Genomic DNA, 122,440 nt, shown 5'->3' with positions numbered 1-122,440 from the left:
CAAGATGGTGTGTGAGTACCTGTTTGTACACCTGTCTGAACACTTGTGTATACACCTGTGTGTGTGGGCCCGTTTATGTTCATAAGATTTCTCCATGTAAGTGTCTAATAGTGGGTATGGGGAGCCATAACGCTGCCCCCCAGGTCATCAGCGACTGGAGGAGATCCGGGCCCCAGACATGTATAGGATTTATGTACAGGATTTCTATCTTTACAAGGGGGCAATTTGAGTGCAGTGATGGAATGTAACTAAGTCAATTTATTTGTCTACTATTCATATAAATATAGTTTTGATTTACTTGTACTTGTGAAATTAAGTTTGCCAGGTTCCACTTATTTGGTCCTGAAGGAACCTACTGGAGTGGCAGTGTCGTCTTCAGAGGCCTCATCTTTATCACCATGGTCACCTGCATCTAAAGGATAATCACTGGGACCAGACTCAACAATAATACTCTACCAAAGCTCAGAAAAGACAGATGATATGAGGACCTCATGACAGCAAATTGCAAGAAATGTAAGTTAGTTTCAGGATCTGATGTTATAACTGAAAATTGCCAATTAGCTATCTTTTTTTTACCAATACTAATAATGAAATATTATTAGTGTTGGTAGTGCTGAATGTTTTTATAACAGCCTGGTAGATGCTCTATATTAATTTCTTGTTGTTGTTATTTCAGATTGCTTTGTATTCAAAGCCAGGTAGCCAGTCTTCAAAATATTTAGGAGGAAGTTGTCTGGTAAATTCCTTCCAAAGTGGCCAACATTCTTCAAGCCAAGCCAAATCTGCTTCAAGGCCCTTTCACATCGGACACGGCATGCGCTGCGCTCACCGCTTGCTAGAGTGAGGGACCCAAAATATGTGTTGAGTTGGCTGCTGAAGATGTGATTTTTAGAATTGTATTGAAGTAGAAGTTCACTTTTGATGTGAACAGATGTGGATTATCAAGGGCAAGGAGACCCAACATGCAGCAGATTTATCTATTCCAGATAAGCTTGGTATTGCAGCACAGACACAGGATTGTTTCTATTATAACTAAATGTGCACATCGGAACAATTGTGCACCAGGAGTTAAACATTTTAATATTGGCACTCAAAATCAGACTCCCAGTTTTGTTTAACGTAATTCACTTGGATTCTTTCTCAAGTGGTGGGTAGCATGAAGACTTTTCACAAGGAAAATGGCTGCTCAGCTCTTCCTCCTGTGTGTTGGAGAAAGAAAGAACAACATCCAGAATTTCTAAATTGTTAAGACAATGAAGAAATCAAAAGGTGATTCCCTGTATGATCCATAGAATATAATAGAATGCCTTTATTTTCACTATACAGATGTACAGTGAGACACAGAATAGAGATGTAGACTGGGGTTGCAGCCCTGATGAGCTTTTCAAGGCCCAATTTCCATTTGCTGTGAAATGTTCATGTGTTACATTTGCAAGATACAGCACACAAGCTGTTTAGTGTTATTTAGACATTTCCAACATGGTTTGTATCCAGGAAGGGTTTTGCATATGTATATATATAAATGTAAAGTGTAAATTTAAATGTTATTTTATACACAAAGAGGTGTTTAAATGGGTTAAAGAGCTAGTTATGTACCCATTCAGTGGTTACATGCTTTGCTATTTACATGTTTACGCATCTGAATTTTTACACATGCATGTTCAAAGCAGTAATAAGTATGTGCTGAATCTACCTAGTTGTTTTCCCTGCATTGATCTGAGTATAGGTTTTCCTGGCTTTGAGTGGCCAGTGCAGTATTCATGAAGGCTATACACAGGAAGTGTTTGGTTGTTGTTGCTGTGTGCTGAGAGTAAAGAGGCTGCTAAGAAAGTTATCAATTTCCATCTTGCTGTTTCTAATCGTTCAGAGAGATTCCAAACCACATAGTGAACCCTCACATTACATACATATATTCTCCTCTCAGCCCTGCGGATGGTCTATCCTTCAAGCTCGGGTCCTCTGCCAGAGGCCTGGGAGCTTGAGGGTCCTGCGCAGTATCTCTGCTGTTCCTAGGACTGCGCTCTTCTGGACAGAGATCTCGGATGGTGTTCCTGGGATCTGTTGGAGCCACTCACATAGCTTGGGAATCACTGCACCTAGTGCTCTGATTACAACTGGAACCACTGTTACCTTCACCCTCCACATCTTCTCGAGCTCTTCTCTGAGATCTTGGTACTTCTCCAGCTTCTCGTGTTCCTTCTTCCTGATGTTGCTGTCATTCGGAATCGGTACATCTATCACTACGGCCGTTTTCTTCTGTCCGTCTACCACCATTTTGTCCGTCTGTATCTGACAAATAACAACATTTTTTTTTTAAATGCCTTTACTTTTTGTTACTAGCAGCATGTCACAAATACACATAGCTTGTTTCCATTTCATTAACTGAATGTAGAGTATATGCAAATGATAACACAGTTTGACCAGCATAAAACAATATTTTTGCACCAACAAAGTGATTCACAAAGCTCTATTACCCAGTGATGTTTACAGTGTAGTTAGATATTTTGAGGAAACTGGACAAGTAAAAGATAAAGAAGTAGTAAACCTAAAAAAACCCAAACTAAACAAAACACCATCTACAGCAGCTGAACAGCAGCTTTTTAATGTCATTCAAGATGCCTACAACTACTCCTGAATCCTACTTAAAGAAGAGAGCTGCCAAAGAGAGTTAAGGCTGTGTTAAAGAATAATCAAAGTCGGTTGTGCTAAATCTTTACTTCAGGCTTGTCAGAATGGCACGAACTCTGCCTTTGCCTTATGTGCTGCTGCATTTCTATGTATGTTTGAATATGTGTCAATAAATTGCTGCATCTAGTTCCTAAAAAAAAGACGCACTCCTTTTTATTTTCCAGCAATAAAAAGAAGTAACTTTTGTAGTTCAATTTACTATCAAAATGCTTCCTTTTTTAAGCTCGTATTTTTTGAATTTGTTCATGAAAATGTTTCGTTGGGAATAATTGATGTAATTACATTTCACTGAATTTGATTTTGCTCGTAATTACACAGGTGTGTAAATTTCAGCCTTGTCATCCTTTGCTTTCTTCTTCCTGGAAAAAAGAAGAAGAAGAAGAAGAAGACAGGAAGTGTTCCTGTTGCTGTTGACGAGCACGGGCGTGAGATAACGGAGTGCGGAGATTTCAAGGGTTCGTGTTATAATTCCTTCTTTCTTTCTTATTATTATCATTAGTAGTATTTATTTTTCCTTCTGCTTTCGGTTAATAGGCTATGAAGCCAGAAAATCTCCGGTGAACATTACTGATGATGAACTAGCTTCTCAGGCCATATAACGACAGTTCAGTGCTCAGCATCGGTGTGTTTCAAGTGCGGTGCTGAGCCAGTGTTTAAAACGCTGCGATACGTCGCGTTTCTACAGAAATGTAGATAATGTGTGTTCAGTGTACTAACGTTTTGTATGTAAGAGGTTTTTGCTCTCACTAGCGCGGTGAGCCATCTGATTCAGCGAGGAACAGAATGAGTCAGGCCTGTCGTTGGGTGTAACAGCCATTTCTTCCACCTGCGCTATCTCACTTCCTTCGAAAATACGACATTAATATTAAGGTTATCAATTATATCACGCTTGAGATGTACGTGTGTTGGTGTGAAGCCAGTAGCACTGGTATAATAACAATGCTTGTCGTTGCTGCTGCTTTTCCAGGCTTCCTTCGTATGGCACGACTAGCTTCGCCATTGCGCTTGCAGGCGCTGCGGCTATTAGTCCTATTTTTATGGGTGCGGGTCCTCTGTGTCTAAATAGTTCAATTTCTCTTTAAAATTAAAGTCTGGACACATAAAATATCTTGGTTTATAATTGTTTCATGGAAAGAAAAAATCGCCAGCACGCTTTATTCACACAAATTCATGACTGATTTTCTGGGTTGTTTTTTTTTTTTTTACAGTATTGCTCCCGGTATTGGCTTTCCTCCCTTTAAGGCCCCTTTTCACTGAACTATAAGATTGCTGTTTCCTCTGCAAGTTAGCAGCATGTTTTTTTCTTTTCTGAGTGGTCATCTGTTATTCTTCAGTAATTATTGACCTTTTATACTGAACAGTTTACTGCATTTTTGCAAGCTTAGCTTAGGATGGAACATTGCATCATTTTTCTTCAAGCATTAAATAAATTCAAGCTACAACTAGGGCTGCTTTTTCAAGTGGAAGAAATATTAATATAGCTAGGCTGCTAGACCCCAAAAGGACTGGTAAATGCCATTACCTGATTAATCTGGTGAGTTTGTAAGATGAGTTGCAGCTCTTTACCATGAGATAGCTTATATGCTATATGCAATAGCTGATCTAGCAGTACAAGCTTGTCCCTAATTTCAAGTCACTAATAACTAATCCTTTATAATAATAATAATAATGATAATAATAATGATAATAATAATACTTTTAATGTACACTATTTTTGCCTTGTATCACGGTGGTCTTGCAGGTTAGCTTTAACCTGATTTAGTGTCTCTTTGTTCATGCTGCTTAATGGCTTACATAGAGCAATGTTTATGTTTCATGTATACATTAGTAGAGATTACGGCAAAGTCATGCCATGCATCTGATCAGATGGCTAACTTTCCCTTTAGTAGCTGACAGGATAATGTGTCCCTCAGAGCTGAGTACATTACACACACGCACACGCACACACACACCTGACACCTTACCAATTCTGGTATTCTATGGTAAATAACAGTCTGGCTTCACAGTGCCAGGCACTGAACTCAGGACGACCCTCATGGAGTCTGTGATTGTTTGGTCTGAGACATTCACACAGGATTGTTTCAGTAACTGATTAATCTATTGATTATTTCATTGATTCTTTGAGTAATCAGATAAAAAAAATGCTTTTGTCTTATTAATGAGCAAATATATGTAGTCAAAAGAGAAAAAATACAGGTCTTTCAAAATGAACTGCTCATTGGCTTCCATTTTAGAAACTGCAATGTTTTTTTTTTGTTTCATTCATCATCTGTTTCATTTGTCCAAAAAACAAAAACATTTGTCTGGATATTTTAATACAACTTCTGGAGGTTTTTTCAAAGTAAATGCTTTAATTGTAATTAAAACAAAGCTTTCTCCAAAGGATGGATGCTGTTTTGGATGTTAGAAACACATTTTCTTTCACTCTGCGCTCTTGGTAATGGCTCTGCCTTTTTGCTCTTGTGTATTGTAAATGGACTCCAGCTTCACGTTAAACTGTGCCTGTGTCATCATCACTGCTGCTGTTGCGTTATCAGTGTTTCTGTTTAAAACTGGGGGCTGTGTGGGCTTAATGTTGCCAAACCTTTTAGTCACACACTGCTCTTAGATACGTTTCTATTGCTCGTCTGTTTTTAGTCGCAAATGTGGCTAAAACGCTTGCTTTTGCCTTCCCATGGTTACAGAGCCGTGCCTTAAACGAAGCATCAACGCAAAGAATTTGTGTTTCACACCAATGGCCTGCTGGAGGTCATTTTGCAGGCCATTTTATTTTATACTTGTTATAGTATAACAAGTAAGATACTGCATGACTTTTAAGAAAAGCGTTATGTGTAACATATGTATTGATTACTTTTTGAATAATGACCCTGATCACAACAAAGAAGGGAAACACCGACAACATACCACATTGACCACATTGCATGCAATTAATTTGCACAAGTGTACTGTGTTTAACATGCTCCTTAACAATGGTGGTAACTGTCAAAGTGGGGCCATTGAGAACCTAATGAGAATGTATAAGAGAATCATAAATTGTAAAACTTTGTGAAAGGAGTCTAATACACGCCAATCAGTCGACAGGTATTAGAAGTGGCGATACTGCGTTTTTGATGCTGGTAGCTGGCATTGGATTATGACACTTAGCCAATTAAACTTTCGTGTGATGTCAGAATGTAAGGAAACTGTTTATCAGAGGGAAAGTGATTCTTTTTTCTGATTTTATTTTGTTTGTTTGTTGGAAAATTGTATGGCACCTGGCAACCATTTATATTCTTTGTTGAAAGGATGGCAGCTGTTGTTATTAGCATATAACCAGAATATTATTAGTGTATTTAAAATATATGACAAAATAACTATTTGTTTATTTTCTTCTCAACTCTTTTCTTCTCTTCTTTTTCCTCCAATTGTCGACATTTTGTTGCATTTTCATGAGAAACAGGGAGCATGGGAGCTAGCTGATTGTCAGCACCTGCTACAATCGCCAGTTGGTGTCTGCTTCAAGCATACCATGTTTGACTGATCTGGATAGGGCCGGTGCTATAGAGCAACTTCAAGCTGCCATGAATGGCAATTGTCAGCTCACCCGCTGTATTCAAGACAGCAAGTCAACTTGGCTGCTTGCACAAATCTTTGCCCACTTTTACATATTTCTAATAGATTAAATCTAAGTGAAGGCATCAATTTTTTGGAAAATGTAAATACTAATGAGGGTAGATATAGTACAATATTCTCAGTGGTGATGTGCCTGGAGCCTCCTTCTTGGTGCTGGGACCGGCCAACTTCCCACCACCAGCTATGTCCACCCTCTGTTTGATGTTATTGTACAGCACCTTGGTCAGCTCTGTTGTTTTATGCTTTATAAAAAATAAAGTGGTGTGTGTGTGTGTGTGTGTGTGTGTGTGTGTGTGTGTGTGTGTGTGTGTGTGTGTGTGTATTCTCATGGCTGATATTTTTTTTCTTTCTTTTTTTAACCTTTTGATCAGTCAGGATATCTGTAACGATGGAAATGGATATAAGTGGAGTATCCAGGACACGTGTCTCCATTCTTCCTACAACTGACATCAAAGCCACATTGAAACCAGAAGCAGAGAGACCTCGCTGTGCCAGCACCCCATGTTCACCAATCAGAGGTACTGTTGCAGGATACCAGATTCTCCACATGGACTCAAACTATTTGGTGGGCTTCACCACTGGTGAGGAGCTGCTCAAACTGGCCCACAAGTGGTCAGAAGGTAATCCTGAGAAGGCCCGTGTATCAGATGCAGTGTCCAGCTCCATCAAGAGCACTGTCCCTAAGTCTGTGGACCTGGGCATCCACCGGTCTTCACGTATTTTCAAAGCCAAAGGCCGGTACTACCAACCATACGACATTCCTGCTACTAATGGACGAAGACGAAGGCGTATGCCCAGTTCGAGCGACACCTTCCTCAGATCTCTGGCCCACGGCGAGTCTGGGAGGGCTCTGCATGCTCCACTACCACTCTGTTTGCTTAAAAGTAAAGGTGCCCAGTCCAAGTCTCTTGACTACCTTAATCTGGACAAAATAAGTATCAAAGAGTCATCAGACACTGAAGTGCTACAGTACCAACTGCAGCACCTCAACCTACGAGGGGAGCGTGTGTTTACCAGAAACAAGACATGAAAGCACAGTGAAACTTTTTTAGATGTGTTTCATCCTCTGGGGTATTTAGGTGCTATTTCTAGACTTGTTTCTTTCTACTATGATTATAAACAGTTCTTTAAGGAGACAGTCTGATGATAATCTTGTTCTATTATTAGTTGGGAGGTTTACCTTGTTCTGTATGCTTAGCATTATGAGGTTTTTGAGGTTAAAAAATTGAATTATATAAATTTAGCAATAACTGATGGACCTATTTATTGACAATTTTTATTGGCATTGTTGTGTGTTTGTAATGGTTGGATACACACTATTATACCAGCTTATAGCTGAGAAAGCACATATCACATACAGTATCAGCTTTAAAATGCACCGTTGACATCAGTACAATAGTTTTACTGTGACTGTTCTTGTTTGTTTGACATTAAGGAACTGCATTTGGAGTTGTCAAATTAACAATATAACGTTATTGTATGTTGCACATTTATTTACGTATTTATTTATTGATGTAGTACTGTTGGTTTAGATGTCAATATGATTTCCACGCTCTAATTTACAGTAATGTAAGTAAATCAATTAAAAACAAAAAAAACATGCCACTTGAAGTTTGTCGTAATATAAGATATGCCATGTGCTTTTAAGAGGTTTTTTTTTTTTTCCTCTGATTCACAAATATAATAATTATCAGTGCTTACACTACCATTTAAACGTTTTGACACACCTTCTGATTTAATGGTTTTTCTTTATTTTTACAACTTTCCACATTATAGGACGAGTTGTGTTGTGCAGAAGTCAGGTTGGTACACAGCTGAGAGCCCAACTGTTAGAATTCATATTATGGCAAGAACCAATCAGCTAAGTAAAGAGAAACAACAGCCCATCATTAATTTAAGAACTGAAAGTCAGTCAGATGGAAAATTGCTAAAACTTCCAATACGTGCCCAAGTGAAGCCGCAAAAATCACTAAGCACTACTATGAAACTGGCTCGCATGAGGACTGCCCCAGGAAGTGACCTTTGCTGCTGAGGATAAGTTGATGCAAGTTAACAGCACCTCAGATTAGAGCCCAGATAAATGCCACACAACAGTCCCAGTAGCAGAACATCTATGTTCAAATTAGGCTTTTATGGTCAAATAGCTAAGAAACCAATACTAAGGAAAAGTAACAAGCAGAAGACATTTGTTTGGGCCAAGAAACACAAGGAATGGACATTAGACCCGTTGAAATCTGTGCTTTGGTCTGATGAGTCCAAATTTGAGATCTTTGATTCCACTCGCCGTGTCTTTGTGTGGGGCTGCTTTCCTGGTGACGTTGAAGGCACACTGAACCAGCATGGCTACCACAGCATCCTGCAGCAACACGCCATCTCATCTGGTTTGTGTTTAGTTGAACAATCATTTATTTTTGAAAACATTACAAGGACCCCAAACACACCTCCAGGTTGCACAAGGGCTATTTGACCAAGAAGGAGAGTGATGGAGTGCAGATGGCCTGGCCTCCACAGTCACCTGACCTAAACCCAAGATCATTTGGGATGAGAGTGAAGGCAAAGGGCCAACAAGTGCTCAGCATCTCTGGGAACTTCTTCAAGACTGTTGGAAAACCATTTCAGGTGACGACCTCATGAAGCTCATCGAGAGAATGCCAAGTGTGTGCAAAGCAGTAATCAAAGCAAAAGGTGGCTATTTTGAAGATTCTAAAGTATAAAACATCTTTTGAGTCATTTCACACATTTTTGTTTACTACATAATTCTACATGTGTTCATTCACAGTTATGGTGCCCTCAGCAAGAATCTACAATGTAAATGTTCATGAAAATAAAGAAAAACCATTGAACGAGAAGGTGTGTCCAAACTTTTGACTGGTAGTGTATGTACTTTCACTTTTGATTGAATCCAATAACTGATGAAAGGTGGTAAATATAAATGACAGAGGAAAGACATGTAAAATATCTCCAGTCAGACTTTAACTAAGGATGCTTCAATTATTTGGTCATCTCCTTAGACCGCTGGTATCGCTTACTAATGTGACTATGAAAGGCATGAGAAAGAATTTTAGAGGGATGCAGAGTTTGCCATGCTTCTTTAAGAGACTCAATTTGCAGCCACACTGGACAGAATGGAGGATTATCGTGTAGTTTGATGAAATTCAACCAAATGACCATGTGTCTTCCACTACAGATAGAGTGTGAGAGAGTGTCACTTCACTTCTTGTAAATCTTTATTGCTTATTGTAGCAAATATGTATCAGTGCATCATTTGTTTTCTGCATTGTTCATGACGGCAGTATGTACAGATGTGAGATGTGTTTTTAATAAGTGTGTAGATTTCCCTTACAGCTCGTAATGGTTGAGTTTTCAGTCCCTCTGTTGCAGAACACTTTTTTTCTGGACGTATTGCACTGTTGGATATGTGCTACAGACTGTCTCTGGAATTCTCTGCTTCTGTCACCACCATGGCACTAACTATGTGTTCCTATAGAAAACACTACAACAACAGTATTGTATATATAAGTAAGCCATTAAACACTTACAGATCTGTACACCCCTTGAGTATGCACCGTTGGACATGCTTCTTTGAAAGAATTGAAATTGTGAATTCTTGTTTCAGAACTTGTGTTTTTTGTTACATTTATCAGTGTAAAATTTATTAATTTAAGCTGTAACAAGCCTTTGTGAAATCTAAATTTAATGTTATAATGGCATCTCCCAAGTTCTGTTGCGTAAAATGAAATAATCTGAGGTGCAATCTGTGAGACCGTTTATCTCAACATTCTCAGGTCAGAGCCATAGAGCATGTCAGTCGCATTGCTGTATGCCACTGTAACTTTCTAATACAATCTGAGAGCCAGAAATTATGAATTATGATGAGCAATAATTATTACCATTTAAAACATCATAAATACTGTAATATTAATTATGTAATGATCAAAACAAGCACATTTCTAAATGAATTTAGCTTTTAGAAAGTGTTGTTTTTGTCTAAAAAGCTGTGTAAAGAAAGAGAATTTTGAGTTAGTTCTTTCTGAATATTTATAATACGAATATTCTCAACTTGGCCCAGACTCAGATGAAGCAAATTCAAATTGGGTAGTCTGCAAAATGTCCTTTCAACAAGTGTATTTTCATTTCTTTTTTAAGTGCATTTCACTTTATCCACAAATACTTGGTGGAAACAAAATAATAATGCAGTGGTTATGATAATATAACAATATAATAAAAATAAAAAAAAGACTTTCACATTTTTAATGTTGTTGTGTGAGCTGACATTAGTGATCTCTTAACATGTTACACTACACCTTCCTCTATGAACTTTAATGTTTGTCTTGATGGGAACAAATATTAATTAGCAATATGAGTGACTTAAGTTAGGTAAAAAATTTTACCTAAAAGAAAAACCTTTGGCAGTAGAGGATGTGAAATTCAGTAGTTTATACAACAGTTTAAATAGCCAGACAGTCTGTGATATGCTGTGAAAGGTAATGTAGATCTCCTGTGTAGCCAAGTTCTTTTTTGTACTTTATTGTGATCACTTTTTAAAATGTTCCTATTTCTTTCAGCTGATAAAAAAAAGTTTTCTAAAGTGCGATGGAGATCACTGTAAATGTTGCAGTAAAAGATTATTTGACAATGTGGCTGTATTGAAAGCTGCTTTTGGAGACACCCCAATAATGATTGAATATGATGACTTCATAAAGAACTTGGGTCACTTTAAAAAAAAAAAAAAGTCATCCCACTATCTTACTTACTTAGTTGCGCATTAAGTCTCAATTCTGAACTGCATGCAGTCACTTTAATAGAAGGTTGTGTGCAAGGGGCATGAACAGCTCACTGTCAGCTAGACTACCATGTAGAAGACACACAGCTCAGAGTGACTATAGTAGAAGGAACAAAATGTTCAAAGGCCAGTAATACAACACATAATACAAGACAATAAAATACAAGCAGAAAACTTGCAAATTGGAGAGGAAATTGCATCTCACTACATTAGAGGATCGTCATTTAGACTGGAAAAAATTCTACTCTATTCTGTTGTTCTACAAAAAAGCCCTACGTAAAGCAGGAATATCTTACTATTTATTATTCAAGAAACTCTATTAGTAGCACATCTCCTAATCCGAGGTTTGGTGGTTCAATCCCTGCATGTCAAAGTGTCCTCGAGGAAGATACTGAATGCAGAAAGAGTTCATAAATTAATTTAATTTGAATCATAACATTTGTAAGAAATGGATGGTAATTAAATGTAAGAAGCAAAATCTCAGGACTTGATTGTAGAATTTATTACAGTGACAGTAATACATTTCTGTCTGTTCTACAGTGGGGGGAAGTATCAAAAGGAAAACTGGTATAAAAACACCATATTAATATAAAAGCATAGAAATGTCAACATGTGATATAAAAAATTTAAAAAAATGAAACCTGCCCAAAGAGTTTTTGGAATTCACAACACAGTATAAATGAAGTACAGAACAAAATGGCTAAAGATTAAAGGGCAATTAGCTAAACTGATGTAATCAATATCTTTTTGTTTTCACTGAGTCTGTTGTTAATTTTAATCTTGTGAATTGTTTTACGAAGCTATCTAAAAACATTTTTTAACCGAAGTACGTGCACACAGAAAACAATAAAATGACTCACATTTCCTTTAAGAAAATGAAAAATATCAGAAGTAATTTTATTAATATCCAGATATTATTTTGCCTATAAGCCTGATGTCACCGTCCTGCAAAATCCTCAGCATTCTTAAGTAGTTGGTGCTGTCTATAGAGACAGGCATACAGGACGTGTAAAGGATGCTTTCAAAGGAAAAGAACATGGTTGTTTAAAAACAATGAAAAGGTATAAGGTATTTTTAGGTATAAGATTAGTTAGGTAAAATAATACATCACAGGAAATGGAAACAAACATGTAATCCTTTTAATACAGTCTACACAGATGAAGGTGATCGATGTGATATTTGAACCGTTTAGCGATGTACTGACTTTTCCCATGTGACTGTTTTTTAATCATAATAAAATTTATTTATAGAGTATAAATTTTACGCCTCATTTGTTTGCGTATACAACCTTGATCTAAAAAATTAGAATCCATTGCAAAAATCCACAATGAATTATAAAAAATGAACGAGGCTGAAAGTAAGCAGTATAAAAAAAGAGAAGAAAGAAAAATCAAATAAATAATCTTGTCCCTCACATATGGAAAGTATAGCAGTCTGCAAACAGGAGGCTTAATCAGTGATCCACAAGATTCTGTCAGTATTTACAGACACATGTTCATTCACATTCTGGTCTCTTCTGGTGGTCCATTCATGTAGTGCTGAAGTGCCTGGTGTAAAGGCAGCCACTTCTTTATTGAAGCTTTGATAGCTATAATCCATCTGTAAAGAAAAACAGAAACGTCAACATGACAGCATCTTTCAACTGTTGTTTTTAAAAATATATATATTTAAAAAAGCTTATGTACGAGATAGTTTGATAAATCCTGCAATTGTCGTCTAATTTAAGCAGCACACTGGGATAGAGAGTGGAGAGTCGGAGGGCAGAAGCAGCAGCAGCAGCACACTGAGAAGCAGACACAACAAAAACACAATAGAAAGATGTCTTTGTGTACAAATAGAGTAACAGAATGTCACCACAGTCCCTGGCGTTGTTGGGTCAAATAGAAGACGCTGTTACAAGTCAGTCACTTTTGATACCTAAACCGCACTCATACAAAGCTCTCTTATACTGACACAGGTGTACTAAGTGCAAGATCACAGGGGTTGCTGTTCCTAGTACTAAGAAGACATGCTGGTCAGCCAACAAGCTCACGTACTAAGCCTGTGAATAAAACAAGAGTCAGTTCCTCACCGTTTATTTTCATTTGCGTTTTCAGCACACAGGTAGAAAGTTCTGAACTCATCAGATGGAGGTTTCAGCTCAATGATTGAATTCTTGGCTCCATAAGACTGCTCTCGCACCATGTAACCCTGAAGGTAGATGCCACCTGAAGAAATGATGATAAGATGAATATATGTTCCATTTTTTTCACAAATGTAGTCACAATGGAAGGTCACCAGACCAGATCATTCATTCGCAGCAGCAGGTCATGTATTTGCTTTCCTTTTTCAATCAAAAGAGCAAAACCACCTTTCAGCATTTATTATAAAAATAATTTCATTTAACTGGTAAGTGGTTATGCAGACACTTGAAGTGAGATTTTAAGGGACAAAACACTGTGAGACATAACCAATAGGTTTGAGTGATTGGCTTACTTGTCCTTACCTAAAAAATAAAAATGGGAATAAACATTAGTGACATTTTACATTGTATTTATGTCATTACATTCATGCTGGTAAGGCATAAAACTAATATGAAACAGAAAGTAAAAAAGCTCCACGGTGGCTGTTACAATAATTTATATAAGACCAAGGTGAAAAAGTATGTTTCTGTACTACAGTTTCTGGCCAATTAGAGAAGAGTGTATACAATAAATTGTTTCTCACCATTGCACACAGACCTGTTTTAGAACATCTGTATCATGTTGAACATGGGTCTAACAAACCCACAGAGATCCATTATTTAATATACAGAATTCCTTTGAGCCTTTATTCGATCCTTATTTTGATTCACCAGTTCATGAAATAGGCTGTCACCAACTTGCCGCTTGCTGTGGATGCACATATATATATATATGAGCTGAAAATCAGCCTTGTTGACTGTTGCCAGCTTATCAGAAACAGCCAATGCTGATGATAGCGCTGATGTTTTTTGTTGTGTCACATTAACGTTTCCCCGTCAAGTGTGTTGTTGAGATAAAGAGCATGAACAAAGTTTATGAGAACAGTATTTTTTAGAGTGAATATTTATTTGTTTCCCCAACATAAAAGAGGAATAAAATAGGACAAGAATAACATGACCAAAGAGTTAAAAATTTTCACAGACAGATTTTAAAACACTCCTGTGGCAGTTTATTTACTCCTATAGAAATGTATAGGTTATAAAGTCATGATAACTGACACAAATAAACCTATTAATGAAAATGAGCGTATAGTTTGCTTTTCTAATGAATATACCAAGTTTTGCTATGAGATTGGCTTTGAATTTAAAAACTGGGGCAGTAGAAGTGTCTCTAAAAAACTCGATTGAATTCCTAATACACAGAGGAGCAGATAAGTAATAATAACACCACTCTAAATGTACAGACGAGTACTAGGGCCACATTAAGAAAAAAGAATATTATTGATCATTTTAAGACTAAAGTTACACTTTTGACAAAAGTAATTCTATTTTGAGAAAAGAAGTTGAATTTCTATTTCTATTCCTATAACTATTACCTTTAGTGTACAGAGACGAAAATATTTGCTATTGCATAAAGCTCAGTAAGCTGTTAATTCACCTGTAGTACACTCCCGATCAAAAGTTTAAAATCATATTTTGCAGGGTCTCTCGCAGCGCACCATCACGGCTGAGGTGGGATGCAGTAAGACAGTCATTTGGAATTTCTTAAATGATCCTGAGGGTTATGGAACAAAAAAGTCAAGTGGAACACCGAAAAATATTTCACCAGCAATGAGCCGGAGGATGCAGTTGGCTGTCCGTCAAGACACTGGATGATCCTCGACCGAAATTAAGGCCGTTACTGGTGCCGACGGCAGCCTGATAACCATCAGACGGCATCTGATACTGAAGGGCTTCAAAAATAAAAAACATCTTCAAAGGCCTCGTCTCCTTGAACGCCACAGAACTGACTGTTTGGATTTTGCAAAAGAGCACCAAACATGGGATGTTTCCAACGTTAATGCCGTTGAGAATACCATCACATTTTTGGACCATCCTGCATGTTCCCTTGATCTTAATCCAACTGAGAACCTTTGGGGATGGATGGCAAGAGAAGTTTACAAAAATGGACAACAGTTTCAGACAGTAGATGCCAATGCTTTGTGCAGCCGTCTTCACCACTTGGAGAAATGTTCCCACTCACCTCATGGAAACGCTTGCTTCAAGCATTCCGCAACAAATTTTTGCAGTGATCAACAATAACGGAGCTACTCATTACTGAGTTCATGTCTGGATCTTTGATTTCTGTTTTTTTGGGGGGGGGTTATGGGTTTTTTGAAGGTGTGGTCCTGATCTTTTGATGTAAAACAGCCAGTTTCAGTTTAAGCATTGTTTTCAATAAATTGAATGCTCAGAAAAATGTTTTGTCTCACTCCCATTTCTTCTTGTTGCATGTTGAAGCTTTACTTGGAACCTTGTTAAGATCCAACCAAGGAAAATATGATGTTTTTTGCCATTTTTCAAGTGGTCTGAAACTTTTGATCAACACTGTATAAGTAAGACTAGCTTAAACTCTGGAATCTTGACTTTGAAAATGATATAGTTGATAGTACACCCTTAATTTTTACTGATTGTTAACATCTTATTGCAAACTTCAGTTTTGTTGTTGAGAGCCCAGCACTGGTACTTTCTGGCATTTTCTGCTTGTGACATTTATATGACATCAAATAGTTTTTATAATTACAGTCAATTTTTTTGCAGCCTTTTTTCATCAACATTAAACATTTTAACAGAACTGTCCAAGGCTGTGGGAAGCAGGGGTGCTGAGGGTGCTGCAGCCAACCCCTGTCACCAAAGACAGACATCACAGTACCACCTGCCAAATGCTAAAAAAAAATAAATAAATCAATAAAACACCAGTTCTGTCATTATTTTTCTCAGAAATATTTTTCCCTTCCTATAATTCTGGAACTGCCACTGCTATGTTCCATGTCAGTGTTTAAAACATGATGTAGAGCTGTACCTTGTGCGTGAGTTGCACGGATGCCACTGTACAAGTAGAGGCACCCATCCTTCAGAATGCAGTAGTGCTGTACCCAGGAATCCTTGCTTTTATCCATTTTATGAAGCAATCCAAGACAGTCTGGATTTTTTACAGCCAGCGGGGGCAGATTAGAGTTGTGTTTAGTGACATCCACCCAAACATGGTTCTAAAACATAAGAGTTATTTGAGATCAGTTTAAGCTTAAACTGGTAGTAAGCCACCACAATCAACAACATGACCTATTTACTCCAATCTGAGGTAAATGTTATATGCAATTAAATGAACATTTTCTGTAACAAGCCCTCTTTGATTTATGAAAATATAGAACTTACTTGTGTAATGGTATGGGTAGATTTCTCCATTGCTTCCAGCCATCTGGAATCCAACAAGACAAATAAGATTTTAAACATGGTTTTTATTTCAATTTCTCTCTTTCGCTTTTTGAAGAAATAAAGAATATAGACTGCAGTTTAAAGAACTGCAATTAGAATTCAGAATACAGAAAAAGAAAATGGTACATAAAAATATTTTAAATATGTTTGGTTTGGAAAGTTATATCTGTCATTCTACCTTTTCATTTCCTGGTTGGAAGTGGCGCAGAAGAAGTAAACTCGAAAACCAGACTGAGGATGACACTTAAACACAAATGGTTTTCCAAGTGAAGTGTCTGGTCCCACCTCAGCCCCTTCCATCTTTATTGCTGAAAGTGCCTGCCTTTTGCCTTCATCCTGTAATGACCATGAAGTAGCGCCAAAAGTACACAAAAATTTCTTTGTGGACTGTTTGATTTTGATGACCTGTATCATGCTTACCCGTTTGTGTCTGTAGTAGTAAAGGCAGCAGTCATGCGTCAGTACAAACCACCTCTTTCTCCATCCTTTAATCAGACCAGACTGAGTACGCTTATGAAGGTAACCACGACAGGCTGGTCTCGGTGCGTTAGGACCACGAGCAATGTCTGAACCAACAGTCAATGTCAGAACATCTGGACCTATAATATCAACAATATCACAGTTACCATCTAATTTACCCTTCTGGCCTCCATATTGGTTCTTTATGAATCCATTCCACAAATGTGCTTTATTGTTTATAGCACAACACACCTTGTCTGGCTAAATCAGCAGCTTCAGAATGAGGAATGCTGGTGACATCAATACCATTGACAGCTAGGACATAGTCTCCTACCATCAACCCAGCTTCCTCTGCAGCTCCATCTGAAACAGAAATAAATAAATGTTAAACTAACAAGGAAACAACACGATGTAAGTTATCAAAACAAATGACAAGCAGAAAAGCAAACACAGTCCTTACGGTACATAATTGCACAGAAATTTTTTCAAGTATTACACAACCTTTTTGTGGAGTTAGATTTTTGCTCATCTGCCTTCCCATTCTAAATACATAGGGCTGAGCCCATTTGGTTTGGAAAACCAAGATTTTTTTTTCAGCTATCTCCAAGTCAGGTCCTATTTCAACAGTAACATAAAAACTACAGAAGAACATAGTGGAGGCCTAGTCCCCCTTATACTAGAAGCTTATAAAGGGAAGATTAAAAATAAATTGATAGCTAAACTTTATCAGAACCTGCAATCACAGATCAATCAACCAATTATATTAAAATTAAATGGGAGATGGAGGCTAAAGTCAACATATCAGAGGAAAGTTGGTTAAATATATGTGGAACACAGATGAAAACTACTAGTTCGGGTTACTGAAGGGAAAAATGTTATTAGGTTTTTTATAACCCCCAAAATAAAATACAAACAAACTGGTCAACCGAGAGACGCTGCTGGAGAAACTGTGAGGAAAATATGGCAGATCACTTTCATATATTTTGGAAATGCCCAGTAATCCAACCATACTGCAGTGAAATGGTGAAATGGTCGAATCAATTTACTTGGTGACTGGTCTCAAATTAAATTTGGATTTCTGTACTGTGTATCTGGGCGATATCCCATCAGCAGTCTTCTTAAGGGACAAATATTTGATAAATATCCTGTTGGGAGCGGGTAAAAAAGCTCTTACCAGGAAGTGGCTGGAGAAAGAGCACCCAACAAAGAAAGATTGGATAGGAATAATGGAGGAAATATACAGAATGGAAAAACTTACATCTCTTTTGAATCTCAAAAGGGACCAATTTCATAAAAACTGGAGGAAGTGGGAGAGATTTGTTGAAGGTGGAAATGTGGGATGATGGGTGGTGGGTTATATAACCAGAGTTTAGCTAAATATTTTTTAATGCAACCACTGGAAGAAGAAAAGCCAGCTAAGGATGTGGCCACTGCTTTTAGAAGGCATAAAATAGACTGGAAATACCCTTCCGAACATCACCAGGGGTGGACTGTAAAGTGCTACGTAGACTTCAGCAGTAACACAAAACCTGAAGACACCTAAAAAGAGGTGGAGGGGAGCTCCCCCAGACCGGGCAGATATGAGGGTTTCACTGTGCCAAGATGTTGTTGTCAGTGTGTATTATGTTTTTTGTTTTTTTTATGTGGATGAATGTCAAAATTATAAAACTTTCAATAAAAATAAAGTATATAAAAAAACAAGAAGTAAAGTATAAATTTGCAGTTTTTTACTAACTCATGTTTTATACCTAATTCTTGATTCAATTTTATTTATTTAGTGCCAAATCACAACAAGAGTTGCCTTAGGGCACTCTATACTGTGAGGTAAGGACCCTAAAATAATACAGAGAAAACAGAGAAACCCCAACAATCTAATCGCCCTACATGAGCAAGTGCTTTGGTGACAGTGGGAAGATAAAACTCTCTTTTAATAAGGAGAAACCGCCAGCAGAACCAGCCTCAGCAAGGGGCAGCCATCTGCCACGACCATTTGGTGGTGAGGGGAGGAATACAGGACAAAGACAAGTAGTGCAAGAGAGTCAGAGAATAATAATAAATTATGATTAACTGCAGAGTGATGTTTTATATGTGCATTGAAGGACATATCGTGGTCAAAATTGACTCTAAGACTCCTCACAGTGCTACTGGAGGCCAAGGTAATGTCATCAAGAGTAAACATCCAGTTGGATTCAATATTTCTAAGATTTTTAGGGCTAAACTATACACTAGGGTGGCTGTAGCTCAGGTGGCAGAGCAGGTCAGCCACTAACCAGAAGGTCAGTGGTTCGATCCCAGGCTGCCTACTGGCTGCATGCCAAATATCCTTGGGCAAGATATTAACCCCGTGTTACTGGTGGTGGCCAGAGGGCCCGGTGGCGCCAGTGTCCGGCAGCCTTGCCTCTGTCAGTGCGCCCCAGGGCAGCTGTGGCTACAATGTAGCTTGCCGTCACCAGTGTGTGAATGTGTGTGTGAATGGGTGAATGACTGAATGTAGTGTAAAGCGCTTTGGGGTTCTTAGGGGCTGAGTAAAGCGCTATACAAATGCAGGCCATTTACTAACCTATAGCTGAATTAAACATAATCTTAGTGTGTGGTGAGGTCTCTCCATTTACCTGAATGTATTAGATAGATACAGTTCAAACCACTGCAGCGCAGTACCTGTAATTCTTACACCATGCTCTAATTGCAACAATATTGTTGTTGTTGTTATTATTTTTATTATTGTTGTTGTTGTTGTATTGTATGGTATGGCCTGTATTTGTATAGCACTTTTCTAGTCCCTAAGGACCCCAAAGCGCTTTACACAATCAGTCACCCACCCATTCACACACACATTCACACACTGGTGATGGCAAGCTACATTGTAGTCACAGCTGCCCTGGGGCGCACTGACAGAGGCGGTTGTGGTCAATCGTATCGACTACTGAACTGAGGACTAGCAGGATAAGCACAAAGATGAGTCCACTGTCAGAGGCCATAAGAAGATTATTTGTAACCTTCACTAAAGCTGTTTCTGAGCTGTGATGAGCTCTGAAACCTGACTGAAACTCTTCAAATAAGCCATTCCTCTGCAGATGATCAGTTAGCTGTTGGGTACTCTTTCAAGAATTCTTGGGACAAAAGGAAGGTTGGAGATTGCCCTATAATTAGCTAAGACCGCTCAGTCAAGTGACGGCTATTTAAGTAATAGTTTTAACTACTGCCAACTTGAAGGTCTGTGGTATGTAGCTAATTAATAGTGATAGGTTGATCACCAAAGTTGTTTTCTTTGGTTGCCTCCCCAATTGGACCAGTAATGACATGTTTAGCAAGTGGTGTCCAAAAATGATGTGGGCTTTATAAATGATTGGGAAATTTTCTACAGAAAACCCAGTCTTGTTAGGAGAGAAAACATCTATCCCACTTTGGATCGAGCAGCTCATGGATGGGTCTCATTTCTAGAGATCTGGCCAATTTTATAAACCCCTCCCCCAAAACGTGACTATCCAGAGTTGGGACCAGGAAGCAGAGTTGCAATCTTACACACCTCTCATCACTGGCTGTGTAGACTTAGAGACTGTGTCAGCTCCCAAACAGACAAACCAAAGATCAGGTAGCTGCTCTGCACTGTTGCCACATGGCATTGAAGAAGATAACAGTGGATTAATTATATCTTTAAACTTAAACCCTCTGGAACACAAACTTGGAGTAATCAGGACCCTACAACACCGGGCAGAAAATGTTCCCTCTAAGCCAGAAGGGGAAAGGGGGTAAAACACACATGTAAAGAAAGCTCTTAAAACATGTGGTTCTCCTAACTGGGCTTTCGACAAATCAGCAAAGATGCACAGAGCAGAAGGTCAGACACAACTAGGGAGAATCAGGACAAGCAGAACAATATTGTCATCTCTTATGTAGCAGGTTTATCAGAGAAACTCAGGAGAGTCTTCTCCAAGCATGACATCCCAGTGTACTTCAGACCCAGCCTCACACTCAGACAAAAACTGATTCATTCCAAGGACAAAACTCCCGTACACAACCTTAACAATGTAGTGTATGCTGTACAGTGCAGCAAGGAATACTCAGACCTCTACATTGAAGAAACCAAACAGCCACTCCATAAATGCATGGCACAACATAGAAGAGCCACCTTGATGGGACAAGACTCAGCTGTCCATCTGGATCTAAAGGACAAAGATCACTCTTTTGAGGATGCCAATGTTCACATTTTGGACAGAGAAGACAGATGGTTTGAATGAGGAGTGAAAGAAGCCATCTATGTCCACTGTAAACGACCTTCTTTGAACAGAGGCGGTGCCTTACAACACCAACTGTCTGCCATCTATAATCCAGTTTCGAGATCCCTTCCCAGACGCCTAAACGCCCACTCACATCCTGGGCCATCTGACCTCAGGAAATCACATGATAGGTTGGGGCTAGATCTCACAATGGATTCACCTGAAACCCTGATTGTGGCCCACACCTGTTTTCACACCTTGGCTCGTGTGATTAGGTAGAGGATAAACAGCAGGTCCACGAAATGTGTAATTACATTTGCATCCTGGTTACTTTTGCAATGCTTAAATTCCAGAAAATAAAAAAAACACGCAAAATAACAACTACAAAGCAGTTGAGTCAGCACTATGATATAGAAATTTACTTACTTGTGTCAACCTCTGTGACCACAATGGGTTTAGAAAACTGTATTCGAAAGCCCCAGGGATATTCTCCTGTCCCTTTGCTGATCTTAACAGTCCTCTCTCGAACTGGAAGATGTTTGAAGATGATGAAAGAGATGTTTAACAAGAGCAGCAAAATGTACACAGCAGGTAAAAAAGGTATTGAACTCATCACCAATTTTCTAGGTAAATATCCAATGTACACAATCAAACCAAATATGTACATGAATTAATTTATGTGTAATAATGAGAAAATGACACAAAATCGTCATTTTAATAGCACTCTACTTTTTACACAGTCATACTCACTATTTACAATTCACACCCCAACGCATACACACAACGGGCCACGTTTAACACTGACAAGCAGAGATAGGAGCAGGCAGGCCTTCATGCACCCGTGTTTCCTGCACCTTGTCTGGGGCAGAGGTTGGCTGGTGTTCCAGGGTCAAGCCAACTGCATCCCAGGGTTGCTGTTGGCTCTGGGGATCATCCATTCATCCGCACTTCGAAGGGCAGGGTGGATGTGGATGGTTATCTGTCTTTGTGCAGCTTCATGAGGGGTGGGGGGGTTCCTCTCCCTGCTGCTATCCACTGGTTGTTGTTGCCCCACCCACAGGATATGGGCATTTGCTGGCTCTGGGGTGCCTGGCTGGGCGATTTGGTGTGATTGCTGACCTGCTGCCTGGTTGGCTTGGACATTTTTGTTGCATTGGGGCTCCACCGATTGCGCCCAGGTCATTTCCTCGGATTGTGCTGGGATGGCCGGCCTCTGCCAGGGTCAGCTGCCTAGTGCCTCTGGTTCTTTAGCACTCCTGCCTTTTAGCTGTGGGCTTCCCTCTTCCTTAAACCGGCGGGGACACACTTTGGCCTCGGATTTTCAACACTCTTGGGGGACTGGGTGGGGTCTTCCCCTGTCTGTCTCTCGTCCCCAGGGGACGTTGTTGCAGTCTCTCACCCTCATTATCAAGTACGTTTCATGACAAACACCCATGCACAGGCACTCACATTCTTTCTTTCTCTCTCTGTTTCACACAGACACTCACACACACGCAAAATTGTATGTTCCTCTTGGCAAAGCAAATGTGTTTGGCACCACAAAGCATTTAGATCATGAATCTGGTTGCTAAAACTTCCAGACAGGACAGGTTACTAAAAAGAAAGAAATATATTTACTTAGAGGATTGTTAGTTTGTTCAATACTTATTTCACCCGCTGTATGTACACTACCGGTCAAACGTTTTAGAGCACCCCGATTTTTAGAAGATTATGCAGTTTAATGCCTCATTGCACTCTGAAATGAAAGCATATTACAAATAAGCAATGCAAAGCACAGAAATCGTGGAATCAATTTATAGAGCAAAATGTATTCTAAACGTTTGACTCATCAAAGTAGCCACAGATATAACAGCTGAACATGCCCGTGGCATTCTTTCTACAATAGCAATCAAATATTCTTCAAAACGTTTTTCCCATATCTGTTGCAGAAGTTCCCATAAATGTGTGGCACTTGTAGGTTGCTTTGTTTTCGCTCTTCTGTCCAGTTCATCCCAAACTAGCTTGATGGATAGTAAGTCTGGAGACTGTGCTGGTCACTCCATGTTTTCAAGCTTACCATCTTGTTCTTTTTTCCTGAGGTAATCGATTTTCTTGCTATAGGATGAGCTCTTGACCAACTAGGCACATATCAGACGGTACTGCATGGTGCTGCAGAATGCTGTGGTAGCCGTTTCTGTTCAGGGTGCCTCTCACTCTGTATAAGTCACCACCCCCTGATCCAGCAAAACAGCCCCAGGCTATCACACTTCCTCCTCCACGTTTGACAGTTGATGCCACACACTATGGAACCATCCTTTTGCTTACTTGACAGCATCCAAAGATTCCTTGTGATGAACCAAAGATTTCAAATTTTGATTCATCAGTCCATTTTCCAGTCTTCTGTAGTCCAGTGGCAGCGTTTCATGGCCCAGGCAAGCCTCTTTGTTTTATTCTGACGTCTTAGCGAGGGCTTTCTTTCTGCAGCTTGTCCTGTCAAACCTACAGCTTGAAGGTTTTCTTCACAGGTGAAACTGAGAATTGCTTACTACAGTTGCTATTAAGCTGTGCTTGAAGCTGTTGTCCTGTATGCCGCAAGCTGTTAACTCTCAGAAACTTGTTCTCTGATTCAGTTGTGGCTTTGCATCTGCCAGACCTCTTCCTGTCAGAGTTTGCCCCAGTTTATGAGTGCCACTGTACTCACTGACACCTTGACTTTCTTTGCAATTTATCTGTAGGAAGACGTACATTTTTAAGTGTTATGCTGGTGTGGCTCTCTTCCATTGTCCATTTTGTTTTTTGCACTGTTTTTTTTTTTTAGCAACACACTACTTTCTGCAGTACAGTGCTGTTCAACTGATGCTCACGAGGGTACGGTACCACAGTGTGTTCCTACACTGCTGTTATGCAGACAGAGGGGGTTGTAAGTAATCCAGAAAAGTTGGAACACCTGTAGGAATTAGTTGCACTAGCTTTCAAGGCTTGATCAACCTCCATTGCTGCCGAACAGCTGCACTTTTTTCAGTTTTGGGTAACCTTACCTTTTTTTTTTAACCTCTGGCAGTTCACCACGTACCTTTGTACCATTTCAAGCTATTCATTGGAGTAGAACTACTTGAACTGCAATAAATAACTGGAAAAATTGGGGTGTTCTAAAACGTTTGACTGGTAGTGCTAAGTTAAATTCACAGTAATATCTCTGCAGTACTCAAGAGTTTCTCAGTAATTCTCAGTAACAACTAGGATTCAGTACTAAATGACCTGTTACTGTCATTAAATTAAATAAAGTTAACTTTTTTGTAAAAACACAAAAGCTACAGCTTACTTGAGACGGCACGAGTTCTGGTGGTTAGGCTGGTATGAATTCCCCCAGAGCCTACATTATCTCCTTGAAAAATCCATGCTGATGAGTGGAATGTTTCTGTATAAAAGCCCCTGTCTTCATTTTCTTGAAATGCTATGTCCATAGAAGGCGTGTCCTCTGATACTAGCAAAACAAAGAAAGACACAAATCAAACAAACGAACACTAAACAGCACAATTCATTACATATAGATGCATTTCTATATCTGCAGTTGTCAAATCAGCAAAGAAGTGTAAGGAGCTTGGAAAGAAAGCGACTTAAGTTTTGAATACCTGTCCACCTGGTTGTATAAAACTGAAGAAACTTCGCAGATGAGATGTGAAACATCTTCACAAAACTTAAAGAAGTCCAGTCACTTTTTATGGATAATAAACAGATAATACAGCATTCTGCTTGGACCACTTACAGGACTGGCAGATCAAATTTAATCACTAAACTTACTCTTTATGACATTTTTTCCCTGACATTTGTTCAAGCTTTCCATCAAAGTCACCTGATTCCTCTGTGATGTCACTGGTGATTGAGCTTCCTCCAACAGAGCTCCACTGCTTGCTCTCTTTGAAGAGCTTTCGCCTTTTAGCCAAGTGTTCAGAGCCACTTGTTTCCGAATCTTTATGAACCACGGGCTTCAGATGCTCCTTGATCTCTAAAGAAGCTGGGAATGGTCATGAAGAATCACAAATAGGTGAGTTTTACATAACTAATTGGCTGAAACGAATTTAAATGAATATGAATGGAAATAACTTACATTTAGATACAAACTGTTTTTCAGTCCTGTTAGTTTTACTAAGCGTCTCTTTTGCAAGGACCTCTGTGTCTTTAAAATCTTTTGCTGGACCTGATGATATGCTTGCAGGTTGTCTTGAATTTTCTGTGTCGATTTCCAGATAATCTGTCCTCTCATTTATCAGTGGGAGAATAGGGTCGGTATCTTCCATGTTTTCACTAGTTGGTTTAGGTTTAATGTCCTCTGTAACCTCATTTAAGTTTAATGATTCTACATCTAAGTCCTGCAAGAGGGACATGCATGGGTCGTCCACAGCATTTCTAAAATCCCTCTTTAGACAACTATCCAGGGATAATTGTGAGTCCCTCTGCAAGAGACTTGGCTCAAATGCACCATCTGTTATTGTCTGAACTGAGAACTTGCTATATCCGGGTAAAAAAGAGACTGAATCCTTCTGGTTTGCATTTTTAACCTCATTGTTTGCAGGTAGTATTTCTGGGTGACTCTGTAGCATATGTTCCTCTGAGCCACTGCAGGATGGAGGGATGACTTGTATAGAAAAAGCTCTTCGAGTTAGCTCTTCTGTAAGGGGCTCTGGACTGTGATATTCTCCTTCTCCAAATTCTTGGTCAAATCCACTGTCTGCTACTTCACATTGATCAACAGTATATTCACAATCATCAGTGTCTAGACTTTCCATATCCTTATAAATGCTCAAGTTAGTATCATGTTGACTGTTGAAGTCATGTCTTTCACAGTGTTCAGTGTTCATGATGATTTCAGGATTAATCTCAGAACCAGTCACATAGAATGGACTGAGCAATGGCTGTGCTCTGGCATGGCTGTCTAGAATTTCCGGAACTTGTTTTAAACTCCCTTTGGTTTGTGAAAATGTATCATTTTCTAATCCAAATGCAGATAACCTGTCATCGCCCTTTTCAGTCCTTTCTAGCTTCTCTGTCTGGAGGGGAAGTGAGCACATGACCAAAGAGGAAAAAGATTCTCTGTAAGGTAGCTGGAGATCTTCCTGCATCAGTCCTAGACCCTGTGACATCCCAGGAAATGTTTGACGTCTTTTCTTGGGTAATGAACATACTTTGTGTTCGACGGTGGCAATACTATTATTTCTAATCCAGGATTTTCTTTTCTGACTATTGATGAAGTCTTTCATGAAGCTAGACCTGTTGGTAGACATCAAGGGTCTCATGAACACTGGGTCATAATTGTCAGATTGTGATAACTCATCAAAAGAAGGTGGCAGACCCCCTCTTTCTTCTTCTTGTGCACAAAATAGACATTGAAGTTCCTCAGTGGAGGTCAAGTCTCCTCGTTTATCAACAGCTGGACTAGAAGTGTTGATTCTACAAGAAGCTAAGTCTTGTGTCAGACCTTCTAAACTATTGTTTTTAATATCTGCAAACTCTTGGGGTGGGGGGATGTGCCAGAACCCATCACCAGAACTGAGACTTGTATGGAAACTTTGCCTCTTTCCTTGAGGTTTAATATTTAACAGCAGCGGTGGGCTTGATAGATGATCTGCCAGTTTAAAGTCTCCCGATCCTTGTTGTTTGTCATCACTACAGCATTGACTGCAGTCTGGATTGTCCCATATATTTGCAGATCTGGCACATTTTGAATCACAATAAGGCTCAGTTTGTTTACTTGTGGTTCCAGTGTGATCTTTGTCATTATTGTTGTGATTTTTTTCCTCATCAGTGACATTATCCAATGGTTGTTCAGAAGACTCATTGTCTGGCATCCATGTCTCCTCAAATTTGCTCTTAAAAACCTCAGTACTGGACCAGCTTTTATTCATGAAAACAAGTGTGGTCTTGTTGCCAGATGTATTAAGCTGAAGTTTTAAATGTGATCCAGTGCAGTTAATATTCAGGATGTTAGTAACTGGAATTGGTGAGTGGATTTGATTTTCAGATAAGGGTTCTTGTGACTGCTGAAACATAATATTTGGTGATGAATCTCCTGTTACAGAAACTGAGGTTACTATTTTCACTCCGTTCTTCTCGTCCTTTGTTGTTTTGGTATAAATACTCTTTTGGTGTGCAAATGAATTCAAGTGATAATCTTGCTTAAATCTTTTCTCCTTGGGTTCAGGATTGTTGTATTTTTCCTCATCTTCAGATCTTGACAGTACATTTTCCTTTCGAAAAGAGTCTGTTTCTCCCTTTTCAACAATGTCATCTTTGGTGCAGACAGTGCTTTTGTTCTGCTTTTTAAAGATGTATGGTGAGATACTCTCTGAAAGAAAAAGCAAAATAGTGAAATAATTATATTAGAGGATGTTTGACAGTACAAGTATTATAGTGCTTACTCATAGTTTGTTCTGGTTTCTTTCTAATATTGTAGGCCCTTTACTGTAACAATATAAAGCTCAAATGCTGTTGTGAGTTAGTGCTACATAAATAAAACGATATAACACAATTTTCCCAACACTACAAAATTACTTTGGAACTGGTGAATTTCATTCTGGGGTTGCTTGATTGTTGGATACCTCATGCATTGAGGTTTAAGTACTGATCAATACTTTTGCTTGTTTATTTTAGCTTTTTCTCCATAAAGTTAAAAGCCCATTAGGATTCAACATTATACTAGTTATGCCATAAAACCCACTATTATGAAGCTGCTATTAGTCCTCTACCAGTCTCAAGAAGTACTTGCACGTTGTATGCACGTGTGGAGAAAAATGTGAATCAGCTAAGCACAAGATTAACCTCACTGCGTCCTCCCAAGCTCCAACTCACGTTTGTTGCTGCTGGAGCTCTTCCTCCTCTTGCTATTTCTCCTTCTCCCCCTCTTGCTCATTCTGAAATCCACCACAGTCTCACATCCGCTGGGAAACAAAACACTGAACGAAGACAAACAAGTGTTGTATTTTTTATGGGTATATGTACACATTTTGGCTCAATACATTTTCAGATTCCAGACTAAGCAGATCATATGTCAGTTTGCTCTGACTGTTTTAATGAATGTTTTGCTTGGCATTTTTTACACTGACATGAAAGCAATTATTAAAGAAACAGAAAATGTAAATCATTAAGATGCTTAATTCTCAGTATTTATCACCATTTTTTTTTAAAATACAAACACTAGTAATTATTGAAATGTCTAATTACTGTTGAACAAACTGATACAAAAGGAAAAATTATAACCTGGCAATATCCAGTTATGTACAGAAAGTTTATGCACTGGTATATAATCCTGTGCAACTCAGTTAACATGTGCATCAAACAGTTTCCTGCTTAAGAAGCAAAAAACAAACAAACAAAAAAACCTCCTTTTGTCTGAATGAGCACCATCTATAAACAGATAAAACATCAAAGTGTGTTAACAAGTTAGAGCTGACACCTGGTTTTGTTTTGTTTTTTTGTTTTTTGTTTTGTTTTTCTGAGAAAGACAAGAGATGATTTTCAATAAACGACAATAATGTCAGTAAAGTCAGACATGTGACTTATTCAAATGTGAAAATTAGAGCTGTTAGTAGGGGTGCAACGATATTCGTATCGATATTGAACCGTTCGATACAGTGCTTTCGGTTTGGTACGCGTATGTATCGAACAATACAACATTTGTAATTTATTTTATCAACTTTCCTTCTGACGATGCTGTCTGTGTGGAGCACTCAGTGAATCTGCGTTCGACTACTCCGCCTAGGCTGCACTGTCGAGCGTAGATCCACTGAGCGCTCAACACAGTCAGCATAGTCAGAAGGAAGAGCGCAGGGCACCTCCCCCACCCTCATTCAGATCTGGCGTTTGGAACTATTTTGGTTTTCATGTGACGTATGACCCTGAAGGTAAGCGCGTCATGGACTAAAGTAAAACAGTATGTTGGATGTGCCATGCAATGCTCAATTACATGGGTGGGAACTAGTGTGTTAGCGCAGTTAGCTCGTTAACGTGTTGGCCGTCTAGCCCCATGCACGGGGCGATCGGCGGTAGCTCGTTAACGGAGATTTGCCATGTTGTGGTATTAAGGTCATTTCAACGAGATTAACCTGAAAGCACTAGTGGGAATATGACTGCACATTTACGCTGACATCATCCTAGTGCAAAGACAAAAACAACAAGCATGCTACTAACTTTAGCCGAGTCATTTAGACAGCTGTTAGCACATGATTCTCCTTATGCTGCTGAGAATATAACCCAGAAGAAGCGGATAGTATAGCTTTTATTTTGGAAAGAGACATTTCTCTGTAATAAACTCTCTTTTTCCAAAGATGCATGATTCCTCAATCAGATACAGGGCTTGCAATATCGCTAGCCTGACGTCCTGGGGCTAGCGATTTTTTCAGTCGGGCTACCAAAATCTATCTCTTCCCTGCCCGTCGGGCTATTGTAAGAAGGAAAAATATATCTCAATGCTTTTGCATTCTTTCAGAAATGTAGCTGGGTAATTATGTCATTGGCATCGGTGAGCCACTGTCAATATGTGACATATTGAAGTCGCGTTTGAATTTGCGCTTGTTTTTTTGCTTTCACTTTGCAATCGTGCGAACTGTGTATAGAGAGCGACAGCACTGATCTGTGAGTGATGATAATTTGTGCACCAATTCCTCTGACATCGTCTTATTAATCGTTAGCTTACTATGCAAACATGACAAGTGAAATCTCCCGCAGCTTAAACATGTGAGAGGTTGATCGCGCAGAGAATCGCTGAGCTTATGTGAGTCCGTGTGTAAAAGCAGCAGGATTTATATTTGACTACGATGACCTGGATGACTGAGAACCTTCACAGACAGATATATATTTTAGTTCTGCTGAGCCAAATAAGACAGGTCAGGGTGAAGAAGTGACAGCCAAAGAAAAGCTTACCACAAAACGGAGAAGTTATGACAAATCAGACTATAAGGCAAAAAGAAAGTGCAGCTTTATGGTTTCATGGACAAAATAATTTCTGTGGCTGCAATATGACGAGCTAAATAACCAGGGCTGCACATAAGTGGTCCGCAGGTGCGCATTCGCTGTCAAAATAAAAAACACGCACAAGGGTTAGGGTTAAATTTAAAAACTGTACTTTTGAGTTAAAATATATATTTATAATTTTAATAAATGACAAATTAAAAAGGCATGAACATTTTTTTTGTATCGAAAAAATATCGAACCGTGACACCAAAGTATCGAACCGAACCGAACCGTGAATTTTGTGTATCGTTGCACCCCTAGCTGTTAGGTTACTATGTTTAATGTTAGAAAGCTTTGCTCTATAGGGATCATGTTGACCAAGTAAACTTATTTTAAAAATAGAAAAACATCTGACTTACCTATTGATGTGATATCCTGATGACTGCTATCAAACCTTTATGTAGCAGACATGAAAAGATAGACAGACTGCCGGCGAACAGCTGCTTCTTTTCCACTGTCTACATTGCCTGTGTCTCTCAGACTGTTCCAGTTCTTATTGTTTCTATTCTTGATACTAAGCAGCTTATTACGCTTAACCTTGTCAGCCACTGATGATGCAGTACTAAGCCTGCTTATTCAGCTATACTTTTTCACTGGTCAATTGAAAGCAGAAAGCACATGATGCACATTTTTTCCTACATGTTTAAAAAGCATTCACCCCTATCTCTCTATGTCCTTTTTTCACAATACCAACTGTGAATAACTACCTCCCTTTTGCTCAACGATTCCTGCAATTATTTACTTTTTTTAAATGTTTATATTACACTTTGCAGAGCCAAAGCAAAGTGTTGAGTTTCACTAAAAAGACTATTGCCTTTTTGATGAAGGTGCTAAAGTATGGATGCCTCTAAAGAGAAATAGGATCATAACAGAACAGTTATATTAGCAGGACATTAGTTGTAATTAAAAGAATTTTAAATTCAATTCTGAATTTCAACAAAGGTCAACAAGAATGGTGACAATAGACCTTAGTTGCTGCATTCTAAACAAACTGAAGATAAGCTACAGATTTTAGATCAGTTGGAGAGAAATTCAATTCAATTCAATTCAATTTTATTTATATAGCGTCAAATCACAACAAAAGTCGCCTCAAGGCGCTTCATAGGTACAGAGAAAAACCCAACAATCATATGACCCCCTATGAGCAAGCACTTTGGCGACAGTGGGAAGGAAAAACTCCCTTTTAACAGGAAGAAACCAGGCTCAGGAAGGGGCGGGGCCATCTGCTGTGACCGGTTGGGGTGAGAGAAGGAAGACAGGATAAAAGACATGCTGAGGAAGAGAGACAGAGGTTAATAACAGATATGATTCAATGCAGGATGAGAAAGGAACCAGGTCAGAGCAGTTTCCACTTCGGGTAAGGAGACCAGACAATACAAGCATGCAACCTTTGCTTTTTACTTTATAAAACATTCCAAAAGGTAAATCTGGCTTCCTTACACAGACATGGAATTAATGGGGTTAGGTTAATTGGTTATTCTAAGTGTCCAAAGGTGTGAATGTGAGTGTGAATAATTGGCATACAAAAGGAGTCACTATGTTTGTTTCCTACTGTTACCAGTTTGCTCAAGTTGGCAAAAAACAAAGGAGAGTCCACACACACACTTTTTCCAGTTTATTTAATTGAACAGGCAATAAATTGTTAAAGTGTTAGGTATCAGTAGTGCATGGACGAGGGTAAGTACATGCAAGGTGTTGAATAAGGATGCAAGAACCAAAAGATAGCCTAACAAACCAGCACAATGGTGGAGCGGTAGATGGCGCCCAGAGAGAGCGAATAAACCAAAAGCAGGCTTTTTGCCCTTGGCCACTTCTGATGACCCACACAAGCTGTCAGGTTTATATTGTTGATTGTCATTATGCTTAGAAATATTTACTCATATATATATATATATATATATATATATATATATATATATATATATATATATATATATATATATATATATATATATATATTAGGGGTGCAACGATATTCGTATCGATATTGAACCGTTCGATACAGTGCTTTTGGTTCGGTACGCATATGTATCGAACAATACATCAGATCATCAGAAACTTTATTGTCATTGTCATGAGAACAACTAAATTAAGAATAGTCCCCGATCATTGCATCGGGGACCATTCTTACAAAATTTTTAATTTATTTTATCAACTTTCCTTCTGACGATGCTGTCTGTGTTGAGCGCTCAGTGAATCTGCGTTCGACTACTCCGCCTAGGCTCGACAGTGCAGCCTAGGCGGAGTAGTCAAACGCAGATTCACTGAGCGCTCAACACAGACAGCATCATCAGAAGGAAGAGCGCAGGGCAAGCTAGCGAGACAGAAGTTAAGCTCTCCTTACAACATGGACCTCCCGCACCCTCATTCAGATCTGGCGTTTGGAATTATTTTGGTTTTCATGTGACGTATGACCCTGAAGGTAAGCGAGTCATGCACTAAAGTAAAACAGTATGTTGGATGTGCCATGCAATGCTCAATTACATGGGTGGGAGCTAGTGTGTTAGCGCAGTTAGCTCGTTAACGTGTTGGCCGTCTAGCCCCATGCACGGGGCGATCGGCGGTAGCTCGTTAACGGAGATTTGCCGTGTTGTGGCGTTAAGGTAATTTCAACGAGATTAACCTGAAAGCACTAGTGGGAACACAACGAATATGACTGCACATTTACACCGACATCATCCTAGTGCAAAGACAAGTGGAAGCAGAAAAAAAACAAGCAAGCATGCTACTAACTTTAGCCGAGTCATTTAGACAGCTGTTAGCACATGATTCTCCTTATATGTTTAATATGCTGCTGAGAATATAGCCCTGAAGAAGCGGATAGTATAGCTTTTATTTTGGAAAGAGACATTTCTCTGTAATAAACTCTCTTTTTCCAAAGATGAGTGATTCCTCAATCAGATACAGGGCTCGCAATATCGCTAGCCCGACGTCCCGGGGCTAGCGATCTTTTCAGTCGGGCTACCAAAATCTATCTCTGCCCTGCCCGTCGGGCTATTGTAGGAAGGAAAAATATATCTCAATGCTTTTGCATTCTTTCAGAAATGTAGCTGGGTAATTATGTCATTGGCATCGGTGAGCCACTGTCAATATGTGACATATTGAAATCGCGTTTGAATTTGCGCTTGTTTTTTTGCTTTCACTTTGCAATGACAGCACTGATCTGTGAGTGATGATAATTTGTGCACCAATTCCTCTGACATAGTCTTATTAATTGTTAGCTTACTATGCAAACATGACAAGTGAAATCTCCCGCAGCAAGCTTAAACATGTGAGAGGTTGATCGCGCAGAGAATCGCTGAGCTTATGTGAGTGCGTGTGTAAAAGCAGCAGGATTTATATTTGACTACGATGACCTTCACAGACAGATATATATTTTAGTTCTGCTGAGCCAAATAAGACAGGTCAGGGTGAAGAAGTGACAGCCAAAGAAAAGCTTACCACAAAACTGAGAAGTTATGACAAATCAGACTATAAGGCAAAAAGAAAGTGCAGCTTTATGGTTTCATGGACAAAAGAATTTCTGTGGCTGCGATATGACGAGCTAAATAACCAGGGCTGCACATAAGTGGTCCGCAGGTGCGCATTCGCTGTCAAAATAAAAAACACGCACAAGGGTTAGGGTTAAATTTAAAAACTGTACTTTTGAGTTAAAATATATATTTATAATTTTAATAAATGACAAATTAAAAAGGCATGAACATTTTTTTTGTATCGAAAAAATATCGAACCGTGACACCAAAGTATCGAACCGAACCGTGAATTTTGTGTATCGTTGCACCCCTAATATATATATATATATATATATGGTGTCCAGGTTGAGGGGCTATTAAATAGCCCCTCGGCAGTCCGATTGAAGTTGACTGCCTCACTACAAATCTATCTGACTTTCCATGTTTCACAGCTTAAGCCAGTGGTCTCAAGTCCCGCCATTACCTCTGGCCTCTGCCATTTCACATATTCCTGAATATTTATTTCAGCATGATCTCCTTTTAACTCAGTCCATAGAAACTTTTTCTCGTCATGACTCTGTCCTTGTCAATCACAATATACTCAATATAACTTCTTTTTAAATCATGCATGTTAAAGTCAGTTAACACTGATGGTTAGCGTGATGGATGCCAGCAAGCCTCCCCTGATACTGTTCCTTGAACCCACTGCTCCACCCTTCCCTTGCAGCTACAAGCCACACTGCAGGATGACTAAGGATGACTTTGCTTAGTCATCCAGACCAAACACTGAAGGCTTTTCTCCCCCACACAAGATCTGGGCTGTGTGCCATGTGTGCATTCTCCTTTGGTACAAAAAAATCCCAGCAAAGAAGAACACACACACACACCCTAAATCACAGTAAAATGTCAGGAGATCAAAACTCCAGTATAACATTTTATTACAAAGGTAAAATGTCTTGATGCATGCTGAATCATCCAGGTAAGTGAATCCCAAAAGGTTGATACTGTTCATCTGGACGTAGCATTTTCAGTGGTAAAAACGTTTTGTCACTCATCCAAGTGACTTATTCTGTCTCAGCTGACTGCAGGTTTCCCCAATCTTATAAACAGTATATTTGCATAATGACTGAAACCAGCCCATGGAATGAACAATGGGCTGTGAGGTCAGTTCCAGGGACCCAGGGTCCATGAGCAGTGTGGACTCATATTATATTACATGTGTTTTTGCTGCACTGTGCTGCTGTTCATGTGTTCCCATGTTTGTAAGGCTGACAGGCTGGGTGACAGGCACCTTCAGGCCTGGTGGGTGTGGCCCTGCCAGGTGGCTGGCCAAACCTGAAGTTCATGCCACGCACCTGCAGCTGCTCAGCCTCGTTGGGGGAGAAACTCGTTGTGTGAAACTCCATGTGAGTTTTCCTAGTGAGCCAAGTTTAGTGAGTGTATGCCTGCTGTAGTTGAGTGTCCTGACAGCTGCCTATGTTATCCCCTCACCCCCCAGGAGGCAGCGAGCACGGGGTGTGCAACACAGAAGTGGAGAACATGAAGCATCCACTTCGGGAGCAGAACACACAACACGGGAGTGCATGGGGATTTATTGTGTAATATTTACAGCACTGTAAATAAACGCACTGCTTTCATCACAAGAGTTCTGCATTTGGGTCCTTCTTCCCCACACCCCCACGGCCTGCCACCGCAGACTATGACACAGCCAATGATCAATGACCACTGATCAATGGCCATGAGTACTGTTCACAGAAAATTGGGGAATGGCTGCAATCACAGCATTGTAAGATGGTGAAAGATGAACGCCTCCTCAATTCAGAGATGGTCTTTCCCTTTTCACATAAATGGCCTCCTTGACTCCGCGCTCAAACCAGCGTTCCTCCCTGTCCAGGATGTGTACATCCTCAACATTGAAAGAGTGTCCAATGGCCTGTAGGTGTAAATAGACTGTGGAGTCCTGGCCGGACAAGTTAGCTCTTCTGTGTTGTGCCATCCACTTCTTCAGAGGTTGTTTGGTGTCCCTGGTGCATATATCATGGCAATCATCCTGGCACTGGAGGTGTGGTCCTAAACTTTGATCAGCTGTAAAACAGCCTGTTTTCAATAAATTGCAAGCTCAATAAAATGTTTTGTCTCACTCCCATTTCTTCTTGTTGCATGCTGAAGCTCTACTTGGAACCTTGTTAAGACCCAACCATGAAACTTCAAGTTTTGCATCACTGCTAGGTCCATGGGATTCTTGAAAGAAAAGCTTAAAGCGAGGCAGGGTTGCTGGAGCTGCATTGGGCTTGATTTGGGCACCTGGAGGTGTAGCAAGTACAGCATGGTGCTCAGTTCTATCAAGTGAAACAAGATAAGCACTGCTTCCAGGAGGAGCTGAAGCTTCCTGAAAGGAGACATCAATCACAGTCACAGTAGGGTCAATAAAGACATCTAACTCGATTAGTCTTTCCAGCAACACCTGCTTACTATGTTTTTTGTTTGTTTTTTTACACCATATTTTGGTATTTAAAGTTTGTAGTGATCACAAATACTTGGTCCCAACCTATCAGAAGATTGTGTTGTCTATATAATGCCTTCTTTATTTTATCTATTGACAAAAAAAACAAAACAAAATCACACGCAAACACAGAAAGGCACGTGATTAAACATGTTAATCGTCAAAATTATTTATTAATCAAATTGATATGTGTATTTTTTCCACACAAACAAAAAGAAGTTCAAAGCAACACAGAAGTACCCTGATATTTCATTGAACTCTCACATGATATTAAACAGAAGCTGAACACCCAGCTCTGTAGAGTGGCCAATCATACTGAAGCAGTGCACTTCATATTTTTGGCCACCAGATGTCACCAAAGAGGATTTTCTTAAAAAGCTTCAAGCAATGAACCCTTTTTTTTCTCTCGATACAATGCTTCAGAAAACTTCATTTGGCTATCACTAGTTTCTAGCAGTTGTCGCTAGAAACTATATTGTCGCATGTATACAGGGTACCCACAGTTACCTGTCCAGCCTTTCACTACAAACACTCTATTCACATACAGAAAGTGCGAAACAAAAGAGAGTAAGACGCAGCCACAGCTGGTCAAGCTGCCCTTTTGTAATGATCCCTGGGGTGTGATTGACCTACGTGATCAGCCAATAGATGCCTACTAATTAAATTTGAATTTGAGTGGGAGTACTCTAGCAAGCCATTCAATTCAATTCAATTTTATTTATATAATGGCAAATCACAACAACTGTTGGGGTTGAGGGAAGGAAGACAGGACAAAGACACACTGTGGAAGAGAGCCAGAGATAATAACTACCAACTAACAGTTAAATGTAGAGAGGTGCCTAAACACATGAGTGAAAGCAGGATTTTGAATTCAATTCTGGATTTAACACAGAGCCAATGAAGGGAAGCCAATATAAGGAAATATGCTTTCTCTTTCTAGTCCATGTCAGTACTCCTGCTACAGCATTTTGGATTAACTGAAGGCTTTAATTTAGTGAGGTATTTGATTGATAATCTAAGTAAAAATCTAGTTTGGAACTTTGTTTTGAAGGGCTTTTTTTTTTCAATAAAAATTGGCTGCTGAGTCCTTGATAACTATTTTTGTTGTTTGTTCTTTATTCTGTTTGACTGAATTTACAAAATATATGCTTCAGTTCATTTGAACTCTTGGAGTACAGTCAGCTTCTTCGGTCAGTGTGCATTACTGTTATGGGTTGCGTCCTTCTCCCATATACTCTTCCAGTAGTGTTTCGTCTCCAGCTTTGGTGGGGCTGTTCTCATTCCCCTGACAATGGTAGTATACCTCAGATGGTTCTGTGGAGCACAGCTGGTTTCTCCTGCCTTCCAGCTCCCTGGTATACCTCTTCAAGCAGATGGCCAAGGCTATGAGTCTTTTTTGGCAGTTTCCAGGGCCTCAGGTATGGGCAGCTTGCTGTACTTTGTAGCTTACTATCAGAGCTTGTTAATTTTTTAGTGTCAGCTTTATGCATGCAGCTCCCTCCAACTTTGTAATTTCTCTCTGCAGGGGAAAAACAATCAGCTACAAAGAAGAGAGGCCCCAAAGCTGAAGATCTGTCTCCCATTCCGCTTTTAATTATCCTAGGAACAACAAGTAAGCCATCAGTCTGAAAGTGAGGTATCTATTGGGGTGATATAGTACTATGAGATAAGAATTGATAAGCACTTAGCAATTCCAATTCCACTATCACTATTGCTTATTGATTTAATTCCTTATCAGTTCTCTTATCCATTCTCATTGGCACCACTTTGAGAGTCATTACCATCTCTGAGTAGCAGATATTACAATGGACATTACATTTTGTGCAAATTAATTGCATGCTGTGTGATCAAATATTTGTGCATGTTGGAGTTGTTTCCCATCTTTGTTGTGACAAGTTTTGGAGTCCTTCCAAAAATAAAAAATAAAAATAAAAATCATGTATTGTGCATATTACACAGAACATTTTTCTTACATTATTTAATTACTCACAGGTTTGGATGGAGTTTGAATGGCAAATTCTGATTGCATTCTTATTATAACCAGGAAAGATGAGAGAAGAGGAGATGAAGAGTGCAGCAGGTTGATGAGACACCAAAAGAATGAATGAAAGCTTTATTTGTCACAAGCAGGTTGCCCATGCAGCGAGATGGGAACCCCCCCCCCCCCCCGACCTTACACACATAACACAGACATCACATGGGGTTACAAGTCGGAGATCGGTAGCGTTACAGAAAAAAACACTGAAATGTACACAACAACGGGAAGGTACAAGAGGAAAAAAAGAGACCTCCACTCATGCTGTGCTTCCATGGTAGGACAGCATGAGAACAGGAAACAAAAAAACTCCTCTGCACAAAAAAGCACATAAATGTCCACAGCACAACATTGTGGAAGACATGACAAGCCACAGGGATGGGTAGGGGATGAGGAGTAACCCCAGGCAACACAGCAGCCATCCTGCAACGGCGCCGTCTTTAAGCCGGGGGCGACGTAAGACATCGCCCCGCTCTTCGACAGCGCGTGCCCGGACCCACCTCGTGTTCCCAGGGGGCAACAAGCATCGAAGGCGTTGGAAAGGGAGGGGGGATGAGTGAGTGCTTATCAGTGTAAGTGTATGTGTGTGCGTGTCCATAGTTCAGCTGAGACAGTGTCCTTCGGCCTATCAGGCTAAGTAAACAGTCCTCCAGCCAATCCAGGTGTCCTTGCATGGGATGGGAAGAATAGCCGTAACACAGTCGTTATCAGGGAGTGATTGTTCGGCTCCAGCCTTGGGCCTGCAGCTGGCGCCGTGATGGGGATCCGCAATGTTGATGTTGATTTTGTAAATTTCCATGCGAGCAGCCCAGGAGAATTTTCAGGCTGCCCTAACACTCTGACACTGGTCTCTCAATCTCCCGTTGGAGAGCCGCGAGCCTCCCCATGATGGTATCAAACTTCTGTTCCATGGTGTTGTCATTCTTTTGATTCTGAGACCTCACAACTGCAGTGATCCGTTCCGCGATGTCTTCCAACTGCCGCTCAAGGGTCTCATTTTGAGCAGGCCTCTCTCTGATGTATCCCCCCATACGCTCAATGTTGTTGCTTTGAGCCTTCACAGCAGCTGTAAGCGTCTCCAAGGCGTTGACCATATTACGTTCGTTGTGAGAGGTCGCGCCTCGTCCCATCGCTTCGATTCCAGCTGGCAGCCTTGGGGGGGTTTGAACAGCCGGTTCCGCTCTCTTATTTCTCCGATAAACCAGGGCTAAGCCAACTCCGATCAGCAAGAACCCTGTCATCACGGTTCCGAATAGATAGATATCTTCAGCGTCCTCGATCGACAGTCCCGCCAGGCACATGATCCTCCAGTTCTGCCACCCGTCCATTGTGTATCCGGCAGGGAAAGTCCCTCCAGGGCACTCAGGCTCTCCCGAGCCCAGACTTCTCGTTGAGAAAAGGGTGTCAATAGCATTCAGAGACCAGTTGATCAAATCCATAATTCTCTTTTAGGTTTTAGAGAACGACAGTGGGAGGCTGTTCCAGGGAAAGTAATGCACACGAGACAAGACAAGGACATAGAGGCTAAGCAGGGAAGATAAGGGTGAGGAGGAGAGGAGAAAAGTGCGACGCATGTATACAGGGCACCCACAGTTACCTGTCCAGCCTTCCAAAAGAGCAGAAAAGGTGAAGAAGTGGTGAGCATCAAAAAGACTAGTAAGAGGGCACCCAATTTAAAAGGAGCCATTATGGAACAATAAAAGCAGAAACTAAAAGCAAGGGCTGGCAAAATTTGGGACCGTCTCCATACTCTCTTCTAAATAAATATGTCCTCAGGATTTCAATTTCTTTTTCTTGACGTTACTCATTCTGCTTAATATAAAAAACAGCAGCACACAATAACTCAAATTGCACTGATGGTTTATTTGAGTATCATTCTGTGACTTCAACCTTTTGGTATAATTTTGGACATTTTATTTATTAATTTTACTATGAAGTATACTAAATAACTTTTTAAAAGTTGCTGTTATCAAAAGGCCCACATTAGCAGATTTTAATATTCATGTGTCTATTGGATTAAAATGGATGCACTAGTCTTTATTCATCCCTTGCCTTGGTGAATCGGACAATGGAGTTCTGTTGATGATGGATGTCTTTCTCTAGTCACACAATCGCTAACCTCAAGGAGACCATACAACCTCAAGGAGAGCTCACTGACATAACACTGATCAGCTTTCTAGACTGGCCAAACTCAGATTTAATCAACTCTGAGTTTATTTTTTAAAATTCAGAATTTGTTGAACATGCTTCTTGGAATAGGTCCCTATTTGTATTTTGCAATGTCATCAAAGCAGGGAAGGGTGTGGCTGCAGTTACCATTGTATTTGCGCCCTGACTTTAGCGTTTTAGGCACTATTTCTCTAATTTAAGTAGTTCTTCAGTAGCAACAGCAGTTTCTGACTTAACCTATATCTGACGTATATCTAAGTCTGTAATCCATAAACTAAAGGTTTCTGAGCATTCTACCGAGTATATAACACTATTGCAATGCCTGTAAGACTACAGACTGGTGGAATCAACCCGCATCCTTTTTTTGGTTGCTACCAGCTGCATCAAGTTCACTGCAGTTAGTACATGTAACCACATTTACTTCCGCTTACTGTTCAAGTAAATTTGCATGCTCCCTACAATTGTCAGAAAAAAATCTAATGCAATAGTGGGAAATACACATTTTATCCTTGATTAATTATTATACCGCATATAATTAACAGAGCATGTGAACAGTGCCAGTTGTTTTTATTTTAAACGCGCAGCACACACACACACAAAACATCGACCTACTAGCAGTTGTCTGTATTATTGTTTTTTTGTACTAAGTGGTTGTTTGCGTTACAGCGCCATTGCTTTTATTTTGAAGGATATGATCTGATGCATGTGCCACACATCCCTTCTTCTGACTTTGACGCCCGTGGGTCTGAGAACAGTGGCGTGTCAGGTTACAGGCGTGGCGCAGTTTGATTCTGATCGTTTCGTAATTCATCATCGCTAAGCAGGAAGTGCAGCCATGGCGCAGGGGCTCAGAGAAAGGTTTGAAAAATTTCTCCATGAAAAGAATCTGCTGACAGATGCCCTGGCAAAGGTGGAAGCAAAAGTCGGAGTAAGCAGGACCTACATTGCTCTCGGTGAGTGTTGACGGGTGGAAAGAGAGGCAGAGGCTGTCCGCATCACTGAGGGACGCATAGATAAAGGAAATAAAAGCCCGATGGACAGACTCACATTTAGCTGCAGTTTCCTTTAGCCATAAGCTAACAAAAGAAATTGTGTTTATTTTACATCACCAGCTCGATACTATAAAAGTAGTCTCCATAATGTAGTTACTGGTTGTAACATAGGTATATAGGTATGATCCGGTTAATGTATTCGTGGGAAGAAAATCTTGACAAATGTGTGGTGTGATGTGTTTCAGCTGTCATCGGTGTAATCGCAGTTTACTTGGTCTTTGGATACGGAGCCTCCCTGCTATGTAACCTCATCGGGTTTCTGTATCCAGCCTACATATCGTAAGTATATGTTATTCTCAGAACACTTGGAAATGGCCTTAATCGCCTGTTATTTGCTCCTGTCGTTGTGCTTTCAAGTCACTGAATCTATAAAAAGGCCTGCGTTCATGTCAGCGCTAAGGACAACCTCCTTTAATCGAGATGACCACACCTGTGAGATTTATTTAGGGTATTGTAGCGCTTAAGCTCCAAAAGGATATAGATCTGTAGGCTTACTTAATATTTAAGCTTCTTTTTTGTGCAAAGTTTTTAATTTTTGAGTGCGTTTGCCCTCCACCAGTCTTTAATTATCATTTCCCGCAAACAAACAATGACAATAAAATACATAAGCACCTACAAAAATGTTAGTTTTAAGAAAAAGAACAGTTTAAGCATTAAAAAAATCACAAAGGGAGAACAATATAATATCCACAACTGCACCAAAGAGTAAAACAGTGAACTGTGGATTATTAAACTGTATAGGTCTTTGTCTTCTAAGTCCCTATTAGTAAACAAATGATTCATTGATGGTATTTAATTTATTTATACTCAACTGGCTTATCTCAAAATGTAAAAGAACCAGTTTTGTCTTATCATTTCCTAACAACATTTCAATTTACAATAAGTCATTACACAGCAGTGGGGAGTGGATTTCATCACAGTAGGTGTTTCTCTAAAAGTGTTGTAATGAAGTTTAAGGATTTAAATTATCCACTCTTCTCTTCTTCAATGCCATGTGCCAGCATAGTGCAGAGCAGCTACCTGAACTCTACTCCCACAGAGGTCGATTTTCTTGCTAATAATTTTACATCTTCACTGGTTACGACTCTAGATATTGTAGCTCCCCTAATAAAGAAATTCCACGATCACAAGTACATCTGCTGTGATGCTTAGACTTCTGATTAAGTCTCACAAGTGTCAGCTTTGTTTTTATAGCCCACATAGATATAAAAATATGGATATGTTCTGATAAATGATTAGAATATAATATTTCTGACTGTCTGAGTCAAAATTAAATTGAATTGAATCGAATGGGGACCTTGTGAATCGGAACCAAATCAGTTATTGAAATCAGTGACGATACCCAGCCCTACTGCTGATTTGAGTCTTCCTTTTCAGACTAGCTACAGTCGTTCGCTGTAAAGAGGCAATTAACTGAAGAAGCAGCAGCATTTAGGAAAACCAGTGTGGAGGGGCGTTCATTCACAGCTTGGTATTGTATTGGGGAAATTCGCAATGTATGTGCTGGTTTTCCAAAGTAATTAACAGTCATAGCAGAACCTGCTTATTTTTTGGCGTTACTTGATTCATCTGCTGCTAATCTTAATACATCACTTTTTATGATTAATTGTAATACTCTGCTTCAAAATTTTGGCACTGTGAAAGGGACACAGGAGATGCAACAAAATATAAATGTGTTGCAAAAAAGTGTCCAATCTAATACTGCAGTATAAAAAATTATATAATATTATATTATTATATAGTTAGTTTTAGGTGCAAATCTCCAGGTACTGACAGGTAGGAGAGAATTAGCGTGTCATTGGGAGACAACCAGTTCTTAATGAGTGACAATGCAAACACAGACTATTTTTTTAAACCAAGCAATCAACAGATTATTGACAACTAATATCTATTTTTAAAATTGTGATTATGCAGTCAAAGCAACATCACCATATGACCCCTGAGCCTGAATGTAGGGAATAAAACACACAGCTTTATGGGAAAATGCTGAAAGCCTGCACATCTCAGACAAAACGCTATAGTAATTTTAAGGGGGAAAATCTTATATAGCTCTATCATCAGTGTAATTACAGGGGATTCTTTTGTCACACATAAGGTGACAAACAGATTTCCATCCCTCAGCGAAGGCCAGCAGCTTCCAGCCCCCAAATCACTGCATGTGCCCGGCTGTGATATTGACACAGTACTCGGTTCTCTTTGGAGGAATCGTTAAAAGTATTTAGGACATTTTGAATAGATCCCCAACAACAATGGCTGAAAAGAAGCCTGGAACAATCAGTTTCCACTCTGTTGTAACCCTTTGCTCACCTTCTCCATACCAATTCAGGACACTTGAAAGACCTATGGAGCACTTTAAAGAAATAAGAGCGTTACAGTGGAAGTCTGGCCTCTACTATGCAAATATAAAGAAATGGGTGGCCCAGGTTTAAAGAAATGTAAAGGATAAATCAAAATATTACGTTTTACAGAAAAAAGTAGGTGCTGCTCATAACTCAATCAGAAGTCTGAACAAGTAAAAACCTAGCAAAAAAAAAAAGATAACATACACACCTGATTTTGGATTTATGAGGATGTTTGTATGGAAGATTTTTTTTTAATTTTCTTTTTTTTAAAATGGTACCTGTTTATTCGATTAGACTGAAATATATTTATCCATGTATTTTCTGTAAATAATTACAGATGGCTAGAAATAGCTGAATGTTAAACAAGCCAATTTGCTGCCTGTACAGAAATGTAATACTTCTATCTGTCTGCACCACCTACTTTGGCTTTGTCAACCTTTAATTTACTGCACTCCACCAAATAGTATGAGTTATCTGGCTGCAATTTACCAAATTATAGCTACCAAAAACTTTACTTCTCTCTTTTAGGAAGTAAAATGAATACTGACCATTTTCTAATTTGTGCTGTTATTTAAGGAAATTATAAGGAGATGCTGCCATGTCATGAAGAAAGAATTTAAAAAAAGGGTTTTGGCTGGAGATGCATTGTCAACGTCCCAACATTTATCCAATTTGGGGTCACAGGGAGCTGCAGTCTGTCTTAGCTGTTATGGGATAAGAGGCAAGGTACCAGTCCATCACAGGCCCAACACTGAGACAGGCCCAGTTTTGAACCAGGAACTTTCTTTAATGTGAGGTGACTTTTTATCAATTATTGCCGTAGTTAGCCCTTAATTAGCCCCTGGCTTCTAGCTTTTTGGTTTAACATCTGCTAACACAGGGGAACATTGCTAGATAGATATAGATGATCTATTTTCATTTGACCCATGGAAATAATTCATCATAACGGGGTATCAGCGATGTAAGGTTTTGCCTTTTTTATAGCAATTCTTGCACAGAGTTACAAAAATGTTTAACGGGCTACTAATCTAAGGCAGTTGGAAAGAAAAGCGACTGGACTACTTTGAGATTCTTGAAGAAGCTTCAGCTCTCATCCAAGACTCTTCAGTTCTGAAGCTTCATCAGTTCTGGGAACTGAAAGATTACCATGATCTGGATGACTGAGAACCTACACAGATTTATCATCTATTAATTGTAAACTGAACTTCATCTATAAAGTTAGTGGATTTCCCCTGTGACTTACAAAGAAAGCATTTAAAAAATTTTGTCATCAAAAGTTTTAAAACAGTTCTTATCATTGTGATATTATCTAGTAAAATCTCAGGGCTAATACTACATGCAGTCAGCATAGTGTCACATGTTGGCCTGCTGCCGTCACTATGAATGTTTTCCTTGTCTCAAGTTTTTTGAGAAACAGCTTGATAGAAAGTAACCAGAATTGTCCTCAACATTTGATACATTTTATTAATCTTAAGATATCAGTATTTTCTCAAGTCAAAAGTATGGGTGTTACATTATTTGGTACAAGAGAAGAAAAGAGTAATAATGTTAAACAATAAGCTCAGAGTGGAGCTAATAATCTGCATAGGTTTATTTGTACAAACATATGTTATCTTCACTGTAACTCTGTTTATAACAGGTTATTTTATCCTGATTTTGTAAATCTTATTTGAAATGACTCATCCTTTCGAAACTAAACTGAAATCTCTAGAGCTAGCAGCTCTTTAAAAGTTAAGCAATTACTTGCAACATGGTTGCCTGGGTGTTTGCGTGATTATTTCTTAGTTGTGTAACAGTGTTTCTGTTTGTTGCAATAAATCTTGTGGTGTTGGAAATCCTGTCTATTCCCCCCTTAAATAGTACTACATTTGTAAGGAAAATGCATTTGTGGGTTGAGCAGCAGAGTTAAAAAAGTTTGGTTGGTTGCTTGATTAGCTAGGATGAGAATTGGAAAAGGCTGTAGTTCAGGCTGTCCACTACTGTGAATACTGTGAATCCCAGGCGACACCTTGCAAGTGGAGCATGGTAGCTGTGCTTCATTTTAATAATTTTAAATGGCAACGAAATGTCTAAATTAGACAAAATCTGTATCAACAGCATGATCAAAATGTTGTAGCTTCTGTTTCATCACTGTAGAGTTCTGGTGCTTTTCAATAATAGAATAAAAAAAAACAACTTGTTTCAGAGTTGACCCTTTTCACATATGAGTTAAACTGATTGTAACATTAGTCTCCCATGAAAATGACGAGTATGGCTGTAATATTGGAAGGCATGGCATGGTCTGTGTGCCTTGTAGTCACACAAATAAATCAAACCACTGCTGTAAGATTTATAAACCCCTCATTTGTGTGATAAATTCTTAATGGTGTGTATAAATATTGTTGTGATGTATTCTGTGAACACCTCAACATGCACGTTTTCACCAAATGGCCATATAGACTAAGTGAGTTTAAGTATTAATGACATATAATGGATGTGTTGGTACTACTGGAGGAAAATGAAAATTCATGACCCATTGATTAACAGGCCGATTTCTGTGTATTCATCCTATGCATTCACAAGGTGGTATTGTCTGTTCAATTTATTATTGATGCTTGAATACATCAATACATGCTGCATATTGAAAGCGAGATATGAGCTTGATCCATGTGCACATTCATGGTCCTTACAGAACAGTGCTTACAGGTATGTGTAAAAGAAGTACCAAACATGTCTTTGTTCTTCCCAGGATTAAGGCCATTGAAAGTGCCACCAAAGATGATGATACTAAGTGGCTGACCTACTGGGTGGTGTATGGAGTCTTCAGTGTGGCAGAGTTTTTTGCTGACATCTTCCTTTCCTGGTTCCCATTCTACTATATTGGAAAGGTAATCCAGTTGGTCTCTGTGCCTGTCCTCCTGGCACTTACATTGATAAGGCATTACATTTTGACCACTGACAGGTGAAGTAAATAACACGGAGAATCTCTTGGGAGCAAATAAAAATTTTGCCCTTGAAGTTGATCTGTTACAAGGATTTGAGCGAGTTTGACAAAGGCCAAATTGTGATGTCTGTGTATCTACAAAACTGCAGTTCTTGTAGGATGTTCCCAGTCTGCAGTTGTCAGTGTCAATCAGAAATGGTTCAAGGACAGAACAGTAGTGAACCAGCAACAGGGTCATGAGCAATGTTCCCTCTAATTTTTCATGTGTCTGAGCAAACACACAAACTCCCTGAGCGGTCCCTTGGACCACTGTGAGCAACAGCAGACGTGTGCACTGTGGTCACGCCAGCATCAAATCCATCCAAGTTACATGGTTTATTAAAATAATCAAATTACAGCATTTACATTTATGTTAGACTACTTTTAATTAACTGCTTTAGCCCACTTACAATGAAAATTTAAATAAATCTTGTTCGTGACCTGTGTAGTATTTTTTGAAAACACAACTTTCTTTTTTTTTTTTAATATTATTTTTATAAAGCTCTGACTTGTATTATGAGTCTGAGTCTGTGGTCTGGGAGAGAGTCCTGTAACTCTCTGTCAGCAAAATACAGTATATAATGACCAATGTTGGGCAGTTAATGATATAGTTACTTCTTCAAAAAAGTAACTGAGTTATGCAAACAACAAAGTTTTTTTGCAGCTGTTTACCTTAAAATGCAGCCAAGGCGTTTTTTTAAACAAACATTTCAAACTATTTACAGAACAATCAGCTGTTCTGCATCAAATCTGATGCCACACAAATTATTTGTGTCAGTCCAAAAAAATTATTTCTGTCCACTATGAGATGAAGGAGAACAACAGCCTGGTACCTGCAGGCCTGACAACAGGAGATGTATCACTGCTGTAACACCTGTAACATTCAGCAGTCGCCTCATTGTTCTGACACACACAACAAAACTATCGACTACACTACACACTAACTACACAAGATTTGCGCTAAACGTCGCAAATCTCTCACATCTCAAAACACCGCTCTACTCCTAAAACTTCCCCCCTTCCTAAACAATTAAATGCCTTGTTGCCATATCATTTTTTGATTGGTAGATATGGTACATTTTTCGACCAATAAGAAAGGGTGGGGTTTTCTGGTTTTGTCTTTGCTCACAGGCGGAGAATGCTTTTGAGTGTTTTCCTTATAAAATGCAGTTTTTACTGTTTCTTCCCGCAGTAAATATAAACAACGATAGTATTCAGGAAGAAAACCAAACATTGCAGATACATTTTTATTATAACTCTGGTTTTATCAACACAATTTAAAAACTGGTATAAAGTCCACACTTTTTCCGTCAATTGTTCCGTCTGTCCTGCTCACATCTCCAGTGGTTGTACACGTTGTCATTAAGTGGCTTCACTCCACATCAGCCACGCTGCTTTGCTAGCTAAAACACCGGTGTCGGCACATAAGGACGCTGTCATAGACTGTCAATGACGTTGATTAGCTGCGTATATACGAATGTGAATCGCATTATTGGCTGGACTATGGGATAAGGTGGCATCGTGCTAATTCCATACGGGAGCAGCCAGTAGCTTATTGACTAACACTGCAAAAAAGAATTCTTAAAGTATTAATTTTAATTTCAATTCAGGTTAGATTTTTTTTTGTGCCCAACGCAGATTTTCTGTGCGCAGCGACCGTGCCAGCAGTGCGCAATTGCACACGCGCGCAGCTTAGAGGGAACATTGGTCACGAGCATCCAAGGCTCATTCATGCACGTGTAAAGGCTGGCCCATGTGGTCCAATTCAACAGATGAGTTTCTGTACCTGAAATTGCTATTAATGCTGGTCATGATAGGAGAGGGAAAAAATGCTGGTTATGATAGAAAGCTGTCAGGATACTGTGCATCGCAGTTTGTTGTGCATCGGGCTGCAAAGCCACAGACCAGTCAGGGTCATGTTGAATGTTTTCCGCTAGGCAATGTAAGAAGGTGATTTGGCCTGAAAAATCGTATTTTCTTTTACATCACGTGGATGGCCTAGTGTGTGTGTGTGTGTGTGTGTGTGTGTGTGTGTGTGTGTGTGTGTGTGTTGCTTACCTGGGGAACACCTGGCACCAGTATGCACTAAGGGAAGAAGTCAAGTTGACAGAGACGGTATGATCCTTTGGGCAATTCCCTGCTGGGAATCCTTGAGTCCCGAAATCCATGTGAATGTTACCATGACACATATCACCTACCTAAGCATTGTACGAGACCGTGTGCATCCTTTAATTGAAACGGTAGTCCCTGATGGGTGGGCCTCTTTCAGCAGGATAATGTACACTGCAACAAAGCAGAAATGGTTGGGAGCACAACAATGACTTTGAGGTGCTGACCTGGATTCAAAATTCCCCTCATCCTGTCGGGCATCTGTAGAATGTAATGTGTAAACGAGCCCGATCCATGTAGGCCCCACCTCCCAACCTACACGACTTAAAAGTTCTGTTACTAATATCATACTGCCAGATACAACAAAATCATTACAGGGGTCTAGTGGAGTCCATGCCTCAATGACTCAGGGCCGGTTTGGCAGCAAAAGGGGGACCAGCAATTTAGGCAGGTGGTCATAATGCCTGAAAGTTATATTATTATTATTCTGTTTAGTGCCAAATTCTATACCTGTTTTAATTTTTTGAGAGAAATTTTGTTTTTTTTCCCCAGTGTGCCTTCTTGGTGTGGTGTATGGCTCCAACTCCTTCTAATGGATCGGTGCAGATATATAACCGCATCATTCGACCATTCTTCCTCAAGAACGAGGCCAAGATTGATGATGTAGTGAATAACATCAAGGACAAGGCGTCAGAAGCTGCAGACAAGTTCAAGGATGAGGGTGACTAAATCATCATAATTGTGTAGTGTTTGCTAAAAGAGCCTAAATGATATATCAGATCCTATTTAAGATGCAATGAAAAATTGCCTTCAAGAGATTTAACTGTAGCTGCTCACATTCAGCTAGCTAAGCTCGGATAAGAGGTGAAACGTCTTCAAGAAACTCAAAAAGTCTACTGGCCTTTCTTTTCAAGCTCCTTAGATATTAAACAGACTTAAACCTCCTAGCAGAGACCACTTTGTATTCATGTGAGTGTAATGCAGATAATGGTCTCCCTCTTACGAGAGGGAAGAAACACGTGTCCTGCTTCCCACATTGCCTGGATAGGCAGCTACTAAGCATCCCTGAAGTGAAACATGTTGTGTGCTAAATGTAAGAACAGCAAACCTCAGACAATACTCCAACTTGAGTTCTTTCTCTAGCTTGGGAGTAATTTTGTGAATTTGTATACATTTCAGTTATTTAAAAAAAAATGGCAATAATAAAGTCAACCAAAAACAGAAAAAAAGGATTGAAACATTTTCAGTAAAAAATACAGGAGATTTTCACATATCATCCACTGTACCAAACGTACACAACAACAGCACAACAAGGTCCAAATCCCCAAAACTAGGGGTGGGCCATAATTTAAAATAGTTTCATAGTAGACATGTTTATATTTTGTAGTTGTAAATTAAAATTAAGTTGATCTTGGATTCCATTTTGCAGGTTTCTAAAGTCAAACATCTGCAGTGCTGATGTACTACGTTTCACTGACAGTATCTTTGTATTTGTTTGTGATTTGTCCACAGCTAAGAAAGCCACAGCAAACCTCATATTTGAGGAGAAGAAGAGCTCCTAAGAATGAAGTCTGTCCACAGTGCCAGCTCTGTAGCTGACTCATTGAAGAAATTTTGCCTTGAAAATGTCAGTTTTTACAGCACCTATTCAGAACACATCTGTAAGCTTCATGCCTGTGATATTAAATGTAAAACTGTAGCAGTCAAAGCCGCTCCATGTTTTGTTTGGTTTTTCTGGAAGGCTCTCAGTTTAACTGTATGGTAGTCCTGGTATGCTTCTTGAACCAAATAAAAACTACTTTACTAAAACCATTTCCTAATGTTAATGATCGTACAACAGATTTGATGGAGATTATTCAGTTTGCTGTTGAGGAGTTGATATGACTCAGGTCTTACTGACAACTCATGTACTTTGCTGTTCTTTTGTTTTTCCTTTATCGCTGCCTAAGTAATATTTGGTGCCAGTTTGATCAGCTCATTGAAAAGATGTTAAGTTAACTAGTAAGAGACTTCAAATGGAACAAATTGTGTGTTTTATATCCCCTTAATGAAATGTTTTGAAAAAAAAAGAAGGTTAAAACTATTCACTTTTGGTCTGGCCTTATATATAGTGTAAATCCAGCTGGGATGTGAGGAGGTTGAACAGGTCACCTAATAATTGGAAGGTTGTTGGTTTGATCCCTGTCTGCTCCAGCCTGTATGCCAAATATCCTTGGGCAAGACAGTAACCCTAGGTTGCTTTATACTCTGATAAAGAGCACTTATGTAGGAAACGCATAGAGGGAAAAAAGTGCTTGTATAAATGGGGGTGAATGAGGACAGGTTCTGTAAATGCTTTATTAAGGTCTCAGTTAGACTAGAAAACTGCTATATAAGAACCAGTTCATTTACTAGTGTGTTTTTAGCTGTCACTGTACAGGGATGTAAAAATACAACAATACTGTTGACCAAAATATCCTATTAGAGTGAGTAATAGACTCCAGTTTGTGCATGTAAATGGAGAGTCCTCTTCACACACTGAGATTAATTATGGAGTTCCACGTGGTTCAGTGCTAGGACCAATTCTGTTTACATTATACATGCTTGCCTTAGGCAGTATCAACAGAAGGCATTGTGTACATTTTCACTCCTATGCAGATGACACACAGCTTTATCTATCCATGAAGCCAGATAACACACACCAATTAGTTAAACTGCAGGAATGTCTTAAAGACATAAAGACCTGGATGGCCTCTAAATGTTCTGCTTCTAAATTTAGATAAAACAGAGGTTATTGTACTCGGCCCTGAAAATCTTAGAAATATGGTATCTAACTGGATTTTTACTCTGGATGGCATTACCTTGGCCTCCAGTAACGCTTGGAGTCATTTCTGACCAGGATATGTCCAGTGCACATATTAAACAAAGATTTACGACTACTTCTTCCATTTGTTCCATATCCACACTGAGAAACTAGTTCCCATTGTATCTTAATGACCTTGTAGTACCATATCACCACATTAGAGCACTTCACTCTCACACTGCAGGCTTACTTGTTGTTCCTGGAGTATTTAAAAGTAGAATGGGAGGCAGAGCCTTCAGTTTTCAGGCCCCTCTTCTGTGGAACCAGCTTCCAGTTTGGATTCGGGAGACAGACACCATCTTTACTTTTAAGATTAGGCTTAAAACTTTCCTTTTTGCTAAAGCATATAGTTGGAGCTGGATCAGGTCACCCTGAATCCTCCCTTAGTTATGCTGCAATGGGTTTTTTGCTCTGCTGGAGGATACATTTAGTATTTCTTCATCATTCACCCTTCTCACTCAAAATGTGTTGATAGACTCCTCTGCATTGAATCATGCTTGTTATTAATCTCTGGCTCTCTTGCAAAGCATGTCTTTTATCCCATCTTCCTTCTCTCACCCCAACTGGTCGCAGCAGATGGCTCCGCCCCTCCCTGAGCCGGGTTCTGCTGGAAGTTTCTTCCTGTTAAAAGGGAGTTTTTCCTTCCCACTGTCGCTGAAGTGCTTGCTCATAGAGGGGTCTTATGATTGTTGTTTTTTCTCTCTGTATGTATTATTGTAAGGTCTACCTTACAATATAAAGCACCTCAAGGTGACTGCTTTTGTGATTTGGCGCTGTATAAATAAAACTGAACTGAATTAATCAGAGTGTAGCTTCAAGTCAATTAAACTTCTTGGTTATTTAGCTGGTCAGTTAAGGTGCAGAAGGGGTTGTTATTCAGTTTCAGCTGTTTTGATGTTAATGAAATTAACAATAGGTGCACTACAGGTAGAACAATGAAACAACCCCCAAAACAGGAATGGTGTTACAGGCCACTGACTTTTTACCTCTTTTCTGTTTTTCACTAGTTTTGCTTTTGTGTAGAAGTCCAGAGTCCGGGTCACTACTTGTAGCATGAGGCGAGACTTGGACCCTACAGGTTGCAAAGGTAGTTCAACTCCTCTAAGATTCCTCTAAGTTTGACTCCTCTCCTGGCTGTAGCTCAGGAGGTAGAGCAGGTCATCTACTGATCGAAGGTTAGTGGTTTGATGCTTCAATAAGATACCAGTGTGCTTTCTGATGCATCCATCGAAGCGAATATTAGCTAGGAAGCACTGAAAAGCATAGAAGAAAGTGCTGAATGGGTGAGTGTGGCATGTTGTATAAAGTGCTTTGAGTGCTCCAGGAGAGTAGAAAAGCGCTATATAGGAATCAGTCCATTTACCATAGCAACATGTGCCACTGCAATAAGGTTTGCTGAGATTAGTTACCCTAAGAGTAGTGGACTGGGCTATAGAAGGTCCTTGTATAGAATACTAGAACTGGCAAGTCCTACAGCAGTGATGGATGCGAGAAGCTGTGGAGAACATTATGCTGCGTAACATCACTCATATTACATGACTGACCCACTGGTGGTGGGTTAGTAATGTTCTGGGGGAGAAATGAACAGACTTCTACAGGCCAAGCAATGGGACACTAACTGGATATCAGGATGAAGTCCTTGGATCCAGTGCTAGACCAACACTGGTGCAGTGGTACCTGACTTCCTCCTGGTGCACCAGAATTGACACCATTGACTTCCCCCACACCTGACTTAAGTCCAACAGAACACATCTGGGATATATCACGTCTTGGTCCATCTGACGCCACCAAGCTCAGAGATGCTCTGATCCAGGTCTGGGAGGTGATCCCCCAGGAAACCATCTGATATGTCGTTAGGAGCGTGCTCCAGTGTTGTTAGGCTTACATAAAAGTATATGGGGTCCATACTGAGTACCAGTTTAAGTTTATACAACGAAATTCCAGCAAAATGGACTAGTCTGCCGCATAATTTTTTTCATTCTTTGGGTTTCAGGTTGTATTTAAATTCAGCTATGTGTAGTTTGGTAATTTAAATTTCCATCAGTCACCATGACAGGCATCCATTCCTAAAGCAGTATTCAGTCCATAGCAACATAGATATTAAGCAATTTTCCCCCCTATTGAGATTTGATATTTTCAAAGTGTTCATTTATTTTTTTGAGCAACGTCTTGTAATAGTGTGTTCCAAAAAAGGTTAACTTGTGGCAAAACCAAAAATGTAACACACCGTTGAGGTGGTAGGAGGGAGTACAGTGATTGATTTTAATGGCTTCATAAACAACTATATAAAACAGTCCATAAAAATTCATGCATTTTCAGTGTAAATTCTTTTGGAAATATAGAGAAAATTTATCTACAACAGAGCGAACTGTAACAGTGACTTCATTCAGTTGGGTGGTTCACCACAAATATACTTGGCTGCATAGAAAGATTATTATTGCCTACAAATAAACTATGAAAGGTAAAGAAAAAAAAAAGTCATGTAAAAAGCATATTTTATTTAACATCTAACAGATGCTTCTATTTTCCAGACTGTGACAAGTCAGTTCCTGCCAACTCACTCATTTCACGACAGAGATCAAAGAACTAAGCACTAGTGAATGAACACTGGGTATGCTTAAAAGACCTTTCCCTTTACCAAAAGTTACATTCTTAAAGAAATATACAGAAACTCATTTATAGAATGACAAAAAGCCTGAGTTGATGGGGTAAGCCAAGTCATAATAAATTCAAAGAGCCTGAGGAAAAAGACCATCGATTTACTATTTTACAAAAAATTTACAATAGTAGTATTTAAGGAAAACAAACATGATAGCTAAAAAAAAAAAAAAAAAAGGGAAAAAAGCATCCATGTGTTTTTTGTTTGTTTGTTTTTTTACAGCTAAGATGTGTTATTAAATAATGCATGCCTTATGTGGGGGAATTACAAAAACACACACACAAAAAGAAAACTGCTGAGGAAATGACAAATGCTGTAAATGAGGTACTTCAGGTGGTGAGCCTGAGTCCAGACACCTTAAAAATCACCTTATAACATTATTCATGTGACAACCAACTTCTTGTTCAGTTAACACTTAAATAAGGTAGATAATCACATTAAGAATGATTGAGACACAGAGACAACTAACAGTCAAATACAGGATCCAGTGTCATAGGTTGGTGACATATGAGGCAGCACTCAGGGTCAATTGTGTCCATTTGTGTAAAAAAACGTTTTATAAAAATAACAAAAATTGTGGCGCATGCTGTTGAGCATACACGACACTACAGCTTTAAACTCTTAAATACAAAAATAAGCTTTGATTTATTTATTTTTCTAATCTGTTGCCTGCTTTGAGCCGCTCCCTGCCGGGTTCCCGAGATGAGCTGCTGCTGAAGCGAGGAGATGACAGTCATGCTGAACTGACTGATACGCAGTGCTTCAAACAGCTTCAGGTTGGAGTCCACAGTCTGTGTAAGGCATTTGCTGTGTTTCCGAGTTTATGGCTGCTACTTGCAGACCTGGGCAACTCCTGTTATGTTTTGCGGCTGCTCCAAATCTGCTCTGGTGTGCTCTTGTGGTCTGATGAGTAGTCAAAAGGTGAGCGGTGCCCCAGTGGTGACCGGGAGTCGTAGGGTGAGCGCTGCCCACTGGCTGAGCCTCGCTGCTCTGTCTGCCATTCTGAGTGGTAGCGGTAGGAAGAGCGGTGGTCTGAGTGATGATCCTTCATGTCCAGCCGGTGGTCTCGGCTACTGCGGAATTCCTCTAACTTCCTGTGCTTGCTGTCGTCATAGTATCTGCGCATACATACACATTAGTGTCAGTATGGCTAAACAACACAAACGGCCACTTCTTTCACTATGACCTTAACTTCAGTCTAATTCCAATACAAATCAAAGCATTTTAGTGGTGTTTTCCACCTGGCTCTCTTCCTCCCTGAATATGAAGGTCTTGCAAAAGCAATTCTGAATTCTTTAAAACCTACTTGTGGAGCATTTCATGTTTGGGCCTTAAAGAACTTGTGTAGCCTGTAAAAATCAACTGAGGACATTTCTATCTCTGGAAGAAGAACTTTGAGCAGTTCTCATCCCTCACCTGTCCTGTTTGTCTCTATCCCTGCTGTCTGGTCTGTAGTGGTCTCTGTGGTCTTTTCCATTGCTGAAAGAGGAATACGGTCTTTTTCGGGACTCTCCAGCTGTGGATTTCCTGTGGGAGTCAGAGCTGTGTCTCTCCTTACTGGTGCTGCTCTCAAAGTGTCTTCCTGAAGGCTGATGCCTGTCAGAGCTGTAGCTGTCCCTGCTGCTCTCGTCCTGGTGAGAGCTGTCCTTCAGCCTTTCAATATCTGAAGACAAAGAAGGGAAAAAGTGACAGCAGTGTCAACCTTTTCATCCTATTCTGTGTGTGTGTGTGTGTGTGTGTGTGTGTGCGCGTGAGACAATAGACTATACCTGCATGTCTGTAGCCATGGGTGTTTATACTTCTAGTGTTCTGCTCCAATGCCTAAGAAAAATCATCACCATCATCACTGTGGATCTCTAACGTCAGTAGAGATTATAATTATAAGAAATGACAGTGCTTTTACATACCTGGGCATTCTCTTGCCTTTTCTTTACTGCATGCTTATAAAGTTTGTGTAGTTTTCTTGCATCAAACTCAGTGAATTTGGAAACAAATATCCACAAGTTTCTGGAATAAAAACAAAAAACATTTCCATCTGCTTAGCAAATATAAATTACTCAAATAACACTTGTGTGAGACATTGAGTGTAACAGTGTTTATGACAGTCTTAAAATGTACAAAGATGCCTCATTTATTTAAAAAAGAAGAAACACGTCCACATCTATTCAAAGCTACAAATCTACCATGCGGGCATGTTACTTAGTGAACAGACCCACATGGTACATTCATGACAAAGTGTCCAAGGTTCAAATGGCATTAGTCAGCTGCTTAACTTGACATGTTAATCAAGACTTTAACTAGAAGAGGCCACGTAAACTAACTTTCTCCACTGTTTGATCAGGTCCGGATTTGAATACTCCTTCAAACACTCGGTTATGTGGTCTCCTATCTTTATGAGGCACTGCCGTGTGTGTTCGAGCTGCTCGCGCTCCGACAGCCCTTTCTCCGGTCTGTCCAGCTGCTTCAGAGCTGCTTTTACTGGGCGCATCCTCTCTTTACACTGCAACACAAAAGCAAATATGCACCTCAGGAAGTGAAATCCATGTTGTTGCTGGAATTGAATTATGCTCATCTGTTAATCCATGACATTAATCATGAAACTATTTTCTATTTAGAGATTTGATTATTAGCCCAACATACCACACTAAAGGTCCTCTGATCCAGTTCCTCAGAATCTTCAGCTGCTTGCACATTCTCTCCACTAGCCGTTATGTGGACCGGCGTGTCATAAGTTTTCTTTGTCCGTTCTCGTACCTCATTTTTGGCTTCATTCTGATGTAAAAAGGTTCTGAGAGTTAATTCTTGACTAAATTACAATTCTATTCTTAGTATAATTATCAATCAATAAAATATAAATCACCTTTTCTTTGCTTTCCTCTTGTTTATGTACAACCTCAAGAGGTTTTGTTTCTTTTTTCTCTTTTAGCTCCTTTGTGTCCTTAATCTCAAAGCTTTCCTCCTTCTTCTCCTTTTTGATTTCTTTTTTTATCTCCCTCTCTTTGACTTCCTGCTCCCCTGATGAGGAAGCTTCCTGCTCGCATTCCTCATCATAGTTCTCTTCCTCGTCGTCTTCCTCGTCATCCTCCTCTTTAACCACCAACCTGTCTGCTCGGCTTCGTCGGTTTGGTAGCTTCATAGGTGCCAGATCCTGATCATTAGAGCATGTTAGCAACTTACTTTCAAACTGAAAATTCAATATATTCATCTTAGGCACAGCGCACAAAAAAAAGGCAAAATAGATAAATTAATAAATGTACCTTGTCTGTCTCCATTTCATCCTCATCATCTGACCTCTTGTCTGATGGGAGATCTGAGGATGGGCTCTTAACCATCTCATCTGTCTTTGTTGACTTTTGAGTTTTGCTCTTTTTACTTCTGGGTTTCCTCTTTCGTGAGCTGGCCTAAATACAAAGAAGCATTATAGATTCTGGAAAACTTAATTGTCCTTCCATCCATCCTGAGGGGTTGGGGGGCCTTGAGCCCATCCCAGCTGCCATAGGGCAAGGTACACTCTGGACAGGTGCACTAATTTAGAATCACCAACTGCCCTGATCCAAGTTAACATGTCTTTGGACTGTGTGAGAAAGTCAGACTACTTAGAGATAGATATAATTAATCTATAAAACAATTACAAAAAAATAAATAAATATCAAGATACACAGATGACATGTAAAGTTATATGAAGACTTACATTTCCTGCTTGTTTCTGTGCTTCTTTTTTGGCCAAGTCCTTGCTCAGTAACTTGATGAGGTAGTCTGCTCTGGTCTGTAACTGTTTGGCTTGTGGTTTCTTGTCAGGGTCATCTGGCAGGAGCTGTTCAACAATGGACACAGTGAAATATCCCCAGTGAAAACTGCACACTGTTCATGTTGTCACACTTTTTAAACACATGCTCCTTCTAAATATGTTTGTATTGCAGGTCTGTTTTTAGAAGCAAATGTGGGTGAAACACTTTGCACATTGCAAAGCTGTGTATTAAATGAAGCATCGAAGCAAATTTTTTTTTTTATAATTGAATAATTTTAATTACTTGAATCATTGCGGTCTTAATACCCAAATACACGTATTCCTGAGCATCTATGTATTCATAAATAATTATATACATGAGATTAGACATTTATTGTGCATGGACTGACCTTGTGTGTGAGATTAAGGTCTGGGTCCATCTTAATCATCTCCCAGCTGCCATAACCATACTCGTAGATTCCTATGAGGAGGCTGGAGTCGTCTTCCTTCCCCCACTCAATGTCAAAATGTGCTGCCTTTGAGTGACATGGAATGACATACCTATTCAAAAATATAAAATTAATATCACAGAAACAGAAATATACAAATTCATACAAATATACAGTTAGTCACCTCTAGGGGCACGGTTGGTGTATGCAGAAAAACCTGTTAGAGAATTTGTGTGTTACTGATTTATTTTTGATGTTTAAAAGACCAACAGCTTAGACAGCAAATCAGACTGAGTCATACTTCTGGTTTGACAGTAAAACTGCCTAAATGTGCAACGTGGAGATTTTTCCCCCCCTGTGGACATGCAGATGGATGTCAGAATTTTCGCATTTAACTGTTTCAGTAAGAAACAGAAACTTAACTGTTTCAGTAAGAAACAGTTAAGTTTGTGGTGTGATGTGCATGTAGTACTGTGATGTTGTAAACTGTTTGGTTGTGCTTAGGAAACAAGAGACTGTTTTATTGAAATGGCACTGATTGCATTCTGCAAGCATCGGCTCTGCCAGCTGATTGCGTGGCTCGGTACAATCAGCCAGATGAGGAAAATCCGGAGTGTAAGACTCGTTGGTCATTGTTCTCTTTTATAAAGTGCTTTACGTATGCAAACATACAGTTATTACTATTAATACAGTTATTAAATAAAGAAAATAGAAATATTTAACTTATTTTTTGAAATCCATAAGTATGTAGATCTTTTAAATGGAACCTTTTATAAAAAGAAAGATACAGCCAGTTTGTATCTAGTTGGATTGGTTAAGTGAACTGTAATGTGACATTAGAGATCTGAAAGATTTAAACCTGTTTTTATTTTTAGAAAAACAACGTGATTTTGGCAGCACTATTGTTGTAATAAATCCATTTCTTTATGGGTCATTCACCCATAGAGTGGTGGCTAGTAGGGGTGGGGGAAAAAAATCGATACTGTGTAGTATCGTGATATTTTGCTTGCTAATAATGTGTCGATACAGGGACAGCAGAAATCGATATTTTGTTACAAAAAAAGGTTTTTGTGCTCTGACTTCAGAGCATGTTGATCCTTTTTCTGAGCAAGAATCCTGACATTCCTTCACTGTCCAAATGTGTTTAACTGTTTTTTGGCAGCAATAAACACGACAGTTTACTTATTTTAATTTAAGACATGTTTTATTTTAATTAAGTTTAAAACTTTTTTTATTTAATGTAAAATTATATTTTGTTTTAATTTACTTTCAAATTCTTCAGTTGCTGAAGGGGCTGCATAGTTTTCATAAATAGCTATAATTGTACCAGATGGTTGCATTCAATTAAGTTGGACTAGACTGTAATACAAACCGTTCAGTTTGTCAACAGTAAAACTGACTGAAATGAGAGAAAGATTCAGTGCAGACTTTGATATTAGATAAAATGAATATTGATAAAGTTTACCTTTATGTACAGAATCTGAATATCGCAAAATATTTTAAAAAATTGCAATAATATCGTATTGTGCGTTAAGTATTGTGATAATATCGTATCGTGGGATGTATGGTGATTCCCACCTCTAGTGGCTAGGGCTCTGTTTTTTGCTGTGGCCTGTTGAGGAGAAGGTGTCTACACAAAAGACAAGAACAGCGTGGACGAACTTATGAAGAAGGCAGAATTATCAAGGTGATGGAGAGAAGAATGCTCTGAAAACTAAAATCAGTTATGATCAATCCTGCTGATCATAGTTGATTTCAGTTATGTATTAATCACATCTTAATGCTGATGCTCTGGAGGTTAATACCTTTAACATTTTCAGTTGAAGACTGACTGCATACTGCACTGACTCCACACTGGACAATAATACATACTGATATGTGACACATACGTACACACTTTGCAGCAAATGATTTTTTCTAAGCTTAGCTGCCTGCTCCTCCAGTCATCTTGATTATGACTTCTCTAGTGGACGAAGCCTTGCAGACTTGATCAGCTAATTGGACGGGTAATGACTGAAGCCCTGGTCCTCCAGTCCATATATGAAATGTTTTTGGGAAAGATACTGAGCCCCAAGGTTCTGAACCCTGATGTTTGCATCAGGAGTGAGCGTGACAGAAAATGGTTAAAAGATACAGTGAGCAAAAAATTACTAAATAAAATTAAATAAATAATCAGTCTTACTTCTTTCTCTCCTCTGGGTCAGCAGGAATAGCCTTGTGCAGTGGAGCCAGCTCTTCCTCATGCGAGATCACAAGCTTTGCATTCACCTGGACTCCAGAGATCCTGAACGTAGGGCCTTTCACCTTCCCTCTTCTGCCCCCTGATAATCAAAGAAGCGGAACAGAAACTATTTCATGATTTCTTCATCTAATCCTGTGTGATGCCATGTAATTTCAATGACAAGAAGTTAAACTGTGGCTAAACAAAATAATAACTTGTACTGAAATCCTAGCATAGCAATTTCAAAATAACTTGTCAAATACAAAAATATCTGAAAGATCCCGCATAGCCCAGCAACGAATATTGTGCAAATTTAATCTGAATGCAAATATTTTCTTAAATTATTAGAGCACATCTGTAATTTAAAACCACAACACAACTCCCAAGATTAGTACTGACACTTGACACAGACTTCAAATTATAACCTTATTGCTTGGAACAAACTGAAATTTCAACAAATGACTGGAAATTAATAGAAACGCGGCCATGTTATCATTACAATAAAAATATACCACACATATATGCATTAAATGCACAGATTAGGGATGTGCGCGATTAATCAACTAAATGATGCTGATGTTGCTAGTTGGCACAACCCGCACTAGTCAATGAATGTAGTTGTTGAGAGTGAAGTATTGCGTTCTAAATGTCATGCAGCCATCTACTACTAGATGGAGTGGCAGTCCAGGAAACAGCAGAATAAACTGGCATATAACCACTCAACAGACATGTGGATGTTAATTTGCATGGAAAGAAGACTTCTGATGCTAATGTTAGCCACCTGAGAAAACCAGTATGACATCATTTACCCAAAGGTGCTATGATCCCGCTCAGTTTAGAACAAACAAACAAACAAACAACAACAACAAAAAAAAAAAAACAGCTCATGACAGCAATGCAGAAGATATTTCAGTTTTGCTCAAGGCAGAAATATATATATTGAGCCTGAATACACGATTCCAGGGCTCAAAATGACCACATCATGCTGTTGTTCATGCAGCTTTGGAGATTGTCCATTAAAGGGGCCCCAAATGCAACTTGAGTGTTATTTTTAGACTAGTCAGTCTCATTTTTCAACCCCAATTAGTTAAACAAGAAATTTGTTGGCAGTAACATCCCCAGCACAGATATTTTAAATGAAATTCACTCAAACCAAAGCTACTTATTTAGTTCGTATCTAGGAAAACACACACAACAAATGTTAGTTTTCAGATTTAAATCTTCCTGTAGAGAGAAGTAAACTGTTTTAGAACTTAAAATTATTTGGAATAATTGTCTTGTTTGTAAACCACACAATACTGATTTGTTTAGTCTTTGAAATTACTCCTTTTTTTGGTGAATGTAAGTATTTTAATTTGTATTCTAATATACCTTTTTCATATAAAGGTCTTGTTTTAAAAGAATACAGATGCCACATGTCCACCAGAGGAATAGACATTATGATAAGAAGGACGAAAAGTTGTTTTTTTTTAGTTACCTGAATTTTTCTCTGGCCCAGAGGGGTTTTCTCGTAGTGTTCTCAAACATCCATTGTGAACAGTCTCTGCCAAGCGTTTTAGGTCATGCTCAGACTTATCCACGAGTTCAGCATCACGAGCAATCGCGTCCAACCTAAAGACAGCACATGTTGAGCAGACTGCCATTTATGTAAACAACAAGATGAAAGTGTAGCGCACTCTACCTTTCCAGTGGTCCTCCAAATTTTTTGTAACTCTTGACAAACCTGTCAATAGTGTACAGATATGTTAAAAAAAGGAATGTGTCAGGCTGATTAGATGTACACACACACACACACACACACACACACACACACACACACACACACACAGTTAACATAGTTACCTCCGGATCTCAGCATCACTAAAACCTTTGATATTTTCCCTTGGAATGGTTCTGGGCCGCCCTCGTTTCTTTGGCCTCTTTCGATCAGATGTGGAGTCACTGTCGGAACCAGAGTATCTCCTGTTTCTACTTTGCCGGCCCTCATTTGCATTCTGATAAATCTGTTCAAACAAACCATTAAAAAATCACCTGAATTTAATTTACAGTCTCATATTGCAAGCATAACAGTTCTTAACAGTTTGATCAGATTCGATACGAGCATGTCTGAAAGATTTCAGCGTAAACGCATTCTAACTTCTGATCAAGATAAAACATTGAGTATCTTATGTGATCCCTTCATTTTTTCTCTCTCCAGCAGTATATAGTGTATTTGTTGTGACTCCTTGGGTACCTGTTTGGCACAATTCCTCATGCGTGGTAGCATATAGATTTCTTCCAGCTCTTTCTGTCTTTCCTCCTCTTCCATTCTCCTCCTTTGCTCCTCTGGAATGATATCATCCCAACTCCGCTGACTTCGCTCAGAGTCGATGTCTATTTCCTCATCCTCCATCATGGAGAAGTTGGCCACCTGCACAGATTTGCACAAACTAAATACACGGACCACTTTAATAATGTAACATATTGAACACTGGTTATCAAGTTTCTGAAAGGAGAAAGACAACCTCCCCCCAACCTTAAACTGAGACAACAGTTCTTCTCCAACTGTTGAAGGTCCGGGGTCATTTTCCCTGGTCTCAGCTCTTTTGAGGATCTCATCAATGTCCATTTCCTAGAGAGTTGATTACAAGAGACTTCAATTCAAATGAATTTATATAGTACCAAATCACAACAACAGTTGCCTCAAGGTGCATTATATTGTAAGGTAATGACACATTTTGGAAGGGAGACAGATATTAATAATACACTGTCTGAATGCAGAGTGATATATAAAACCACAGTGAGTGAGAAAGGTGACTGAAGAAGAAATACTCAATGCATCATGGGAATCCCCCAGCAGCCGACACCTATTGCAGCATAACTAAGAGAGGATTCAGGGTGACCTGATCCAGCCCCAACTATATGCTTTAGCAAAAAGGAAAGTTTTAAGCCTAATCTTAAAAGTAGAGATAGCGTCTGTCTCCTGAATCCAAACTGGAAGCTGGTTCCACAGAAGAGGGGCCTGGAAACTGAAGGCTCTCCCTCCCATTCTACTTTTAAATACTCCAGGAACAACAAGTAAGCCTGTAGTGCAAGACCGAAGTGCTCTAATGTGGTGATATGGTACTACAAGGTCATTAAGATAAGATGGGGCCTGATTATTTAAGACCTTGTATGTGAGGAGCAGGATTTTGAATTCAATTCTGGATTTAACAGGGAGCCAATGAAGGGAAGCCAATATAGGAGAAATATGCTCTCTCTTTCTAGTCCATGTCAGGTACTCTTGCTGCAGCATGATCAAGAATGGATCATAAAGTGCTGTGCATGTGTATAATGGACCAGTTTGGAATCGTAAATTAATGTAAATCGTAAAAAAAACAAACTAATCGACTAATTCTGGTCTCTGGCCAGTTGATAGTTGGAGTAGGTCAATGTACAAGTGTACTGGGGCAATAAAGATAAGATAAATAACCTTTATTAGTCCCACAGATGGGAAATTTGTTTTATTTAATTAAATTAATTAAATGTTATTTTAAAGGCAAAGAGTGTTAACATACTTTTGAAATATTTTTTCTCTTTTTGATGAAACGTTTGTTTCATGCAATGCTTTTTAAATACATTTAGACATTTGCACTGTGGTACAAACCTGAGGCTCTTGCTCCTCCCCCTCTTGTTCTTTGAAAAGCTCCTCAGCCCCAAACTTCAGGATTGCAGAGAGCTCCTCCTTGTTGAATGGTGCTGAACTGTATGCAGTAATGCACACACACACGCACACACACACACACACACACACGCGCGCGCACACAGACACACACACACACACACACACACACACACACACACACACACACACACACACACACACACACACACACGAGATTAAGTCACTCAAATTTTGGGGTGAAATGGACTTGGCAGCGCTGCCAGAAACAATATGGGAACAAGCACATAAAGTTACTTACCTGGACGGAGCAGATCCTGTGTGGAGTACAGTTTTCCCAGTCGTATCCATCCTCTGAATAACAAGATGGTCTAGTACCATTTTCTTCTTTGCCCTCTCAATGATGTCCTCCTCCACTGAACCCTTTGTTACCAGTCGGTAGATATTCACCTGCCGGTCCATAACAATTGGTAAGATAGGCAAGATAATGATAAAGAATAAGTGGACTGGTTTTGTATTGTGCTCCCTTACGCTTTATATAACATGCCCCACAAACACTTTTTTCCTATGCTTAAGTAGCCATCAAACATTCACACACATTCACATTCTGGACACAGAGAGTAACTTGGGGTCACAATCTTGCCAAAGGGTATTTGGCAAACGGACTGGAGCAGCTAGACATCAAACCAACAACCTTCTGATTAGCAGATGACCTACTGTACCTCCCGAGTTCACTGATTCATATACTGCACAAATCAATGAACACTGTTTTTAATTCACTGGTAAATTTTCAGCAGTTGCAGCTTGGTGTAGACTTAGGTCCATTAATACTGATTAATACTAGTGAGAGTGTACGAAACTCTACAAATGCAAATACAGTTTAAAAAATATAATGAATTTGAATGATTTAAGTTTCTTCTTACCTGTCTTTTCTGTCCAATCCTGTGGGCTCTGGCTTGCGCCTGCAGGTCATTTTGGGGGTTCCAGTCTGAGTCAAAGATGACCACTGTGTCAGCTGAAGCCAGATTGATGCCCAGACCTCCAGCACGTGTAGATAACAAGAAGCAGAAATCCTGTGCATAGAAACTGATATTAGGTACAGGCCTTCCTAAACAGCATCTAAAATAATTAAGAGTTACTGTACCTCTGAACCCTCTGCATTAAAGTGGTCCAATGCTTGCTTCCTCATCTCCCCTTTGATGGAGCCATCTAATCGCTAGACAAATTTACAACATTCAAAATTATTAATATATTTAGAATGGATATACAAATTTTATTCACAATTTTTATGTGTATGTAGTGTTGTGGTCAGAAGTTTCTATACATTAATCATGGGAATGGAGGTCAAGCCATGGCCTCAATTGCCTTAAGGCAACTGTTGTTGTGACCTGGTGCCATATAAAAAAAAATTGAATTGAAGTTGAACCGAATTCGACCGTAGACTAATTTTTGCACAATATACATGGGTGCATAATTCAAAAATGAATTTACACATAAAATAAACTCATTTCTAATCCACACAGGGTAAAAAGTATACATGCAGGTTCAAATATATACCTCTATTACTACTGGTTACATATTGCACCTTGACCAGACACTTTTGGTAGTCTTCAACAATATTCTGGCATAATTATGACTGAATATTTGATCAGTCTTCTTGGCAGCAGTGGTGCCGAGTTCACAGTTAAGCTCAGGGCTTTAGGCATTCCAGAAGCATAATACTGGTATGTTTAAGCCATTGCAAAACCAGTTTTGATATGTGCTTGGGGTCCTTGTCCTGCTGAACACCAAGCTGTGTTTATGTTTTAAAAATCTAGATGTTGATTTGAAGTGATGTTGAAGAATTTTGGCATAGTGCTCCATCATTCAGTATCTTTGTGCAATGTACTAGAACCAGCGGCAGCAAAACATCCTCAAAGCATGATATTGCTACCGTGTTTGACAGTACAGTGTTCTTACTTCTTAGGTTTAAAAGCCTCACCTTTACTCCACTAGTCTAAGTCTTATCTGACCATGAACCGTCCTCTCATCTGAGGTTGACAGTTTAGGTCTTTTTCCAGACCATGGCAAAGTCTGGAAAATTTTTAGGCTTTGCTACAACTGTATGAGCTGATGATCTTGGAATCTGCAGTTGTTTGGAAATGGCACCAAAAGACCTTCCAAACTTGTGTGAATCTACAGTTCTCCTTGATCTTTCCCATTATTCTGACTGCTGGTCAATCAATTGAGTGCTTTTAATAAAATCATGCTTATGCTGGCAAAGAGACTACCAGTTGCAGTCAATCATGATTACTAATTACGTTAACCCACCATAGCTCTGTCGAGAAGGAAAAAAAATGACACTGTGGAACATTCAGCACCACTTATTGAAAGATTTAAGTGAATGTATGTATATATTTGAGCATGCATGCATACTTTTGACTTTGTGTGGGTTAGAGAAAAGCCAAAAATATTGAAACTTGTCCACGTAAATCATGTTTAAAAAAAAAAGTCTTTAAAGATGCATGCTGTGCAATCATTTCATCTTGGAAAGAGAACTGTTTAAATAAAGCATTAAAAGCAAATTACCAAATTACCATGGCACGATTAATGACATGATATGTCACTGATGTAAAGTTCTGACCACAACTGTATCTACAATATGTATTATGGTATTGGAAAAACAGCATATATTTACCTGAAACAGGAACTGTCTGCTCCTCAGATATTCAGCCAGGATATCAAGCATTCGTACCATCTGGGAGAAGATGAGAACTCTGTGTCCCCGTTCTTTCAAACGCACCAACAGTTTGTCCAAGAGAACCAGCTTTCCACTGCTGCGGATCAGATGCTGTAGGAGGACAACAGCGCTCAACAGTCATGACATAAACTGAATATATAGTAGGTAACGGTTTACCTGATACACTTCTGGAGCACACAACACAAAATAGTTGTTATTTTTATTCTAACATGATCACCTTAAAAATAATTTAAAATGCATCCTGTTCCATACAATAATAACTTAAAAAAAAGGTATTACGTATGTTAAGTTGCAGAATTTTGACCTCAGTTTTTAAGAAAGCAAAAGAAAAGGTGTAGCATGATATTTTCCAATTATTCACATGCAAATATAATTAGATATAATTTATATATCTAACATATAATATAAATGTTAGAGAATTTGTTTATAGAGAGAACCAGTCAACCCTCAAATGGCAAAAATGGTTTTTTGCACCGCTGACAAAGCATATAGTGTTAAATTAGAGCAGCGTGTCCATTTCGTCTTCACTTTTGCAGACATTTAGACACACAATCTAAATCTGGTTTTGAATAGAATTTATCATATGAAATGGACAGCTAACATTTATTGCAGTAAGCATGATTCTTATTTGGGTTTCAAAAACCAAGACTTGAATGATTAAATGTGGTAACACATTTAGGAAAATTAAATACATTTAAATATTGTAAATGTATTTATTTTAAATGAGTAAAACCTCAGCATCAATATTAATATTGTTACTACATAAAACATACCTGTAAAGCTTCAGCTCTGTTAAGGAACTCATTGTCCTCTGGAGGTTTAATAAGGTAACAGTGATTACAGCACTTCTTCAACTCCATCATGATGTTGAGGAAACCTGACGTGCTGCCTTTGGTACCTTTACTCAGAGCCTTGTAGTTCCTTGTTAGGATCCACCTGAACACAAACAGGCAAACAGGACACATGCATATATTACTAATGCTATAATATTTTTAGTGATGCTTAAACTTTGAGCCCAAGCTACACATCCCTGCCCATGTTTCTTGAAATGCAGGCACCATCCAGCTCTTACTTGTAATACTGTTTCTGAATGGCACTCATTTCCACTCTGAGAATCTGCTCCACTTTAGCTGGAAGAGATTTCTCCACATCCTTCTTGACACGGCGCAGTAGAAAAGGTTCCAGCTCTTTGTGAAGACTGGTGTAGCCAGAGTCTCTACCTTTGCCATGTTCATCCTCAAACAGCTCCCACGAATGAAACCTTTTGAAATGACAAATTTTACACAAATCAACTGACTTATAGTGATATAGAAAAGAAAAACGGGAACAAACTGGTTAGGTGTGATTATTCTTCATTTCTAAATGCCTTTAAATTTTTATCTATTGTGTTTTTGTTATATTATTATACCACTGTCAAAACTATTTTGCCCTGTCTGTCACCATTATCCACTATTTTGCTTTAATGTAAACAAAGAAAAAAGTGCATAAACATTATCTGCACATATAACTCACACCTTTGCCTATGCAGTTAATGTAAATGAACAAATTTACTGGTACTGACATACTAATTCAATTCAAATTCATACTTAACATACTAAGAGTTATTGCTTGAAAGTAACATTAGCCATGGCCTACTTTTCAGGCATAATGAAGTGCAGCAGGGACCAGAGCTCTTTCAGGGAATTTTGCAGTGGTGTTCCCGTTATCAGAAGCCTGTGATTGGACTTGAAGTCGATCATTGTCTTGTAGAGGAGGGAGTCATCATTTTTCAGTCTGTGCGCCTCATCCACACCAATGAAGGCCCAATTAACACTGCCCAAAAATGACTGGAGACAAAAGTTGTTTAAAAAAAAAAAAGTAAGTAATTTTAACATCTTCTGAGTCGAGCTCTATCATTTCATGTGTTATAACTATAAAAATGGGCAAAATACACAACCTAGGATCTATAATGAAGTAAGCCAGCTGACCTTGTCTTTGAGGAGAATCTCATATGTTGTAAGGAGGATGTTAAATTTCAGTCTCTTGCTGTGAGAATGCATCCACTCATGTGTTCTGATCTATTCACAAAAGAAAAGGAAGACAACATTAAATTGTAGAATTAAGACAAACAAACAATTGCTTTTCTCTGATAAGCCCCGTTTAACAGGTGTTTAAAACCACAATACCATATTCCTGCTGCTGATGTCTCCCAGGTAGACCACAACATTCATTTGAGGGGCCCACAGTTGGATTTCTCTCTGCCAAGATGTTAGTGTTGAAAGAGGCACAACCAGCAGGAAGGGCCCATACAGTTGGTGCTCATTAAACTGGTAGTTCAGGAAGCAGATGGTCTGGATCGTCTTCCCTAACCCCATCTCATCAGCAAGGATGCAACTGTTGCTTCTATGAATTAAGACAGAGCAGACCAATAGAACATTCAGCATGTAAGAACAGAACATAACCCAATAAAATTTGGTGGGGATCTAGGAGAAACCCCAAAATCCAAATAATGACAATGTTTTCTTGGATATTTGTCCTACTTGCACCAGGAGTGGGCCATCCAGTTCAAGCTGTCTAACTGGTAGTCTCTGAGCTCCAAACCATCACCTCCTATGTAAGCTGGTTGCTTCTTCATGGGCACAAATCTAGGTCTCTGTTTCAGCACCTAAGTGACAGAACAGAAGTTGGAGAATTCCTTTCTGAACCAAAACTCAAAGCTCAGTATATTTCAAATCAGAAAATGTAAGAGAATAAAGTTTGGAGTAAGTTACCTTGCAGTCTCTGAATGGAATGGTCTTAGATTGGTTTCTGCTCATGTAATCATCGATGCATTTCTGGAATTTTTTAGCAATCAGACAACCATCTTCCCAACTACACTCAGAGTATGGTAAGCCCTGCCATTTGCACAGGTAGTCTGGATAACCAGCTGCTGACTTCTGGTTTGAATGTCCTGGTCAAAAAAAAAAATCAGACTTATTAAGCTATACACATCCAGTGTTGCAGATTATATTGAGAGCAGAGTGCTTTATATATGCAAAAATACCTATTATTCGCTCTACAAGCTGGTACTGAGAACGCAGGTCATCCATTAATTCTTCCTGACAATTGAAATATTCAATATCCTCTGGAGATGCTGCCTTCAACCTGGTGACATGGAAAAAAATAAAATTGAAATTTAACAATGTATGTATTGTTTTATGTATTATTGTAGGGTCTACCTTACAATATAAAGCATAAAGCAAAATAAAAGACCGCAAATTTCTGCGAGCAGTGTTAATCCCCATAGAAAAAATAAGAAACTTTAGAAAGTTGATATAGTGCTGTAGCAACCCCCACAATCTGCAGAGCTGGTGGATTACTGTTATTTCTAATAGTTTCCAGAACAAGACAGCAACTAATTTTCTTTTTCTTCTCATCCTAGTTAGTGCTAAAGTGTTTGTATTCCTTTCTTTTGGGGATTTTTGCCATCTTTCTGACAGGTTTATTTTGAATTTTCAGTCCAATAACAGTTTCTTTCACTTACATTATTGTCTTTTATTCAATAATATGATTATGACATTTCCTGCTGCTCAATGTTTAAAACACTTTAGCATGCAAAGAGCTCTTTAAAAGCTTTCTTAAATCAGCAGTGCCAAGTTAAAACGCTTACCATTTTTTCTTCTCCTGGTCCTTCTTCTTAAAATTGTCCAATTTCTTCATGCCCTTGACATTCTGTAACTTGAGTGTCTCCTCAGTCTCCCAGGTGTTATGGATATGGGCCCAGTTCTTCCACTTTATCAAATACTGGATATCACCAGCTTCTTTGTTGGGATCAAAATTTGCATTTGGATCTCCATCTGCCTCGATAGCGTATACAGTTGTTGAACTGCCCGTTGCTGTTAGGAAAAATAAAGAAACAGTGCTTAAAATGTATTTACTTAAAGACTTGAATAGACCATAAGGAATGTTGAGCTGTTTGTGTCACACAAAGATCAAAATAATAAAATTTACCTCATTGACTTTGCACCTAAAACCACTGTGATAATTCTGGGCGATTCCTATTTCAGCGTCAATTTAACCAGAATGTATGACATATTTGATCTTGACTGTGTTTCTTACCTTTTTTCCTCCCTATCCTGCTGTCCATTACTCTCTCCAGTGTTTCAAACTCATCTTCTTCAGGCTGTGGAACATCTTCACCCATAACTTCAACCAGATCATCTGAGTCAGTCTTCAGCTCCTCGTCCTCCTTATAGCTAATGTTGACCGTGGCTTGCCGCCGTGGCCCTCCAGATGTAATTTTCTTAAAGTTATCATCCTCATCGTCAGATGATGAACTTTTCTGGGCTTTTTTTCTCTGGGTGTTGCTTTTTTTTCCATTTCGAAAGTTCATCCTGAGACATGAATAATAGATAAAGAGGCAGTGAAGTTTAACTCTTTACATTCCTTCACAAAACATCAGATCCAGAGCTAAACAGCTGAAGTGAGTTACTGTGACGAAATAGTTAAAAGAATAGTATAAAATAGCGTATCTAAGCAATAATTAAAGACCATCTATCAACTCACTTGGTTGGAGGCTTCCTGCTTTTGATTTTGTGACTTGGCTCATAGTCTGATGCTGTTTCAGACTCTTCTGCTGATGAGTCTGACCCAGAACCACTACCAGATTCTGAACCTGATCCAGAGTCAGAAGAACCAGATTTTCTTCTCATTTTGGATCCACTGGAGGAGTCCGATTCATCACTACTTGAAGAGTCCTGGAAAAACATACCACAAAATATTAAAAAAAACAAAACAAAATGCATGAAAAGTCAGATTATGATCATTTGACTTAGGTACACTTATGCAATATCTAATTGTTGACTAGCTTCCATTCAAATAGCAAGAAAAATGTTTTTGGGGAAGGGTTAGGGTCTATAAGAGTATAAAACAAACCTCATCCGATCCACTATTTGATGAGCTTTGTCTCTGTTGTTGTTGCTGCTGCTGAAGCTGCTGTCTCCTGAGCATAGCAGATCTTTGCACTGCTAGGATACTTGGGTTCGACTTCCAGAACTGCAACCAATGAATGCACTCAAAGATTAACAAAAACAGGAACAGTACACTGCAAATGTGCCAGACCGGTTAAATAAAATCTACGTTTTATTGAATGGTCCAGGGTTTTGCCCAACCCTGCTGTTCTAAGCTAATGTGTAATGCAAGGGTCAGAGTGTGGTGATATACAGCCATAGCCCTTTTCCATGAGTACCTACTCGGATTGACTCAACGCGACTCGTTTTTCATTATCAGCTAATGTGAGCACGGTCAATATAGCAATGTGGCCAAAAGTCTCAGGGTATCATTTATACGGTACACAAACACATGCATGTCAAAGCAATAGTATACACTACTTGGCGTACGGCTTATTGTCAGACCCAAGGACCACAGGGGTGTGTTTTGTCCTCATTGTTGGGTTTTAAGAATTGCAGGTTTAATTTTAGTGAAGGAGTCACTTTAATGACGCATCAAGTTACGCCATTGACTGGCCAATCTATAGCAAAGTGTCTGTTGATGTCAAATTTTCAGATTTCCTCAGACTCTTCAGAACCCCGACCGGGTAGGTGTTTAAAAACAAACAAACAAGCAAACAAACAAAACAAAACAAAAAACAAACAAACAAAAAAAGACGACAAAACTGGTACCAGATACCATCACCTAATGGAGTCGAGCCGAATAGGTACTACGGTAATGGAAAAGAGTACATCTATAAACCACATCAACAAGGCAAGTTGTATGAGATCCTTAAGATATGATAAAACCTTATTAACAAGACTTTGTTTGTGATATTGATTTTGGGTTTAACATGGAGAAAATGAAAAGAATATGGAAAAAAACTGATAGCACCCTAGCACAGGCCTTTTAAACCCACTGAATGCTTTTCAGGGAGTTTTTAGAACAGTGTGTTAGTAACTTTGTTATTAACACACCATTTTTAAATAGTTTTGAGACCGGATGCTTTTAACAATAAGAAGACAGTGCTAGTCTGTTTTATGTGCGGGTTAAAGGAGATATCTTAGCCAAAAATGACTTCAAGGTTCCTCCCTGTAGTAGTACAGGCCAAGGTAATGCTAGGGCCAAATATAACAACCTCAGTTTTTTTTCAAATTTTAAAAGTAGAAAATTACATGTCATCAAGTGCCTGCAGCACTATTTTCATCACTATTTTATTGGCCTGTCATGTCGTCTGTCAAAACATGAATAGATTGAGTTCTGTCCAGATTATATTGATCATGTCTCAGATTTATATGAAGGAAAAGTTATTTAGTGATAATTATCTTTATCATTTTATCGCCTAGCCCAATGCTGTACTAACCTCTAGTAGGACAAGCACAGAGACAAGTCCACTGTCAACGGTCATAAAAAGATCATACTAGCACTGTATGATAGTATGGCAGTAAGACCTTCACTAGTACTGTTTATGTGCTATTAAAATGATTTTTAATTAACAAAGACAGCTGGATGATTTGTCTTTTCAATCAATGCTTTAATTGCAACCATCTATTAAACTGATAATTCTTAAAACTCAATAAATAGCGATCAACTTCACTTTTAAGTAAACTTGACAGTGGGAACCAAAAAGCTTAGGCAACATTTTTACAAGTGCTTCTCTAAATAATATCATGTTTGTACATATGCAATAGAAAATAGCAGCCCACCTTTTGGGAATTTAAAACTTTATTTTTACCTCAGCTCCATCAATGTTTGACTTATTTGGTGGTTCGATCTTCTCCTTTGACTTTTCTATGTCAGAATCGGATTGGCTGCCAGAGTCTGAGCCACTTCCTGAGTCACTGCTCCCTGATTGGCTGCTGCTGCTGGAAGAGCTGGAACTCGAGCCTGAGCCGGATCCTGAAGCTGAACCCGATCCAGAACCGGATTCATCATCAGAATTACTGTTACATATAAAGACATTAGTAATTACTAGATGAATCAAGTTCTCAAAGCAAAACATTACAACAGGTTTTACATACTTGAGCAGAAATAACATAACAAAAGTTGGGTTTCCCATATCAGAAACAGAAATCATTTAACCCCTTGGAGTCTCAACTGCTCACTCTCCAACCCCTCTCCTGCTCAGCCTGAAGGTGGAGATTGACACATGACACATAGGTGTATGGAATCAAAAAGAGGTGCAGCAATGCCTTCCAAAGAATTCTATATTTAAAAATTCTTGCTATACCATGAATGATTTTCTATGCAAATATAAATAAGACTATTTTGTCATAAACAGCAATAATCAACTGTTTCTCCAGTAAATATATCATGTCACAATATGAAACCACCTGCATCACTCATATCTCCAGCTTTAGAGAGCCATTAGTGACAATAGTGGAGCAGTACAAGAAATCCTGCCTGTGACAGGGATGGGCATCGGGATTTTATCATTATCAATTCTATTTATCAGGGTTGTCACATTATTAGAATTTAAAGTTTGATACCAATACCCAGGAAAGCACACGATTCCATTTCCAGGGCAAAAGTATCATAGCATGCTACATTCAGTGTCCATGTTAGCAATGATGTGAATGGGGACAGGACAATGACCAAGAACACAAAAATGAACTGCTATGAGACAGCCCTGATGGATTCTCATGGACTTGTCAAAACCAACAGACTTAGACAAAACCTTTTTTTTTTTGTTCAGAATAAACAATATAAATTGACACAAGTTGTTTGTTTTTTTTTACCGTTAGGAACTGGAACTCAGTCAATCCTATACCCATAGACGAGAGCTGTGGGGAATTTGTAATTTGATTTGATATACCTTTATTAGTCCCAAGGGGACTAATAAAGTAATGCAAGTAAGAAAACCTTTTTTATACAGCACCTTTCACAGGTGAAAAACCACAAAATGCTTTACAATAAAAACAGGCATGAACAAAAACACAGAAGATTAAAACATAAAACAGTATACAACCTGAAACTAGTTAAAAGTCAGTCTAATTAAATCAGTCTTCAGCTGCTTCTTAAAAGAATCAACAAAACAGCGCAAACACGGAGGTAAGGCATTCCACAATCCAGGGGCCACAGCTCTAGAGGATTTATCCCCTCTGTTCTTAAAGTGAGTTTGTGGGATCATTAACAATCTTTGACTGGAAGATCTCAGACTGCAAGAAGAGTAAGGACTAAAATGTTTAAATTAATTCTAAAACGAACCAGTAGCCAATGTAAAGAGATTAAAACTAGAGTAATGTGCAGTCTCTTTCATGTGTTGGTTTAAAGCCTAGCAGCAGCATTCTGTACCGACTGGGGACGGTCACGTAAACACGTAAACAGACTGTCACACTAACCAAGACGAGCTGAAATAAAGGCATGGGTAATCATCCTTAATTCAGCTTTTGACAGAAGAATTCAAAGCTTAGAAATATTTCTCATTTGAAAAAACAAAAGAGTTTCAAATTGATCCACGAGAATGGCTCTCCAAAGACATGGCTAAATAAAAAAAATAAAAATAACACCAAGGTTTCTGAATTTGGATGCTGAGGGATGACTATAACGTGTGGTACCTTTAACAACAATTTATAACCAACAGTTATAGATTAGTATTAGGGAAATGCTATACTGTCTCTATGTAGCTTTAAGTGCTTCACTGCAGCTAAAGCTAGCTAGGTTTCAGGTATTCATTTCTCTACTACTTTCTACACTCACATATACAGGATTTTATAAAACTGAATTATAATAAATGTGTAATTGTGTACATATTTTTCAGTTAAGTAAAAAATATAAAATGCATAACAAATGACATAAACATTTGTATTGGCTACTGACAAAGGGCCTCTGATGGTGTAACATTTGACACATTTGCCTGGCAAGCAAAAAATTGCTTTTGATTTGATTGGGGTTGCATCCAGAAAAAACTGTGCCAAATCAAGCATGTGCTGCCACCTTCTGTGGCAACCCCTTGTCACAAGGGAACAACCAAAATTAGATCTCTCCATCACAGACACCTTTTGACGGTTGTTACTATCGGTCAGGTGTATGGTGACAATCTAGTATGTAAGGTATGAGATGATGTTCTAAATAAGTAAACAACAAACTGTTATTTCTATTTGTGATAAAAAAAAATAAATAATCAATACCTGGATTCTCCACTGCTGTTGCTTACACTTTCATCCTCACTGCGTCCAGCCATGCTGAAGTCAAAAATATATAGACTTCAACCTGGCAACCTGTAGTAGTACGGTCCACGTGTTTAACCTGTGAGCAAAAATACACACAAGTTTAAAAAGAACTGTATGCTACAAATGCTACAAATACTTGGGGTTATATTATTACTCGTTGAAACAAGAATAATATCAGGAATAGAATTTCACAACAACATGCATTAAAATATCTGATTAGGTGGAGCTTGATAAAACTCAGATCCATATGGCAAAGTACAAGCTTAGTGTACCACCCGTGACTGACTACAACCAATGCATCAAAGCTTGTCCTGTGAACCATGCAAGCAGGGACGCAAATATACTTTCGCTAAATTAGTTTCAATTGAAACCATTTCAAGACATCTATCAGGTCTGTGGTTTCATCCTGAGAGAAGTGAACCGCGTCTGAAACACAGATAAACGTGTTGAGATATGACTATTTCAAGTTAAAACTAGAAAAGTGTGATCTGTGTGGATGGCTGTCACTACATGCTACTTAGCTGAACGTCATTTATCCCACACCGCAGAGGCCTATCAGGCCTGCACTATACCAGCGTGTTTTCATGTACACATGAAGCTCCGTGTGTACCCGAAGAAGATGAAAAACTAAATAAATAAATAAAAATAAAATCAGAATAAATAGTTTCAGGACACCCTCAAGTCATCACTTGGGTACACTATCACTATGGTTACAGTTTAGCAAGTAGCTCAAGCTAACTAGCTATTACCGGCTAACGATGGCAGTATTAGCGATTGGCGGGTAGTAGTAGCGTATGCAGACATAGCCAGCTATAAAGAACAAATATACAAAATAAGATTCAGCACAAAACCTGCAACCACCTGATTACCTGTAACCACTTTGCTATGTTTATCTAGCTACAGTTTGCTAGCCGCTTTATGCTGTGCTATTGTTTTCTGGATTTAAAATCCTACACGTGACAACTGTGAACTTTATACCTTTACGGTATGCACCGCAACCAAGTAGCTCAAACTGTACGTACCTTTGGTACTTTGTTTCATTTTGTGTCAATGTGGGTGAAATAAACATGAGGAGAACTGGCTCACAGGCCATCACAAGGGCTGTCAAGGCAAACAGCATTAGCTAACGCTATGAAGCACGAGGCTAGCACAGAAGCTAACAAAATGAGAAAACTTTGCTCTAATAGGAAACCAATAGAATGATAACTTTAGAGTTACAGATGATACTCAAAGTTAATCATCAATAATATTTAACTATGTAAATATATGCGCAATCAGTGGATTGGGATGAACAGTTAAACAAATTTAGTATTCATCATTAAACCCACAAAACCAAATTAGCTAACCAACTTCACCCTCTCCCATCTTGTTTTCATTCGCTGTTCACTTCTCGCGGCTTTTACAACATCAACATGCAACGTTAGCTTACTTTTCGCTAGCGTAAGGACTAAGTAACTAAATGATGTGTGTTACCTGTCTTTAGTTTAGGTTACTCGTGAAACTCCGATAAAATATTTGTCTAAACCAGCCTTTCCAGTCCAGGGGTCCTTTCTTCTTTTATTTAACTGGCGAGCTAGCAGCTGCTGGTAGCTAATGCTACCGTAAACTTGCTAGCTATCTCCCGGTTAGGGAGCGCAGCCCGAAAGACTCCGGTCGATAGAACTGGTAGAATGTTGGTTTTCCTCTTCTTAACCAAAGTCCCGTTTGCCGTTTTAGAAGTTACAAAATACAGTGCCCGTTGATAAGCAGCGACTGTAGAAAGCTAGCATTTTATTTCCAGTGTCTTTCCACAACCGGCCTCCGCCATGACGCCGTAGGGTTCACTTCTCCAGGAAACCCCGGACAGTGACGTAACGACTCTGCTCCTTACTCCTCCACTGTAGCAGCAGGAAACGTCGGTTTCTCATAAGTCGTCTTTATCTTTATTGGAACAAATGGAAATAAAGCTAGTCTGATAATTTAGGTCATCACAACAACAAGGTTATACATATACAAGGTCGTACATAAAAGTCCGTCTTGTTTAAGGAATTACGATAGCCGTCAACCATAGTTTTTGTAGTTTGAAACGTACAACCCTTCTCCAGACCGTGTGTGTGTTTGATCCACTTAACGTGCTTTCTCTGCTCTTGGCGAGTGTTCCTTATATATAAAAAAATGCATTTTGAAAAACAAGTACGTGAATCCAATACAAACTCACACGTACAGTCACCTGGGCTTTCAGAAACAAAATAGCTATTTAGAATAGAGATTATTTTAAATAAGCATGCCTGTTTTAGAGGCAGTGACAGCCGCACGCGCGCTATCTGAAAAACTATCCGCAAGCAGCAGAAAATTAAACCCTTATGTAGCAACATCACCACCTGCTGGCGACATTGTCTACTGCATGCTGAATGGACCTCATTTTACTTCTGTAACAAATTTGACATTAAACAGATATGAATTGGTCGATAGTGCATACACTGATAGAAATATGACAGATATGCCTGTTAACTCTGACAACAAGATGATCTGCTTCAGGGAATAAGGGGGCATTAGGTCGGCAGAATCACTGCATGTGTTTGTGGGTATGGACCAATAGGAGGTGATCCAGGGATGGCGAAGCTCCGGAAGCTCATATTCTGCATCTGTAAATATTTCAAAGCAGTAAGGATGCTACTGATGAGCTCCGAGGATACCACATTTGTGTCCACAGATCGCCATCAAATTTATCCAGCATAGTGATGTTAAAGTTATAGGCGACCAAACAGAATAAAAGCAATGGGGTGACTGATGGATAAGATAAACGGACTGTGCTCCAGAGGGTGAGTATATGACCGCAAATATCGATTCATTTCGCCGCATCTTTGTAACAGCTTCATTTAGATAGAATTTATATGACAGAAAAAACATGAGTTGACCCGATGATAATGTTCCAGGACAGGAATTAAACCTTGCAAATGATGCGGATAAAATGTGACACAGAGGCGTGTCCCAAAAGATCACTGGCGTGAACCCTTCTGTTGCAGGGGCAAGCATATTATTCGCTATGCTCTGTCGCACATGTAAGGATATTTTTATGATTAAAAGGCACGGATCACAGTTTAGCTTTAGCAGAACACACGTTACAAATGCAAAAATGGAGCTTGTGTTCAGCAGTAACACAGAAGTGAACTGTGGGCTCCTCCACTGCGCATGATTTGCTGCTTCTCCGTATAATCCGTTTATACCACAGTATGACACAGTTGTGTCTTAATGGCCCACTTGGGTTTTTTCTGTTCTGGTGTGTGTGTGTGTGTGTGTGTGTGTGTGTGTGTGTGTGTGTTACAGATACAGAAGTAACAAAATTAAGGGAAATTTTGTGGAGAATACTAACAAGAGTCATAGTAAGAACACGGTATGGTAATCATATTGATGTTGATATTGATCATATTGTGGGTCAATTTACACATTCTCCATTTTATTTGGTCATGTTTCTCCTGTTTTTGCCTTAGTTACAAGTTGTTTTTGTCTTACAGATGTAACAAATTAAGATTCTTTCTGTCACTTTTACGATTGCGTGTTCTGGTCTTTGCAATTTATTTTTATTCTATGGAAAGGAAGGTGTGGATCAGTTTTGGATGAGGTGGAGTTAGATTAGGTAAATCAGTAAACACCTATAATTTTTTTTAAACATTTAAAATCAAGTTGTGAGACAGTAAAAAAAAGGTTGGGAATAAATGATCAACACTGCTCTTAAGAAACACTGTTCTTTGATCTGTTTCTGAAAGTAAAATGACTATAAGAAAAAAATAATATGGTGAATAATGATCATTTAAATATGCAGCATACAGATGCCTGAACAGAAAAGGAAAGAAATGTATTTAAGACATGGTGCAACACACCATTTGAGAATGTTTAATTATAGAAAACACGAACTTGATGGAAACAAAAAGGAGAACATAATTACAACATGAATACGGCAGCTCTACTGCAGTGTGAACATAGGCAGAAGAACTCAATAAGCATTTATGCCATATACAAGTTAAGCACACCCACACTAGCACTCGTCCATGAAAGTACAGTTTAAAATAATGTACAGAAAAGTACACAAGATACTTGATAGTACACTAGGAAACCATCAGAAGAAGCAAGTGGTAGACACTATTTATATTTAAAGTAGAGACCTGCTGCCAGTTCATTTTAAATTTATTTTTATTTTTATCTGACCAACCTGAAGAATATGAGTATGTCACTGTTCAGATGTACTGGTTAAAACATTAGTATTTTAGACAGATATTAAACATTTAAAGGTTTAATCTGAGCTTTGTTTGTGGTATTTATAGATCATATAACCATAGCATGTTAAGCTAACCGAGTGTGCACTATTATTTTTTCAGTGTAGTGCTAACGTGTATGATGGTTTTTAATCTAAAGAGTATACATCATTATTGTAGCATATATGAGGTTTGTGCAATGTTGAGATGGTATGGCTCTCCACAAGGTGGAGCCATATGGTATATACCGGTAGGTAAATGAAATCTTCCAGTAGTGATGCTTATGTTAACAGAATTTTGATAATCAAACTTTCAAAATAAAACCTTTAAAAAAATTCTCCCAACTGTCACTAAAATTAAAAGTGGTCAGAATGCATACTAAAGCTGTGTATGTGTATGTCACTGCATTTCAGAAGGTACCGGTGAAGTCACGTTTGTATTACCTGACCATTTTGGATACATGCAAGCACTTAAATGTTACTCTTAATATTTAATTTACACCCAGAAGGTAACAATTAAAAGTTGTGTAAAAACAGCTGAGAAAGTGAAGTCAGTTCACTTCCTCCACAGTGGTAAGACACATAAGTTTGACATAGTTGCAATAAGGTTACAGTACAAAGACCACTAAATGTACAATTGACATCATAGGTTGAGATTTTTTCCATTCCCCTGAGCATCAACTCCAAAGAAACCTTAGCCTCCTTAGCCCTGAAGTTAAAGTTAAATCTGCATAAAACAACTTTAGCTTGAAATGTCAGTGTTACACAATCTCTTTCATGCCCTTCTCTCTTTTACTTTTACTCAGACCCAGTCACAGAGATTACTGCAGTAGGATCAAGTGATTCAGAGTTTTTTTCTATACTTGTAACATCACAGTTTTATTTTTAAATAAAATCCTTCTTTATTTGGCTTTAACTATCTGAAATTGTAAAAGCAACCCAAAACAAAAACGAGCCTTTTCTTGATGAAAAAAATAATGTCTGTTCATTTTAATCATGACTGGTATTTTTTCAATAACTTCAAAAACACTCTTGAATTTCCTTTGTACTCACTTAGATACATTCTGATATGTGCTATCAAATTGTAAAGAAAGAAAAAAAAAAAGCAGAGATAAAGATCATTATGATAAATAAAGGTACTAAGTACTAAAACAGTAGTTAGCTCTGTGTTTTGATTTTCATGCATAACTGTGTTTTCAAATTATTTTGGTAACCACCCAGTTACAGTCTAGTAGAGCATTAAATGTATTCAGAATTTAGTCATGTTTGCAAACGATTTACTGTAATGTACTGTAAAGTTTTCATTATGTGTGTAAACCACTAAGAGTCTGAGATATAACTCTACACACCAAAGAGTTTTATAACCACATAACCTCATAAATTTACATCCTTGTTTAATAATGTTTTAAACTATAGACGGATATTTCATTCTGTTCCAATTAAAATCCACAGGTCAAACAGGATAGTTAAACCAGCCCATTTTAGAGATGAAGAGAAACGTAAGTATAAGTAGTAGGTGAGAAACTTGGTGTGATCACACTATACTTCTGAAAGGAAATGTTTTAAACGGTCTTGACAAAGTTACAGAAACACACCACCTCCTTACAGTTGTAGTTCATGCATTTTACATTTTTGTGCAATTTTCAGCTTACTTGCAACTGATTGGAAACATTTTGGCCATGACCACATCAGCCAGAGCTTGCAGCTTCAAGGACGATCGAGGATGTACATATGCATGCATGTGTGTCTTTGTTTTAGTATGTGACGAGTTTTACACACACCAAAGCTAGCTGGCGCTTCCTGAGTGGTAAACACGAGTGACTGACTGTCCCTGTCTGCTTTCCACCACCCTGTGCTATTTTATACTGACACACACACATCGAGAGTTTCAAAGTGTTGATGTCAGAAAACTCGAAGTATCACGTTTATTACCTGTTTTTAAAAAATACATAAAACTCTCAATTGGGAACACAGGTAACAGTAAATACATGCAGGTAACAGCCAAGCTCACTTATGAAGAAATATTTATATAATATTATCCAGAATAATTTTTAAAACTAAAGATGATGAGATTGAAGATAACATGGAACAACATGACTGACATAAACATGTTGAAGACCCACCAAGCTCGGAAAAAACAGCTCTAAAATTCATTATAAGATTAGAATTTTCGAGATATGATAAAACATGTGAAATACATCATAGCACATACCAAAAAAAGCCAAATGTTAACATTTTTTTAAATACAAGAAATAGATGAAAAAGAACTATATTTAACAAGTACATTCTCTTAGATAATCTCACATTTTTTACAGGCCAGAAAGAAAATATCAAACAGTAATTTCCCCCAAAAAATAACGTTCCACCCGAGTTAACGATGAATTTGAATTACACATTTTATTTGCGTTTTTGGTGTTGCCACATCATTTCCTGTTGTCTTGTTGGTCAGTGTGCAGATTAAAAAAGGGAAGTATAAGAGTTAAATTGTCAAGGAAGTCGTTGAAATGAGGAAGCTTCAGAGCTCCACCGCTTTACTGTGTGTCAGTACTTAAAGTAAAGGTTAACCTGCTTCAGCTGGAAAACACAACCAGGATACCCGTGAGTGTAAGCTCCCTGGTTTTATGAGATATTGACAGCACTTTTTTTTTTTTTTTTTGTCAGGAGCTGACTGAATTTAAGATGACCTGTTCATGTATTGCTCAGACTGTTGGAAGTTGATATACTGAAGGGCTGAAAAACTCAACTGGGCTCTGAAGTTGAACAGTGGAACTAGTTCACAACAATATCTACAGTAAGTGTAGTCTTTGTGTCTTCTTTCAAAAACGACTATTTAAAATTGACCAGTAAGCTACATTTGACTGTCTCGTTAACGACAATAATTATACTTCCTCTTTTTTTTACTGTCTTATCGAGGCTTACCATTTCTCACTAACTGCTGACTTGTTTTTGATCAGAAAAAAAAATCTGCCCTACAGTGTGAGATCATTTTCATTTGTTCATTTGTCACTTGCTGCTGTGCTTGTTTTGGGAAGTAATAATTATGTTCAATGAATAACACATTTAAAATCATTTAAGTGATTTGGCCATTGTTTTCTTATTTTACCATTCTAATAGGGTTTTTAAAGAAAAGAGAAAAGAATGTTCTGGATCTCGTGTTATCTACAGTGTCAGATTATCAGGAGGCACTTTTAGCATCTTTTTTCAGCTGTGGAAAATAATAAAATACATTTGACCAAAGTGCTTAATTCCACTTCTGAGCCTAAAAAAAACACCAGACATTTCAAATACTCAGCATGATTTCACTGAAACAACTGTCTCAGCTAAAAACTGATCAAGAAATAAAAATAATTGTGTCTAGCATAGCATTTTTTTTTCTGGCACGTGTCTTTGGGTTCTTTCCAACTGCATAAGCCATTGAATGACACCACAGAGTTTGGGTGTGACACATTAAAGGATGCCCAGTACTGAAATTTGGATTTAAAAAAAAATATCATCAAATTTATCTGTAAACAAAAGTGTTACAGTTAACTATCTGAACTGTCTTCAGAGACAGTGACAGCATTTTAGTGTGACATATTTATGACATGAGATCCGGGACAGCTTTTATACAAAAGTACTCTAACATTAATTCTATTTTTGAGGGAAATTTATTTGTAGTCCCCGTGTTTCGTTAAAGAAAAGGAAAACCCTACTCCATTTAGTAGCTGTTCTACCATATATCTATCTCTACGTGTGAAGTTATGGATGCTAGATTTAATTGTTTTTTCTGCACATTGAAAGCTATTTGTACATTCCTGCTTAGCAAGTAAAATGATTAAAAAGGATTAACTTCTAGTGACTAGCATTTCATTGAAAACAAAAAATACAAAGTACAACTCAATCAAAAATAACATCAAACAGTCTGAAAGGAAGGTAGATTCTCAAGGAGAGCAGAGTTCAAGAGGTCTGTAGTGTGATGACATTGTCAGGAAATACCAGAAGCTGCTTATTTTAGGTCACAAATGTGCAGCTTATTCCCTTTTAAATTTTTATTTTCAATGTTAGACTGTTGTGCATTACAAACAGGAAAGATTTTGTTAACTGTTAAATGGAACAATGGGGTCATAAAAACAAGGTCAGTGCACTGTCTTAATATCTGCAACAGTTAAAAAAATGTCTAAACCTTGTATTTATTTATTTATTCTTTTATTTAATCGGTTAATCTAAGGTTTCATTTTATAATCACTGTGGTCACTTTACTTTAAGAAAAGCTAGAATTGTCTTGCTGAAACTAATCATGCGCACAGTGATCTGAAAAAAAGGCCTACCAATGATGGTCAGGTTTTTAAGGTCACCATCCTTGCAACTTTTCAGCTGAGTTTTAGTTTTCATTATGTGTACATTAATGGTTGTTGAATTTGAAATGGTTCTGTCTAACCAGCAAAAAAATGTCATACTTTCAGTTGCAGTCTGCATTCAGCATTAAAATAGATTCATATTTCTCTCAAAGAAGGAAGTGGTTTGTCAAAGTTATTTTCTTCCCAAAGTTGATCTATCACTTGTTGGTGTCCAGGATATACTTTGGTATCTTTAAAATGTTAGTAAAGGCAAATTAATCCTTATATTTTGGTGACTTGGTCAGGTTAGTTCCACATAAGAACCTAAAAACACAGTAAAGACAATAATAGGTGAAAAAGTCAGGAACCTGTCTATGTGGTGTCTTTATGGCTAAAACATGGCCAAAACCTTTGACAGCTCAGACTTATTTCTGACCTTTGTGAGTTCAAAAAGCAATGCTGCTGAAACCCAATGATAACTTGCTTTATGTGCTTTAGTTTACATTGCAAAGCAGGTAGGCAGCTCTACACGAAAAAAAAAAGTATCCAAATTTTATAAACACTATCACGTCATGTCTTCTGGGAACTTAAAGTGAGCTTGAGCCATTTAAATATTGTGCTTCAAATGGTTAAAGTTATTGTTTTTTCAGATTTTAGTTTTCATGCAAAAGAGCAGCTGTGCTGTGCAAATTTAGACAGAGTTAAAAATAACACAAAACAAAAAATTCCCCGGAAACAAAAATACTGCTGTGTTTAAACAGGCAGAAACTAATCACCATTTTTGCATTATGAAAGACTCAAAACACAAAATGGAATACACATTTGCAAACTAAGAAAATCATCACACATGTTGACTTTTCAGTCACCATATGCTGGGATTGTTTATTGTTTGTGATTCGATTGTGGGATTCAGTGCTAAATGATTTATCATGTCATGCAATTCTACTTGAAATCTGTCTCATTTCCTATTTGTTTCCAATTTTTGTTTTTAGGTGAATTTCATCCTAGTGGAAGAAGTTTGTGAAGGGACTTCCTTAAAGGGAGCCACTCACCAAAAGCCAGTATGGCTGACAATGTAAATTCATTGCCATTCTTTTATGGCAATATTACCAGGGAAGAGGCAGAGGACTACCTGCGGCAGACAGGCCTAAGCAATGGCCTGTACCTCCTACGCCAAAGCCGAAACTATCTTGGAGGCTTTGCACTGTCCGTGTCAAATGCAGGCCGTTGTTACCACTACACAATTGAAAGACAGCCCAATGACATGTATGCTATTGCTGGTGGTAAGAGCTACAGAAGTCCCGTTGATGTGATTGACTACCATTCCCAAGAACCAGACGGTCTTGTGTGTCTGCTGAAGAAGCCTTGTAACAGGCCCAAGAACATGCAGCCGAAAGTTGGGCCGTTTGAGGACCTGAAGGAAAAACTCATACGGGAGTATGTAAAGCAGACCTGGAACCTGCAGGTAAGTTTCAGCTCTATTATATAATATAAGAAAACCATATTTGAAATGAGAAGTCAGAATTTTATGGACTACCATAGCAAACTAAATGATGGTTTTTTGCAGTTTGGGCTTTATTTACATTCATGATAAAAGTCACCAACATAATTGTTGAGATGTTAAAAGTGTATTTTACATTTTACACACATTAAATTTTGTTAATAAACCCTAGGCCTAGAAAAAGCATATAATTGCAGGAAGTAAAGAAGGTCAGAGGAAAGTCACTTTGGTCTGTCTCCAATTTTGGTAATAATGTTACTTTGACTTCTTTTAAATAATGCTACTGTGTTACCATATCTTGATCAAAAGGCTACCTTTAAAAATTGTCCTCATTAGTAGACCAGACCAGATAAGACCATCATGGACTCCCAGTAATGTTGAAGGGACTCAACAAAATTTCCATTTAAGCATTGCTCACTTCAGGAGGCCCAAATAGCAACTGATAGCTCAGGTTGTGTTGATGTTCTAGTATCTCCACCACAACAATAGTGGTATCCAATCTGTCTCTTCCATACTGAAAATTCAATAATGATGGATTGGATTTATATAGCGCTTTTCAAGGCACCCAAAGCGCTTTACAATGCCACTATTCATTCACTCTCGCATTCACACACTGGTGGAGGCAAGCTACGGTTGTAGCCACAGCTGCCCTGGGGCAGACTGACAGAAGCAAGGCTGCCATATCGCGCCATCGGCCCCTCTGGCCAACACCAGTAGGCGGTAGGTAAAGTGTCTTGCCCAAGGACACAACGACCAGGACAGAGAGCCCAGGAATCAAACCGGCGACCTTCCGGTTACAGATACGCTTCCCAACCCCCTGAGCCATGGTCGCCCAGATAAATGGTTATCTCAACTATTCCTCAGACTCTGCTGCTTGTGCGTCACCTCTTGTTCTCAATTGCACATGGATGTATGTATAAAACCACTTCTTAGACAGGCGCAATATGTAAGTCAGCCATTATACCTGGATAAATCTAGAGTTAAAGTGAGTTTTACGAGTGTGCTCTGGGTGGACGTAGGCAGCATTAATCTAGCTTTATATTACAAGTGCAGCTAAGTGTGTTGCCTTTTTGCAGGGTGCAGCTTTGGAGCAGGCCATCATCAGCCAGCGACCTCAGCTGGAGAAGCTCATCGCTACCACTGCTCATGAAAGAATGCCCTGGTTTCATGGAACAATAACACGAGAAGACTCTGAGCCCAGGCTTCAATGTGGCCCGCGTGCAAATGGAAAGTTTCTGTAAGTATTATATTAATTCTCTTTTTATTAAATTATTTGCTGTGTTTGCAGGCAGTAGTATAAAATCCTATAAAAAGCCAGAAGAATAATATCATTCCTCTCATGGTAAAATTTTACACTGCGTCTTTTGGTTCTGGTCTGAAAAATAATTGTCTTTTCATGTTTCATGTTCATGTTTTGTTAGTCCTGATCAATAAATTTTAGAAAACCAGTTAAAACATAGTTTTAAAGAACTGCTTGCGGTTACTACATGGATTGAATTTGAGTTCTATCTGACAGGGTAGAAAAATCTAACTGAAGAGCATTTAGAGTTATGGCTTGGAAGAAAACCTCTTTATGGACTTTACGATTCCATATTTATATTCATAATTTTTCTATTCAATAAAATGAATCACTTGTACAAGTTTAGCTGGGAAACCTGCCACTGATAGTGTGTGCAAATAGTGTGCATTGAATTGACACAGCTGAAGAGACCTTAACCATGATGGAAGACAAAATATTAAAACATCTGTCTGACTCTGGACTAATTGCTTTTAAAATGGCTTTTTTTTGTATTTTTCATACAGTGATTCTCGTGCTGAACTTCTACATTCTTGCCCGTGACAAAATGGCCCTCATGGCACTAGAAAAGACCTTGAAAAATGTAACGAGGTGTTGTTTTACAAACAAATGACATTGGTTTAATGTGGTTTTAATATTTCAGTTCCTCTTAGCTTCACTTTGTAAGAAGTTAGCTGGTAAAAAAAATATTATTCAACTACATTTGCATTTTAAAAATATTTTAGTTTAACGTTCACTATGTTCATTGTGTTCATAGCATTCCTAACTGCTAAATAGGATAAACTAGAGTAAAAAAAACATTACCACATTGGTAGAAATGTGACAAAACCTACAAGTGGTTCATGCACAGTAAATTGTTTTGTTATTTAATATTAATGTATTAATTCACTCAGAAAAGGATGCTTTTGGGTTTTTTGTTTGTTTGTTTGTTTGTTTGTTTTAACCCTGTAAAACAGTGAAATCAGACTCAAACGTTCAGCTGTTTCAATGACAGTAGAAGTCTTATTCAGATTCATTGTCTTACTTCATATTGCTGAGGTCTGGCCAAAACAGTAAATTAATTCATTATACACACAACACTGCAACATCACCTGGAATTGGACTGAGTCAGTTATTTATTTCACTGTTTTAAAGACAACATCAACAGAGTCTTTTCATTTATTTTCAAGAAAGCCATACAATATTCTGTAACCCAAATCCTCTCAGAACTTGACATTTTAATAACCTCATGAGGTTTGCATTTGGTTTGCCTTTACTTTACCTAACTTAACTATATGTTTATTTCAGAGGAGACAAATGAAAGACTATGGTGAGCAGCAAAAGTAAAGTAAAATAGTAATATTATCTGCAGCTTTACAAAATTAGTGAGCAAAAGAATACAGTCTCAGACAACTTACAACATCCAAATACTGAAGAAACACAATAACAAGCAGGGCAAGTACAGGACTGAAACTAGAACTCCTAAGATTGTGCAGTGTCATCCTTTTTTGTTGCATTTTCTGAGTGTTATCTCAAGAGCTGTGAACTCAAGATCAGTGAAGTGAGAAAAGAAAAAGCAAAGAAATTATTAAAGTTGAGGGTAGCTTTTTTCCCTCCAGGAGCTTCTGCCTTTCAGAGATAGCAAATGACTAAACTCTCACAATGACACGAAACTCAGTTCAGTTATGTGTCTGAGAAATAGGTTGGGCAATGAAAATATTTAGAAATTTCCTTTCCTCTGGGGCAGAACTCTTGAGTATTTCCTATTGAGTAGTTCTCTTATGTAACTTTTATTCTCAAAAAGGTGGAGAATAGATGAAGACTGAAAGATACATATTATGTCAATTTGTTCGTTGTTAAAGTATTTTTTAAATATGATTTTCTAATATGGTTTTGTAATGTAAGTGAAATACATCAAATTCTACAAATGCAAGCAGTCTAAACAAACACAGCTATGTTAGCACTGTATTGCTTCCATTCCATCTTATTACATTTCATTTGTCAAATGCATAAAATGTCTTTTTGCTTTGAAACCACTGAATAAAGTTTGTAAAGTATTTATAGAACCTCAAGCTTCAGTTGAGCGGCTGTGGTCTCGCTTGAAGAAAGAGAGGAACATACACATGCACACACACATACACACACATACAGACACAGAGAGACACAAACACACAAACACACTGTGGTTTCCGCTCTGGCAGTTTGCAAAGGACTTCCTGAAGTAGCCAAACAAGAGGGAGACTAACAGCAGGGCAAAATGTAACTGTTCTGTCCCTTCTCTCATGTAACATCTAGCAGGAAACTTACTTTCCACTGAAACACATCATCATGTTATGCTTATGTCTCCAAATTTTATTGAAATTTTGTTAAGAGTGAATCACATACTGCACACATAGCATTCTGGAGCACAGTTATTGATAATAGCACACAGGCTATTAGTTTTACTTCCTGTTTAGTTCTCCTTACTTCTTATTTACTGTAATGTCTCCATGTGATGAGGTTTTTTTTAAAATGCAAGTCTATGAAAAAAGTTGCACTTAGCCACAACTTATCACATCTGACACAGTATGTGGTAATAGGCGGGGTAACATGATTTCTCAATTGAAAATTCAGACTAATATTTGGTTTCATTGTGCTTAGTGAGCCATCGTAGATAAATAAAAAGCAATACAGACGCAGCAGTGGAAAATATTCATAATTTTCTGAATTAAAGTTGTAAATTTGCAAAATAAATAAATGAAAACAAACAGAAAAATGTACAAATTCATGAGTTCATTCATGAGCACTAGGATTTTAGGCCAATTCAGTTTAGTATTATTGGTATAGCTTCAAATCGCAACAGTTGCCTCAAGGTGCATAAGGTAAAGACTCTACAATAAGTAGGATTTTTTTTTACATTTATAGACATTTTTTCTTGTGACCTTGAAGTATTGTGCATGAATAATGTTAATACATCTTGAAACTGTAAAAAAAGATATTCATTGCTTTTGCGTTCCATAATAGCTATCAGATGAGTTGAAAAACCACCTAATCACTGATTCACAGTTTGCAGTCAGATGTGAACATTTTTGTAGTTATTTAATGGTATATATGTATATAATGAACTATCCATCCATCCATCCATCTTCATCCGCTTTGTCCGGGGCCGGGTCGCGGGGGCAGCAGCCTAAGCAAAGAGGCCCAGACCTCCCTCTCCCCAGCCACCTCCTCCAGCTTATCCGGGGGAATACCAAGGCGTTCCCAGGCCAGCCGAGAGATATAATCTCTCCAGCGTGTCCTGGGTCTGCCCCGGGGCCTCCTCCCGGTGGGACATGCCTGGAACACCTCACCCAGGAGGCGCCCAGGGGGCATCCTTGTCAGATGCCCGAACCACCTCAGCTGGCTCCTTTCGATGTGGAGCAGCAGCTGCTCTACTCTGAGCCCCTCCCGGATGGCCGAACTTCTCACCCTATCTCTAAGGGAGAGGCCAGCCACCCTTCGGAGGAAGCTCATTTCTGCCGCTTGTATCCGCGATCTCATTCTTTCGGTCACTACCCACAGCTCGTGGCCATAGGTGAGGGTAGGGACGTAGATCGACCGGTAAATTGAGAGCTTCGCTTTTACACTCAGCTCCCTCTTCACCACGACGGACCGGTGCAGCGTCCGCATTACTGCAGCTGCAGCCCCAATCCGTCTGTCGATCTCCGGCTCCCTTCTCCCATCACTCGCGAACAAGACCCCGAGATACTTGAACTCCTCCACTTGGGGCAGGAACTCATCCCCGACCCGGAGTGGGCACTCCACCCTTTTCCGGCTGAGAACCATGGCCTCAGATTTGGAGGTGCTGATCCTCATTCCCGCTGCTTCACACTCGGCTGAGAACCGTTCCAGTGCGAGCTGGAGGCCCTCACCCGATGAAGCCAACAGAACCACATCATCTGCAAAAATCAGAGATGAGATTCTGAGGCCACCAAAGTGAAAGCCCTCCGCCACTTATAATGAACTACAGAAACAAAAACTGTTTCAAACGATTCTCCCTTTTTTTTTCTATGTGAAGGATTCGGCAGAGAGATGCGAATGGATCTTATGCTCTGTGTTTACTGCATGAAGGACAAGTCATGCATTATCGTATTGACAAGGACTCGGCTGGCAAGCTCTCCATTCCAGAGGGCAAGAAATTTGACACCTTGTGGCAGGTAATCCCAGTGTGCTTTATATTTATGGGCTACTTAGAACATTTCAACAATCTTAATCTGTTTGAAATTGTATAATGTATTACAAGGTGAGGTGGTAAAACTTATGTGTGTACTCTGCCTACACCTCTGTTTAAACACAGCTGGTGGAGCACTACTCATACAAACCAGATGGTCTTTTGCGAGTACTAACAGAGCCCTGTCCAAGGCCTGATGGAGATATTGGTGAGAAACACAAACAGAACTAATCGAAATGTGTTTACAGCAAGACTTTCATTGAAAGCAAATTTCACTGCATGTTAACTAATATCTAATAATCTAAATTATAACACTGTATACACAGCTGATTAACATTTGTCTTATTCCATGTTCACAGGGCTGATAGGACGGCCTTTTCTTCCACCGGGCCATCCTAGACTTGGTTCTGCCATTGTAAGTTCCATCTATGTGCATTAATACATTCAACTGAAACAGAAATGCTGGTTAAATTGGCCTCAGCAGTCAGCCTGTATGGGTTACCATTAACCATTACGACAAGGGTTGTTTTTTATTATTAGAATGATATGGCTTCTTCAGGAAGCCCTGTATGGTAAAACAAACATAGAAATGTTTCTTGTAATGTGTAGATGAATGTGTGTGTCAGACGACTTCACACATCCTCGTTTGGAGCTATTTTTCCCATTAATCTTTTTCCTATTGTAATAATTTCATGCATGATTTTAATATTACCATTAATGATAACCTCTCTGACATTTTGATTTTTAGCAAAGTGCGACAGATGGATTTTTCACCATCATCAGTAAAGTTCCCGGCATAAAAAAGGTGCATTACACACATCCTGTTTCCTCAGTCATAGTTGCTCACAGCAGTGTGTAACCTCCACCTTCCTTCTACCTCTGCACTTCTTCACTAATGGAATGTGGATTTCTATTTACTAACTCTTTCTTGCAATATTAGTCCTTTGAATTATGTCCTTTCTAATCCCTCTGATAGATCTCACATCCAAGTAAATAATGGATGTCAGTGCACACAAGCTTATTGAATTGGTGTGACATCTTAGTTGGTGTATTTGTAATTATGTTTTAACACCATCCAGAGGTTACCCAGTGCAATTACATTATAGAACCACAAGCAGCCATTTGGTAGCTTTCTATATGTGCTTGTGATAATATTGTCCACATGTTCCATCCTTTAAAATCCCTCTGCCATTTTTTCTTTTGTTTTGTTTTCTTTTTTATTCTTGTTTTTGCCTGGCTTTGTTACAGTTAAGTTTTGGATCAGATGTCTTTTTTTCTTCCCTTTTTGAATCCTGCAGTTTTATCTTGTACAGTCTTCTTCCTAATTTTTTCTGAGATTTTATGCTTGAGATGTTTGAGAGTCAAAATACCCCCTGACTGTAAACTTGTCTTAAACCCCTTCTTTGAAATCATGTGTTCACTTATTGCAGGTTACTTTCAGCAGTAAGTGCTATTTAGCTATACTTCATGCATTCTCATAATGAATGTTCTTTAACACTGTCTCCTCTGATGATAACAGAACCGACCATCTCGTCCCAGGCCTCCAGATAACTCCAATCCTTATGAAACTAGGATACCCGGTAAAGGTAAAGGTAAGACTGCCTTTGTCAAACCCTATATTGATGTACTGTTGTTCAATTGCTAACTTGCTTGTGCATGTTCCATACTGTGTAAATATTATTTAGCATAGATTCTATGTCATGTTGGGTGTAATCTGGATTGCAGAGAAAATGTACGCTATGCCTTCTGATGATACTGCCTAAAGGAAGCATGTATAATGTAAAAGGAATTAATCTTAGCATGAAACCCTGTGGAACTCCATAAATAACCTCAGTGTGTGAAGAGGACTCTTCATTTACATGAACAAATTGGAGTCTATTAGAAATATATGATACAAACCACTGCAGCATAGTACGTGTAATACCTACAGCGTGCTCTAATCGCTGTAATAGAATATTATGGTCGACAGTATCGAACGCTGCACTGAGGTCTAGCAGGACAAGCACAGAGATGAGTCCACTGTCAGAGGCCACAAGAAGATCATTTGTAACCTTCACTAAATCTGTTTCTGTGCTGTGATGAGCTCTGAAACCTGACTGAAACTCTTCAAATAAACTTTCCCTTTGCAGATGATCTGTTAGCTGTTTGATAACAACTCTCTCAAGAATTTATTTGTGATGAAAGGAAGGTTAGAGATTGGCCTATAATTAGCTAAGAGAGTTGGGTAAAAACTGTTACTATTTTAAGTAAAGGTTTAACTACTACCAGCTTGAAGGCCTGTGGTACATAGCCCATTATTAGAGATGGGTTGATCATATTTAAGATTCAAGCGTTAATTAATGGCAGGACTTCTTTGAGCAGTCTTGTAGGAATGGGGTCTAAAAGACATGTTGATGGTTTGGAGGAAGTAATTACGGAAGTTAACTCAGAAAGATCAATTGGAGAAAAAGACTCTAAATGAATACCAATGGTACTGAAAGTAACTGTAGATAATATTATGTCTGTGAGATGGTTACAAGCAATATTTCTCTAATGGTGACAATTTTATTTGTAAAGAAATTCATCAAGTCATTAAGGTTAAATGAATGGTTGGCTCAAAACAAACTTGTTTTCAGCCTGTGCTTAAGAGAAACCTAAGGTTGTCCTTATTTTCTTCAACCAGCGATGAATAGTAAGATGTTCCAGCTTTGTGAGGGCTTATTTTTAAATAAAGCAGCAAACAATTTTTCCAGACTACGTAATTATTTTAATATCTCTAGCTTACTAGTTATTGGTTTTAAAGGTGTGTATTGAGAATTATACCAGGGGATCAAGTATTTCAGACTCCCTGGTATATTTGAGGGTTTTTTTTCTGGGGAGCTACAGTATCCAGAGTTGTATATCATGAAGATGTAAAGAAATGAAAAAGATAACTGACCTCTGTGTGAGTACCGTTCACGTAGCTGCTCTGTGTAACAAAAGCATACAACAAACGGGACAAAACACAAGCAGACAAAAGATAATCACATGCAATATTGGCATATGAATCTATAGAGAGTGAAAGGAAAGTACTTAGTGCTGTCAGCAGAATAGACCTAACCAAGAGAGCATCCAGGTCACCTGATCCAGACCAAAAAAGGAAAGCCTCTCACTACGACTCCATATCAATGAGACAAGACAAGGGATACTTTTAATTTTTGTTTGTTTAACAAAAACCAAGACTATTCCTTTACCCTGAAAATGTAACTCGAGATGACCAGTCTTCAAGGAAAATTAGGATGAACTTTAACTTGAATCTGTCAGAAATGACAGATTTTTTGGATTACAGTAATCGGATTTAAAAAATGCATTTCTTTTCACTTTCAAATGAGTGATGCTAAAGGTACAGTACTCCTTCAATATTTTTTCCAGTACAATGTTTTTCAAAAATAAGTAAAATCAGTTTTATGCTTTCATATAGGGGACATACTACACTGTTAGAGAAAACATCTTAAAAAAACAGTAATATTCCGGCAGCTGGGGCGCCAAAATAATACCGTAAATTAACAGAAGATAACTTACTCATAAAAATACGGTTATTTCCATTAATGAAAATACAATTTGTTGCCCTAATTTTACATGGGATTTTACCTTTTTCAAGTGCTTTGAAACATTAAATTTGGAACAATTTAATGAAATTACCTATAAACAAGGTCAATTAATGTGGCAATATGAATAATAATATTTAAATATACAGAAATATACACTTAACAGTTGGTTTAAATAATAATGGACTGCATTCATATTGCACTTTTTGAGACCCTCAAAGTGCTTTACAATTCTACTTTATAATTCCCCTCTGGCCATCACCAGTGAGTGGTAGGTGAAGTGTCTTGCCCAAGGGCACAACGACCAAGAGTGTCCGAGCCGGAGCTCGAACCGGCAACCTTCTGATTATAAGGCGAACGGCCAACTCTTGAGCCACGATCGCCCTAAATAGCAATGATAATAATAATTATTTGATGTAAAAAAAGTTTATAAGAATCATTTTATATATTTTTCCATAGCATTACATTTGAATTTAACAGTTCAATCTTTCAAATAACGGACAAATATTTGTGAAATCATGATACATTTGTGAATGTATTTTAACAATCTAAATATGCATATGTACAGACAAATACATTTAAAAAACAAGAAAATTGTGTTTTATTACATTACAGTGATTTTACGTTAATTTACACTTGAAATGTGAAATCACAGTCTATTGATGTAAATTTAATGATATTCTAGAAGAACAGTACAAAACTGTAAAATACACAGTAAAATCCTTTTATATTAGGATTTTCTTTTACAGTGTAGACAGATAGATTATGATAAATCTGAATAGGGAAAATCTACCTGAATAACGAGCTATTATTTTGGCTAGAGAACATTCTAAACTTGTAAAATCCAAATTCACATGTTTTCATTTAATATTTCACTGCTTCCTAATTTTGACATGTTGAATTCTTCATCAGAGGCCATGCCAATGGACACAGAGGTATATGAGAGTCCTTATGCGGATCCAGATGAACTGCGGAGTTCTACAGTGGATCGCTCACATCTTTTCTTGGAGGATGGAGAACTGGGCTCTGGGAATTTTGGTACCGTCATGAAAGGCACCTACAAGATGAGAAAGTATGCTACATTAAACCATATTACTACATACAAACATTGCACCACAATGCTTTGTTAAATGATCAGACTTACAAATTTAAAATATTCTCCCTATCATAAATGATATTTATGATTTGCTGACTGCAGCAGGCAAACTCACTGTCAGTGATTCACTGATATAACCCAAAAAATAAAACATGAGTTCAGCACATCTTGTTTCATGGTTTTCCCAAAGAAATATTCAATCGGTTATTCAAATTCCAAAAACACACAGCTCATATCATACAAATCAAAACCAAGCAAAGTCCACAGGACACAAATATCACAGTCTTGGTCCCTGCAGTCATTAAAAGATGGCTTCATTATAGCACCCCCCCCCCCCCCCCCCCCCCTTTATACAGAATGCAAGTGTATACTGCTTTTGTCTTACTGGTTTACTTTATTGACAGTTGTGTCTATTGATATCCGTACCACTATGTTGTTTTGCTGATGATGAATGTTGACTGTGGATGAGTCAAAATGTCTGAAAAATGCATTTCTGTTGTAGTAACATATTAATACTTACACTAATCCATGTTGCATATCAGGACAGAGAAGACAGTTGCAGTTAAAGTCTTGAAGAATGATGATAATAACCAGTCAGTACGTGACGAAATGCTGCGGGAAGCCAATGTAATGCAGCAGCTGGACAATCCGTATATTGTCCGGATGATTGGTATCTGTGAAGCAGAGAACCTCATGCTAGTTATGGAGCTGGCTGAGCTGGGACCCCTCCACAAGTTCCTGCAGAAAAATAAGTATGTACTGCGACTTGGCCTTGCTCTTTCCTCAATTTGGTTTGTTTGAACATTGTTTTTTTTTCTTCACATTAATGCAAGTACATTATGATAGAGTCTGAATTTTTATTTATAAAGGTACTGTTTTGTGGTAAGTTACTTGAGTTATTCTACAAGTAACTCAAGTAACTTGTAGAATAACAAGTTATTCTACAAGTATCTACATTAGCAACAAAAGAGCACTACACAGTAGCAATTAGAGCTTGCAATATTCACATCAGCTAAGATATGTGCAAATGTCTGTTGAGAAACACATCCTATCCAATGCCGTACTTCTCCATTCTCTGTTTCAGTGTTCTCTGAAACACCTACACATCCCATTTCACTCTTAATCAAAACTCTAGTATTGTGGTCAATATTGTAATCTGCTAGTTTAGGAGATTGAAGTGACAAATCACTTTTTTCTAAATGTGAAGTTATTTATAAGTTTTAGTTTCAAAATAACAGTATATAAAAAAATCAAAGATTTCAAAATACAGTTCTCATATTGTGTGAGGTTTATGGTGGCTTTTAGAGTTAAAGTAACAACAACTCATCTCCAGGCAAACGGCCATAAAGAATATCACAGAGCTGGTCCATCAGGTGTCTATGGGGATGAAGTACCTGGAGGAGCATAACTTTGTCCACAGGGACCTTGCTGCAAGGAATGTACTGCTGGTCACACAGCACTATGCCAAGATCAGTGACTTTGGCCTCTCTAAAGCTGTTGCTGAGGATCAAAACTACTACAAGGTAACATATGGTATAGGATGACACGTCATCTGTCCTTATACTCTCAAAAAGCCTTGATGGTCCATCTCTATGAACGTCTTAGATTTTTCCCAAAAAGTTGATTCTGTTCGTGAGGACGTAGCGTTTTCAGTGAGAGAAACATTTTGTCTAAAGAAGTCACTTTGATGACTGACAAAATATTTCTCCCACTGAAAAAACTGTCCTCATGAACAGAATCCCACAAACTTTTTGGGATTTCCTTATCTTCATGATTGAGCATGCATCAACACTCTTAGATTTTTGTTTAAAAGTAAGTCACTCTCAATGAAAGTGTTACTGTAAAGCAGGGGTAGGCAACTCCTGGCCTCAAGGACTGTCCTGCAGGTTTTAGATGTGTCCTTGATCCAACACAGCTGATTCAAATTGCTAAATGACCTCCTCAACATGTCTTGAAGTTCTCCAGAAGCCTGGTAATGAACTAATCATTTGATTCAGGTGTGCTGACCCAGAGTGGGATCTAAAACCTGCAGGACACCGGCACTCGAGGCCTGGATTTGCCCATCCCTGCTGTAAAGCATTAAAATAACTGTAACACTAACACCAGTCAATCTGCCTTACTTGTATCTGTTATCATATTGTGAACACTACTGCCAGGAACCAGTCCTAATCATTGTGTTATTTGAAGCTGCAAAATGACCAGTGTGGCATGAAATTAAAACTAGTTATGTTTGCGTGTCTCTCCCTTTAGGCAAAAGGTCATGGGAAGTGGCCAGTGAAATGGTACGCGCCTGAATGTATAAACTACTTCAAGTTCTCATCCAAAAGTGATGTGTGGAGCTTTGGGGTGCTCATGTGGGAGGCTTACTCCTATGGCCAAAAACCATACAAGGTATTATTATTATTGAATATAAGGAGTTATGGTGACACATGTAACCTCACTCACTCACACATTGTGTTTTTGTTTGAATATTAGTTTAATATTCAAACAGCTGTTGCAGCCTTTATTTTGTTAATTTTTATTCTTTATAGTTGCTGTCTTATGTAAACTAAATGACTACAAAACAAATGTTTCAGATTTGTTTAGTTGTAATTTATAGAATAATTTTGTGATGTGTACTCACTGTCTACCTATGAAATCTTGACCTATGAATTGCATGTATCATAATGATCTTGGCACGGTGGTTAGCACTGTTGCCGCACAGCAAGAAGGTCCTGAGTTCAATTCCACCATCAGGCCGGGGTCTTTCTGTGTGGAGTTTGCATGTTCTCCCCATGTTTGCGTGGGTTCCCTCCGGGTACTCCGGCTTCCTCCCACCGTCCAAAGACATGCAGCTTGTGGGGATAGGTTAATTGGATAATCCAAATTGCCACTAGGTGTGAGTGTGAATGGTTGTCTGTCCCTGTGTGTTGGCCCTGGGACAGACTGGCGACCTGTCCAGGGTGTACCCCGCCTCTCGCCCTATGACAGCTGGGATAGGCTCCAGCGCCCCCCGCAACCCTGAAAAGGATAAGCGAATGGATAGATGGATAATAATCTTAGTGTGTGACTTTAGAATTATGTACTAACCTTCTTATTGCTATTAAAAAATAATGGTTGCAACACAAAAATTATGACTTTGATAATCTCTATGCCTTTACATTTTAATTTATTTGATGGCGTCTTATTTGTTCTGAATTTTTAACTCCTTACAGGGAATGAAAGGAAATGATGTCCTGCAGATGATTGAAAGTGGTAAGCGTATGGACTCCCCAGAGAAGTGTCCACTGGAGATGTATGAGCTCATGAAGACCTGCTGGACATATAAGTAAGTAACATGTTCATCATAAGGCATTAGCTGAACAAACAGCAAACCGGTTTATGTTTTATGGACATCTTTTGTGATTATTGCATGTTATTTTCATGTCTTCCAGGGCAAATGAGAGGCCTGGATTTAATGTTGTTGAGCCAAGACTACGAGATTATTACTACGACATTGCACAGTGATTGCTCACTTGAATGTTATGAGACTATGCAAACTAGTGGCTGATGATGAAAATGAGCTTTTACACATATTGGTTCAGAGATTGTTATGGATAATAAATGCTGTAAAATATAGACTTTAACTGGAATATATTCTCTTTTAATATAAACTCTGATTATGCAAATATAATTCCTATTACATTTATTTGTTCTTGAATGTAAGCCATATGAAAATGATAATAAACTGTTACAAGTCTATCTTATTTCACGGCAATCACTGATGTTATACCTAAAAACTACATAACTTACTGTTTTCCTATAAGCTTCCTAATATCAACATACAATCCGACCTTGTTTAAGCATCTTCAGCACTCTGAGTTTCTGTACTTGCATAAACAATTCTAAGATGAATAAATTACATTCATATGCCTTCAAATTATTTTATATATATACATTGTCAAAGTCAGTGACCAAGTGGTTGGTTGACATATAAAACATTAGAGTAACTCAAAATCTGACGAAGGATTTGCTGCTATTTTGCGCTTTTGGTTACCTCAGCTAAGAGCAATAAAGTAGAACAATTCAAATGGATTGTTGAGCCACTTCCTGAACAGAAAAACATCGGCAAACAAATGACTAGAGCTAGAGCTTCATAAATGCATTACAAATCTTTTTCAAAAGTAAACCTAAATCTATTTAGGTACCAAAATCTTAAGCCTCTATACCTGGTACAGATGATTGTAGCAAACCAGAACAAATTACTCTAAAGAACTGGTGGAAATGAAACATGGCAGCAACACATCACACAACCCTAGGATTCTGATTAAAACAAGATGTTAACAAAGGTATCAACAACTCTCTCTGTGCCACAGAGATTGGAAGTGAAGAAAGATGATGAAGCAACTACAATGCCATCTTATGATGTGATATTTGTTTTTTTCTTGGTTACAAGTACAGTTTTTGGTAGTAAAGTTATATGTAAATCTGTAACAGTTCAAAAAGAAAAAGACATGGCATCAGATTCAAATCTGGAAGTTACTGAGGCCTTTTTAATCAGAGAATTAGAGCATTGGGAACACAAATGACACCAATAAAAGCCAACAGAGGGAGATGGTTAACAGAGGATTGGAATGCTAAGAATGTCTGCTTATATTACCTACAGATACATACTGTAATGTGAAAGACAGACTATCTGCTCTCTATCTATATCAAATGTTTAAACTGAGAAACGCTAGGTCAAGGACATGTTTATCTTTAGCTCCACCTCCTCTTGATCTATAAATATCAGTGAACTGAGGAGACCAGTTGCTGGAATATTGGCAGAGGAATATTGTTCTGATATACGATTCTAGCTGCTCAACAATCCCAGTTCTTCCATTTTTGTATCATGATACACCAGATGTTTTCCAACTGGTGAAAGGTCTGGACTGCAGGTGGGCAAGCTGGGTACCCAGGCTCTTCTACTATGAAGTCAAGCTGTTGTTATAGATGCAGTATGCAGTTTATCATTTACTTGTTGAATTATACAGTGCCTTAAGTATATGACCATAGGTTTACAAAATCACATCTGGCAAGGTTCAAGGTAAATAATCTTCCTGTAAACAACAAAGATGACTGTTTTCAGATGGTCAGACAAGGTAGATGAGTAAGCAACCACACTTTATTGTGTACCATGTTGTAATCCACTGAGCTCCTGAGAGTGACTTGTTCTTACACAGGAGTTTGTGGAAGCAGTCTGCATGCCTAGGTGTTTGATTTTACAAAGGCAACCAGGCTAAGGGAGGGGCAGCTATCTACCACAGCCAGTTAGTGACTTGACAAATCACTTCAACCTGGAGACTACATTAAAGAGGATGCACAATACTGCCATCTTGTTTCCAGAGTTGGCTATTGTCGCTGAAAGCTGCATTTATTTTACGTTTCATCTCATAGCTCTGGCATCTCTGCCTCTGAGGGCTTGCTGTCGGTCTCCTGTTAACAATAACTGGAGCTAGGCAAGCTGAGAGATCAGCAGCTTGTTTTTGGTGGTTTGCGCATCCACATTGTGGATAACCCTCTGGTGTTTTATGGTAGACTGATGGGAAAAGAGAGTGCCAGGCAAGCTGCTGCTGGTTTCCTTTCACTGTTCTGTCATCAGTTACTAGCAGTGTGGAAACACAGTAGCAAATCAACAAGTTTCAGAAATCTGCCATCATAACAGATGAGTTTCATCTTGTTAACCACATTGATGGAGCAGGAAAAACTTGTTGCAGGTCCAGGCTCATCAGCACTTTCAGATTAACAGATTAATGAGAATGACTGAATGGAATAAGGGGTAAGTTGAATCTGAAGATCCTTAAAGCACGGTCAAATGTTAAAACGTTTTGTGTAACTATTTATGGAGTAAAACTGTGGAATAGCTTTACTGCAGAATTACAGCAATGCTCAGGAATTGGCAAGTTCATAAAGACACTTCAAAAATTACTTTTGGAAGGATATGATATTGAAAAAGACAATCACCCATTGTATGTATAAATATGTCAACTCGTATTGAAATTATAAATATCGTGCCAGCCTTGTTGATATAAGTTTTCTTGTGTATTGTGTGGAGTATGTGATGAGGAGAATTAGGTAAATATGTGGGATTAATAAGATGTCGAGCAGGGGTAGGAGTTAATAAGTATGTGCATACTTCTTCCTACTCCTTTTCAGATCAAACAACTGTTATCTCATGTTAGACGAATGTGTTTTATTTTATTATATTTCTTTCTTGTTTGTCTGTACAAATACATGTGTGTGTGTATATCTACACATATATTCGTATTCGTAAATGAAAATACATGTAGACGAGTATATATTGTTTTGTTTTTTTGTTTTTTTATTATGTCTGAAATAAATAAAGATACATACATACATACATACATAAGCTTAACCAACTGTTTTGGCAATTTTCATTTATATTTTGAATTCCCTGTGAATATTAACCTGTGGATACTGACCACATCACTCATTCCTCATGCCATTTAATTCAGCTGATTTTTTAAAAAATTATATATTAACATACTTTTTGAAAAATCAAGATGTAGACCTGTGTTTCTGAGTTCATGAACAACTAATTCTTTTTCACAGGTATTTGGTCCTTAAAGGACAGTCACTACAAATGTGATATTTAGAATATGATGCTCAACATTAAATAGAAATAAAGTATTTAAAATGGAATTAAACTTAAACATAGCACAACAAGCAGTAATATTAATCTGGCACTGCCTCAGGATATCACGTTGCATGCACTAGAATACAAAGCAATATCCCTTTGCACTCTGGTGAAATGGACTAATGAGGTACATACACCCAGAGTTTTGTCATACTCCATATGCTGCTTTTGAGTTTTAGTGAGCCAACTGAAAAATAATTTCCCAGCAGCTTTTTGACACCAACAACTGGGTATGCTCATCCTCTGTGTGAGTGTCATGACTCACTTAATATAGTCTGTATAATATAATATATATAATATAGTCATTAAGAGATTAGGAAATATCAGTGCTACATTGGGGTGCACTATTTGGCCATCATTATTACTTAGTCAAAGGCTGAGTGTAGAGCATGGTCCTAAGATTGGTCCAGTAGAAATATTTTCCAAGGAGTGAACCAGCAGGGGTCTCCTGAGAAGGGCTCACCGTTTCCTCCTCCCCTGAGTCAGTGTCAGACAACCCCATGTCACAGCTGAGTGCAGCACAAACATCACATGTCCTTAGCAGTTATGAGTGCATGCCTAAATAATACCCCATTAAATTATTATTAACTTGTTGGCCAAACTATTCCCAGAATTAAGGGATGTGCCAGCTGGGAGCTAACCGTGCCACTATAACACTTATGACTACAAAGGGAACCCAGCAGAACACACAGACAGAGACTCTGAAAGGGAATTTAATGCAGTCTATTTGCAATGGTTTGTCTTTGTGAGATTTTGTTTCCTAAAAGCTCTTGGCTGATGATTATTTGTTTGCACGTATGGCCTAATGCAGTTCCAGAGTTGTTCGTAGAGCACAAACAAATGAATATAAGAAAATACTGATAAATCGTGCATTTATGCATGAAACATTCATATGTAAAGTTTGCACACACATTTGTGCATATGCACTGTTAGTGAAAGGCGAATTCTGGGATTAAATGGGACTAATGCAATGGTGATGCAACACTCCCACCATCAGGTCAAAATAAAAGTCAATATTGCGCTTACATCAAAAGGTTTGATCAAATCTACAACGCGATTTTTTCAATATAGTCTGACAAAAGAGTGTTTTTTTTAAAGACCTCTGGACATTTTAACATTGTCAGTGCTCTCTGTATAGTCTCTAGAAAACTTTATGACACCCCTTCTAAGTGAACTGCAGTCAGTGCTGCATATGCTCATAATCCACATACAAACTAAACCTGACAAAAGCATGTATGGCATATAAGTCCTTACCTCGTTTTATTCACTATAAGTAGAATTTTGCTATAATAAAACTACATTATATTAGTCTGGCACCAATAGAGATAAAGATTTCAGGGCTTTCAACTCCAAAGTGTAAAGCGCAGTTTGGCTGCTCTCCAAACATTACAAATGATCATAGCAGAAGCATCCAGAAAAAACGTGTCAGTTCTTGGACTTTGCTACTGTCAGTCTGAAGTATGGATATGGACATTCATTTCATTTTTATTACAGAAGCAGAGCAGAAAAACTTTGGCTCTTTGCAAGCATCTGCACAGACACCTGCATGCTAACGCTAAGCTAACCAAGAAGCCAGGTCTATGCTAAAGCTGAGTAAATGCCAAACCAGCAGCAGAGCTTGACCTTAACAGGTAACAAGTGGATGAGCAGTCAGGCATCTGTTTCTGCCTGTTCATGTTTTCATCCTCGCTTTGCTTTTGCATCTCTGGCAGCTTTGTGTTCATACCTAACTACTGGAGTACAAAATCATGTCTCTGTCCTCATTATAATAGAGATTTGTGTTATTTTATATTATTGGTAAATGGTAATTATGTGACAGTGCATTTCAGGACATTTTACAGAGTAATGCAAAAGTAACATAACAAGTTGTACAATGAATTAATGTATCCTGGGCGTAATTAAATAACATACTGCATTACTTTTAAGAGAGGTGTTCTGTATATTATGTGCACTACATTCCATTACCAACACAAACATTTGACCACATAGCATGTAATTAGTTTGCATGAATGTAGAGCTAATGAGAACCCAATGAGAATCAATAAGAGAATCACTCATAGAATCAAATCAATAAGTGATCTTGATAACAGAATCTAAATTGCTATATTCTTATCAATTCCTGTTCAATTCATGCTTGGTTTTCAAACAGGCAAGTTCAAAAGATGCAGGCCCTACCTGGTTGGCCAAATGCCCCCACTTTAATTAAGTGTTTTGCTAATACACTAGTTATACAATTTTTCATTTGAATTTTTAACCTCCTAGGACCTGGGTCCACATATGTGGACATCACATTTTGGGTTGTCTAGACCAAAATACAAAATTTTGCTTTACAAGGGCCTGATATCCACTTACAAGGACATTATACTGCTGCTGCTCTATCAAAATTTAAAACGAATGTCCTCGTATGTGGATCTCATTTCTCTCAGAAACAAAAATCTGGTAAAAAAAAATCTGGTAATTCTTTGTTTTTACATTCGTCAGGTCCCAATCAGCCCAAATAGCAAAGAGAAATTAAAAATGCATGACATGAAAGAGTTCGGGTCTTAGGAGGTTAATCTATCTCTGGATCTTGACAGTTAATCCAGTCACACAGCACTCAACCCTATAGAGAGAAGTGCCGTGAAGACAACTTGAAACACATAAAACCGCAGCCACAAAAGTGTCTGAGGACACCTCACACACACACAACATATTCTGGGTAACATACCCGCTATCAAGTGGTTATTGTCATTAGCTTGAATTCCATTCAAACATCTTAGTTTCTCACTGACTCACTTCTGATGGATTAAAATATTAGTTTCCAGAACACCATGACCTGAAGGCTGTAGTCTGCACTGATAGCTTTTAAAATTTTCAGGCAATGCAGCTGAACTTCTTACATTATTATTTAACCAGTCACATTGCCCTAGTCACATTCCTGTTTGACCATATGAGCATCATAAGATAAAACTGTTTTTGTTTTAGAAAGTGTTAGATTATATGCTGACATTACAGGACATTACTCCTATTTTTTTCCACACTTTTCCTCTTGAAAAAATGTCATTAAGTGGCACTCAGCTCAGAACTAAGTGTCAACCTCCAGAACTTAAAAAAAGGAAAAATGGCCAAAACCTGTAGCTTCTCTAGTAGACACTTGGGGATGGGCAGAAAAGCCAGTTAATCCCCAGACTCACAGGTACAAAAATGGATCTGGTCTCTATTGCTCGGATGCAACGACTTTTATAGTAGGCCAAGTGTGCCAGCACCTGTTTCACTTATCTGCTTTATTAAAGATCTGACATCTCGTCATCATCAAGATTTTTCTTGCTAACATGCTAATAGAATCACTGTATTTTTTTAAACTCTGCACTCTATTTTGTTTATATAACACACATTTTGGCCAAGGTCAAGTAAAAGTAGACGATTCTGTTATTATGATAAATCACACAAGATTATCTATTTTACTGAGAGTAGTTCTGTTTCCATTGCTTGTAACCTTTCTCAGAGCAATAAAAGCAGAGCCAGTGTCTAGGATGCTAATCTCCCAGCAGTCTCCTGCACAAGCAACCAGAAAAAGCTGCTTGGCTCTCAGCTTGACAAGCGATTGATAATGTGAAACTGAAATGCCTGTAAAAAGTAGACATACTACAGTTTCCAATGGGATCCAAGGAGGGTGTAATTCCAGTCGCAATAGCCAACTACGACCACAAGATGGAGTGATGTAAAGGACCAAAACAGGCGAAAAGCTTGATGACAGACTACTGCTTGAGATGAGAGGAGATAGATAGCTTTCACTTTGGTACATTTCAAAATTGATGTCCATTTTTACTGGACATCAATTGAAAAGCTGGCAAACAACTGTAAAATAAAATGATAAAGCATTTACATTTTATGGTGTACTTAAATTTGACAATCTACTTATTCAAAGTGACCAGTGATGAGATGCAACTAATTTACTATGTAGGTTTAGAGTAGCCCAGCTGTTGGACCTATTATTATGTGTTTGTTTTTGTTGTTGTTGTTTTTATTTTCTGTCAGAAACAGAAATTGGGTACACACTGTCTCTTATCTCTGACTGTCAAACTCTATTGACTATATACATTCAAGTAAATGCTTGAGTCAAATTTGATTAAACTGACAACTTGAACACCACAGCTGTTGCAAGCTGTCAAAGAAACAAAAATGGGTTAAGATCATTTAAGATGACCTGAGGTAAAATGTAAGATCACGTCACACAAATGTTATGCATTTCCACTAAAAAAGCTGGAGCGAGTAAAAGGTATTCCGTCTGTTGTGACACTGCTAGTTATGTTTAGTTCCAAAAGCTTGGTGAAAAATGGATAAGACAGATCTACTCTGTATTTTAAACAGCTTAAAGAAGACAGGAATTTAAACTGAGAGACTAGATTGTGTGGATTTTGTGTACAATGTGCAATTTTGAAAAATCCATCAAGTGTTTTTTGTGTTGCTTAATCTGGTCGAAGAGATTTCAAAAGCAGGATGTTAAGTAGCAGGTTTTTGCACACATTAAACATCTTCATTGGGCTGCACATCAGGAATGACGATCATGTCAGATTGCTAACCCATTTCAATTCCAGTGAACTAGGACTGCTTCATTCTCCATGAATAACACTGAGGGTTTTCATGTACTCATTTGTCTTTTTAGCTCATCTGTGAACTTCTAGAAGCTGCCTGATCCCAATTAAGAAATATAACTGCTTTTAAGGTAATGTGTTGCCCTTTATAACTGCAGTTGGCTTTTTAAAGTTTACCTTTGTTTTATTAGAAAAGAGGAGCCTTGATTCTTGAATTCCTTCTAATAGGAGCTCCAGATTTCTTCTCCTCATAACTTTATTATTGCCTTTATATCTATAATACACGACACACCTATTAATGACTCATAACTTGGCAACTGATATAATTTGTAGTTAATCCAGTTTTATGGACTCAGTTCATCCAATTTTTAAAAATTACAAATATTATTTTTCCCTCTAGTGAAATTTGGTGCAGATAGTTTTATTCAACATCACAAACCTAACTATGTTCTACCTAATAATATTTTCTAATGTTGGCTTTACTTTGGTTGTACAAAATTTTAAAGTGTTTGCTCAGTGTAAATACTGTTGAGATGGCCTTCAATTCGACAATTTGAGGCCCAAACCACATGTTAAGAAACAGTTGCAAACAGCCCCACAAAACATGCTCAGGGAGGAAGAGCCACATCTTCCAAACTGTCCTGCGGTGACAAAAAATGTTCCTTAAAAAAAAAGAAGAAATCTGTGAAGGATGCCGTTACACTTGCACCTTCTATGTTTCCCATGAGAAGCGTCTGGGGTGCAGGTTTCCAGTATTGGGGAACCGGTCTTTCTTTACGCAACTCTGACTTGTGGTGGGATTCCCCCCGGCTTAGAGTTGGGACATCTGCCGGAAGGAGGCCAGCCACAGTGGGGATGTTCAGTCTGTTGTCAGGCCCTGAGCAAGCAGCATTAAGCCACAGGCCAGGTCTGCACGTAACTGCTGGCCAGGGCCTCAACAGTCTGTTCACAGCCTTGCACAAATGACTACCCTTATTCTATATCATAAGCAATGCATGTCTACCTTCAGCCTAACTTAACCCTAAACAACAAATCCTAATCACAGGATGCAAAAGAAAAAAAGACATGGCTGCAAGTGCAGTGATGTCGCCCCCAGACTGAGCCCGATGATCACCATCATTGTACTAGAAAAATGTATTGATTGTGTAGATTGTTCTTGAGGTTAAGATAAATATGATACATTTTTTTAAAAATGTGGAAAAAATAAAAACATTTGTATTTTGATTTTCATTTTGATTTTCATATATGGTTCTCCGGTTGAGGTTTTGTTCTGTTTTAATTTACCTGCACTTCATGACAGACAGCAATAATTGTGGATTACAGGTCCGGAAATGACAAATTCTGCTGTGCAAAGCGAGACCACCATGTACAATGGGATGAAAAAGTGTTTGCCCCTTTCCTGATTTTTTTTTTTGTATGTTTACCACAATTAAATGTGTCAGATCAAATTAAATATTGACAAAGATAACACAAATAAACACAAAATGCATTTTCTAAATGGAGGACTTTATTATTAAAAGGTAAAAGTCCAAACCTGCATGGTCCTGTGTGAAAAAGTGACTGCCACACAAATGGCAAGGGCAGTGACAACTCATCCATGAGGTCACAAAAGACTCCAGAACAACATCCAAAGAACTGAAGCCCTCACTTTCCTCAGTTAAGGTCAGTGTTCATGACTCCACCATAAGACAGAGATGGGCAAAAATGGCCTGCATGCAGAGTTCCAAGTCAAAAACCACTGCTGAACAAAAGGAATATAAAGGCTCTTCTCACTGTTGCCAGAAAACATCTTGATGGGAAAATGTGGACTGATGAGTTGTAGTCCTGACGTGAATCAAACTGGGATGCTATGGCATAACCTTTAACCATATAAAAGATGGTTCATGCTCAAACAATTCTGCAAAGATGAGTGGGACAAAAATCATCCACAGGGCTGTAAAAGACTCACTGCCTATTATCACAAATGCTTGACTGCTATTGTTGGTGCTAAGTGTGGCCCAACCAATTATTAGGTTTAGGAGCCAATCACTTTTTCACACAGGGCCATGTAGGGTTGGAATTTTTTCTCCAGTTTTTCAAAAGTGTTTTTCCCCTTTTAACACCTTCATTTAGAAACTGCATTTTAATTTACTTGTGTTATCTTTGTCTAATATTTAATTTTGTTTGATGATCTGAAATATTTAAGTGTGACAACAAAAAGAGGAAATCAGGAAGGGGGCAAGGTTAACAAGGTTAACCTAGTCCTTAACAATGCAATCCCAGATGGCCGCCATGTTGAAACTACAGTGTGCAATGTTTTGTTTTGTTTTTTAAACAAAGATTTAGGGCCAGATTTACTAACACCTGCAGTAGTGCAAAGCCTTCTTTTTTTAAAAAGCTACTTGGATTTGCTAAAGAGGCACAGTGTCAGTTTTGCAACCCCTCTTCTGAGCAGGAGTATTTTGGGGGCTGGTCTTGTGGCATATGTATTTATAAACTGCATTTTAATTTACTTGTGTTATCTTTGTCTAATATTTAATTTTGTTTGATGATCTGAAAAGAGGAAAAAGCTGTGAGTTCAGTGCCAAAACTCTCTGTCCTAAAAGTCTTCACTCAGTCTTCACTCTGGATGTGGTGGTGTTCTGTGGTACAACATACTCCTATGTTGAAAAGTTTGCAACTGAGTGTTATAATTGATGTCTGCTGGAGTGATGAATCCATAACACAAGGCCCACTTATTGCTCCTAAATAGCACAAGTATTTTCATAAAACAGAGCAGAAGTTAACTAAACTGAGATGTCTTTTTCTCAGCAGTGTGCAAACCACAAGCATCATCTCTGTTGAATCCAGTACAAAAATGTCTATTCCCCGTATGTGAACGTTTAGCTATTAATGCATCCATATTAGTGTATTAGTACACCTTTACTCATCTGTCAACGGAAGACCCACCATGAACAATCACTTGTGTATATTTATATTATACAGAACTTTTTAAAAGCTGAAATTAACATATGATCTACTTCATTTATTCCAGATTTGGGAAATTCTCTTGCTATAGTAGTAATAATAAGGATTATCATCATAGCAAAATATTTCAAAATCAGAAAGGGAAAAAGAGGTTAAAGTGGGAGTCAAGATGATTATCTGCTGCATTGTAGAGAGATATTGTATAATGCATGCCAGATTTCCTGTATTTGTTCTGGTAGAGAAGCTCAATCTGTTTGTTAGAGAAAGCTCTCCAGTTATAGTCCAGTAAGTGGTGCAAATGATACTCATGCAGCCAGGGAAATAGCCTGGAGAAATAGTATTTTGCTTTATAAGAAAGCCTTCTTTATATTTGTCTCTGTATTTATATATGTGTGTGTGTGTGTGTGTGTGTGTGTGTGTGTGTGTGTGTGTGTGTGTGTGTGTGTGTGTGTGTGTGTATATATATATATATATAAATAACAATTCTGTAACTGTAACTTCGGTCGTTGCTGTGCTTTTTGGAAGTCGAATTTCCCAGAGGAACCCACCCGAGGGATTAATAAAGTTCTATCTTATCTTATCTTATCTTATCTTCTTAGGCTAGAACATCTTACTATTCATCATTGATATTCATTTAGTCTTTTTTCTCCAACTGATCTTTCTGGGTTAACTTCAATAATTACTTCCTCCAAACCATCAATGTGTCTTTTAGACCCCCATTCCTACAAAACTGCTCAAAGAAGTCCTGCCATTAACTAATGCTTCAACCTTAAACATAATTAGCCTATGGGTTATGCAGAAAAAATAGAACTGGCCTGAAAGGGCTTTTGCTTTATAACTTATTCAGGTTGTGTATCATGTTTTAAAAAAGTAACGAAGTAATACAGTAACTAATTACTTTTGAAAATGAGTAATCAGTAAAGTAATGGGATTAATTTCTTGGAGAAGTAATTAGTAACTAATTACTTTTTCAAGTAACTTGACCAACATGTGAGGCCAGATGCAGACAGAAAAAAGACCCGGGCCATCCACAGCACCCCCAGAGTACTGAAGACCCCAGGCCACACATATTGATAAAAGCTGCATGCCCACCCCAGCATTAGAAGAAGGGAGGCCCTAGATGGAGCCCTCACAGCCAAAGGGCAAGAGCACCAGAGAACCACAGGCCAGCCATCTTTGTGGGAGCTGAAATCAGGGCCACAGGACCCCAGGCGCCCAAGAACCACTCGACACCCAGAATAGACACCCTCTCCCATGCTAGAGACCCGAGCCAACCCTGACTTCAACCCTAAGGGACAAGACCAACAACCACGAGATTGCACATAACACTGTAAAGGCTGGACAATGAGATGCGTAGTCACAGGTGGGATCCATTGATAACTAGGTTTCAGGGACTTCCAGGGCATAATGACACAGTGTTTTACCCATCTTCTGTATTTGTTGCAGAAAGAAAGGCAAGCTGGACTGCGGCAAATACACACAGGTATGGTTGCTAGTACAAGTTCAATACAAAATTGCTGATATCCTGGGACCAGTTGGGACTACTCTTCAACAGTGACTAAAATATTTAGGAGAAGTTGGTGGTCATAAATGAGAAGACAGGAAAACAGATGTAGACTGAGTGGCCATAAAGAGAACAGGTTACAGATGATGGCCAGCCACACTCACTGACACCATCTCAAAGTAACACATCATTAGTTTCTTTAGATTATGGTATGAACAGATTAGATACAAAGTCAATGACATCTATAAGACTGGAAAAGTTTACAAAACCTTTCTAAATCTTTGGAATCCAATGAACTAAGGTGAGATCATTATGGACAAATCAAGAATTCTTGGAACAGTGGTGAACCTTCAAGTGGCTGACCTACCAAAATTCAAGAGTAATCAATGACTCATCCAGGAGGTCACAAAAGAATAAAGAACAACATCTTAAGAACTGCAGGCCTCAGGTTAAGGTCCGTGTTCATGATTCAAAAGTAAGAAACTGGGTAGAAATGGCATTCATGGGAGAGTTTTAAGGCACAACTACTGCAAAAACATCTTCAAAATACCCAATACTTTTGGGGAAATATCCTGTGGACTGATGAGACAAAAGCTGAACTTTTTGGAGGGTTTGTGTCCTATTACATCTCATGTAATACTAACAGCATTTCATAAGAAGAACATCACACCAATGGTCAAACATGGTGGTGGTTGTTTGATGGTCTATGCTTTGCTGCTATGGGACCTGGATGACTTGCAGTGACTGTCCCATGAATCGTCCTCTCTACCAGAAAATCCTGAAAGAATGTCTGGCCAGCAGTTTATGCCCTCTAACTCAAGTGAACTTGGTTTATTTAGCAGGACAGTGATCTGAAGCACAGCACCAAACAAAAGAAAATTAATAAAGAAGACTGCCACAATTCCCCAACAGCACTGTGAAAGTCACATTGCCAGGTATTGCAAATATTTGATTGCAGTTCTTGCTTAGCAGGATTGCAGAACCAGTTATTAGGGTTGGTTGGCAATTTAAAATCTGCATTATATTAACTTAAATTATCTGTTTAAAATTAAAATTTGTTTGAGAAACTGAAACAGGTAAGTATAAAATGTAACAAAAAAAAATAGAAATCAAGAAAGAAATACTATTTCACAAACTGAAACCATATAGGAGAGGTCCAGAAAGCAGATCTAGTGATGGTCAGAGTTATACAATTGATGAGCCATAGCATGAAGATTTGGGAAAGCATTGTTGAAGCTATGTTAAGAAGAAAGGTGGAGTGTGTTGATAGAGAAGTATAGAGAAGGTCAGAAAGAGTTGTAGTGTCATTGATCTGGAGAAAGTATATGATAGGGTGCCAAGAGAGGAACTGCAGTGGTGCATTAGAAAATCAGTAGTAGCAGAGAAATTTGTATGAGGACAGCAGTGAAAGAGTGGTGAGGTGTGTGGTTGGAGTGACATAAGTGTTCAGGGTGGAGGTGGTATTACATTACATCATCACCCCTTCTTATTTGCAAAGGTGTTGGACAGGCTGACAGATGAACTCAGGCAGGAGTCTCCATTGTCTAAGGTGTTTATAAGCACCACTCTGATCTGTAGTAACAGTAGGGATGATTTGCAACAGAAGGATAGCAGCAAGCGTGAAAGGGAGATTTACAAGATGGGAGGGACACCTGCTATGATGTATGGTGTGGGGATGGTGGTACTGACCCAAAGTCTGAAGCTAGAGTTTGAGGCAAGAGTTTAAAATGACACTCACTGTGAGCGATCAAGATGGACAGGACAATTCCTTTTTTTTCCCAGTTGCCTAACGCCACTGTATTAGAAGGTAAAGAGCCTACAAAATTTAAAGCGAGTATATCAATATGACAGCTCAAGCGGAGGGCGGGCTCACAGAGAAGATTCATGGATGTGGTGACAGCGGGTATGCAGAGGGATGGCGTAACAAGGAAGGATACTAGGGATAAGGTGAGATGAGAGCAAATCACGCGCTGTGACAACTCCTGAAGGTAGCAGCCAAAAAGTTGATGATTAACAAAATTCTGTGTTAATGCACGTTTAAAATGAATATCATTTATATAAAAAAACCACAGTAACACAAGTTACACTGATAAGCCTTTTTTATTTTTTATTTCAGAATATAATTAAAAAAAAGTTTTAAGTGTAGTTCACATTTCTCAAGTCAAACTGAAAATGTATTCAATTTCTGCAGATACACTAAAAACCGAACAGACTTGTGATGTGTGTAGAGTCAAATCCCACGCTTTTGACCTTTCCAGCAGTACTATGGACAGATGTATACTGCAAGAAAAACCACTCATCTTTCAATGTAGTATACATTAAAAATAATTAAGTGACTTGGAGTTCGTAGTGAGCTCTGCGATGCATTTAAATTCACATTCAACATGCTGCTTCTACAGTCTCCCTGGGACTTACTCTGCTTTTCCTTTTCTGTCATATTCACTTCTTAAATTAATGATGGACAGTCGTAATGAACATGGCCAGTTACAAATAATGACAGCAGGTATCCCATTATTTTAATCAATATAAGCCAAAAGATCTGGCTTTAGACTAAAAACTATAGGTTTGAGGCGTTTTGCTCTACTCTTAGCTTTGTATGATGTCAGAACTGATATCCATAATATCGTTATCTCAGGTGTGGCTCTGGCTTTCAGCAGAGAAGCACAACCCACTGTTGTCCTGTTCAAGGGATAGCCAAGCAGAACAAAGTTACTGTAAAGGGAGACAAGCCGATTTCAGATCGTTTCAGACAGTGTAAGCTTTAAGCACCCCTCATGTGTTTAAAGAAGGTTTGTATTAAAAAAAACAAAACAAAAACAACTTTAATATGATGTTGTCTTAAGTAACAAAATTGGACAGAAAGTAAAGATGACACGTAAACAAAATAGTTTAGGTTATGTTTGCTATGAAACAAATGTGGAAACGTATCAAGCTCTGAGCAGTAATCAACTTGCTCAGATCTTTTTTTTTTTAATTAATCAGATTAATTTGGCACCAAAAACTGACTTGTAGAAAAATAACAATGATTTTCAACCAGTTGATCTGAAGGATTTTTTGTTACTAGCACATTGATTTCTTCCTTTGGGGGCCTCAAACTATCTTCATTCACTTCATTTTGGTAAAGTGAATCAAAAACTGTTATGCAGACATGAACACAGCAGGACACATTTAACTTAGCTAGGTTAGTTTGCTTTGTTTCTCCAAATCTTAATGTGGTTAGTTGTAAAGTCTTTACCTTACAATTTAAAGCGCCTTGCGGTGACTGCTGTCATAAACTGTCACTATATAAATAAAAGTGAATTGAATCGACAAAGTCAGAAAGTGCTTTAGCCTGAAACATCAGCCCACAATAACCCCTAAGGTCCAGCTGTCAACTATCCTATGGGTACTGTATGGGCTAATGTATTGGCGAGTTCAGTCTGACCCGTAATTTATGTTGGAAGCAGTGAACAGTAGCAGAGCTGAAGGCAGAACTGATCGATTCTGGAACGATGACTTCATTCCCCTTTGAAATGAGGCTGCCTCTTCTCCTTGAAAGCAGCCAAGCCTTCCAAACGGTCTTTAGTTGGTATCACCTTAAAACACCAAAAGCATGTGAGTAGTAAAAACCATGCACCGTGGCCACTTCTGTGTTCTTGTATATACACAAGACACAAATTACCCCCCCCCCCCAATGGTTTCACAATACCCTATTGGTTAGACAGGTTTTTTTTGTTGTTGTTGTTTTTTTTTAAATGCACAGATCTCCAGGTACAAATGTCCCTAAAACTCTGTAACATTGCAAACTGCTCAGTTTACTGCAAGAAATAAACTGGCTGGTTGTAAAAACAAATAAAGAGACATCTCTGTCAGAGGTGGGCAGTATAGCCTCTAGCCTCTTCTACTTTATATAATTGAGATGAATAACATAAGGTTTTCCTGACCCTCACATTCTACCTTTCGTTTATGCCAACAATCTTCAACCTGCACAATCACACTTTTTCATTACTCACTTGGGAATAACAAGCCTCTTCTATTGCCAGACCTGTAGATAAATCCACCTGAAAGGGAATGTGGGAATTCTCAGTTAGGGTTGCAATATAGCCAAAAAATATCTTTGTCCGCAAAGAGTTAAACTGAAGAGCTTTAAAAGGTGTAAAGTTTTGAAAATGTACATTTTATTACAGAATTACAACAAAATAAAGAACCGTAAAGGCACCCATCCACTGACCACACTTACCTCTATCCCCTGGTTAATTGCCAACTTTGCCATCCTTATTGCAATTGGGCCCTGTGGAGTCAAAAAATCAAAAATGTATATAAGTTTTATATGCCATGGTTGAAATGGTTAATATGAGAAAACGTTTCGCTGTTTTTCTTTAGTCAGGTTGTTTTGCACAAAATGTTCATTTTTTAAAATATGAACGATCAAAGGAAACAAAAATGTATCCTTTCAATTTGGCACTAAACACCTCAAGCACTTTTTTGACCGCGTCTAAACTGCTGTGTTCAGGGAGAAAGCCTGAAGAAGGTACAACTGAGCAGAAGCCCAACCAGCACCAGGGTTGTAGTTTTCTTACAAATTTATAGGGTTGTGCACCATAATTTCATCCCCTAGGTCACATTGTAAGAGCTCTACTGCAACATGATGAGAGTTCTAGGGGACAACTATGGGTGAAACAGCTTGAACTGAACTGCTCTCACTACATTAATAAAATAGAAGACTTTCCATACCAGCACAAAGACCACTCACTATCTGTAATTTGAATCACTGAGACTTTCCACTTTCTCAAAGTCAAGCTGAGAGATTCTGTTTTCAGAGAGGGTGAAATCTGGCATGCAACTCAAGTGTGAATATTCAGGTGTTTAGAATAGCAATTTTGACAGAGAGCTAAAAATAACAGTCGCAATGGAGTGCTCACATTTTGCAACAAGCAGACCTCGAAGGAGTAGTGTCCAGTTGGGTAAGAGTGCATTGTAAAAATAGGGTCTTGAAATTATTGATACAAAGATCTGCTTATCAGTTACATGATCTTCTTACCTGGGGGTTAATCTCCCGTGCAAGCTCCAGAGCCCTCAAGTAGGCAGCATCTCCACTGTCATTCTGCTCCACAGAATGACTGACAAGACCCATTTGTTGCGCCTGTGTTCCATCAACCACTCGTGCAGCAAAGATGAGCTCCTTGGCAAGAGAGACGCCAATCACCCTAGGGAGACGTTGTGTACCACCTGCACAGGGCACAGGAGAAACCTGGATAGAATATGGCCTCACCCATTGATACACTGATACTGCCCTCCATCTGTAGTAGAAATTCAATGTAAAAATGACCACCTTGTGGAGAAACTATAGGACAAGTTGTGGAAACAATTCCCCAAGTTATCTTCCCAAGGTTTCTAAATCTAATAAGTGCTCTGTTTACACACTACATTTTTATAGACAACATAATATAAAATGAAACTACAAAATTTACAAAGAAATGAAATAAAACATGCTGTACCTGCTCCAGGAATAATTGCAAGTTTAGTCTCAACTAGTCCCATTTTGGCAGTATTGGCTAGAAAGATTAAAGAGAAAAATTATTACTACCACTACTACTGATGTACGCTCTTAACACACAACATTAAAACCACTAAAGTGAAGAACAGTGAGAACTGCAACTCTGTTCCATCTCAGCATATTAATGTATTTTAAGAGTGACATAAACTAACCAATCACAAGTGGTCAATCCTGAGGTGGAATTACTACTTTTCTTAGTAGCATTTAGTGGCTTTGGAAAATGTGCAGCAAAATTTCTCAAACACATCGGATTAAGAAAGCATTTATTTAATTTTTTTTTCACATCTTTATTTTTAATGAGACCAATAGTGCTTCAGATCTTCATAAAAGTAAAGCTTAAAGTGCCAAGTAAACTTTAAATTCAAGCCACAGTTAAACTGATTTTTAAGTTGGTTAAAATATGTTCTACTGCATGTTTAGCATCTGTGTTAGCAGCATGCCATAACTCAGGTTCTCACTCAAAGATTATAAAAGTTGTAAAATGTACTACAAACACATTTCATAATATATATTTGATTTTCATACATTCCTTGGAGTGTAGCCCTTTCAGGTTTACTATGGGGCGCTACTAATGTCATATTAGTAAACACAGGCACAAAGTAAAGTCCTCTGAGTCTTACATGAAATTCTGATGTCACAAGCAAGGGCCATTTCCAAACCTCCTCCTAAGGCAGCACCATCAATTGCAGCAATTGTTGGTACTGGCAGGCTTCCTATGAAAAGAATGATCTTCTATCAATCAAGGAGACGCACACTGTATTTATACAGGACTGACCATCATTGGGAACTGCCATATATAACAAAAAGTGAACTGAATTTAAGAAAAGTACTGGTTCAAACAAAATGTATTCACATTACTTACAAATTGTGGTAAATAAATATTGATGAATGTAGGATTTGTCCATAAATTATTTGTGTGAACAGTTTAAGTAGAGATTTGTGCAAGTGTGGCATGAACCTCAAACAACCATTAAAGCACTTCCAACTCAATAAATAAACAATTCACGAATTCATTTTGCATGATTCAGACTTTACCTAGCTCTGTAATGAGGGCTCTTGCTTTGGATACAAATGGTCCCACTTCGCTCTGGTGCATCTTGGCCCTCTCCTTCAGATCTGCACCTGCCAATAGACACAAAGGAAAAGCGTTCAGCCAGAGGTAAGTGGCTTCCTGAGGCATACAGCAGAGGAGTGCATTACCAGCACACACAGTTTTGGCATCTGCTACCGTTTCTGAATTTAAAGCCGAATTTCGCTCACAAGACCCAAGATGGGTATTTCAGATTCCGGATCATAGTGATGTGGGAATTTATCAACAACTGAAGAACGACAAGTAAAACATAGAGCATTTTTAATGTTATTATTATTATTATTCCAATTATGGTTCAAAAAGAAAATAGCCCAATTAGCAAGGACAGTATACCTGCACAAAATATACCAGGAACCAAACTGCATAAAATTACACTGCGCACTTTTTTATTCTTCTTGATGTCCTCCACAGCTTCAAACATCTGAAAGACAAAAAAGTTTTCCAACAACAACAAAAAATGTCTGTCAACATTTTATAAATTATGACAACTGAAAATAAATAACTTGAAGCACAGTTCAGGATAAACTAGTACTTAAGAAATATTAAAAGTTTAGTAAAATACTTTTGAGCTCTTAAGTTTCTACTGAGTGCTTAGGCTCAGCAGATATTTAAAGAGCAGAAGTCTATTTTTCTGTTACTGAGTTATATGAGGACATAAACAACATGGACAGCTTAGTCATAGTTAGCTGTTATTGGTGAACAGAGACAAGTGTGCACTCCTTCCAGATCTTAAAGCCGTTTAATTTTAAAACTGTTCATCAAGAAAGTTAATTGGTTTATAGAAGTTGTGACTAGAGGAGATTAAGAGTGGAAAAGGAAATTGTAGTATTGACTGGCATTTAGATCTTTAACCACTTGAAAACTTTTTAAACTAAATTCACTCACACATGTAAAAAGATCGCCACCCCTGAGCCATAATGACCCATAACTACATATAATGTATAACTCAAGTAGCAAAGCTCTCTGAATGACCTAAGCACAAAGAAGCCTATGTGTAGTGCAGGCAAGTAGAATTCTAGATCAAACTTATGAATTGTTTGCTTGGTTCTAACCATAATTTTAAAAAATACAAATAGACTAAAAGGCACATAGCAATACATACCATTTTCACAAGATTTTTGCTTATGGCATTTTTGGCTTTTGGTCGATTTATTCCAACGACGACAATACCTGAAAGATAGATGTGACATCCTGCTGACTGACCACGCCACACACGTTAATGTCACCAAAACAGAATCCAATCCAATCCATCTTTATTTATATAGCACTTTTAAAAACAACAAAGTTGACAAAAGTGCTTTCCAATAATAAAACAGAGATAGCAGTTAAAACCATACTTTAAGCATACAATGAAATCAATAAACAAAATAAATATATAATTGAAAAAGAAGATAAATATAAGAATAGCCGAGATGGTCAGAGAGCATATATATATATCACTAGCTTTTCGAGAAAATTCGACTAACTTGAAATTCCTCATAATTATTAAACATTACCAGTAAACAATCTCAAAACTGCATTCTGTTCGCCTTAAAGGTAAGGGATTATCAAATTCTTTTTTGGAAATGTACCTGCATTAAATGAATTTGAACCTTTTCTGGTGTTTTGTTACGGTCTAGGATGACATCATGTTACACAGTGATGTGAGTGCCACCTTTTACTTTGACTTTTTTGGAATTCCGTTTCGACAATAACACCAGCTTTCTCCTGACAAACTCGCATTCCAGGTAATGCAGGCTGTGACAAGAACTTACCGCTGTCTTCTCCGTCTAGGTATCTAACGCGCAGGTCATCCTTTGAGTCGGAGCTGTAGTATCGCGTAACAGCACCGTGGCCGTTCAGGCGAGGACAAAGCACGACTCTGTTAGACAGAACATACCGTCTGGAGAAGAAGGCAGCGGCTAGCCTACACGCACTTTGTCGATGCGCTGCCTGTACGCGAAAAGATTGCCAAAAGGATCTGCAACCTACCAAGACCGCCATACCGAGGAGCTGTAATGCTGTTTGACTTTCAACTTTGAACCCAGTCACGTGATGAGATCACATGACTTATTTGCGGTCTGCATGGCAGAAAAATAAAAATATTGAATTTAATTCTTAATTTTATTTTACTCGTGTCGCGCGTTGTCTTAATTTATAAATGTGGTGCAAAATATATCACTAATTTTAAAACCCAATAGTAAATATGATGAAAATAATTACTCACTTTTTGAACGTGACAATTAGATTTGATTCATACGATTCCCTGTTTATATACACAATAAAAGTTCAATTTAGTTTTATTTATAGAGGAAGATAACAGCAGTTGGCTGAAGGTGCTTTATTTTGCAAGGCAAAAGACATTACAATAACACAGAGAAAACTCCAGCAGTCAGACATCCCCCTCTTTATTCTTCGTATCCTTTATTTATCTAAGTAAAAAGTGTCATTGAGATTTAAATCTCATCTCCAAGAAAGACCTGGCCCTTAAGCAAGCATTTGGTGACAGTGGGAAGGAAAAACTCCCTTTTAAGGAAGAAGTCTCCAGTAGAACCAGGCTCAGGGATTTGCAGCATCTGCCACGGCTGGCTGGGAATCTCTCGCTACAGCATTTTGGATCAACTTAAGGCTGTTCAGGGAGGGTTTAGAACAACCTGATAATAATGAATTACAATAGTCCTGGCTAGAAATTAAAAAATGCATGAAGTAGTTTTTCATCACCCCTCTGAGACAGAATGCTTCTCATTTTAGAGATATTGCCAAAAGCAGGAAAGCAAATCATTTGTAACTTGTGTCCTCTGTCTAAATAAATAAATAAATCTGGGTACATTTCCAGATGATTTAACATGCAACTATTTTGCTCGTAATAAGTTAAATGAGTAAAGAAAAAAAAAGGCTATTTACACAAGATAATTCATAATTTTATTGGGGGGGTGATATTGGTTGGGTTTGATTATCGGGGGGGTCATAACCCCTCTAACCCCCCTGGAAATTACGCCCCTGATTGCCATGGCTGTGGTAGTTGCAGTATGTGTACTGCATTGAATTCTATGATTTTCACAGATTGAAATAGTACCTTTTATGTTGACCCCCAGCTTCAAATTATCATTCAGGGATTACCCCCCCCCCAGTCCAGACACCCCTGCTTCTACAATACATTTAATTCACAGTGGGGATGAAATCTCCCCATCATTTACTGCATCAACCACAATTTAGGAATCTATTTTTCACAGTTCCGTAGAACACATAGCTAACTTACACCAGCTAATTCCTTTTGACATATTTATTAACTTTCAGACTGGAAGTTGAGATCTGCTGCTGATCTCACTGCCTCCTTCCCTGTACTAAGATTTACAGATGTTGATTAAAAAAAAGTGCAGAAGATGTGGAGGAATCTAATATATAAGTGGAATATTTATTTAGACTTTTGTTTTTGTTTGGTTTTTAAATTGGCAACATTTTCTGCTGTTCACACTTGATGTTATTTAATATTAAATATTAACATTATGGTACAGCTGGCCAAATAACTCTAAGTGGAAGGGGGAATGAAAAGTTGCATGCTAAACTTTTCGTATTCTGTGGATTCAAGCCCATACCCCCAATCCAGGAAAGTCTCGAACTGGCTTTCTGGTTAAAAGGTTTGCCCTGAATTCATGAAGACTCTGGATGTTGCAGGGCTGTCTTGGTTGACAAGCTACTGCAATGTTGCATGGGAGATCAGGGGCAGTACCTCTGGATTGGCAGACCGGAGTGGTGGTTCCCATTAGAGGTGGGTTTTGATTATCGATTTATTGATTAAA

The 122,440-nt window shown here is 38.5% G+C and overlaps 6 protein-coding genes and 1 long non-coding RNA gene across 10 annotated transcripts; 4 read left to right on the top strand and 3 right to left on the bottom strand.

The window, feature by feature from the left end:
• The first annotated feature begins 3,055 nt into the window (after nucleotides 1-3,055).
• Nucleotides 3,056-9,858, top strand: macir (macrophage immunometabolism regulator). Of its 2 annotated transcripts, none has more exons than XM_082542324.1 (2): nucleotides 3,056-3,143; nucleotides 6,672-9,858. In XM_082542324.1, the coding sequence occupies exon 2, from the start codon at nucleotides 6,689-6,691 to the stop codon at nucleotides 7,328-7,330; it is 642 nt and encodes a 213-aa protein (XP_082398450.1). In that variant the 5' UTR covers nucleotides 3,056-3,143; nucleotides 6,672-6,688; the 3' UTR covers nucleotides 7,331-9,858. The 2 variants fall into 2 exon arrangements, with proteins under 2 accessions (XP_082398450.1, XP_082398451.1); XM_082542325.1 differs by having other exon boundaries at nucleotides 3,062-3,143; nucleotides 6,676-9,858.
• Nucleotides 9,859-11,570: 1,712 nt separating this feature from the next.
• pdzph1 (PDZ and pleckstrin homology domains 1) lies at nucleotides 11,571-30,632 on the bottom strand. Its single transcript, XM_082542322.1, has 13 exons — nucleotides 30,520-30,632; nucleotides 28,001-28,104; nucleotides 25,263-27,497; nucleotides 25,008-25,169; nucleotides 24,477-24,638; nucleotides 21,602-21,703; nucleotides 17,211-17,321; nucleotides 16,920-17,098; nucleotides 16,678-16,835; nucleotides 16,440-16,482; nucleotides 16,087-16,273; nucleotides 13,155-13,290; nucleotides 11,571-12,682 (listed from the first exon to the last, which is right to left on the bottom strand). Exons 2-13 carry the CDS (start codon nucleotides 28,059-28,061, stop codon nucleotides 12,583-12,585), a joined length of 3,636 nt encoding a protein of 1,211 aa, XP_082398448.1. The 5' UTR covers nucleotides 28,062-28,104; nucleotides 30,520-30,632; the 3' UTR covers nucleotides 11,571-12,582.
• Nucleotides 28,945-35,255, top strand: LOC309711836. Of its 3 annotated transcripts, XR_014278113.1 has the most exons (3): nucleotides 32,064-32,582; nucleotides 34,880-35,018; nucleotides 35,111-35,255. It is a non-coding gene; the product is annotated as an uncharacterized lncRNA (long non-coding RNA). The 3 variants fall into 3 exon arrangements; XR_014278111.1 differs by lacking the exons at nucleotides 32,064-32,582; nucleotides 34,880-35,018 and adding an exon at nucleotides 28,945-29,052; XR_014278112.1 differs by lacking the exon at nucleotides 34,880-35,018.
• A 5,799-nt stretch (nucleotides 35,256-41,054) lies between these two features.
• Nucleotides 41,055-52,427, top strand: reep5 (receptor accessory protein 5). Its single transcript, XM_082540340.1, has 5 exons — nucleotides 41,055-41,272; nucleotides 41,557-41,650; nucleotides 46,442-46,580; nucleotides 49,337-49,505; nucleotides 50,297-52,427. Exons 1-5 carry the CDS (start codon nucleotides 41,155-41,157, stop codon nucleotides 50,344-50,346), a joined length of 570 nt encoding a protein of 189 aa, XP_082396466.1. The 5' UTR covers nucleotides 41,055-41,154; the 3' UTR covers nucleotides 50,347-52,427.
• Nucleotides 52,428-53,867: 1,440 nt separating this feature from the next.
• On the bottom strand, nucleotides 53,868-78,025 carry chd1 (chromodomain helicase DNA binding protein 1). Its single transcript, XM_082541490.1, has 36 exons — nucleotides 77,655-78,025; nucleotides 76,140-76,257; nucleotides 73,745-73,952; nucleotides 71,956-72,075; nucleotides 71,587-71,777; nucleotides 71,140-71,414; nucleotides 70,691-70,916; nucleotides 70,085-70,185; nucleotides 69,813-69,991; nucleotides 69,582-69,706; nucleotides 69,228-69,444; nucleotides 69,030-69,119; nucleotides 68,698-68,888; nucleotides 68,135-68,323; nucleotides 67,836-67,998; nucleotides 67,000-67,152; nucleotides 65,467-65,538; nucleotides 65,246-65,395; nucleotides 64,624-64,772; nucleotides 64,308-64,404; nucleotides 63,198-63,293; nucleotides 62,916-63,092; nucleotides 62,525-62,685; nucleotides 62,364-62,405; nucleotides 62,160-62,293; nucleotides 60,644-60,782; nucleotides 58,423-58,573; nucleotides 57,977-58,099; nucleotides 57,543-57,686; nucleotides 57,146-57,433; nucleotides 56,926-57,057; nucleotides 56,607-56,785; nucleotides 56,193-56,292; nucleotides 56,055-56,106; nucleotides 55,702-55,948; nucleotides 53,868-55,403 (listed from the first exon to the last, which is right to left on the bottom strand). The coding sequence occupies exons 2-36, from the start codon at nucleotides 76,190-76,192 to the stop codon at nucleotides 55,142-55,144; spliced, it is 5,376 nt and encodes a 1,791-aa protein (XP_082397616.1). The 5' UTR covers nucleotides 76,193-76,257; nucleotides 77,655-78,025; the 3' UTR covers nucleotides 53,868-55,141.
• A 4,859-nt stretch (nucleotides 78,026-82,884) lies between these two features.
• syk (spleen tyrosine kinase) lies at nucleotides 82,885-100,081 on the top strand. The gene is made up of 14 exons (XM_082541491.1): nucleotides 82,885-83,203; nucleotides 85,721-86,193; nucleotides 87,306-87,466; nucleotides 91,542-91,680; nucleotides 91,821-91,902; nucleotides 92,054-92,109; nucleotides 92,443-92,499; nucleotides 93,214-93,286; nucleotides 96,173-96,332; nucleotides 96,899-97,108; nucleotides 97,690-97,879; nucleotides 98,607-98,747; nucleotides 99,551-99,663; nucleotides 99,770-100,081. The coding sequence occupies exons 2-14, from the start codon at nucleotides 85,792-85,794 to the stop codon at nucleotides 99,840-99,842; spliced, it is 1,857 nt and encodes a 618-aa protein (XP_082397617.1). The 5' UTR covers nucleotides 82,885-83,203; nucleotides 85,721-85,791; the 3' UTR covers nucleotides 99,843-100,081.
• Nucleotides 100,082-114,116: 14,035 nt separating this feature from the next.
• On the bottom strand, nucleotides 114,117-120,696 carry auh (AU RNA binding protein/enoyl-CoA hydratase). Its single transcript, XM_082541489.1, has 10 exons — nucleotides 120,416-120,696; nucleotides 119,764-119,831; nucleotides 118,995-119,082; nucleotides 118,607-118,693; nucleotides 118,192-118,284; nucleotides 117,513-117,569; nucleotides 117,056-117,243; nucleotides 116,255-116,305; nucleotides 116,028-116,075; nucleotides 114,117-115,610 (listed from the first exon to the last, which is right to left on the bottom strand). Exons 1-10 carry the CDS (start codon nucleotides 120,642-120,644, stop codon nucleotides 115,533-115,535), a joined length of 987 nt encoding a protein of 328 aa, XP_082397615.1. The 5' UTR covers nucleotides 120,645-120,696; the 3' UTR covers nucleotides 114,117-115,532.
• Between the last annotated feature and the right edge of the window lie 1,744 nt (nucleotides 120,697-122,440).

The sequence above is a fragment of the Aulonocara stuartgranti genome (assembly GCF_965226115.1).
Source record: "Aulonocara stuartgranti genome assembly, chromosome: 7".
In the NCBI taxonomy this organism is placed as follows: Eukaryota; Metazoa; Chordata; class Actinopteri; order Cichliformes; family Cichlidae; genus Aulonocara; species Aulonocara stuartgranti.
Note: the sequence above shows the minus strand (reverse complement) of the source record. Positions and strands in the feature narration are given on the sequence as shown.

Excerpts from the sequence above, each read along its gene's own strand:
- macir (XM_082542324.1), top strand. The coding sequence starts at position 6,689 with ATGGAAATGGATATAAGTGGAGTATCCAGGACACGTGTCTCCATTCTT.
- pdzph1 (XM_082542322.1), bottom strand. The coding sequence starts at position 28,061 with ATGAGCAAGAGGGGGAGAAGGAGAAATAGCAAGAGGAGGAAGAGCTCC. Across the intron at positions 25,170-25,262 it reads AAAACAGTTTGTATCTAAAT|CTTCTTTAGAGATCAAGGAG; the intron begins GTAAGTTATTTC and ends GACCATTCCCAG. Across the intron at positions 16,836-16,919 it reads ACTACTACAGACACAAACGG|GATGAAGGCAAAAGGCAGGC; the intron begins GTAAGCATGATA and ends TGGTCATTACAG.
- reep5 (XM_082540340.1), top strand. The coding sequence starts at position 41,155 with ATGGCGCAGGGGCTCAGAGAAAGGTTTGAAAAATTTCTCCATGAAAAG. Across the intron at positions 41,651-46,441 it reads CTGTATCCAGCCTACATATC|GATTAAGGCCATTGAAAGTG; the intron begins GTAAGTATATGT and ends TGTTCTTCCCAG. Across the intron at positions 46,581-49,336 it reads CATTCTACTATATTGGAAAG|TGTGCCTTCTTGGTGTGGTG; the intron begins GTAATCCAGTTG and ends TTTTTTCCCCAG.
- chd1 (XM_082541490.1), bottom strand. The coding sequence starts at position 76,192 with ATGGCTGGACGCAGTGAGGATGAAAGTGTAAGCAACAGCAGTGGAGAA. Across the intron at positions 58,574-60,643 it reads GACCCAGAGGAGAGAAAGAA|GTATGTCATTCCATGTCACT; the intron begins GTAAGACTGATT and ends ATTTTTGAATAG. Across the intron at positions 56,293-56,606 it reads CTGATCAAACAGTGGAGAAA|AAACTTGTGGATATTTGTTT; the intron begins GTTAGTTTACGT and ends TTTTTATTCCAG.
- syk (XM_082541491.1), top strand. The coding sequence starts at position 85,792 with ATGGCTGACAATGTAAATTCATTGCCATTCTTTTATGGCAATATTACC. Across the intron at positions 87,467-91,541 it reads CGTGCAAATGGAAAGTTTCT|GATTCGGCAGAGAGATGCGA; the intron begins GTAAGTATTATA and ends TTCTATGTGAAG. Across the intron at positions 91,681-91,820 it reads AATTTGACACCTTGTGGCAG|CTGGTGGAGCACTACTCATA; the intron begins GTAATCCCAGTG and ends GTTTAAACACAG.
- auh (XM_082541489.1), bottom strand. The coding sequence starts at position 120,644 with ATGGCGGTCTTGGTAGGTTGCAGATCCTTTTGGCAATCTTTTCGCGTA. Across the intron at positions 117,570-118,191 it reads TTGTGACATCAGAATTTCAT|CCAATACTGCCAAAATGGGA; the intron begins GTAAGACTCAGA and ends TAATCTTTCTAG. Across the intron at positions 116,076-116,254 it reads CAATTAACCAGGGGATAGAG|GTGGATTTATCTACAGGTCT; the intron begins GTAAGTGTGGTC and ends ATTCCCTTTCAG.